Below are 144,179 nucleotides of genomic sequence, written 5' to 3'. Positions count from 1 at the left end.
GGGGGCACTGGATTCCCTTAACCACTTCCATACCAGGCACTTACGCACCTTCCCGCCCAAGCCAATTTTCAGCTTTCAACACTGTCGCACTTTGAATGGCAATTGCGCGGTCATACAACACTGTACCCAAACAAAATTGGCGTCCTTTTTTCCCCACAAATAGAGCTTTCTTTTGTTGTTATTTGATCACCTCTGCGTTTTTTTTTTTGCGCAACAACTAAAAAAAGACTGCAAATTTTGAAACAAAAAAACCTTTTTCTTTTTTTAGGTTAATTTTTTTGTAAATAAGTTTTTCTCTTTCAATTACGGGCACTGATATGGCGGCACTGATGGGCCCCGATGAGATGGCACTGATGGACATCGATGAGGTAGTACTGACGGCACAGATGAGGTGGCATTGATTGGCGGCGCTGCTATGCGGCACTGATGGGCACTCATAGGCGGCACTGATGGGCACTCATGGGCGGCACAGATGGGCGGCACTTATGGGTGGCACTGATGGATACTTATGGGCGGCACTTATGGGTGGCACTGATGGATACTTATGGGTGGCACAGGTGGGCACTGATAGGTGGGCACTGTGCATGGATGGGCACTGTGGGGTGGCACTGATTTTCCCAGTCAGTGCCCATTTGTGGGCACTGATTGGCATCTTTTTTCTTATTTTTTAATGCTTTTTGTTTTTTTGTTCTATATTTTTTTTGTTTTTGCACACCCTGGTGGTCCAGGGTGGGCATCCCTGGTGGTCCAGTGTGGTGATCCGAGGGGGGGCTGCGCTGATAAACAATCAGCGCGAACGCCCCCTGTCAGGAGAGCCGCCGATCGGCTCTCCTATACTCGCGTCTGTAAGACGCGAGTGAGGAAGAGCCATCGATGGCTCTTCCTGTTTACATCGTGATCAGCCGTGATTGGACACGGCTGATCACGTGGTAAAGAGTCTCCGTCTCCGTGAGAGACTCTTTACCGAGATCGGAGATGCAGGGTGTCAGACTGACACCCCGCATCACCGATCGCCGCGCTGCGTGCCCCCACAGGCGCGTGCGGCATGAAATCCTGCAGGACGTCCTGTCAGGATTGTGTAACCACTTCCCGGACGTAAATCGGCCATAGGCTGGGCGGGAAGTGGTTAATTTGCATAGTTTTTCTCTCACTTCCTGTTTGGCTATGGGGCAGGAAGTGAAGGCAAATCTCCCCAATTGGACACAGATAATACAAAATAAACTGACAGGGCCTATAACCCTCCCTCACTCTATCCAAAATTAAAGAAAATAAAACTTGTTGATTATAGTTCTTGTCAGGGGCGGACTGACCATTGAGTCACTCGGGCACTGCCCGAGGGCCCCATGCCACTAGGGGGCCCCATCCGGGTTGCCAGGCTCAGTAAAACCAGGGACAGTATGTAAAAATCTGTGTTTTTTTTAGATCTGTCCCTGATATGTCCGAAAATGACATGCTTTTAATGTGAATATCCCAAGATTTTAGCTGCCCGCCTCTGCACTACCTCCTGGCGTGGTGGTCATCTGTAAGCCAGAGGGGCCCCATAATCTTCTATTGCCCAGGGGCCCCATGAGTTGTCAGTCCGCCCCTGGTTCTAGTTTAAGCACAAATTTCATAGAGTTTTATTGAGAGCCCTAAGAAAATATAACCATGCCAATAGGCCAGGATAGAGCGTTGCTAATATGTAGGAATGTGTGTGTTAGAGCACCCCACCCAATGTTAACTAAAAAATTATTAATTTGCAAATAAGTATTATCTGCTCATTTTTTTGGGGATGTCTGCACCCCTGATAGTGACAACATTTGTGAGGTGTCTTCACCCTTTCTAATTCATTCACTTCCTGTCACATAGCCAAACAGGAAGTGAGGGTAAAACCTTACTAATATATTTTCTTGTGGACACAGAGATCAATCTAAATAGTTTCCCATTATGTAAATTGCACTCTAGCATTTTGCTGTGTACACCCCAAATTATTAGGGATCTTGGACTTTGGGGTCCATTTACTAAAGGCAAATCCACTCCTACAAGTGCAAAGCAAGGAAGAAAACAAAACAACTTTGCTTCTACAGGATTGGATGTTAAAACCATCAGTGCTTCCTCTCTGATTTTCAGCAACTATGCTTGTACTGCAGAGTGGCTTTGCCTTTACTAAACCCCAAACTAAATAATCATTTGGGGCAGGGATCCTCAAACTACGGCCCTCCAGCTGTTGTAGAACTACACATCCCATGAGGCCTTGTAATGCACTGACATTCACAGACATGACTAGGCATGATGGGAATTGTAGTTCCTGAACAACTGGAGGGCCGTAGTTTGAAGACCCATGATTTGGGGTGTACACAGCAGTGCTGGAGTGCAATTTGCTTAATGGGGACACTAGTTAGATTGACCAGTGTCCCCAAGAAATGACACTGGTAGGGTTTTAACCTCACTTCCTGTTCAGCTGTGTGACAGGAAGTGAAGCCAATTTTAAGAAAAGGGACACAAAGCTCAACACAAAAATAAAAAAACACAAAGCAGGGGTTCTAACACTCACTTGGCTTCCCTCAAACACCCACAATTTGAATAGGATTGCCTTGCGCTAGATTTAAGCACAGTGCTGTAAATCAGCACGTCAAGCCTGTCCACCAATAGCAAACCCCCCCCCCCACAGGCCATGTTTGCAGGTTTTCCTTCATCTTGCACATGTGCTTTAAAATAGTCTGGACAGCAATTCTTGATAAGAGAAATCCCCAAAACATGTCCTGTCGGGGGTACTTGAGGGCTGAGGACCACTGCAGAATAAATAAAATACTTACCAGTTTTTGTCTTTAAAGTCAGGGAGAATAAACATGGCAAACATTTCATGATTACACACCAGGAAAGAAGCTTAGACAAAAATCACACATAATTTGTTAGGCCCAAACCTAGTTCAGCTGCAGCTGTCAACATATGTAGCATGAAAAAGTAACAAAAGACAAACTTAACAATTTTAAAGTAATTTTTATTGGTCAACAAAACAAGGAAAGCAAAAAAAGACAAACAAAAATACATTTCAAAATTCTAATTAACCATAGCTTTACACATTTTTCATAAAATAAGGCCACATAGACAAATACATCAAAGTGAACATTATTTAAAAATAAACCAAAACCATTGGCAAAATAAAACAAAACCCATGCAACAAACCACATTTGTGTTTAGCAACAGCATTTCTGCCAGCCTGCCCCTTCTGAGGGCAGCTGAGGACTGATCGATCCAAGCTTTTTATAACAGTGCTAGTAATGAAGCAATTGAAATCACATGAACAAATTGCAGTCTCTAGTTTGGGTGAGCTTGTAATTGGGCACACCTGCAATTAACCCAAACCACGCTCTATGAGCATCCAATGAGTGTTTTTCACCTTTTAAAAAGAAAGGATATTTTTTTTCTAAGTGTTTGAGCATGCTCAGTTCATCACACATGTAGGAACCAAGCTGCAATGGAATGAGAGCTTTTTTTTTTTGTTTCCCCTGATCTGATGCTTTCCAGCCTGAAGGGGAGGTGTTAAAGACAGAAGTAAACACGCACATTTAATAATCTATTTGTGTGAAAAAAAAGGTTGCCAATTTTGTTTGGGAGCCACGTCGCACGACTGCGCAATTGTCAGTTAAAGCGACGCCGCGCCGAATCACAAAAACTTGCCCGGTCATTGACCAGAAATATGGTCCGGGCTCAAGTGGTTAAAAATTAACAAAACACAAAAGTGAGCCCAATTTTTGGGGATAATGTGAAAGATGATGTTACACTGAGTAAATAGATACCTTACATGTCACGCTTTACTATTGGAAACACTCCTGCAATGGGGCCAAAATGAATTCCGTGAATATCCCCATAGGCGACCTTTTATTTTTTTTTCCAGGTTACCAGTTTATAGTTACAAAGAAAGTCTAGTGGTAAAAGTATTGCTCTCGCTCTAACGCACGCGTCAATACCTCACATGTGTGGTTTGAACGATGTTTATATATGTGGGCGGGACTTGCGTAAGTCCCGCCCACATATGTAAAAATTATTTTTACTTTTTGCTATAATAAATATCCCCAAAAATATATATTCAAAAAACTAAAAAACCCCTCAGTTTAGGCCGATACGTATTCTACATCTTTTTGGTTCCAAAAAATCGCAAATAGCGTTTAGTGTTTGGTTTTTGCGAAAGTTATAGCGTCTACAAATTTTTTTTTTTTGTTGTTTTAACTAGTTATTGGGGCGATCAGCGATTTTTATCGGTACTGCGACATTATGGCGGACACATCGAACACTTTTTTGGAACCATTGGCATTTTTCTAGCGATCAGTGCTGTAAAAAATGCATTGCTTACTCAAAAAATGCCACTGGCAGGGAAGGGGTTAACACTAGGTGCGAGGGAGGGGTTAAATATGTTCCCTGGGTGTGTTCTAACTGTAGGGGGGGGGATGGGACTGACATGTGTAAATGACAGATCGCTGTTCATGAAGGGGAACTCCAGACCCCCCCAAAAAAAATAAGGTGGGTTCCCTCCAGGTGCATACCAGGCTCTTAGGCTTGGTCTGGAACATAAGGGGTTAAACCGGGGCCCAAAAAAATAGCGTGGGCCCCCCCCCCCAAGATCCAAACCAAGCCCTTATCCCAGGCACGCAGTCTGGTCAGACAGGAATGGGGGTGGGGACGAGCGAGCGCCCCCCTCCCTCCTGAGCCATACCAGACCACATGCCCTCAACATGGGGGAGTGTGTGCTGTGGGGGAGGGGGGCACTGCCCCCCCACCCCAAAGCACTCTTGCCCCCATGTCGATAGGGACAAGAGCCTCTTCCCGACAACCCTGGCCGTTGGTTGTCGGGGTATGCGGGCGGAGAGCTTATCAGAATCTGAGAGACCCCTTTAATAAAGGGGTCCCCAGATTCCGGCCCCCCACCCTATGTGAATGAGTATGGGGTACATCGTACCTCTACCCATTCACATGGGGGAAATGTAAAGTAAAAAAAACACACCACACAGAATAAAATATTTTATTAATCTGCTCCGGAGCCCCCCCTTTCTTCTTTAGCTCTCTTAGAAGGGGGGGTTTCTTCTCTCCCGATCTTCCGCCGGGACCCTGGGCTTCGGTGATTTCTGCCGGGGGAGGGCGCCATCCCTCGGTCCTCTCCGGAGCCTTCCGCCGGATGCCCCCACCCCATTTAAGCTCTTTTTCATTAGGGAGGGGCATCCGGACTTCGGGGTCTTCTGCCGGGGGATGGCGCCTATCCCCCGGTCTTTCCGGTGCCTTCCGCCAGGGTTCCGGTCTTCCTGGTCTTCTGCCGGGGGTGCGCCAACTCCCCGGTCTTTTCTCTTCTGTCTTCTCTGCTCCCTCTTCTGCCTGGCTCCCCCGCGGAGCCAGGGCTTTCTTCCGTCTCTTAGGCTTCCGTCTTCCGACCAAGCCTAAGAGCCTAATGTAGCCCTGAAGGGGGACCCGCGCCGATTTCAAGTTTGAAATTTGGCGCCGAGTTCCCCTTCAGGGCTGAAAACAGCTCGGAGATTCCCGTGCGCCGCGTCACGCAGCGCATTCACGGGTACGCCGCTTGGTATTTACCAAGATTTTCACGGCGTACTGACAGGGCGCACGGGAATCCCTGACTTTTCTCTCTGCGCATGCCCAGTATGCAAATGAACCTCCCGAGGTTCAGGCGCACTGTGCAAGCGTACGGGGATCTGTTTTCAAAAAACACTTTCCCTTTCAATTCGGCCCGCCAAACACTTCAAAACACATGTCACTTCACTTCCCCTGCATCCCCCCACCTCCCCCCCTAATAAACTCCCGCCCAAACCCCCGCAATTTATAGTTTAATGTGCCGTGCGCCAGGTCTGTACTGGTGCACAATGCACCCTCTCCTGGGCGCACGGAGCACATTAGTAACTAGGGAAATACACTGCACTAGCAGCGTATTTCTTTAGTAAATGGCCAAACGGCTGCTACTCCTGCTTTTACTCCATGAGTCATGGAGTAAAGGCTTGGTAAATCAGGCCCACTGTGTATATATATATGCACTGTATATATCCATTTAATTCATAGAAAGCACTGTCAGACAATGTACTTTTCTCCAGTTTATGGCAGGCACATGAGACCTTTACATACCATCTGCTGCTGAGCTAAGCTTATAGCAGATAATGACATTTGCAGTTCAGTAACAGTTGCACACTTGCAATGCCAAAAGTTGTGCTCATATAATCTACGCATTGGAAACCATAGTGTGTAAAAATAATCTTTATTTCAATTACAATGCAACTTACACAACAAATACAACTAAAGACACTTATTGCATACATATTGTGCATTGATGAAGAATCTCTAAACCCAGGAACAAACATTAAACATATTACAGCTCTTTCAATTGTAAAAAAATATATATATATTACAGCTCACCCATTTATAAATGTGGCAGCTGCCTTTATATTTTTTTATTTTACCCTAGGACAGGTAGTGTTCTCCAAAAATGGGGAGGTGTTCTGTAGTAGTCCACAGATAGAAATGGGAACAATGCTAACTGATAATCAACATAGGCAGAGAGCCTAGAACGTTATCATCAGTTTTCTGGCAAGGTCAACTGATTTTTTTATTTTATTTTGCACTTTTTGAGCAGATATAAAAAAACACTCTTAAATGCAATTATTAACAAACCAAAATGAACCAAATAAGAGAATGTTGTTGCTTTGTTGGGAAACAAAAGGCTTATTCTATCTATATTTTAATAAAATGTACAGTTCCTTAAATAATTGTGTATATATACATGTAGCGCTACCCCCCCGGGTAGCCGCATAAGTGTATTTCATCCGGTTTATCTTCAGCTAGTCCCTGATGTTTAAATGCATGCAAGGAAATTTTGGATGGTTAAGTAAAGCATCTGACTTAATGCGTTGTGAATAAACAGCAAAAAATCTTCCTGTGTAAGTTAAACAGCTGGGGTTCAACCCGGGTACACCGCCATATGAAGTGATCCATCTGGTGTTGAGAGCTGAGATTGAATTTGACTATACTGTATATTGAAACGCTTATGTACAACGTTTGTTTGTGAGTGTAACTTGCTTAAGGGGGTCACCTCTCTTTTTTAATATTTAAATAAAATTGTTGTTGTTTACGGAATTATGCTAATTGCACTTGTGTTTTTCTTGTCATGACTGTGGCCCCGTACACATGACCGAGTTTCGCGGCAGAATTCAGCCAGAAACTCGATCGGAGCTGGATTCTGCCGAGAAACTCGGTCGTGTGTACACTTTTCAGCGAGGAGCCGACGAGGAACTCGTCGGGCCAAATAGAGAACATGTTCTCTATTTCCTCGTTGTTCAATGAGGAAAGTCGGCCCGCCGAGATCCTCTGCGGCTTCAACACTGAACTCGACGAGGAACTCGATGTGTTTGGCACGTTGAGTTCCTCGGACGTGTGTACGGGGCCTGACACATAGATGGAAATAACTTGTGATATACAGACAAGAAACACAAACTCCTGCGCACAAGTGGGATCCTTGATGATTGATCAAATATCTACATACAGATCTCCTTGAAAGTCAAAAAAAACGTAGTGACAGAGGCCTTGCTGCCCTTCATGGATGGGGAAATCCTGGTAGAAGACAAAAAGGGAGAAAGAAAGGCGCACCAGCCTCGTGTACTACCGTTTGACAGTTTTAATGGAATAACATAATAATGAAAACTACTCACAGCAGCAACGCACCTCGCCACCCCCCCTACATTCCGGAGTGTGGGTCAAGGGGTATTTTAATTATCGTTTGACAAGCCTTTTATCATTCTTTGTTTGTGAGTAGTTTTCATTATTATGTTATTCCATTAAAACTGTCAAACGGTAGTACACGAGGCTGGTGCGCCTTTCTTTCTCCCTTTTTGGAAATAACTTGTACCTGCCGTTCCATTTGAGGATTATTTTATGAGCCTATATCCATCTCGTATTTGGTGAGTGCAATACCTTAGGGGAATTAAAGTGGATGTAAACCCAACTCATGAAATTTGAGCTGGGAACATATATCTGCAGTATTTTTTTATGTCTCTTCAATTTGCTAAGTCCAGTAGTTCTCTCTTGAACTGTTCCTCTGTTATCAGCTTGATAACTCCTGACAAATTTTCTGAAACATCAGATAAAAGCAGCCTGAATCTTCTGTCCAGGGAGGTTGCTAAAATAGATTAGCAGAGAGCAGGTCCTATTACAAAACACCTCTGAGAGTCTCTGCCTATGATGAGAGGGGGTGTGTGCCTTTCCTCCAATCAGCAATTTTAGCTATATTGGCTGTATGCTCAGACATCACACTCTGTGTTAACCAGGAAGAAAAAAATTGCTAAACTGATCTCAACTTTATAAATGTTATATAAATGTGAAGACAGCTGATATAAATGTAAAACCTATGTAGAGAGATTTGGTTCATCCCTGTGTATCATCTGAGGCTGTTCACTTCACTGAGTGTATCTAGGCCTCCTCCTGCTCCCCCTCCTTGCAGATTATTTTAAATTTGTGGAAAGGGTGCCTTAACGTGTACCGGGTTAAGCCAAGCCGAGCTGAGCCGAGCCCTTCAGTGGACCACCCCGCCCCCATAGCCAAGCAGAGCTGAGCCCTTCAGTGGACCACCCAGTCCCCCTAGCTGAGTTGACTCGAACCCTTCAGTGGACCTCCCAGCTCCCCGAGCTGAGCTATGCAATGCCCTTTAGTGGACTGCCCTGCCCCCTGAGCCGAGCTGAGATGTGGAAGGAACCCAGTGGCCTGGGGAGAGGAGGGAGAGCTGGTGGATTGACACAGGAGGGTGACTGACAGTGGCTGGATCGACACAGGAGCTTGCCTTGTTCCCGTCCATCGAAAATTACGGACCCAACGGGGACAAGAGCAATGGTCAGTGGGCCAAGACACAGCATTGGACAGGCAGTCACTGAGCCATTGGGAAACTTTCAGTAGTCCTGATGGCCAGTACATGCCTGGCCTGGACTGACACCCATCGCAGCTGATCTAAAATAAAAATGTATTTGGAGATTAATACAACCCCAATTTCAAAAAAGCATCCCAACTTTTTTGGGGAGTTGTATCATAGCTGTCATGGATATGCAATAATGTCTGGCAGCTTACCTGTCTCCATGTGTTCATTAGAGGCCTGATGCCGCGTGCACACGGTCGTTTTTCGGCATGAAAAAAAACAATGTTTTTAAAAACTTCATTTAAAATGATCATGTGTGGGCTTCACATCGTTTTTCGGCTTCTGAAAATGTCGTTTTTCGTGTTGTTAAAAATGATCGTGTGTGGGCAAAAACAACGTTTTAAACCCGTGCATGCCCAGAAGCAAGTTATGAGACGGGAGCGCTCGTTCAGGTAAAACTACCATTCATAATAGAGTAAGCACAAAAAAAGTGCTAATCGTCTTTTACTAACAAGGAATCAGCTAAAAGCAGCCCAAAGGCAAATAGAACTTCTCCTTTAGAGTGCCGTCGTACGTGGTGTACGTCACCGCGCTTTGTTCCCCCTTTTTTCAAAAATGATGGTGTGTGGGCAACATCGTTTTTAATGATGAAGTTGGAAAAACTTCGTTTTTTGGACATGCTGAAAAACTAAGCTTTTTTTCATGCCGAAAAACGACCGTGTGTACGCGGCATGACTCTCTTCCTGGCTGTCTTTTATAACCTTCCTCCCTGTATGACTTCACCCCAGGCCATCACAGGAAGCCTATATTTACCACTGCCTATATGAACTTCTCCTTTAGAGTGCCGTCGTACGTGGTGTACGTCACCGCGCTTTGTTCCCCATTTTTTCAAAAACGATGGTGTGTGGGCAACATCGTTTTTAATGATGAAGTTGGAAAAACTTCGTTTTTTGGACATGCTGAAAAACTAAGCTTTTTTTCATGCCGAAAAACGACCGTGTGTACGCGGCATGACTCTCTTCCTGCCTGTCTTTTATAACCTTCCTCCCTGTATGACTTCACCCCAGGCCATCACAGGAAGCCTATATTTACCACTGCACTGCTAGTCTGCTTTGCTGTTCAACCTTGTTGTTAGCTTAAGTTCCTGTCTGCAGTGTGCTACGTTTACCTTCCTGTGTACCGTTTTTGGCTCGTCCCTGACTTCTCTTGTTTGCCTGTGACCCTGACATTTTGCCTGTCCCTCGGTTACCCTTGTCTGTCTGTTGCCATGACCTTGGCTTACCCATCACTATCGCTTGTCCTTGTTGCTGCTTCCCCTCTCTCCCTGCGGAGCGTGACCTAGGGGATCCCAGGGGTCACGACCTGGATCCAGCTGCAGCGAATGCCATCCTCACCACTAGAGGCTCTGGTGAACACAAAGCTGGGTCTTAGACTCCGCGCCCTGTGAATCTTGGGCTCACGCTTCCTGTCTGATTGCAGCAGTCGGCTATAGGGTTTACTACCCTGTGGTGCATCCCTGACCCCAACGGGGTGCACTTGTCACCTGGCAACAGGTGACCTGACAATAGCACGAGGATCATAGCTCCATTTCCAGAACAGCATCAGAACTTGTGTTCATTAGTGTGGCTGAATTATGACTGATAATTTGAAGGGAATTTATGTCACATGTCATGCTATTTCAGGCATTATATCTTAAGAATTCACACTAGTATGCCAAGTGATAACATTTAAAAATCATAGCAGCATAGACTAAAATGGCATGGGTTTCATAATTCTACCTTATGGATGCGTGTTATATTTTCTTGTTCAATCTTTTTATTGTTCTCAATTCTAAAAACATATAGATAATAAAAGATCTGGGTTGCAAATTAATGCAATCAGACAGAGAACAATGGAATGAGACATCAAATTGTCTTTAAAGTATAAAAACACCAATATAAAATTGGTAGAACTAAGAATATAAAGCGTGTAAGAGAAGGTGATCAGGGAGGGGAGCTTAGGGAACAACGTCTTAGTATGATGAAGGAGAGTGGTGATGAGAGAAAGGAAAAGTCACAAGTGGGGTGAGTGGTATGAGGTGATATTTAGTGGGTAGGGGTAAGGTTGTTAACCTGCCTGCTCATCCCCCATAAAGCCTAGAGGTCTTAATCGAATCCCAGAAAGAGGAAGCAAGATGTCCGGGGAAGAACGGTGAAGAGGAATTTCTCCATTTTATCATTAAGTTTAGCTTCTGTTTTTTTCATGCAAGAGGACCAAATTTATCCTTGATATCATTTCCCCCAAGGAGAGAGGGGGTGTTTTTCTGGTCTTGGCAATTGTCTGTATTGGTGCTGTGAGGACATTCAGTATCAGATTAAAGCTACTAGGGATGAGCCGAACACCCCCCGGTTCGGTTTGCAGCAGAACATGCAAACAGGCAAAAAATGTGTTCGAATGTGCGAACACCGTTAAAATCTTTTGGACACGAACATGAATAATTAAAAGTGCCAATTTTAAAGGCTAATATGCAAGTTATTGTCATAAAAAGTGTTTGGGGACCTGGGTCCTGTGCCAGGGGACATGTATAAATGCAAAACAAAGTTTTAAAAACTGCAGTTTTTTTGGGAGCAGTGATTTTAATAATGCTTGAAGTGAAACAATAAAAGTGAAATATTCCTTTAAATTTCGTACCTGGGGGGTGTCTATAGTATGCCTGTAAAGTAGCGCATATTTCCCATGCTTAGAAAAGTCACTGCACAAAATTACATTTCTAAAGGAAAAAAAGTAATTTAAAACTACTCACGGCTATAATGAATTGTCGGGTCCCGGCAATACGGATAAAAGTAATTGAAAACAAACAGCATGGGTTCCCCCCTTAGTACATTACCAGGCCCTTTGGGTCTGGTATGAATATTAAGGGGAACCCCGAACCAAAATATAAAAAAAATGTGTGGGGGTCCCCCCAAATTCCATATCAGGCCCTTCAGGTCTGGTATGGATATTAAGGGGAACCCTGTGCCATTTTTTTTAAATGGCGTGTGGTTCCCCCCAAAAATCTATTTAATTTAAAGGGGAATCCCGCACCAAAATAAAAAAAATGGCGTAGGGTTCCTCCCAAAAATCCATACCAGACCCTTATCTGAGCACGCAGCCTGGCAGGCCACAGGAAAAGAGGGAAGATGAGAGAGCGCCCCCCCTCCTGAACCGTACCAGGCCACATGCCCTCAACATGGGGAGGATGTCCCCATGTTGATGGGGACAAAGGCCTCATCCCCACAACCCTTGCTCGGTGGTTGTGGGGGTCTGCAGGCGAGGGGCTTATTGGAATCTGGAAGCCCCCTTTATCAAAGGGGAACTCCAGATCCCGGCCCCCTCATATGTGAATTGGTAAGGGGTACATTGTACCCCTATTATTTCACAAAAGAAATGTCAAAATGTTAAAAACCACAGGAGACAGCTTGGGACAAGTCCTTTATTAAAAATAAAAAAATAAAAAATAAGAAAAAGATTCCAATTATGTAATCCAGTCTCAAGCGATACAGAGAAAAAAAAAGTTGCCGCTACGAACGATACCATAGGAGGCGCCCGGCCGAAAGATGCTCTCCCACCGTGACATTTCTTTTATAGCTGAGGGTGGGGCCACCCATCACATGTGCTTGTGACCCCGCCCCCTCTGACGCAAGGAGTAAGGCTGGGGTTACCCAGTAACGTGTAGGGTGACCCCGCCCCCTCTTTCACAACGCAGATTTCCTGTGACGCGTCAGAGGGGGTGGTCATCCGTACATGTCACTGGGTAACCCCAGCCTTTCTTCTTGAGTCAGAGGGGGGCGAGGTCACCTCCGTATCGCTCGAGACTGGATTACATCGTTAAAATGTTTTTTTTTGTTTTGTTTTTTAATAAAGGACTTGTCCCAAGCTGTCTCCTGTGGTTTTTAACATTTTGACACTTTTTGTGAAATGGTAGAGGTACATTCACATAGGGGGGGCTGGGATCTGGAGGTCCCCTTTGTTAAAGCGGGCTTCCAGATTACGATAAGCCCCCTGCCTGCTAGTGGCCTGGTACGGTTCAGGAGGGGGTGCGCTCTCTCGTCTCGTTGGGGGGAACCCCACGCCATTTTTTTTTTACTTTAGTGCAGGGTTCCCCTTATATCCCATGATATCAGGTTGATTGGTATTCTGTGCATGTGGAATATTTTTTTTTTTTGGAACTAGGCAGGACATTGCAATGGTTAACGTGTTGAGATGTAGAGATAGACCAGTTTATCTCTTTGTAAGGATCAAAATTCCTGCAGTAGATATGATTAACTTGCTGATGGGTAGTGGTCTGTGGAGGCTCTGGCTCAGACAGCAGGGGGTCCTTCTAAATCTGGAGGAAACACTCCTCATATAACGGATAACCCGAGGCCTCTGAGTTCCCGTCCTTAGAAACCCACTCTCTGAGTTGGAGGGATGGAGATGCATATGAGTGAGTCATGCTGTCTGGCCTATAGACAGGCCCGCGGGCCTACCACTCCGAATTTACTCTTCCCTGCTCGTATTTCCAAATGTGAGAAAATATGTCTGCTTACGGTAGATAAACAAGCTACATTTTTCTGGCGCTTTAATTTACATTACTAAGCACCTTATCTATATATGCAATTCGGAGTTACAGGGGGCGGGCTTCTAGGGTGATATAGACCTAATAACCCTAGAACCCTGAATGCCTGATGTACCTTGCGAAGTTAACTCTTAGGTAACTTGTGTGATGCAGTCTGTCTTTCAAAATCTTCCTTATTGTGTGATTACTGCAGTAGTGGAGATGCATGAGTGGACTTACCTCTTCTAAGAATTTGCCGCGAACACCCCAAATTGTTCGCTGTTCGGCAAACGGCGAACAGCCAATGTTGAACTCATGTTCGACTCAAACATGAAGCTCATCCCTAAAAGCTATGTTTGGTAATTCCAGGTGGTTTTTGATTCAGAAGAGCATGCTGATCTAAAAAAGGGACTGGGGATTTAGAGAGTTTAATGATCCTCTGGAAGATATATTTCCAAAATTGGTGTACCCAGTGCACAGGGACATTTCTTAAAGATGTTCCCTTGTAGGCTAGAACTAGGGATGAACTTTATGTTTAGGTCGAACATGAGTTTGACTCGAACATGAGTTCGACTCGAACATTGGCTGTTCGCCAGTTCGTCGAAAAACAAACATTATGGGGCAGTCACGCCAAATTCGAGTGTCGTGGAACGCCCCGTAATGCACTGCGACATCGTAGTGCATTGCTGTCTGATGATTGGCCAAGCATGCACTATGACCCGCATGCTCTGGCCAATCACAGCGCCGTCAGCAAAGATAGACATAAGGTTTGCCTTTGGCCAAATATGGCTCAGGGGGTTAAGTCCATGCCCCACACTATAGAAGGCCGCCTGCACGTCGGCCCTGTGTAAGGTGTGGTTGGTGTTGACCAAGAGAGAGTGTCATTTCATTTTGTTTGAGCAGGCAATTGATTCATTTAGCTGCAGTGTATTTAGTATATATATATATATATACATATTCATCCAGGCTTTGTATATATATACATACTGGGCCAGATTCACAAAGAGATACGACGGTGTATCTCCAGATACACCATCGTATCTCTGACTTACACTGGTCCTATCTATGCGTCTGATTCATAGGGCCAGATTCACAAAAGAGATACGATGGAGTATCTCAGATACACCATCGTATCTCAGATTTTTACTGGTCCTATCTATGCGCCTGATTCATAGAATCAGATACGCATAGATAGGGCTGAGATCCGACAGTGTCACACTGTGTTACACTGTCGGATCTTTTTTTTGATTTAAAAATGGCGCCGGGGGCGTTCCCGCTGATTTACACTGAATAATATGTAAATCAGCGAGATACGCGAAATTCACGACCGTACGCGGACCCGACGCGGTGTTCTTACGTCGTTTCCGTAGCGCGGTACCCGTCGTATACTTACCCATGCTAAAAGCAGGGGTAAGTATTGTTAAGTATGGCCGTCGTTCCCGCGTCGATTTTGAAATTCCCTACGTCGTTTGCGTACGCCGATTCACGAACACGCGCGTCGCAAGTCCCGCTCACGTCGCAACCACTGACGTCCTATTGACGTCAGTGGGAGCAATGCACGCCGGGAAATTCCCCGGACGACGCATGCGTATTTAAATCGGCGCGGGAGCGCGCCTGATTTAAATATGACACTCCCCTAGCCGCGGAATTTGAATTCCGCTGGGGGAGTTAGGATCCGCCGTCGCAAGTTTGGAGGTAAGTGTTTTGTGAATTTGACACTTTCCTCACAAACTTGCGAGGGCGGATCTTAATTCACATAGGTTACACGGATCTAAAGATCTGCTAACCTTTGTGAATCTGGCCCATAGAATCAGGTACGCATAGATAGGGCTAAGATCCGACAGGTGTAACTGTGTTACACTCTCGGATCTTATTTTCAATTTAAAAATGGCGCTGATTTACGTTGACTAATATGTAAATCAGCGAGATACGCAAATTCACGAACGTACGCGGACCCGACGCAGTCTTCTTACGACGTTTCCGTAGCGGCGTTCCTGGCGTATACTTACCCCTGCTTCTATGAGGCGCAGCCAATGTTAAGTATAGCCGTCGTTCCCGCGTCAAATTTGAATTTTTTTACGTCGTTTGCGTAAGTCGTTCTCGAATACGGATGTACGTCGTTTACGTAAGCGTCGAAACCACTGACGTCCTAGCGACGTCAGTGGGAGCAATGCACGCCGGGAAATTCCCCCGGACGGCGCATGCGCATTTAAATCGGCGCGGGAACGCGCCTGATTTAAATAGTACACTCCCCCTAGCCGCATTCCGCCGGGGAAGTTACAATCCGCCGCCGCAAGTTTGGAGGTAAGTGGTTTGTGAATTACCCACTTGCCTCCCAAACTTGCGGGAGCGGATCTTAAATCATGTAGATCGAGTGGATCTATAGATCCGCTGATCTACGTGAATCTGGCCCCCTGTATATATATATATATAAATATATATATATATATATATATATATATATATATATATATATATATATACACACTGTATCCTGTGTAGCTAGATATAACTGTATGCTAATTCCTGGAGTGTGTGTTCAAATACACTTTCAGGCAGGCAGGTGACTTAATGATCTGCAGTGCATTTAATATATATATATATACACACACACACATATATATATATATACACACACACACAGGTTTATATATATATGCATTCTAGTCTAGCCAAGCCTATATCTGACTGTAGGCCATTCCTAGTGTACATGTTCAAATACACTTTCAGGCAGGTGATTGAGTGAGCTGCAGTGCATAATATATATTAGGGTTGTCCCGATACCACTTTTTTAGGACTGAGTACGAGTACCGATACTTTTTTTCAAGTACTCGCCGATACCGAATACCGATATTTTTTTTTAAATGTGTCCCCAAATGCAGCCATGTCCCCCCACAAATGCAGCCATGTCCCCCCCTATATATGCAGCCATGTCCCCCCATATATGCAGCCATGTCCCCCCCATATACAGCCATGTCCCCCCATATCCAGCCATTTCCCCCCCATATGCAGCCATGTCTCCCCCATATTCAGCCATGTCCCCCCCATATGCAGCCATGTCCCCCCCATATGCAGCCATGTCCCCCCATATGCAGCCATGCCCCCCCCCATATGCAGCCATGTCCTCCCCATATCCAGCCATGTCCCCCTATATGCAGCCATGTCCCCCCATATCCAGCCATGTCCCCCCATATGCAGCCATGTCCCCCCATATGCAGCCATGTCCCCCCATATGCAGCCATGTCCCCCCATATGCAGCCATGTCCCCCCATATGCAGCCATGTCCCCCCCCCATATCCAGCCATGTCCCCCCATATGCAGCCATGTCTCTCCCCATATGCAGCCATGTCCCCCCCATATATGCAGCCATGTCCTCCCCATATGCAGCCATGTCCCCCCATATCCAGCCATGACCCCCCCATATCCAGCCATGACCCCCCCCATATCCAGCCATGTCCCCCCCCATATGCAGCCATGTCCTCCCCATATCCAGCCATGTCCCCCCCCCAAAAAAGCAGCCATGTCCCCCTTACCGTACATGCTGCCGCATCCCCGCTTGGTTAATACGCGCGGGGAACATTACAGCTTTGAATAGCTGTAGTCTTTTGCGCTGCCCTGCTTATAGACACTCCCCCTTGCTCGGGATTGGACAGTTCACCCGAGCAAGGGGGAGTGTCTATACGCGGCGCGGCGGGAAAGACTACAGCTATTCAAATGAATGCTGTAATGTTCCCCGCCCGTATTAACCAAGCGGGGATGCGGCGGGATGCGGCGTAGTGGCGGGATTCGTTCGGCGGCGGCGACGGGGGGGGGAGTATTCTATTTTGGTATCGGGGGGTATTTGCGGGAGTACGAGTACTCCCGCAAATACTCGGAATCGAGTCTCCTACATATAAATCCACTGCATTCTTTTTTTTTTATTATCAAAATTTTGATAAATCCACTGCATTCTAATCTAGCCAAGCCTATATCTGACTGTAGGCTATTCCTGGTGAACGTGTTCAAATACACTTTCAGGCAGGCGACTCAGTGAGCTGCAGTGAATTTAATATTTATATATATATATATATATATATATATATATATATATATACACACACACAGGCTTGTATATATTCAGGGCTATTTTGTCGCAGTAAGTGGGCATAGCACTATATGACTATATAGTGTGACCAAACCCCCATATTTTGTAATATGTTCAGGTGTTTTTAACTAGCCTTGCAGGATACATGTCATTTTTGCATGTGTGCGCTATAATCTGTTTTGTTTTGTACTGTCTTTGGTCTTATAGCAGCACCATCTTAGATGTATAGAATTTTTAGGGTGTGCCCCCCAAGTATGTTTTTGTAGGCATGTGACTCAGTGAGCTGCAGTGCATTTAATATTATATATATATATATATATATATATATATATATATATATATATATATATATTAGGGCTGTGCGTTAAACGCGATATTAACGGCGTTAACGCAAACCCATGTTAACGCCGTCAATATTTTTATCGCGCGATTAACACAGGAGCCCTCGGGGTGGACATGCAGAGTGTGCAGCGGCGCGGCGCGGCTTACCTTCTCGCTGGATTCACAGGCAAGTTACTCACCTTGTCCCTGGATCCAGCGATGCCACCCCGCTGTGTGATCGAGCGGGACCTCCTTGCTTGGCGGGTCCTCCTTGCTTGGCGGGTCCTCCTTGCTTGGCGGGTCCTCCTTGCTTGGCGGGTCCTCCTCGCTTGGCGGGTCCTCCTCGCTCGGCGGGTCCTCCTCGCTCGATTCACATTGCCTGTGTGCCGCCGAGCTCCGTTCCCTGCGACGTTACGACGCACGGGAGCGGAGAACGGCGCCAAATTCAAAAAAGTAAACAAACACAATACACACAGTATACTGTAATCTTATAGATTACAGTACTGTATGTAAAAAATACACGCCCCCCTTGTCCCTAGTGGTCTGCCCAGTGTCCTACATGTACTTTTATAAAATAAAAACTATTCTTTCTGCTTGAAAAACTGTAGATTGTCCAAAAGTGTCCCTTTATGTCAAAAATGGTTTTAGATCAGCTAGAAAACAGCGATAATAAATTATAATCACTTGCAGAATTGTGCGATATTTGTGGGGAAATTCGTCATAAATTAGATAGATTAATCGTGAGTTAACTATGACATTAATGCGATTAATCGCGATTAAAAATTTTAATCGTTTGACAGCACTAATATATATACACACATATACACAGGCTTTCATACCTCCCAACATTTAAAAAGTCCACTGCGGGACAGTTGTTGAGCAGAGGGGGGAGGCCGAAGTTGTTGAGCGGAGGGGGGGGGGTGGATGCCTCTTACCCGTGGACACAATCAGTCATCGTCGCGCCGCTACGGTTCCTCCTCCAGCAGCACTGCCCATTCAGCTCCGCCCACCTCCTCTCCTTCAGCTCCGCCCGCCTCCTCCTTCAGCTCCGCCCGCCTCCTCCTTCAGCTCCGCCTGCCTTCTCCTTCAGTACTTCAGTACTGCCCATTCAGCTCCGCCCGGCTCCTCCTTCAGCTCCGCCCGCCTTCTCCTTCACCTCCGCCCGCCTCCTCCTTCAGTAATGCCCATTCAGCTCCACTCGCTTGAGCGGGGAGGAGGGGAGGGGGTTTGCTTGCAGTTCTTGATCATCAAATTTAACCCTTTTGCGGGACTGCGGGAATATGCAGTCAGTGCGGGGAAATCCCAGCAGAATCCGTGCTTGTTGGGAGGTATGGGCTTGTGTATATATATATATATATATATATATATATATCCACTGCATTCTAGTCTAGCCAAGTCTATATCTGACTGTAGGCCATTCCTGGTGTACGTGTTCAAATACACTTTCAGGCAGGCGATTCAGTGATCTGCAGTGCATAAAATATATATACAGTCTCCTACATATTTATCCACTGCATTCTAGTGTAGCCAAGCCTATACCTGACTGCAGGCCATTCCTGGTGTACGTTTTCAAATACACTTTCAGGCAGGCAGGCCAGACAGATGATTCAGTGATCTGCAGTGCATAAAATATATATACAGTCTCCTAAATATATATCCACTGCACTCTAGCCCAGCCAAACCTATACCTGACTGCAGGCCATTCCTGGTGTACTTTTTCTAGTAAACTTCAGGCAGTGTTTTGCTAATCTACTGTAATTGTACAGTATGTCTGGAAGGCCACCAAGGAGCGGCAGATGCTCACAGGCCACTAAAAGAGGGGAAGCAGGCTCTGTGTTTACAGCCAACAGTGCTGGTCGTGGACACAGTGCATCCTCAGCACGTGGCCGTAGGGCACGCTTGTCCTTTTTTTCGGCAGCTGCCCGTGTTGAGCCACAACATGCAGAAGAGTTGGTAGAGTGGATCACAAAGCCGTCCTCATCCTCCTCATCCTCTGTCACCCAGAGTCAGAGTACTTTGGCTACCAGCTGCCAAAGCGGCCTATTCCATCGGCTCAATGTCATCAGTCACTCCTTTCCTAGCCCCACCATCATGCCCTGAGGAGTCCCCTGAACTGTTCGACCACAGTGTCGGGTACATGCTGCAGGAGGATGAGCAGCATTTTGAAGGCTCCGATGTTGGTACCCAGGTTGAGGATGAAGGCAGTGACGTGAGCCTAGAGAGAGGGGGTGCCCAAAAAGGACAAGAAACTGGCAGTCATGTTCCCCCAGCTGCAGGGTACTGCCAGGTTTGCTCCAGTGGCAAGGAGGGAGGGGATGATGAGGTCATTGACTCTACGTGGATGCCTGATAGAAGAGAGGAGGAGGAGGAGGCACATCTCCGAAGAGGCAGGATGCCCTCCAGGGGTCAGCTTAAGGAAAGCCAACTGACTGCATCATACCGCAGAGCTCCACATGTGCATGGCGCTGCTGACTCGCGTTTTTTCAAAAGTTCCTTGGTGTGGGCCTTTTTTGAGACGTGTGCAGCAGATCGCGCCGTTGCTGTTTGCAACATATGTCTGAAGCATATCAAGCGTGGCCAACACAGCAGCCGCTTGGGCACCACATGCTTGACCAGACATATGTTGTAACAGCTGAGGCGTGTAGTACCACCTTGTCAGAATCTTATAGTTCGTTTCTTGGATTCTTGTGCAAATGGACGATTTTAGAGAAAATCTAAATATGTTTTGTGTTTGCCCATCAGTAAAAGTCTGTTGTAGGTCTTTTCCCCATGTTCTTAAAAATACCAGGTCAGGTTGTGTTGATGGGGTGTTAAGTAAAGAGTATGTTTTCGTGAGTACTTGGGGTAGTACTCCTTCGTCTCTACAGTATTCTTCGAATGTCGCGGGTAAATTATACAGGATCCGATATTGAGTGAATGAAGTGGTGTAACCGTATAGTTTTCCAGAATGAAAGACAGAAGCTACCAGTATCGCTCATCAGGGCTTGGATCGATGTCCACCGATCACCGTCTACAAAGTGTAAGGCACAATCCCTACCCGCCGCCCAGAGCTCCCCATAGTCTGATCAAAGCAATCCAGGTAGAAACGCCTGATTGCCGAGAACTGGAAGTAGCGGGGACGCCCTCGACGTCAGGGAGGCCGCGCCCACCACCAACGAGCCCACGCATAACATCGCGCCTATGGTGGGATGCGTCGTCATATCCGAGGGGAGTTGGTCATAGCACCATATCGCCCCCTTTAGTGGAAAATTTACCTGATTGCGTTCTATCTGCGTCCACAGTTTGAATTGTACGTGCCTGTTCCAGTCAATGATTCTCCCTAAGTGGACTGCTAGATAATAATTTTTTATGTCTGGAAGAGCCAGACCGCCGTATTGTTTTGGGAGTGTCAAGTATCGTATGCGCAGTCGCGGTTTCCTGTGTGACCATACAAATTTGGTAAAGAGGGATTGTACTTGTCTGAAATATATAGCTGGGATCCTGATTGGCAGAGCTTGGAACAGATACAGGAATTTCGGAAAATGCACATTTTAAGAAGATTGCATCTACCAAACCAGGAGTGGAGCCCCTTGTTCCACTCTTTCAGCAGTCCTTTGGCTTTTGTCAGCATTGGGGGGAAGTTGAGTTCCAATGTATGTGCCAAGTCGCTTGGGATACACGTCCCTAGGTAATTGAGGTGGCTATCAGACCATTTGAATTTAAATTTGGCTTTCAGAGGAGACATGTCGGCTGGTGTCATGTTGATGCCCATAGCTGCAGATTTGTCGAAATTTATTTAAAAATTAGATATGTTCCTATGATCTGTAAATTCTTTAATCAGGTTTGGGAGGGATACCACTGGGTTGGTAAGGGAGAAAAGGAGATCATCTGTGTATGCCGAAATCTTGTACTGGCCCTGGTCTATCGAGATACCTGTTATATCTGGGTTCCGTCGTATCGTGCATAGAAATGGTTCTAGAAGTAGGGCAAATAGGAGGGGTAACAACGGACAACCCTGCCTGGTGCCGTTCGAGATAAGGAAGGGTTACACTTTTGACGTTCGAGTCCCATAGACTTTAACAGTGTTCGAAAGTTTGCGCAAACTTTCTGTCCGTTTGCATGTTCTGCCACGAACTGAAACGGGGGGTGTTCGGCTCATCCCTAGCTAGAACCAGCACGCTGTTTGGACACATATACTGCATGTAGCACCCCCTTTACTTTCAGTAAGGGAACTACGCTAAAGTTAGTGGGAGAGTGAAAGAGATAAGTTGCTCTCATCCTTAATTTTGTTAAATTTGGCTGTCGCCAAATTCTGGATTGTCCTGTGGGTCAGTCTGTGTGTCCAGAGATACGGTCTCATCTCTGGACGGCAGATGGCGCCAGAGGGGATCCAGGCCGAGCCGCTTCTTCCCAGCAGCCAATGAGAGGAGTTGAGCCTCGCTGTGTATGCTGGGAGGGGGTATTTCTGTGGCGGAGGCCGTTGTTCTTGGTTCTTCGCGGGTTCCTGGTTCCAGGTGCGGCACCCACCTTTAGGGTGTGCGCACATCGCGGGCCCCACCACTATGGCCTACCTGGCCTGGGGTCGCACGCAACACAGAGTTCCAGACTCTGGGCCCTTCTGGCCTGGAGCAACTGATGCCACAAAGGGGCCCCAGTGACTTACTGGGTCCCCAAATTCTACTGAGGAGATCCCAGGCTGTATGCCGTTCGGTGGGGGATCGGCTTGAGGAAAACCCGGAGGCAGGTTATCCAAAAGGGCTTGAACGAACCATCGGGATCTGGTGACCGGACATTAACAGGTACACTTGCACTGTCAACTGGTGACCCTAACGCTAATTACTCGGAGGATTTGCTCAATCATCTAGCTCATCCAAGTACTAGGCCTGTGGCAGAGGTCGCATCTGAGTCAGGTCCCAGCAACCTTAAAGTGGCACTCTGGCTGCCAGGCCTGTGGCAGGGGTCTGTCCGGGGGCACTTCACCGACTCTGGCTGGAGTGGCGACAAACTGTATTACTGCAGAAAGCAGGATTGCTTTCCTTCTATCCAAAGCCTGATACCGCAGAGTTCCTTTACTTCATCAACCTTTTCTGTCTACTTCAAGTTGATGTTGGTTGTGTTGGGCCAAGAACTAAAAAAGGTCAGAAAACCTTATCTATGAATTGGACATTCACTTATTGCTCTACTCACTACCTTCACCCCTAGACAACACATAGAGGTAACTTAATACGCCGATCCCAAAACAATAAGCGGCTCCTGAGGGGGTAGCATTTTTACAGTGCCTTTAAAAAGTATTCATACCCGTTGAAATTTTCCACATTTTGTCATGTTACAACCAAAAACGTATTATATGTATTTTTTAGGGATTTTATGTGATAGACCACCACAAAGTGGCACATAGTTGTGAAGTAGATGGAAAATGATAAATGGTTTTAATTTTTTTTTACAAATAAATATCTTAAAAGTGTGGTGTGCATTTGTATTCAGCTTCCCTGAGTCACTACTTTGTAGAGCCACCTTTCACTGCAATTACAGTTGCAAGTCTTTTTGGGTATGTCTCTACCAGCTTTGCATATCTAGGGCCAGATTCACGTACCGCGGCGTATCTATAGTCGGGCGTAGTGCTAAGTTACGGCGGCGTAGCGTATATGGGCCGGCGTAAGCCCGCCTAATTCAAAGTAGGCTGGTAGGGGGCGTGTTGTATGGAAATGAATCGTGACCCCATGTAAATGAAGCGCCTAACGAACGGCGCATGCTCAGTATCACGTCGAATTTTCTCCCTAAGTTACGCCGGCTCAATGCCTGTAACGTGAACGTAACCTACGCACAGCCCCATTTACGTACGACTTACGTAAACGATGTTAAAAGATACGCTTGTGCCGACATCCATACTTTGCATTACCTGCACCTCATATAGCAGGGGTAATGTTACGCTGGACGTAAGCCTTACGTAAACGGCGTAGCGGGTGCAAGTACGTTCGTGAATCGGCGTATCTAGCTCATTTACATATTCGCCGCGTAAATTTACGGAAGCGCCCCTAAATGACTAGATACGCCGATTCAAGAACGAACGTACGTGCGCCCGGCGCATTTTTTTTACGTCGTTTACGTATGGCTTTTTCCGGCGTAAAGTTAGTCGAACAAATAGCTGGCCTAGTCAATGGCCGTCGTTCCCGCGTGGAAATTTTTAATTTTTACGTCGTTTGCATAAGTTGTCCGTGAATGGGGCTGGATGTAATTTACGTTCACGTCGAAACCAATACGTCCTTGCGGCATACTTTGGAGCAATGCACACTGGGATATGTACATGGATGGCGCATGCGCCGTTCGTAAAAAACGTCAATCACGTCGGGTCACCAACTATTTACATAAAACACAACCCCCTCATCCTCATTTGAATTAGGTGTGCTTACGCCGGCTCCATTTACGCTATGCCGCCGTAACTTAGGAGGCAAGTGCTTTGTGAATACAGCACTTGCCTCTCTGACTTACGGCGGCGTATAGTAAATACGATACGCTACGCCGCCGCAAAGATACACACATGTACTTGAATCTAATCTAGCTAACAGTGTGATAGGTCTATACCCTGCACATATTTGTCTGATAATTGGTGAGCATAGGGCCTGCCCCCCCTTCTTTTCCCATAATTCTTACCATCCTGCTTCCAACTGGGCAACCAAAAGGAACGCTGTATAAGGTCCGATGTTTTCTGTTCCCCGAAATGACCTGCAAGCTTGTGGTCATGGAAGGTTCTTAAAGCGGGAGTTCACCCAAAAATAAATTTTTAACATTACATTCAGCTGAGTTGTCCTAATGACAATCGGCTGTTTTTTTTTTTTTTTCCCGTACATACCGACTTTCAACGCCGCTTCCGGGTATGTCGTCTTCGGGACTGGGCATTACTATCTGATTGACAGGCTTCCGACCGTCGCATACAGCGCGTCACGTGTTGCCGAAAGAAGCCGAACGTCGGTGCGGCTCTATACGGCGCCTGCGCACCGGCGTTCGGCTTCTTTCGGCAACTCGTGACGCGCAGTATGCGACGGTCGGAAGCCTGTTAATCAGATAGGAACGCCCAGTCCCGCACAAGACATACCCGGAAGCGGCAGTGAAAGTCGGTATGTACGGAAAAAAAACAAAAAAAAACAGCCGATTGTCATTAGGACAACTCGGCTGATTGTAATGTTAAAAATTAATTTTTTGGGTGAACCTCCACTTTAAGACTTGGAGTCTTTTAAAACTTTTTATTTGCATTGATACGTGTCCCTTGGGGCCGGACCCAGGTCCTCAAACACTTTTTATGACAACAACTTGCATATTAACCTTTAAAATTAGCACTGCGTGCTTTTTCACGTTTGCGTCCCATAGACTTTAACTGTGTTCGTGTGTTCAAACACATTTTTTGCTTGTTCGCAAGTTTTCCTGCGACACGAACCCGGGGGTGTTTGGCTCATCCCTACTCCTCACACTGACATTGTGTGAGGAGAGGCGATAAGCGGCTTTCCCACAGGGGAGATCTTCCCCATCAGTAATGCCTGTCAGTGCCCACCAGTGATGCTTACTAGTGCCCACCACTGATGCCAATCAGTGTACATCAGTGCTGCCAATCAGTGCCTATCATTGCTGCCAATCAGTGCCACCTTTCAGTGCCCATTAGTGTACCTGTCAGTGCCCATCAGTACCTCCTCATCAGTGCCGCCTATCAGTGCGGGCTCATCAGTGAAGGAGAAAAACAACTTATTTAGAAAATATTGTAACAGAAACTAAGAAAAACAAAAATAAAAAACCCTGCCATGATTAAATGCCACCAAAAGAAAGCTCTGTCTCAAACAAATGATACAAATTCAATTTGGGTATTCGAAGTGTGACAGCGCTGAAAGCTGACAATTGGCCTGGGCAGGAAGGGGGGGGTGAAACTACCCGGTATTGAAGTAGGTGAAGTCTAAAATGCAGATGTTTATATTTGCATATACTCTCCATGCCCATGACAAAGATGGCAGCACTTTTCCCAGCTGACTGCGTCCTCTGCACATGCTCACTGCTCCTCCTGAGGCCGCTCTCCCTGGTTGGGCGGAGTGTGGACGTGGCAGAGCCTGACAAGCCGAAGCTCTCCAGTGGGTGAAACAGAACGTCATTTCCGCTAGGAACTGGAGACGACGCTTGGTGGAAGCGGACAGGGAAGTGTGTGAAGAAGCCGGAACGGAAGGAGGTGAGCGGGTGTGGAGGCGCAGTGTGAAGGGAGGTGCGGGGAGCGGGACTCCGGCCTGGTGCTGGGTACAGAGGGGGCATAGCGGAGGCCTTCCTAGTGCTGCATGTCACAGGACTGTGTCACTGCTCGAGTAGGGAGGCCACAGACCTACAATACATACAGGCCTGACATGACAGGTGTATGACCTGTGCCCTGATCGCCCGATCACTCCACTGACAAGTTTACTATACTTCCCATGTAACCTTTACCCCCCCCCCCCCCCAATCTATGATCTACACTGGGGGGAGATTATAACATTGCCTGCTCATCCGGCTTCACTTGTCTAATAGTCTCCCATACATGATACAATCTATGATCTACCTTCGTTAGGTAGGTCATCCTATTACATAGTATTGGTACATCAAAAGTTGATTGTAACATGTATGGTGACCCTTGACCCTGTTTGGGTTATTTACTAAACCCGGAGAGTGCAAAATCTGCCTTAGGGCCGGTTCTCACTGGTGCGATTCTTCAGATCAGATGTGATTCGCACTGCAATGCAAATAACATGTGATCTCTGTGCGATGCGATTTTCAGCCATGAAGATCGTATGGCTGTATTTGCATCAAACTCGCACAGGACCCCCTTTTATTTTTGTCCGCAGCAGAATCGGATTGCATGGGAGTTCACATCCATGCCATCTGACTCCTGTCCTAGTTTGCAGTTCGCACTGCTATTGGCGAACTGATTTGGGATGCGGGAACCCTCAGTGGATTCGCTGGGTTCCCACATCACGGCCCTTAGTCCCGGTTCACACTGATGCGAATCCGATGCGATTTGACAGTCCAGTCTCTGTTGTGACATGTGCGAATCTGATGGGATTTCTGATGGCACTGGGCATAACTGGAGATGAAGATGGCATCGCATCTCGGCCTAAACTCGCACGGGACACCTGCCCCCCCCCCCCCACTTTTGTTTTTCTTAACTAGATTAGAATCGCACCCTTCCTTGGAAATAATGCTTTTTTAGATGACATGCATCTCTATGCTTTTTGGATCGCATAAGTGTGGCAGCATCTAGCGCTCTTTCACACGTCCGCTCAGTTTTTTTAGATCTTTTTTTTTCATCAGTTGATCCGTTTTTTCGTCCGTTTACATCCGTTTCCGATCCGTTTTTTTGTCCGTTAACGTCCGTTTTTTTTTGGGGGGGGGGGGGGCTTTTTACATATTTTGATGAAAAACGGATGTTAGCGGATGGGATGGTAACCGGATCGTCCGCTAACATCCGTTTTTCGTCCGTTCCGTTTTTTTGACGGAAGAAAAATAGGGTTTTCTTCAGTTCAAAAAAAGGAGCTTAACGGAGACGAATGCTAACGGACGTTAGCGGATGCTCATCCGCTAACGGACGCTAACCCATAGGAAAGCATTGCGGTCCGTTAACGGACGTCCAAAAAACGGACGAACGGACGTGTGAAAGAGCCCTTAGGGTCATTATGCACCTGACAATATCAACTTGTCATTTACTAAAACTATGTAGAATAATGACCTACCTAATCTATCCAATTAGGCAGAGGTCCTTACGTTTACTTTTTTATTGTTGGAACTAAAAGAGATTGTACAATCAGATTATCACGTGTGTGTGGTGAGGTTTGGGCATAGTTTGCTTTATTGCCATCCCTATGTTGTCCTGTCAGGTGGCCTGGTTACTTTGTTGTATTCTCCTGAGGTGTGATTATATTAGTCTTGGACCGCTTTCACACTGAAGGCTCCGGCCGTTAGGGCTAAGGCGCCGCTCGTTTTAGTGGCGCTGTTTAAGCTGCACTTGGGTTTAAACCCCCCCCCCCCCCCCCAAAAAAAATTGTTAAAAACTCCTGTTTTTTCGCTTTTAAATCGCTTTTCATGCAGAATTTGCGGTTATTCTTTCACTTTCACTTTTGATAATGGTAAACAAGACAAATAGCGAGAGTGAATCTCCCAACAGCAAAAAAAAGATCTATGTTCTAATGCAGGGGTGTCCAACCTTTTGAAGAGCGAGGGTCACTTAAGCGACTTGGCAACCGGTCATGGGCCACAATAAGCGGAGCGGGCAGATGACAGGTAAGTGTCCACTCTGCATTTGCAGAGCAGACAGAGACACAGACCACTCTACTCTATTGGCCCTCCGATCTGCCCAGATGGAAGGGGACGGATCCCCCCCTTCTGTTTATTTTTTTTGTAGACGGCCACAAGTCCCGTTTACATCTTTGGCTCAATAGCAGTGAGCGGAGGGTCCGATTGGGTCGGACTAACCGTGTCAAAGGGGCCTAAGGCTGCTTACACATTGATGAGCTGCGGTTTACCCACACGGAGGGTGCAGCGCAGTACATTTGTGGCTTTCTTGCAGGTTAGCTCTTTGCCATAGACTTCAATTATATGCTGCATGTGTGGTGCACTTTCTGAAGGGCACCAACCCTCAGGTAATAGAAGTCTATGGCTCAGTGCGGGTAACCCGCTGGTGTTCTGCCCTGCACCTGCGGATCAGTTTGAAAGCAGCCCAGTAACCACTACAGAACAGATATGCCCGTATATACCCTGAGATTTTAGTATTTAACTTAACTTTAATAACAGTCTTTCATTCAGGTATCGCCAGCTGTTGATGCCCCAGGCAGAGAGCATTTGGTATCACTCCGCCTGTGACAGGAGTTGGCGCTATACATGAACCACTGGCTTATGCCAACCCGCCATCTCAGAGCAGGAGGTCGCGGGCCACTGGTTGGGCACCCTTGTTCTAATCCCTCTCCACTACACCCAAAACTAAAAAAAGTTTTGCCTTTTAGTTATACTTTAATGGTTGCTAAGGACACTGGCGGCGGGTTATGATAGAATTTGTCTCGGGTAATGTGTTTGTATTTTTTTTGCTACCCTTTTCAATGAAGTGTACTGCAGCGTATGTCCATACAAGGGCCGTGTTTACCTGCATGGGGATGTAGAGGTGTGCTGTGCATCCCCATGCAGGAAGTCCCATTGGTGTCAGTTGGGACACAAAGGCTGCACAGATACAGCCGCTGCTCCCAATTTGACATCTGTGTTGGTGTGGATGCACGGCCTGACCACAGACAGGGCATTTGCGGTCACCCACCCACACGGATGTCAATCTGGGGGCACCACCTGTGTCGTCTGTGCAGCATTTGTGTCCCAACTGACACTAATGGGGATGCATGGAACACCTGTACAACCCCATGCAGGTAAACACGGCCCTCACACGCTGTATAGTACACACCATATGTACGAGACTTTATTATTATGGAGGCTCTCTTGGGCTTCCAGGACATTCTGTTGCTGGTAAAGAATAGAATAGTCTGTGTGGTCCGGAAATGGTTTCAGGGCATTTTATAGGCCATGGAGCTGTTGTATTGGCATCGCCAATGGAACAGTCAGTCGCCAAGGGTACCAGGTAGCACAAAATGTTTTCATTGTGATGGAGGGACTTGTGTCTTCCATGTCACAGATAGAATTTAGTTCTTTTCTCCCCTTTATCATGGGAAGTTATTGGACTTCTTTGAGGCTTTGGACTCAGATCTATAGTAACGTTAAGCCAAAGCTTGGAGTAAAGAATGCTTTTATTGTAAAAGATTCTGGGCCAGATCCACAAAGAGGTTACGTCGGCGTATCTATCGATACGCCGCGTAACTTCTAGGATGCTCCGGCGTATCTTTGTTTTGTATCCACAAAACAAGATACGCCTGAATGGGGGCTAGATCCGACTGACGTACGTCTTAGTACGCCGTCGGATCTTAGGTGCATATTCACGCTGGCCGCTAGGTGGCGCTTCTGTTGATTTCCGCGTAGAGTATGCAAATTAGCTAGATACGCCGATTCTCAAAACGTCCGGCCGGTGCATTTTTTTACGTCGTTTACGCAAGGCTTTTTTCGACATAACATTACCCCTGGGTCTATGAGGCGTACGCAATGTTAAGTATGGACGTTGGGCCAGCGTACAATTTTACGTTGTTTGCGTAAAACGTTCGCGAATAGGGCTTTGCGTAAATTACGTTCACGTCGAAAGCATTGACTATTTGCAACGTGATTTCGAGCATGCGCACTGGGATACCCCCACGGACGGCGCATGCGCCGTAAAAAAAACGTAATTTACGTGGGGTCAAGTTGAATTAACATAAAACACGCCCACATCTTTGTCATTTGAATTCCGCACCCTTACGCCGACACATTTACACTACGCCGCCGTAACTTACGGTGCAAATTCTTTGTGGATAAGGAACCTCCGCACTAAGTTGCGGCGTAGTGTATCTGAGATACGCTACGCCCGCTTATATTTACGCCGAGGTACGTGGATCTGACCCTCTGTCTCTTTTTGAATAAATGCTTCATCTCTGCCTGATGGCAAGTTTATTTAGATTGTGTGCTGAGCCACGGTGATAAGGTTTGCACTGTCTGAAGGGGAATTCTTCTCACTTACTACTGTGTCTTTGGGACAGCAAGTGAAGGGAAATCTCTCATACATGCAATAATAAATTAAACTTGCAAGGGTTTACCGCTTCTGATTTTGGGTATTTGTTAATACTTAGAGCAGACCTAGCAGTACTTTATTATTTTTTTTATGCTAACTGCATTCTTGCTTAAAGTGGCGTTCCACCTTCTTCTTTTTATTTTTTTTTGCCTAAAAATCTTAAAAAAAAAAAAAAAATATATATGTTTTTTATACTCACCTGAAAGAGCGGTTGCTATGCGGAAGTAGCTCTTCTGCCTCTTCTTCCACCGCGGTGGATCTTCTGGCTCACCCTACGTCGCTGTGTTTTCTTGTGAACGAGCCGCGATGCCTTCTGGGAACTGTGTGTATCCCAGGAGGCAGCCGCCCATTCACAAAGCGCTGTGCGAGTCACGCCTGCGCAGTAGGAAACGTGCAGGCGCCAGGACAGAGCGATCATCAGCGATCGCCGTTGGGGGACTGACATCGCGTGTGACTAGGACATGTAAATGTCCTTATTAAAAGTCAGCAGCTACACTGTTAGCTGCTAACTTAAAAAAAAATTGCGAGTGGAATCCCGCTTTAAGCTGCCCATACATGGATCGATGTTCAGCAGGGACCGGACAAATTTCATTCTAAGTATGGGCAGGTGGGTTGTACATAAGTCAATCTATCAATAATCTGTGCACAACCAGCAAAAAAGTGGAAACGTTCTCTTGATCAGCGCCGCTGGTGCTGATGAATATATTCTGATGGTGGGGAAATGCCCCTGCTGTCAAAATAGGCTCAGCGGGAGGGATTTCCCCATCAACATTAAGCCTGGGTTCACACTGTAGCGATGCAGGAGCCAGCGCAATTCCAGTGCGGGTTCCTGCATCACTTCTCCCCCGCAGTCAGTTCACACTGCCTTCTGTGAACCGATACGGGAATCAATACAATGTTAATGACGCCTCCACGACGGTTCACAGATCGCAGTGCGAACTGTGAATTCAGACAGGAATCGGATCGCATGGGTGAGATTCCGACTCTGATGCTATTTAGGAGCCTGTACAAGTGCTGAAATCGTCAGACCAAAGTGCAAGAACCTTTTCTAAAGTCGGAGCGACTTGTGTAGTATCAGTTAAGACGGCTCTCATAGGGAAACATTGCATTTGACATGTCGCAGTAGTGTGAACTGAGCCTAAACACTGAACATAAAAAATGCCTGTAATCGTCCTAATGTGCATACACATAGGATAACATTGAGCTGCTCTTACAGGCAAAATACAAAGCTCCTGTAAAAGCAGTGTGTGCATGGACCTTACATGTGTGGGTGGGGCAATTGTGTCATTGGGCAAATTCAGACAAATACCTTATCAATTTTTGATTTATAATTCATATTAATAGCACCTAAAATTGTAGTGTGGTTGCTGCGATTGTTGCGCGAAGCTTGGCGCTTCCAGGATCCTTTTTTGGGCAACGAACATTGTGGTTTGCCAAAATGTAAGCGTGATTTATCACGCTAGAATTGCACTGCATTTTTAGGTGCCAATAAAAGCAGAGCAGAGTGTTTTGAAATCACAGCAATTCTGACCACCTTTTGAAAAAGCTAGTTTCCTGGCTGATGGCCTCCCTGATTTCAATTCTTTGAAAGTTTCTACGCCAAAACAGAAATGTCCTTAAGCATGACAACCAAGGAACACACATTTTTAGAAAACAAGGTCAGCATTTGTAGTTCCTGATTTATTATAGATTTCCCTTTTTAAAGCTTGGTTCAGCTTTTCCCCCTTATTGACATTTAAAGCTAAAGTAAATTATTTTGCAGGAGCCAAAAGGGGCCCCAATGCCAAAAATCGCAGAATTCTGGTGCTGAAAACCACTGATCTGCTTTCTGAAATTGTTGCCAAGGTCAGATAGGTACTGTGCTAGTAAGGACAGATAGTAGGGTTGTCCCGATACCGATACGAGTATCGGGACCGTTGCCAAGCATTTGCCCGAGTACTTGTACTCGGGCAAATGCTGCCGATGCTTCACCCGATACTTGTACTGTCAGCGGTGATCAGTGTGTGGGGAAGTTACAAGCACCGATCACCGCTGATTTTAAAGCAGCTGAAAGCCCCCGTGTATCCTGCCGTGTGTATCCCGTGTATGCCACCGTGTTTCTCTCCCCTTCGGTGCTCCTCCTCCACCCCCTGGAAATGTCAGGATGGAGAGCGGGGTAGGAGCCGGTAAATCTGGCTCCTTACTGCTCCGAATGGACAGAGTCAGTGATAACTGACTCTGTCCATTCACATAACTGAAACATTGTAACCTGTGTTTACAAATGTTTCAGTTTATGAATGAAGAGAAGACGCTGTCTTCACTCCATTCATTTTCAGCGCAGCTGATGCTGCTAAGAAAGGGTCAGGGGGACATGTGTCCCTAGTCCCTTTCCCTGTCTCAAAGGGAAGATGTCAGAGGTATGTTAAGACCCCTGATATCTCACCAAAGCCCCCCCAACAGGGCTGAAAAAATAAATAAAAGAATAAAAAAACAAAAGAATAAAAAAAAATGATTGTAGAAAATAAATAAATAAATTTAAAGAAAAAAAAAACACTGACACGGTGTCCCCCCCCCCCCCCCCCCGCCCATTAAAAAAAAAGAAAGTATTAAAAATAAAAAAACATTTAAAAATAAATTGTTAAAGATAAAAAAAAACATACTGACACATGTGCCGCTGTCACATGAGATTAAAAAAAAGTATCGGTATTCGGCGAGTACTTGAAAAAAAGTATCGGTACTTGTACTCGGTCTTAAAAAAAGTGGTATCAGGACAACCCTACTAGGAAGCGATCAAGGGGTTAACTGTGTTCCCGCACTGTGTTCTAACTATAGGGGGGGGGATGGGCTCACTACAACATGACAGATCACTGCTCCAGATGACAGGGAGCAGTAAATACCTGTCATGTTGTATACATAGGCATCTCCCCATTCTGCCACGGCCCCCGGCAGACATTGAGTCTGCGGGCACGCTCACGGAGGAAATGTCTGCTAATTAAAGGTATCTCTTGGGGGGACCCCCCCCAATCCCTTTTGGAAGATTTACCCTCTTCTCTGGGGTCAAACAAAAATTTGTGATTTTAATTAACTTTTCAATGATGATGGTAAGCAAAACAAATACAGAGGACGAATCTCACTATCAGGGACACAGACGGCAATAAAAACTGGCAGGTGTTCTAATCCCTCTTCAATCTATCCAAAATAGGGGGGGAAGTTTTGCCTTTTAGTTATTCTTTAACCTCATCAGCCCCATAAGGATTTGCTCCCTTAATGACTAGGCTATTTTTTGCGATACAGCACTGCGTCGATTTAACTGACAATTGCGCGGTCATGCGATGCTGTACCCAAGCAAAATTGATGTTCGTTTTTTTTTTTTTTTTTTTTTTTTTCACAAATAGAGCTTTATTTTGGTGGTATTTGATCACCTATACGATTTTTATATTTTGCGCTATAAACAAAGAGTGAGAATTTAAAAAAAAAAGGTTTTGCTATAATAAATATCAAAAAAATATATATATATAAAAACTATTTTATTCATCAGCTTAGACCGATATGTATTCTACATATTTTTTGTAAAATTGATTGGGTTGCGCAAAAGTTATAACGTCTACAAAATAGGGGATAGATTTATGGCATTTTATATATTATTATTATTTTTATTTTTTACAAGTAATGAAGTGCTTTCCTGGGGACATTGAGGGCCAGATTCAGGTAGGAGATACGACGGTGTATCTCCAGATACGACGTCGTATCTGAGTGTGAGGCGTCGTATCTTGGCGCCTGATTCAAAGAATCAGATACGCCAGAATTTGTTTAAGATACGACCAGCGTAAGTCTCCTATGCCGTCGTATCTTAACTGCATATTTACGCTGGCCGCTAGGGGCATGTACGCTGATTTACACCTAGAATATGTAAATCAGCTAGATACGCCTATTCACGAACGTACCCCCGGCCGTCGCAGTACAGATACGCCATTTACATTAGGCTTTTTCCGGCGTAAAGTTACCCCTGCTATATGAGGCGCAGCCAATGTTAAGTATGGACGTCGTGCCAGCGTAGAATTTTCCGTCGTTTGCGAATAGGGCTGGACGTAATTTACGTTCACGTCGAAAGCCTTGGCTTTTTGCGTGTTAATTTGGAGCATGCGCACTGGGATACTTTCACGGACGGCGCATGCGCCGTTCGGAAAAAGCGTCATTTACGTGGGGTCACAATAAATTTACATAAAACACGCCCACATCTTCCACATTTGAATTAGGCGGGCTTACGCCGAACTATTTACGCTACGCCGCCGCAACTTTGCTTTGAGAATACTGCACTTGCCTGTCAAAGTTGCGGAGGCGTAATGTAAATAGGATACGTTACGCCCGCAAACAAATACGTGCTCCCTACCTGAATCTGGCCCTAAGAGCTCTTTTTGGACAGCATGATGACTTAAAGTGTTTGTCAAACTTGAGATTTAATGGTTCAGCCTTATGTTGACATGTATGATCAACTTTAGAAAGCACATACGATTCTGATATTTTTTTTGAATGAGCCATTTACCTGTGAAGAATGTCACCACTGACCTTTTTTGTTTGTACAGGATCAGTCTGGGGATGTACACAAGATGAACGTAAACCAGCCACCTCATTTAGCTACTCCTTACATGCAGCCTCAGCCTGGAGGGTTTCAACAACCGGTCTATGGAGGTCAACCAAGGCCAGGAGGTCCTCAGTACCCAGGATATAATGGGCCTGTGCAAGGTTATCCACAACATATTCCTTCACAAGGTACTTCAATTGTGTATTCTTTCATGTTTGTTTGTTTCATAAACCATTTTTAAACCGTTGTAGATCAGAAAGTATGGAGACAATCAAAGTATCTTTATTTATTTTTTTTATTTTTTTTTTCTCTAAGCTTTATTTTGTAACTTGTGGTTTTCCTTTCCTAAATGCCTTTTCTGTCTTTTTTTTCCTTTGCATTTCCAGGTTTCCCTTTGCATTCAGGGTTCCCTCAAAAAGGGTCTCCTGATTCTTTCACCTCTGGCACTTCTTCTCCTGTTAACTCTCATTATATAGGTAATTGTTACACCTGTCTTTGTTGTAGTGCATAGAATTAATCTGTGGAAAATGTATCCGACATATTTTTGCTTTTTCTTGGTATGTAATAAAGCCAGCCAGGCCTGGATTTACTCCCTTTGCCGCCCCAAGGCCGGATCCTTCTATGCCGCCTGAAAAACCAGTGCCCATTATTGCCGCCTCACCATCATTGCAGCCTCACCATCATTGCAGCCTCACCATCACTGCCGCCTTACTGTGCCCTCGTTGCAGCCCACCTCACCATCATTGCAGCCTTATTACTTTTTTTTTTTTTTTTTTAACTGGGCTAAAATACCGCCAATTATTTGTAATGTGCATGTGTGCCGTGCATTCTTCAGTAAAAAGTAAATAATTTTTTTTTGGGCAGTACTTTATACCTGATGCACGCAAATGCTCATTTACATATTGTGCAGAAAAAGAACACGAGAATAAAGTTTAATGCACGTGCACCAAAATTACGCGTGACTGCATATACACGAAAATGCATGTAAATACATACCAAAAACAGGCTGAAAAAGTAGATGCTCAAACAGGCGTATCATCTGCAAGAGGTCTAAAGGTTGCTTGTTTTGTATCCCTTGTAGAAGCACTGTGTGGTTCTTGCGGAGATCTAAAAGCACAGTTTACTTTTCCATTGTACAGGTTTAATATGAGTATATGATCCAAAGAGATCACTCTTCTTTTTAGTGCGTTGGTTAGTGTAAGGAACATTGCTTGTAACTGACACTTAGCATCTTTTTATGTTTTGTTAGGTCCCGTGAGATCGCCACCCACATCAGCAGCTCAGACTACAGCAGGAACCTCGCTCCCTCAGGAGCAGCTGCAGTATAGTCATTTTGGTCAGGGTGACATGCAGAATGGACCAGCATCATTAAATAACCAGATGCAAAGGTATGCAAGTCATTTTGTAAGCCAAGTAGAAAAGTGTGTTTTTAGGGGGGAAAAAAAGCCTATTGTCAAAAATGGTTATTGTGCGAATGCTCTTCTATCTGACACATGCTAGTTTGTGGGTGTTTATGGGCTTGTTCATGCTGGTATGTGATGACGTCACTCCTGCACAGGGCCTTGTCATTTTGGCACACAAGGATCGGACTGGCTGATCTGAGCTGCGCATGTGCAGCCCAGTTTACATGCTGGGGATCGCTGTGAGCAGTCAGGTAGGTGTGTTTCATTGCAAAAGACATTTTCATGTCTCTTCTGAGATAAAAAATCTACCTGTTCACAGTAAATAACAGTGGAAGTTTTAGTTCTGCTTTAAGGCATTTTGTGATTGTCACATTTGCTTGTGCTTTCAACCAAGCTTTCAAACTAGGGGTGCAACGGATCGTGCCCGATCCGCGATCCGAACGGGTCAACCTGTTCGGATCGGCACAGTATGCGATCCGCGGAACGCACCGCGGCCTTAGGAAAGACCGCGGCTTCGGCCTAGCTCCGGAGCGGTCGGCCATCTTGGTACACTCGGCGGCGGTGCGCGCTGACGTCATCACCCTTCCCTCTGCTCGTGGATTTTTTCTATTTTGCAAGAGCGCGCTGCGCCGCTGACTCTGCATGCAACCTGAGTACAGTGAGACGGACCGAGTACATCAGTACAGTGAGTTGGCTAATGGCTTATTAGCCAACTCGCTGTACTGATGTACTCGGTCTAGTAAAACAGTAACACTTTAATTACCATTTTCTCTTATCGTCCATGGACGGACACAGCTCCTTAAATCTTGACAAGTGGGTTATGTTCCCTGTTTACAGGAGAGGACTAGGCAGAAACATGTTAAATAGTTAAATACATGTTACATTAACAGAGTTGAACAGCCCCGCCCAGGGGGCGGTCCCTCCAGACATAACCCTCCTCACTGCAGCTTGCAGCCTCAGTTTCGTTCTGCCTAGCAAAGGAGAAGGACGTATGGCTCCCTTTGGGCCCAGCGCCCTGAGGAGAAATTTTATTTTATTTTACTTTACTTTTTCTTGAAGAATCTTCTTTCAACTGTTGGCTGAGAGACAGGCTGGATATTATAGATCCTTGTAGTCTACTCAGTCCGACCAGCAAGCGTGGGCACACCTTTGCAAAGAGGCTTGGTCTGCCACGCCATACCTCATGACTCCTGAGGTGGCCGGTGAGCTTTGCTCCGAGGTCCACATATGACTGAGCTGTGGTGTTGCCTCAATCACAGTGGACCGGGCCGACAGCTACCTCCATTGCGGTTGTAGGTCTGTCAGGAATGCGTCAGCGAGTCCTCGCTCGGACGGGTAAGTACAGTCCCTCCTGCTTCGGTGGGTTGGTACAGCTGGGCATTCCTGGGGTTCGGGGGTCCCTTCCCCTTACTTCCCTGCTCCTTTCCCTTGCTGCATTGCTAACATTGCCGCTGTCAGGGGGGAGGGGGCCTTCCTGAGGGGACTGTTATCTGGCCTGTGTTTTTTCTTTTTTTGTATTGGGCTTTCCTGTGGTAAAAAGCCCTGTGATGAGCACAGATGTTTATGATTATACTTCAGCAGACGCTGACTGATTGGTGACACCTGTAATGGTTTTGCTTTTTATGCTGTATCTGTGTCTTATCCTTAAATAAAACAGCCCTATGAGGCTTTTCCTGTTTAAACACAGGTCCCTGCAAAAGTTACCTCACGGTTCTTTTCCTCACAGGCAGCGCTGTGCAGTCTCCTCCTGAGGTGAGTCCCCTGGTTACCCCTGGTCAGCGCAGCAAGTGGGTGAGAGGCCCTGAATAGGGCTCTAGGAGCCTTTGTCTATTTGTATGGACAGGTGTGCATATTATAATACACACTATATGTAAATATTGGAGTCAGTATCTGGGTCCTTCCCCACATGCTGGTGGTGGCAGCAGGTGTTAGCACCTGTGATTCCCACAGAGTTTTTATTGTTAGTCCTGGACACAGTTTGTGCCAGGGTGGGGGTGGACTGCGGGCGGGTGGTAAAAGAGTGCCCCCTTCCCCCGCTATCCCCTGGGGAATGCTCTGTTATGGAGCCATGGACTAGGTACCTAGTTAAAAAAAAAAAAAAAAAGGCAGAATAAGGCATTTATGGGTGCGCTTTTTACTGCTGCAAGGGACTCTCCTAAGCTGCATAGTGCAGCTGGGTTTCCGCTGAGGGCTCGGTCTTTTTTGGATCACACAAATCAGACCGCTGTATAGGTTTTTTCCTTCTGTGCCCTTCTTTGATAATTTCTGAGATGCGGAATGAGAAAAGCCACTGAGGGCTTTTGTAGTCCCTCACCGCCGGGCGGGAACCCCTACTTGTATGGATCTGACTGATAGAAGATCCGAAGTACTGACCCGTTCCATGTTTACCATGCTGGGGTCTGGCTTGCGGCCTATTGTGGCCACTACACTGGGGTCTCAGTGGTCGCTGGCGCTATTTTTTGGGAGATTTTTCAATTACATTGAAAACTCCCATTGGCGCCCATTTTGTCGTAGCCACGCTATGGCGCAGCTTACATTGTGCTGGCCTTTTTCCTGTGGCCGCGTTCTGAACGCTCGGCGGCCATCTTGGAGTAGTCCTGACCCCTAGTGCTGTATACAACTCACAGAGTGAGCATTTTGCACCAGACAGTGGAGGAGCACCGACTCTCTCCTGAGGTTATTAGCCTAGCGGACCAGCTGGTCCAGGGCCTCATATAGGTCTGTGATGCTTCATTGAATGCTGCGCCCTTGTTATCCAGGGCGTCTGTTTCAGAATGGTTTTATGCACACGGTGGTGTAGTGCTTAACTCCATTACTTGGCAGCAAAAGAGTCATTGGTTCGAATCTGCACACTGACGCCAATCTGCACACTGACGCCAATCTGCCTGGAGCTTGCATTGTCGCTCCCTGTGTCTGTGTGGGTTTCCTCCGGGTACTCCGGTTTCCTCCAAAGACATGTGTGCATACACCTACATAATATACATACACACTATGTGTGTGTATTATTTAGGGGCAACCCTCCCAGGGCGTCAAAGGCCCAGCTGGGGGACTAATCTGTCCCTGGGTGCATAAGCCGATCACGCCGGCACCCAAATCCTGCCAATGTATATAGCCTTCCCTCCCTGTCTCTAGGTGGGAGGGGCGGCTTGCAGGTTCACAATTCAGTGAAACCTCCCTGCTCTCCGACTAGTGGGTCTGCGAGGTGGTCTCTTCGGAGTACTAGATAGGGTTTCCTCCTATCCACAGAACAAAGTTCTGTCCTTGTGTCTTCCCCTCCCGGCACGTCGGTCTGCCTTGGGCAGTGTGGGATTTGCTAAGCTGCAAGGTAATTTTACCTTTCCTGCAGGACGAGAGTAGCTGCGCTTCATCCGGGGGATGTCCTGACGTCCTCAGACATCAGGGACGCATACATGCATGTCCCGTTTTGCACATGTCACAGTGTTTTTTTCTGTGCTTCGTGATGAGAGAAGGGTCTCTGTCAGCCTGTGGCCCTCCCTTTTGATCTGGCGTCAGCACCATGGGTTTTCAGCTAGGAGCTCGCACTTATTTGAATTTTGTTGGGACAGCGAGGCTTTGCCTCATTGGCTACTTTGACGACTTTCTTCTGAGAGCAGCTTCTGTCTCCGACCTAGTGGATGGGTTATTCCCATTCAGACCCTCCGAAGATTCGGGTGGATGTTAAACGTTTAGGCCAGAAAGTGTAGCTCAGTGGCAGCAAGCCTGCCCTACATGTGTGCGACCCAGGGTTCAAATTATGGGCATGCTAGGTTCCGACTCAGCGTTGGAGTATCTAGTGTTGATCCAGACTCCTCAGTGGCAAAGGTCCTTCTTCCCCTGGAGAAATTGCAGACTCTTCAGTCTGCGGAGAAGGTATTGGCATCACGCAATCGGTCTTCTCTCCGGGCGCCTGCTGGTTCAGGGTCTGTGGGTAGCCTCCTTCAAGGTGGTACTGTATGCCCAGTTCCACACCCTGGTTTTCCAGTGGAACTACTGTCCAGGTGGTAAAAATCTCTTGTCTCTGAAATCATTAGATTCCTGTGCGCCACCTAGTCAGAGTCTCTCTGAGTTGGTGACAGAGATTCCCGACTCTTCGGTCCGGGAAGTTGTTCCTTCCTTCCAGTGGTCGGTGTTTACGACGAATGCCAGCTCACGGGTTGTGAACCTGGAGGTTCACAAAACTGGGGGGTCCAGTCGGCCCTGAGTCGCTGGACTTGCGGGACCTATGACCACACCTCCTTGAATGTGTCTGGTCTCGGTAGCTACCCAGGGTCGGGCCTGGCTAGTGCCTGGTGGAAGACCGCCTGGGAATACCAGGTGCTGTCTACTGTTCATTGTCCTACTATTTTAGGCGATCAGGCTATGCTTCTCCTTGTGGTCGACCAATCTGGTTTCAGCCGGACAACGCCACGGCCGTGGCTTCAGTCTACCATCAGGTATGCCGGCAGGCAGACTACTGGAGTCGCCAGATGCTGGACCAGGGCGACTGGTCTTTGTGCTTGGGGTGTTTCGGCTCCCTTGCAGGAGGTGAACCTCACATGGCATGGATCTCCTGGCAGCTTGTCTCCGCCGCAAGGGTGTCAGTTAGTGGCCAGGTCTAGTGATCTTGTACAGACGCGTCAGTCGCGCTGGTGGCCCTGTGTTGTCTGTATCGGTGATTTTTTGCCATTCCTCCATGGTAGTTGCTTCCTCGGCCGCTCCACAGAGTGGATGCTGAGGAGATCCCGATGATTCTAATCGCTCCAGATTAATCTCGGCGTCCTTGGTACGCTGATATCGGGCGCCTGGTAGCGGAGGCACCCTGGCGATTGCCAGGGCAGGAGGTTCCTGTCTCAAGGTCCCATACTTCCTCCTGTTGTACAGTCACTGACTTGCTTAACATGGTTATTGGAAGCCAGACTTTAGGTGACCAGGGTCTGTCTGACTCGGTCATCTCAACAGGGCACCGTAGTCTTCTTCCGGAGGATCTACCGTCGCACCTCTCTTGGTGCGAAGGGATGGAGTGACGTCCACGGGCGTACTTTCAATGTCCAGGGTCCTGCTGTTTTTAAAGCTTGGATTGGATCAAAAAATTGCTTAAAGCACCGTTTGGGGGCAGATTTCAGCCTTGGCTGTGTTCTTTTAGTGGCCTTTTTGCGGCCCGTTCCCTGGTGGGTCCCCTTTTTTTGTGTGCAAGGGGTTTGTCATATACTTTCCCCTCTTGGCCCATCTCTTCCCCCATGAGTTTTGACTCTGGTGCTCTCGGTTCTTCAGGAACCTTCCTTTTGGAAACATCAGAGAGATTTTCTCTTGACACTATCTCAGAAGGTGGCCCCTTTAGTGGCCTTTACCTCTGTTAGAGGGGTTTCTGAGTTGGTGGTCTTGTCTTGCAAGCCGCCATGCTTGATCCCCCATAAGGATTAGGTGATGGTGCGCCCGCGACCTTCCCTTCTTCCGAAGGAGGTTTCGGCCTTTCATACTTTAGGCGTGGTACGCGCTTTGCGGGTATACCAGCCTACTACGGCTCCATTTCGGAGCTTCTGACTCTCCTTTGTGTCGGTGTCTGGTCCACAAAAGGGCCTGGCGGTCTCGTCGACCACCATTTCTCGGTGGATCGGGCAGGCCGTCATACAGGCCTATGCTCCTAAGGGCGGGCCCCCCTTTCCGGTCACGGCACTTTCGACCAGGGCAATTGGTGCTTCCTGGGTTTTTTTTTTTTCCCGACATCATGCGTCGGTCTCACAGGGGTGCGAGGCGGCGATTTGCTCGTCCGTTCACGCTTTTTCCAGAATTTACATGGTTGCTGTGAGTGCATCTTATGTTTTTTTCAGCCGCTAGTTTTTGCCGGCGGCTGTTTAAAGTTGCACCTCCTCCGTTGAGGAGCTCTGCTGGTTTTGGGGTGAAGTTAAAATTGTTTTTACTGATATATTTCCCACCCCTCGTTTTTTGACACTGCTTGGGGACGTCCCACTTGTCAAGATTTAAGGAGCTGTGTCCGTCCATGGACGATAAGAGAAAATAGGATTTTTTGTACTCACCGTAAAATCCTTTTCTCTGAAGTCCATGGACGGACACAGCTCCCACCCCTCCTTTTTAGGTTTGTACTGCTTGTTACGAACTGAGGCTGCAAGCTGCAGTGAGGAGGGTTATGTCTGGAGGGACCGCCCCCTGGGCGGGGCTGTTCAACTCTGTTAATGTAACATGTATTTAACTATTTAACATGTTTCTGCCTAGTCCTCTCCTGTAAACAGGGAACATAACCCACTTGTCAAGATTTAAGGAGCTGTGTCCGTCCATGGACTTCAGAGAAAAGGATTTTACGGTGAGTACAAAAAATCCTATTTTTGCCACTGTAATAATAGTCATAGCCAACATTGCCCCCACACTAGTAAACAGTAACACTGTGTGTATAGCCATTTTTCCCACTGTAATCAGTGGGACAAAATGGCTATACACACAGTGTTACTGTTTACTAGTGTGGGGGCAATGTTGGCTATGACTATTACAGTGGGAAAAATGGCAATTACAGTGTTACTGTTTTACTAGTGTGGGGGCAATGTTGGCTATGGCTATTATTAATAGCCATAGCCAACATTGCCCCCACACTAGTAAAACAGTAACACTGTAATTGCCATTTTTCCCACTGTAATGGTCCCAAAAATGTGTCAAAATTGTCCGATGTGTCCGCCATAATGTCGCAGTCACGAAAAAAATCGCTGATCGCGGCCATTAGTAGTAAAAAAAAAAAAATATATATATTAATAAAAATGTAAAAAGACAACTTTTTTGTCGTGTGTGTGTGTTTTTTTTTTTTGTTTTTGTTTTTTTTTTTACTGATCCGAAAATTATCCGATCCGTGACTCCTGATCCGAGGATCGATCCGTGAGTTTTTTGATCCGTTGCACCCCTATTTCAAACCATCAAGTTACAGGTATCAAAACTGACCACATGTGCAGCACCATGGCAACTGGATTTGAACAGAGGGTAAGACTGCACCTTCCTTGCTTCTTTTGCACTGAAATTGTCGGTGTTTAACAGATTTGTGTACCTAGAGAAGTTGTATTGTACGCTTCTTCTGGGCTTGCCCACAGTTCATGTAGGGTGGATGGTGCCACCATCCAGTCATAGCACAATGGATCTTCACCAGCACACCTTGGAAAAGTGATAATCCTGTCCTTTATTCACATAAAGAAACAGGCATTACAGGCCAACATTTTGGAATCTTGCAGGATTCCTTTTTTTTTTTTTTTTCAATCACAGTGCCTTGGAAAAGATGTCTTGTGAGGTCCTGAAAAGTTGACCTGTGAGGCCTGTTACTTTATGTGATGGATGTTTCTTTCAACCCATGAGGTCATCCTACTTTTGATTGACTGACAGTGCACAGCAGTTGGGTGGGTGAAGACTGGTTCGCCTTCAGTTTGACCTTTTCTTGCCCAAATATGGACATTTTCCTACCGGTAGTAGCCACGAGCCCTTTGCCATGAAGCGGTCTAATTCGTGGGGGCTTTACAGCACAAGTGTCTCTGTGCACATAACAGCTGATGCTTCTTATGAACAGCAATCTTAAAATATTTGTGTCGTTTATCAATCTGAGCTACTTTAAACCACGCCCCCAAACACATTTCATTACTTGGACTCCAATTGGCTTTAGTTGAAGAAATTGGTCTATGGGTTCACTTAGTTTTTCCTCTGACATTGTGAATGTTTAATGGGTGAGTTCATTAAAGACACAAGCAATCAGAATTGTGTGTTATTGGCTTAAAGCGGGGGTTCACCCTTAGAGGGCACTTTTCCCCCTTAGATTCCTGCTCGTTATTACTAGGGGAATCGGCTATTTATTTTAAAATATGTGCAGTACTTACCCGTTTACGAGACGCATCCTCTCCGTCGCTTCCGGGTATGGGCTTCGGGAATGGGCGTTCCTTCTTGATTGACAGGTTTCCGAGAGGCTTCCGACGGTCGCATCCATCGCGTCACGATTTTCCGAAAGAAGCCGAACGTCGGTGCGCAGGCGCAGTATAGAGCCGCACCGACGTTCGGCTTCTTTCGGCTACGAGTGACGCGATGGATGCGACCGTCGGAAGCCTCTCGGAAGAATGTCAATCAAGAAGGAACGCCCGCTCCCGAAGACCATACCCGGAAGCGACGGAAGAAGATGCAGCTCGAAAACGGGTAAGTACTGCACATATTTTAATATAAATAGCCGATTCCCCTAGACCGAACGAGCAGGAAGCTAAGGGGAGATTTTTTTTTTTTTTTTAAATGGGTGAACTCCCGCTTTAAGCACATTGTGTTCGTCTATTGTGGATAAGGATCAGATCACATTTTAATGCATTTACAAATGACTGCAGAATTCCAGATAATCCCAAGGTGTTCACTTACGTATTCTTACTACTGTATGTTAGGAACTTATTTAAGGTTATTGAAAATAAAACTTTGTGTTCTTTGTGACTTGCAGACCACCTATGAGCCAACCGTACATGCAACAAGCGGGAGATCCTCAACAAGCAGCTGGTGTTCAGAAATACCCTCCAACCTCCACTAATGCTCAGCAACTAACCAACCAAATGATGGGAATGCACATTGGTGGGGTGCAAACATCAGGTCCACCACAAACACTACCATTTGGTAAGGCAGCTAATAGGAGTTTATAATGTAATCTTATAAGAATTATGCAGTGGCAGTCAATAGAATATACTAAAGGAAAAGTATAGCGTGTTCTCGAAATATGTATTCGCCTGTCATTATAATAGTGACTTTTAATTATGAGTAGTACATTTTAGCATTATTTATTCTGCCACTACTGTTCATCATTGGTATCTAAAAAAGTGTTAAGCACTCTCATTAAAGGAATTGTGTAGGCTACCATTGCTGACCCTAACCTGAAAAGGCACGGTGCCCGATTGTCATGTTAATCCCCTGGCCTCACTGTGTTGAATCACTGACCTAGGACAAGGTGGTGTATCAGGAGTTTGGACCCATCATGATAGAAGCTTGGCAGCTCCAACTCTTTTTCTACTGATTTATGCTTTTGCTTCTGTAGGTCAAGTCTCCTGACCTAGAATAAGCATGTGGGTGAGAATTTTTAACTTTCCCCTGGCTTTCCAAATATGCATCCTTGTCCTTGATTGGTGACTCAAAATATGGATTTAGCCTTGAGAATAACTTTATATTCTCTCATTTCCTGTAGACAGTCAACATACAGAATTTATGTGTGTGTATGTATATATATATATATATATATATATATATATATATATATATATATATATATATATATATATATATATATACACATACACATACACACACTGCCTTGTGAAAGTATTTGGCCCCCTTGAACTTTGCGACCTTTTGCCACATTTCAGGCTTCAAACATAAAGATATAAAACTGTAATTTTTTTTGAAGAATCAACAAGTGGGACACAATCATGAAGTGGAACAAAATTTATTGGATATTTCAAACTTTTTTTAACAAATAAAAAACTGAAAAATTGGGTGTGCAAAATTATTCAGCCCCTTTACTTTCAGTGCAGCAAACTCTCTCCAGAAGTTCAGTGAGGATCTCTGAATGATCCAATGTTGACCTAAATGACTAATGATGATAAATAGAATCCATCTGTGTGTAATCAAGTCTCTGTATAAATGCACCTGCACTGTGATAGTCTCCGAGGTCCGTTTAAAGGGCAGAGAGCATCATGAAGAACAAGGAACACACCAGGCAGGTCCGAGATACTGTTGTGGAGAAGTTTAAAGCCGGATTTGGATACAAAAAGATTTCCCAAGCTTTAAACATCCCAAGGAGCACTGTGCAAGCGATAATATTGAAATGGAAGGAGTATCAGACCACTGCAAATCTACGAAGACCTGGCCGTCCCTCTAAACTTTCAGCTCGTACAAGGAGAAGACGGATCAGAGATGCAGCCAAGAGGCAAGAAGAAAGCCATGTCTTAAAGATATCCATAAAAAGTGTTGTTTAAAGTTTGCCGCAAGCCACCTGGGAGACACACCAAACATGTTGAAGAAGGTGCTCTGGTCAGATGAAACCAAAATTCAACTTTTTGGCAACAATGCAAAACGTTATGTTTGGCGTAAAAGCAACACAGCTCATCACCCTGAACACACCATCCCCACTGTCAAACATGGTGGTGGCAGCATCATGGTTTGGGCCTGCTCTTCTTCAGCAGGGACAGGGAAGATGGATGGAGCCAAATACAGGACCATTCTGGAAGAAAACCTGATGGAGTCTGCAAAAGACCTGAGACTGGGACGGAGATTTGTCTTCCAACAAGACAATGATCCAAAACATAAAGCAAAATCTACAATGGAATGGTTCACAAATAAACATATCCAGGTGTTAGAATGGCCAAGTCAAAGTCCAGACCTGAATCCAATCGAGAATCTGTGGAAAGAACTGAAAACTGCTGTTCACAAACGCTCTCCATCCAACCTCGCTGAGCTTGAGTGGTTCTGCAAGGAGGAATGGGCAAAAATGTCAGTCTCTCGATGTGCAAAACTGATAGAGACATACCCCAAGTGACTTACAGCTGTAATCGCAGCAAAAAAGGCGATACAAAGTATTAACTTAAGGGGGCTGAATAATTTTGCACGCCCAATTTTTCAGTTTTTTATTTGTTAAAGTTTGAAATATCCAATAAATTTCGTTCCACTTCATGATTGTGTCCCACTTGTTGTTGAATCTTCAAAAAAAATTAGTTTTATATCTTTATGTTTGATGCCTGAAATGTGGCAAAAGGTCGCAAAGTTCAAGGGGGCCGAATACTTTCCGCAAGGCAGTGTGTGTGTGTGTATATAATATGTGTGTGTGTGTAATTATATATATATATATATATATATATATATATATATATATATATATATATATATATATATATATATATATATATATATATATATATATATATATATATATTTTTTACAGAAAGTATGTTGAACCAGACTGTTTGGCTGTGTTTTTTTCCTAAAATATATTACTGTATACGGCAGGGGTCGACAATATCCAGGTCGCAATTATGACCCCACGCCCGCCGGTAATTGAAGCCGCAGCCTCAATTACCGCCCGCCGCGGTGGGGGCGCACGGATGCACCCGCCGCGCGATCGCGGCGGGCCTGTAATTGAGGCCGAGGCTTTGCGACCTTGTGAAGTCCCAAGCTCTTCCTTCTGTCAGCTGGCGCCGTCTGGTGGTGGCCGTTGGCATTACAAGTTAAACAGCAATTCTAATATGTAATTTTTCACTGCCATCTCCTTCCCTCTAATTAGAACCCACAAACATTATATATATTTTATATTCTAACACCCTAGAGAATAAAATGGCGATCGTTGCAATACTTTCTGTCACGCCGTATTTGCGCAGCGGTCTTACAAGCGCACTTTTTTTGGGAAAAAAATAAGACAACAGTAAAGTTATCCCAACTTTTTTTAATATTGTGAAAGATAATGTTACGCTGAGTAAATTGATACCCAACATGTCACGCTTCAAAATTGCGTCCGCTCGTGGAATGCCGACAAACTTTTACCCTTTAAAATCTCCCTAGGCAATGTTTAAAAAAATCTACAGGTTGCATGTTTGGAGTTACAGAGGAGGTCTAGAGCTAGAATTATTGCTCTCGCTCTAATGATAGCGGCGATACCTCACATGTGTGGTTTGAATACCGTTTACATATGCGGGCGCTATTTACGTATGTGTTCACTTCTGCGCGCGAGCTCGACGGGATGGGTGCGTTTTCTGGCTCCTAACTTTTTTAGATTCCAAGCAAATTTGTCAAACCCTGGAATATACGGCATAATTAAAGAGGAAGTAAACTCTCTAATGTTCTTACCTATAGATATACTGGTGCTGGTCTAAATATACCCCATAGGTGGTGAACCGCACTGCAGCCATCCTTTTTTAATATTGTTCCCTATCAAATCAAATTCTTCCACTATATGTATTACCAATATTTAATACATTTTTCTATTTTTGAATAATCATTTAGTCAGCTGATTTTCCTTATAGTCCTTCTTCTTGGTTTGACGTTCTTGTTCAAACAATTTTTCTATAGATAAGCCTATAATAAGACTTACCTATAGGTACTGTAAATATCTCCTACACTTTCATTGTTTAGGAGATATTTACTGTATATTGCGCCGGTTACATCTTCGAAGCATACACTTTGAAGGAACGGCCGCCCGTGCCATGACTGACGGGTCCTGGAGCTCTGGCCAGCCACGGACCCGGAAGGAAGACATGCAGGGAAGATGTGGGTTTCGTTTGCAGGGAAGTTGCACATAATGTGCTAGTATCCAATGCATACTAGCACATTATGCCTTTACTTTGCAAGTAAGAAAAAGGGGGGGGGGGTAGGAAGAGTTTACTTTTTAAGCAGTTGAAAAGTTGCAACAGTAAACATTTTACTTGCGTTGCTTTAAAGAATGCTTATGATTACATTTTGTGTGCGTTTTTCCTAAATTTTGCAACCTGTTTATTCCTATAGGCACGCAAAGTCCTCTTCCTCCATCCTCAGGATCGGGGAGTTATAACATGTATTCCAACAATCAGGTCCCTCCAGCTTTGAATTTGTCACAAGGAATGCCTCCCACCAGTATGCCACAATCTCAGCCACCCCCATCCCAACAATTTACTGGACCACCATCTCAAGCACGCCTTTCCTCTCCACATGGTTTTCATCAACCAACTTCTCCACCTTCAAATTATCCTCCCCCTGTTTCGGGAGCTCCACCACCAACCACAATGCAAGGCCCACCAATGCCAGGACAACCACCTACTGGACCTCATTTCGCTCAACCAAATCATATATCTTTTAATCAGTCCCAGTCTGCTGTTCCTGGGGTGGTGACAGGTCCTCCAATGATGGGTCACCAGGGGCCACCACCTGCAATGCCTACAGGCCAGGGAGGATTTCCTCTTCAACAGAATGGTGAGAAGTTCTACATGTGATAAAATGATCTATCTATTTTGTGTGTGTACATGAATGATTGCCCCTAGCTTCCCCTCATGTGCAGTTTGAATGATAAACACATCAGACTCTAATATTGCTGGATTGCCTATCTTGCAGTTTAAATGGCTAGACTGGAAAATGCAGCTTAGACAAGTTGCACAAGATATTTACACACATTTTAATCCCTCTTTTCTAGGACTGTATTTGTCTGTTTAGTACTTCATGAAAAGTGGTGTTTGAACTTATTTATTTTTTAACCAAAGTTCACTCGCTGTAAGGCAGAGAACGATGTCTACGTAATGCTGTCAGAATTAATTTAATTATGATAAAGTGGATCATTTCAGTCAATAGTGGGCTGGTCTTGCATATCCTTATACAGTATGAATAACAAACATGTGCCCAGTTTATATTTGTTAACCTCGCAGTACAAGAAGGATGTAGATGTCCTTGTGGATAAATAACTGAAATGATTTAATCCATAATTGTGCTTTATAGATATTTTATATGCAGTGTGCTAGAGGACTCGCCCTTAAAGGCTCTATCAATATGTTCTTTCCTTATTCCCTGCTAGATCTTCTAGCACCTAGAGTGAAGCAGGGAGACATGTTTATTGTGTTGACCTTCTCTAATTTATCTAAGAGAGCCTGTGAGAAAATAAATATGTGGGAACTTGCATGGTCATTAAAGATGCGGCCCCCCCCGAGGCTGCTATCCTTATCCTAGATTTACTCACAAATTAAAAACAGCCAAAGCACGTTTGGCTGTGATCACCGGAATGCAGTGCGTTCCGCACTCCTGTGACCCATATTCTGCTGACAGCGGGCTGAAGCCTGTTGTCAGCTGACATCCCAGAGCTGGTGCAAGCTGAGGAAAGGTCATGACCGTATGGTTGGGATCCAACCCGGACTGGCAGCTGGCTCAGCGCCTCAGCGAGCTGCCTCAGCCAGCTGCTCCTTCCACAGCCCAGTGCTCCAGTGAGCGCAGCGTGAGGAGAGAGAGCAGACAGTGGTGACCAGCTCTCTGCTCATGGAGAACTGAGCGATCGGCATTGTTCAATCACTCAGTTCTTACCCTTGGAGCCAGTGGGGGGCAGATGCTGCCTCCATCTAGGCAAGTATGATTCCAAAAAACAGACTTCTCTTAATCTAGCCTTGACCCATCAGGCAAGCATACATTTTAACTCTTTGCTTTTTAAACCTTGTTTGCTATAGTCCCACATTGCTATCCTTAAAGTGTTTGTTACCCTAATAAAAATTGAATAACAAATTGAATCCTGTTCCATTAAAGCATGTTATACAGCACAGTGCTTGTGCTGTGTAATTTTGCCTCCTAGCACCTAAAATACCTGGCTGATCCTGCCTGGTTTTGCCTCTGCCCCCCCCCCCCCCCCCCCCATCTGTAAACTGACCACTGTATATAATAGCTGCTGAGCCTCGACACTGTGGTCAGTTTCACTAACCTCCATCATCCGCAGTCCTGCCCTCTTCTCTCCTGTGTCGTCGTCCCCCTCCCCGCCTGTCAGCTCTGTCCACTCCACGAACCTCCCCTTCTGCTGCTCTCATAATACAACAATGTCCTCGGTGTATTTTTGTTTTTGTTTTTTAAATGCTGCGTTGTACCTGCTTTCAGAGCGCCTACCGGCGCTCACGTGACTGGCCGCCTCTCTCCTCTACTCCTCCTGGCTCATGTCAGTGGATGTTGCCCAGCCTGCTGGAGCTGTCGGCTTGAGAGAGGCTGCTGTTCATGTGAGCGCTGATCAGCGCTATAAAATAAGTTATACAGGGCAGTTAAAAAAAATGAAAATACACTTGGGCATTGTTTAACATAGCAAAGGGGATTGTTGAAAGGTTGTTGCATGGCTTTGAGTTTTTTCAATAACATTCTCAATCTGCCTGTAGTTTCTGTGCAGGATATTAGCCTTTAAAGTCCTAACTTTGCTAAGTGCATTCCTTTTTTAGGGATACAATGCAACTTTGCAAATCTAGTCCTGATTCCTATGCTGGATTGCTCTTATGTACTATCGGGGATCACAAACTGTTGGAAGCAGACAGCCCTTGTGTGAGCTTAACTATGCATGTCTACAGACAGAAGGGCACCAGAGTTCTGTGCTTTCCAGATTTGTCTCTCTCTAAAATCATACATAATGTGTGATGGCATCCAGTAGTGAAGAGACTGAATTAAAGAATTTATGCTTATAAAGTTAAAGTGTTTTTAGGTTTGACCTCCCATATTATATGGTTTTGGAAAATTGCACCAGGTAATTGTATAATGTATTGCCAGCCTTTATTTCACTCCTTGCAGTGCAAATGCAGACAATTTTTATAGAAGTGTTTGCACTGGTCAGTGCTTCTGATGACCGGGGGAAAAAATGTTGTACTATCCAGGGGTCTAATAAATTAAGAAGTACGATTATCCAGGGGTTCAGTTGTAGCATTGCAAGCTTGTTAAATTATTAGATGCCAATATTTTTTTTTTTTATAGCCAAGTTTTTAGCCTTTTTTTTTTTTTTTTTTTTCCCAAACCAACCATCACAATATTTTAAAACAAAACAATGTAAGAGTAAGATGTCACCAGCATCCAGAATATGTGTTTCCATGATTTATTGTAACCATTTCCATGTCACAGTGGTCAGTCAACCAGCCATCAATTCAGTGCACCACTGGTTTCTATTCTTCTGGGAGACTCGGTGTAGGGTTGCCACCTCATCCCTTTAAAACAGAACACATAGTAATTACACAGGTTCTGGGGCTAATTTAATGTCGATAAGGCACCAAGTGAGTTTAATTATCAGCACCTTAATCAGCCACAGAACCTGTGTAATTAATATGTGTTCTGTTTTAAAAGGATGAGGTGGCAACCCTACTCGGGTGACAAGTGGTCCCTGTGTTGTCCTGAGCAAGGGGACCCTTTTGACAGCTTGTTGATACAGGGCATCATCCGTTATTTTTATTACAAGCACCCCTGAAAGTTATATGCAAAGGAAAGAATCCGAATAAAGTCCATCTTGTCAAATAAAAAGCAAAAATATCCAGCAACCAGACAACAAGGGGGATACGAAAAGAGATCATGGCTAAAATAGCCACAATCCAATAAAAGCCCAGCTGCAGACTATCACTCTTGATATTTCCCTATACAAAAAAAGATACAAGTGATTACACTGTTTACAAACTTTAAACCACCACAAACTCCATAACGTATACTCTTAAAATTTCCCACGGGTTACGTGGGTAACGTACTTATCAAAGAGGGATATACAACCACACACCCAGCATATGGATACTGCAGAGGAACCTCATAATGGTGTACTCCATCCTGGCATCCAGATGGAAACAGAAATGTACTCTGAAGTGTCATCTCAGCATAACTTGCCATCCCATTATATCACTCATCCGTGAGACCATACACCAGGTATCCGGAAAGGACACACCACATCCACACAAAGCACATATAATAGCGTGACCCACCCTGGCATAATCTACCATTCCATCACTCATTTATAAAGGCGCTCACTGGCTATCGGGTAAAGCAGTGTTTCTCAACTCCAGTCCTCAAGTACCCCAACAGTTCATATTCTCAGGCTTTCCATTATTACAACAACCTTTACATCTCAAGGAAAACCCTGACTTTTTGGGGGTACTTGAGGACTGGAGTTGAAAGACGTTGGGGTAAAGGACACGCCACATCCACTGGAATACGTTTGTAGATAAAAAATCCAATAGATCCAATCCATTTAACATCTGATGTTATGCTTTGTGCAGACATTGCCATCAGGACTGTGTAGCTACATCTGTGACTTTAAAAAAATACTAATCTTGGAACACTTCAGTCGTCCTCCCCCTCGAAGATAATTTGAAGTTCGATTCTATTTCGGCCTCATCTTAGTATAGCAGCTAGAATATCTAGCTAATTCTCTTAGTGGCAGGATTGGCCTTCTGGAACTTGAAACTGTCAAATTTTAGTACTAAGACAGTCAGACTCTGCTCACTGAAGACTGAGAACTGCGCGATCAGCAGTCTTTGATCGCTCATTTCTTTGTGTTGGATTCATTGGGGGAGCAGATGCAGTATTGGATCGATTTTAAGTGAGTAAGTTTTTTTGTTTTTGTTTATTCCCAAAACCTCTTCTTTTAAAAATTAGACTCCACTTTTAGAGGTAGCAAGATTACATACAAATAGGTGTCACAAATGGGTGTTTTGATGAATATCATGACTTTTTTTTTTTTTTTTTGGTCAAGTCAGAATATATATTTTTTTTACTTTTTAAGTTCATTTTTATTTAGGTTTAAAATGTATTTTTGGTTAGATTCATAACACATATTGTGACAAAAACACTGATTTTGTTTTTCTGTTCTCTACATAGTTCCCTAATGTTTAAATTGTATGCAATTCATTGCTTCTGCATTTGTAGATGTCGGCTGCATGCATTGATTAAATAAGTAAGAATTTGTCACTTCATGTTTGCATTATGCAGTTGTGATAGGATCTTGCACCCTTTGTTAGTTGAAACCTAAACAATGTGCCACTTTCACAGGTTCCTTTGGACAAGTTAGGGCTCCCCAGCCTGGATATCCAGCAACTTATCCACAGGCTCCAAATTATGGAAGCCAGCCTGGTCCTCAGGGTCCTCCAGGTCCTCCCCCTCCTGCGCAGAAGAGACTGGACCCAGATTCCATCCCTAGTCCTGTAAGTGTTCATTGCCATTTCTGAGACTTTGCACAGTAGAGTCCAGCCATGAGTTTTCTATGAACCAATCGGTCACAAATACAGCTGTATACACTGATGAGTCATTGCAATGATATGAAAGGCATGTAATGTGATGTGAATTGTATTTGTAACATAATTTGAACATTATTTTAAAGCAGAACATATATATTTATTTATTTTGTATGCTTATACATTGCATGCATGCACACTTTCAAAACTTTGTGGCTCCTGGTTGCTGTGCAGGACCTGGCATTCTCTTTGACCTATTTGCTTTAGCTTTGTAATCCAGAGTTCATAGGGTTTCCACACCTCCCTCTTCGTATTTAAGTATGCTCCTATAATTGCATAATGGGCCGAAGCCACTGCACAGAATGGTATAGTTCCTCCCAGTCTTGTCTTCTGTTCTCCCTTTTTTTCATTTGTTGACAACTGCATTTTTTAAAACGACTAACAAATGGCCTAACAAAAGAGCAGGAGAGGAATTTTTGGGTGAGGATGGATCTGCTCTGTTTCACATCCAGTTCCTGGCAATTATATAAAAAAAAATGTTCCTACAGAGAACTTCCTGTGAGGGAATAGTTACATAATTTCCCTCAGGTGGTAGCACCCCTTCATTACCTCCCAGACTTGGCAAGATGACCTATGAATAATAGGGGAAATATGGATATTGCAAAAGATGACACACATTTGCAGGTGTGCGTGCATGCACAATTTTTAACTTGCAATATCGGAATGTTTCTATAAAAAAAAATTGTTTTAGTTTTGCTTTAAATATGGGATTTGTGTTGCCATTTACTCTCACAGATAGATATCTCACTTATTAGCACTGTTCTGTGTAAGTTTTGTGATGCAACTCCAAAAATTGCATTTTTGCATTGAACTGTAGCCATCGATGTAAGGCCTCTCGCACGTAGCGACGGAGTCTGCCAGCTCAGCGGGAGATCTCTGCGCTGAGCCGGTGGATGACAAGTCCCTCTCTGCTCATTGAGCGGGGAGGGGCTTGTTCAGTGCCACTGTCTCCTAGGGAGAGATCGGATGTAAACAGACAGCATGTCCGTTTTTCATCAGATCTCATCCGATCCGCCATGGGTGGATGGGGACGTGTCGCCATACGTGGGGTGTCGGATGTCAGACATGTCTCTGCTGACATCTGACGCTCCATAGGATTGCACGGAGCGGCTGTTCAGGTCCGCTGACAAAACTGACAGGCGGACCTGAATGGTCTGACCGTGTGAAAGGGGCCTAAGGCTTCTTTTACATTATCGTGTCTCCAAAGTCACAAGATTTCCAATGCGACTTTAATCTGACTTTACATTCTCTCGACCAAAGTAGTGCAGGAAGCTTTTCTGAAGTCGCAGCGACTTCTGTAGTGTCCGTAAGAGCAGTTCTCAGGTCTTGCGACTTGGGGTTTCACAAGTTAGTTCCCAGGTTGCAAAAATGTAAAAGGAGCTTTAGTCTTCCTTGAGTAAAGGAAAGGTGGAAAAACATTTTATTGTTATACAGGATTAATATAGCGCCAAGTTTCTGTGCAGCGCTTTACAACTTGAGGGCAGGCAATACAGTTACAGTTCAATACAGGAGGCATCAGAGGGCCTTGCTCATTAGAGCTTACAATCTAAAATAGTGTTTCATTTTCAGCGGTTGATTTCTCTGAATAGTTGAAATTTAGTTGCAGTGTATTTGTTTCAGTGTGTGAACCAACTGCATTGCTCTTGTCTCTACCTGTTTCTTCTTCCTGTGTTCTAGCCTCCCTCAATTGCACTGTAATTATTTTCCAAATTCTGTTAATATACCTTTTTGTGAGACAATTGTATGCAATGCTTTTTTTTTTTTTCCTTCCTAGTTTAATAGAGGGTTGGGAATGTAACACTGTACCCGTTTTTTTTTTTTCTAATTTTGTTATCCTAAAACATTCTCTCTTTGCTGTTTTGCGGCATTGCTTCTTGTTCTCAACTTTTTAAACAATAAAGCAGCTTAATGAAATGCCACCCCAGCAGAAATCGAGGCACAGGATAGACCCCGATGCAATTCCTAGTCCAGTAAGTGAATAGCGTGTCCTTTTTCCTTTCCTTGTTCTGTGTGTGATTGTGCTCTGCGCATGCTGATCACCTCACCAGTGCATGTAGCCTACCATTATCCTAATGGCACCCATTCCACTGTTCCCTTAGTGTGGTTACCTAGCTAGAAGTAAATAACCTGATCACATTTTTTATGTCTGTGTACCACAAGTGGTGGGCAGGATGTGTTAACCATTTTTCTCATCCCATTCTGTCAGCCAGTGATTTTAAGTCTGGTGCAGCTGTGTTGTGTTTATAATGCTACCAATCTAAAGCCTCGTACACACGATCGGATTTCCATCGAACAAATCCATGTATTTTTGTCCGACGGGCATTGGCCGTGAACTTGTTCTGCATACAGACGGCAGGACTTTTTCAGCCAACATACACAAAACGACATTGTTTTTCAGGTCTTTAGTGCCACCCTTTGGGCAACTTCTGCTAATGTTGTCTGATGGTTAGCATTGGATCAGAGCATGTGTGTTTGTATTTTGGATTTTAGTCCGGACTTATGTACACACAATCGGATAATCGGAGGGAACACATTTGGTGTCAGACAATTTGAGAGCATGGCTAGCTAGCCAGCATTTGTTGTTGGAAATCCCAACAACAATTGTCCGATGGAACATACAGACGGTCGGATTATCCAACAAAACCCTTCCATCACACAAATGTTGTCGGAATATCCAATCGTGTGTACGGGCCTTAAGACTGTCTGCCAGTGTAGGAAAACTTTCTGGCACCTCCATATTTAAAAAAAAATAAAAAAATCTTTATTGTCTATTGAGGGACACAACAATTGTCTTAGTTTGTAACGTATTTTAAATGGAAAAATAGTGGTGCTGTGTTCACAAAATAAATTGAAAACGAATCTACAAATAATTCAATAACACCACGTGAAAATATATATATATATATATATATATATATATATATATATATATATATATATATATATATATATATATATATATATATATAAACAATCTCTTATGCAATGATGAACTTTCTTTTTTTCCACCACACCGCTTGTGACTGTGATTCCACTCCCTTTAAGAAACGCATTTGCCAGATAAATTTGCCTTGCACTTTCATGCTCGGCAACAAACGCTGTTTAAGCCCACCTGGGTTTATCAAACTTTTCGAATTTCAATGGTGCTCAACAGAAAAAGTTAACTCCACTGTGTGATTGTGATGGATCTGCTGCCGGCTGCTCCAGGGAAATTCAGTCCCATGCTGGCAATAACCTGGTCACAAAAACAAAAATAGAGCGACAATTTTGCTATAATAAATATCCCCCAAAAATATATAATGTATAAAAAAAAATGTTTTCCTCAGTTTAGGCCGATACGTATTCTTCTACATATTTTTGGTAAAAAAAAATCACTAAGCGTTTATCGGTTGGTTTGCGCAAAATTTATAGCGTTTACAAAATAGGGGATAGTTTGATTGCATTTTTATATAAAAAAAATTTTTTTACTACTAATGGCGGCGATCAGCTATTTGTTTATTTTTTCCGTGACTGCGACATTATGGCGGACACTTCGGCCAATTTTGACACATTTTTGGGACCATTGTCATTTTCACAGCAAAAAATGCATTTAAAATGCATTGTTTACTGTGGAAATGACAGTTGCAGTTTGGGAGTTAACCACAGGGGGCGCTGAAGGAGTTATGTTTCACCTAATGTGTGTTTACAACTGTAGGGGGGTGTGGCTGTAGGAGTGACTTCATCGATTGTGTCCCCCTATAAAAGGGATGACACGATTGATGCAGCCGCCACAGTGAAGAACGGGGAAGCCGTGTTTACACGCGTCTCTCCCCGTTCTTCAGCTCCGGTGAACGATCGTGGGACCCCAGCGGCGATCGGGTCCGTGGGTCACGGAGCTTCGGACCGGGTCGCGGGAGCGCGCCGTGACCCATGGCTGGGTACATGTACAGGACGTACCTGTACGTACATGTGCCCAGCTGTGCCATTCTGCTGACGTATATGTGCAGGAGGCGGTCCTTAAGTGGTTAATGTGTACAACGATGCCACTGCTGAATCCAGATGAGGAGGGGGTTAACATCAGTCCGTCGGCATGTACATGTCCCGTGAAGGGAACTTTCACATCTCCCAGTGGATGGTTGTAGAATCCCATGTTGATAGAGGGAAGTGTGGCAGATAGGCACAGCAAAGGAGCCCTTCAGATGGACACGGGAGTTCAGATCTCCGACGGAACTCCCTGAAGGCCCAGAAGCTGGCGGAGAGGCGAATTTTTTTGATCGTTAAAAAAAATGTAAGATTAATCGATGGATTAATAGTTAATTTCCACAGCCCTCATTTTTTACCAACATTTTTAAAGCGTGTTGCGAACGCAAAGTGTTGGCCACACACACAAACACACACACCACACACATACATATATATATATATATATATATATATATATAATTTTTATTTTTTTCACGGCTTCACCTTCACGTGGTGTTTTGATTTGTTTTAAATTTATTTTGCGAACACAGCGCCACAATTTTTTCATTTAAAATACGTTGCATTTTAATTTCACTTTAAGTGGCAGCTCTAGGGAAGGTTAGATTTATATATGAGCGCAGTGGTGGGACATTAAGTTAAGGTGCGTGTGACTTTCTGACCATTAATTGGATAATTAATTCTTAGTTTAGTTATACTGCCACATGCAAGGTGTTTGGGATACCATCAAAAGAAAAGAAGTTGTAGGCTATCTCCCATATAACCCCTCCTCTACTCATCATGACTCTGTCTTTTTGCTAGTGTCCCTATGGGGTTGGATGCGGACTCCTTCTTTTTTTTTTTTTTTTGCTACACTGCTGATGTTTTTTTCCTTGGTTACTTCAAATAAGACTTGCTATTCTACGCCTTGAGCTGGTTTCTACATAGCAGATACCCAGATTGGCAGCGCATCAGCACTAGCTTTGGAGGCCATAACTACACTCTGGTAGAATGGAAGTGTCGGGTTAGCCTGAAACGTGACCTTAGGGCAGTGGGCTTTGCATTGTGGTGCTTTCCAGACGTGAGTATACTGTGTTCTTTAACCACCAAGCACTTTCCAGGCTCAGAGCAGCAGCACAGCTCCTAGGTTTATTCCGGTCTCTGAAGACTCGCTTGGGCCCTACTCACTATAAGGCCGCAGTCCAAGGAGCAACCTCACTGTTGAACAATTGGACACCTTTTGAATTTCCTGTCACTATCTGTTTACCGCAGCAAGGGTTTAAAAGGCTGAGGATCTAGTGCCCACCTTTAGTGACCTGGTCACCTCCAGTCATTTGAATCCTTCATCAGCACCTGCCGCCAGAGTTTGTGAATATTGAGACCTTGCCTCACATTGGGCCTAGATACAGTATTGCTGTGCGAATACAACTTGTCGTTGCTAAGACACAAAGCGCATAGTTTACCTACCATGGATGACCTCAGTCAATACTTCCCTAGTGGTTCTGGGGGCATTTATCTGATGTTCCCAGAAGAAACTGATGCTTGCAGTCTAGAAGCCGAGACCACCTATTTATTTATTTTAACATATGAGACCCCTATTTATAGGTCCCCTTTGTCAGTCTCCTGCAGCTCCATTGGGCAAAAACTAGGTCTGCATTATTCCTGTAGGGATCTCCACATCCACTTTGGACTGTCTGTCTGTGCTCAGTTACTGAAACGCCCTATCCGCAGAGGCTTTAAGCACGCCCTGACACCATTCCTCAGTCTGCTTCTGAGACTCCTGAGCCTGAGGGCCAAATCATTACCTCTGATTCAGAATATGAGCCTCAACCATTCCTTGGAAATGACTGATATACTGAGCAAACCTGCTGATTATTTTCATTCACAAGGGCTTGTCTAAATCTTGATGCAATGAATCGCATACTACCCTCCATCTGGGGGATAACTCCACTGGGACTCCTGGAGGGCTTGGGGCCCTCCTAACAGTGGGTCAGAGCCCCTTCCCCTTTTCATTAAGGGGGGCTCATAAATCAGTGTGGCTAGTTCTTGGGTCCTTAAGCGATTAATGCGAATGTCTGGAGCCTTGTGCTTTAGTTGTGTGGGTTTTTTTTTATTACATTTTATTATAAATCAATATGAAAATGTAATTGTGAATTCATATTAAGATAGAATATTTTGTTTTAAATTTTTTTCCACATAAAAACTTTTACATACTGTGCTTTAGTTGTGATGGCTTGTTGCCTGTCTCAAAATTGGTCTCATATGGGTCTAATGTCCATACACCTGCATAGGGCATGCTGAGTGTATGCCTGGAATATCAATACTATGTTAAGAGAACATAGTTTGGGTGCCCTTTGAGGGGCATTGTCTCATGGGACCCACTGTTGACACAGTCCCTAGCAATGCCACCATGCCCTAGTCATTTTAGAGGAGTGAAGGTCTACTTTAAAAAATGTTGTTCAGCTGTTGCACATCAGTCTTCTGATAAAGCTGTTCCTTAAAAGGTGTATCTGTTCAGCCCTGTTTGAGTTCTCTGTACTTTTGGGACCTCCGATTCCTCCCTGGACAGGGACTGACATTCAGGGGTGATCCCCCCCCCCCTCTCTCTCTCAAACTTGCATTTCTCTCTAAAATGGAGTGTTCTATCCTTGTACTTTTTTGATCCCTTTTGTAGTATCTGTTACCCAGAAGTAATTTTACCTTTTTATGAGGTATCTCCTAACCTATAAGGTTGATGAGATTGTCCTTTAACAGTATTCCAAGTTGTGGACCTTGCATCCCACCCTAGTGCCTTTTCTTGGCACCCCCATTCTGGAACACTTAGGAAACTCTCCCTAAGAAGGGTCTGTTTTCTGGACTGTAGCAATATGAGGCCTTCTGCTAGATCTTACACTAGCAAGCCTCCTTTGGGGGTGGCATCTCTGGGATCTAATTTATGTTTACTGAAGTTCAAAGGGCTTTGGCTTAGGCCCTCACTGAAGAAATCCCTTCTGATTGAACCTTTTGCTCTTTACCTTTCAAGGAAAATTACCCTCTTCTCCCCCTTTGGGCATGTGGGCTGTCTAAGGATTGCCATCCTTTTTCTCTTCTGTTTAACTCTTGGTTACCTTTTTAGCCTTCACTGTTTTGGTGTTGGGGTGCCTGGAAGACATCCAGATGATCCTCTTGGATCAAGATGTGCCAGATGCTACTTTGTAGTCTTACTGGGGACAAGGTGCTCCTTTCCATCTCACTGATGATGCTTCTCTGGGGTCTCCACACCCTGTAGGAAATAGTGTAAGTTCAGAGGCCTCCATGGGACTTGATAATCAGAATTTGGTCCATCGCCTGTGGCCGTTTTGCAACCATCTGAAACAATTGCTTTTGGCTCCTTCCTAGTTCCCACTCATTCTGGGGAAAGCTCCCAATAATGAGTTGACGGCAGCCGATATCCTCGAAACCAAGTATCATTACCCAATTATTACTGATTATTGCTTCAAGGGGTCTTATCAGTGTGAGGCAAGCTGCTGCAATACTTCAATATAGTTTCAATATAGTTTCAATATTTTGTTACACTGTATTTGCGCAGCGGTCTTTTAAGCGCAATTTTTTTTTGTTAAAAAAAATACACTTCAATGAATTAAAGAAAAAAAACAAAATGGTAAAGTTGACCCAATTCTCTTGTATAATGTGAAAAATTATGTTGCGCCAAGAATCGTGATCTTTATTCTAAGCAAATCGTGATTCTTATTTTATCTAGAATCGTGCAGCTCTAGTGTGTAACTGTCTTTACTGGAGACAGATAATACAGTGGGGTCTATTCATAAAAACAAGCATTCACCCACAAATTCACCTTCTTGAGTTGTGACCGTATTTTACCCAATGCATTATTTTTTATGATCATCTCTTCCATCTATTGGCCATTTTGCAAATTTTGAGGTATTCCAGGAAAAATTGTGCATTGTGACCATTAGGTGGAGCTGACGTCATAGGGAATTACTGTATTAAAATAGAAGTATGGGTTACATTTTTTTTTTTTTTTTTTTTTTTTTTTTTTTTAATTCATACTTGCCTCTGTGAATAGAGCATCAGACCAATGCTCCTTCTGTCCTCACCGTCCCTGCACTGAGAACCAACCCGCCGAACATCGCTGATGGCTTGGTTCTCACAGATCCCTGAGAGGAAAGCCGCTGACTGCTTCTCCACACTCATTGGGGTGCTGAGCAGTGAAGGGGCGGGGAGAGGCTGTCTCAGTAGCTCGCTGAGACTGCCATCAATCAGGGCAGCTGGCGGATCCCGACTTGGAAGTCGTGATGACGCGCTGCCCTGACTGATGGCAGTGACGTCAGCGTAGAGCGGACCTAAGATTGCTCTGCGCTGAAAACGGGTCACAGGAGTGCAAAACGAAATCCACTCCTGTGACCCAGAGGAGAAGCCCAGCCTAAAAAGGTCAGGCTGGATTTCTCCTTTTTTAAGTAATATTTGTGAAGACTGAATGAATGGTTTATCCAGGGATTTCTATTTATAAGTAGACCTTGGTATGTTCACCAGATGCTGCATGCACAGGCTGGTCTAGCGCTTTGACTAGAGTATTGCTGCCAACATCTGATATCGAGGACCGCTATCACTATGGTAGATACTTGTACACACTGGCCATAAGGAGGCGCATAGTAAGCCGGGTCTACTAGCTTATTTTAGGATAGAACAGGTTGGCAGTAGTTCAGCTTCATTAACATATGTATTCTCTGCTTTGGGAGGTTAGGTAAGGCTCAATGTACATGGGATGGTTTAAAACCTCTGCTGAAACATTTAACTTGACGGATAGTAACCGACATTTAAAAACGTCCACTTTGTCGCGTTTTTTTTTTTTTCTTTTTTCAAATGGTTAAAAATGTGTATCTATTAACCACTTGCCTACCAGTGGTGCCCTGATTACATTCCTACATGTCCCCCTGTGAGGAAATGCCGCTGATCGGCTCTCCTCGCCACACACTTTGTCAGTGTGAGCCGATTTCTGGCATCTTCGTGTTTACATGTAACCGGCTGCACCTGCGGGCGTGCAAGAGCGGCCGTTCTGGAACGACGTCCATTCAGAACGAGAGCCACACCGCTTCGCCATCATTTGACGGTGGGCGGGCGGCAAGCAGTTAAAAACACCTGTAAACAAAACACGGCAACACGCGAGTTACCGGGTTTACAGGCATTTAGTATTTCAAATGCCTCTGAACATCCGTCCTGACCTCCCTTTTTTTTTTTTTTAAATGCTTTTAACCTCAACTGCCTAGCAAAAGACCCAATGTACATTATTTATATATAATATATATATATATTCCTAAATGTCCATACCAGCAGTGTACATGAAGCCCAAGTCCTTAGATTTGATTTAGATTAGACTGTCCTGAGAACTGTCTTTTTTAGAAATGTAGTAATCAATAGAAAGAAAATATGGTAGAAAAAGTGGGTAAAAAGTCTAACACATATTTTGGATGCATTCCTTGTCAGACAAAGCTAGTGACAAGGGAGCTGGGGGGGGGGGCAGTTCCAAGTCCTGCTGTCTGTGTCAGACGTAGACAGCGACACTTGAGCCTGCACGAGTGCCCCCATAAAAAGCAGCTTTCTATGGCACTCGTAGAGGAGCCTGGAGCGCCAGTGGGGGACCCCGGAAGTTGAGGTGCTTTGTTTTGAATTGCAGAACTAGTAATTATGTCTTCCAGGAAATTTTGGGTAGTGACAGGACTGCATAATACTAAATATAATTTGAGCCCTGTATTAACCAAGGGAGGTGCATAAAGACCACTTTACTAAGAAAACCTTTGTGTGTACCCTAAGTATATCTCATTTTATATTGGAAATTTATTTGCTGACCATAGGTGAATTTTTTTATTATTTCATTAATCCCTATAAACACATTCTGTAAAATGTGTTACTACTTACTAACAGTTCATGCTTTAGACTGGTGCTTATTACTGTCTTGTCGAAGAGTGATAGGATTTAGGGGGTGAGCTAAAATATATTGAGGGGGGGGGATAGGGGCAGATATCATGGGTGTCACAGATTGCGTTTTGTTTTTTTCTCAGTTTGTAAACAAACCTCATTAGGTGGCACTATATCTGTAGTCATCAGTCACTCTCAGACAAATATAGCAGTGGATTGCTAAGCAATGTTGGTGTGGTGTGCTAAATAACTATTAGGCCTCATGCACACTGGACATTAAAATAGCGTTACAAAGAGGCCAATAGCTTTGCAGTGAGTTTCAACTTTTTTCAACGTTTTTGCAATGGCGTCTTTTAGCGTTTTGCGTATTAATTTTTTTTTTCAATGGATCAAAAACATTAAAACGCTGGTGAGCAAAGTTTTTGAGTGATTATCGGTGTTTATCCACATTTTTTTTTACATTGGAGCTATTTGTTTACAGCTGAAAAACCCCTCTTAGAACTCACTATTTTTTATTTTTAAGCCAAAAAATGCCCCAGCCAAACACTGCTGATAACAGCCTATGTGTGCATGGACACGTAGGATAACATGGTGGGGAGTTTATTGGCTGCTGTAAAAAATCCAGTGTGCATGAGGCTTTAACCACTTAAGCCCCGAACCTTTAGGCAGCTAAATGCCCAGGCCAGGTTTTGCGATTCGGCACTGCGTCGCTTTAACAGACAATTGCGCGGTCGTGCGACGTGGCTCCCAAACAAAATTGGCGTCCTTTTTTCCCCACAAATAGAGCTTTCTTTTGGTGGTATTTGATCACCTCTGCGTTTTTTTTTTTTTTTTTTGCGCTATAAACAAAAATAGAGCGACAATTTTGAAAAAAATGCAATATTTTTTACTTTTTGTTATAATAAATATCGCCCAAAAACATATCTAAAAAAATGTTTTTCCCTCAGTTTAGGGCGATGCGTATTCTTCGACCTATTTTTAGTAAAAAAAATCGCAATAAGCGTTTATCGATTGGTTTGCGCAAAATTTATGGCGTTTACAAAATAGGGGATAGTTTTATTGCATTTTTATAAATTTTTTTTTTTTTTACTACTAATGGCGGCGATCAGCGATTTTTTTATTTATTTTTTTATTTTATTTTTATTTATTTTTTCGTGACTGCGACATTATGGCGGACACTTCGGACAATTTTGACACATTTTTGGGACCATTGTCATTTTCACAGCAAAAAATGCATTTAAATTGCATTGTTTATTGTGAAAATGACAGTTGCAGTTTGGGAGTTAACCACAGGGGGCGCTGTAGGAGTTAGGGTGCACCTAGTGTGTGTTTACAACTGTAGGGGGGTGTGGCTGTAGGACTGACGTCATCGATCGAGTCTCTCTTATATAAGGGATGACTCGATCGATACGCCGCCACAGTGAAGCACGGGGAAGCCGTGTTTACATACGGCTCTCCCCGTTCTTCAGCTCCGGGGAGCGATCGCGACGGAGCGGCTATAAACAAATAGCCGCGCCGTCGTCCTGGATCGCTCCCCGAGGGAACCCGACCGCCGCATGTGGGGGGGGGGGGGGGGGGTCCCGATCGGACATGTACGCCCATTTGCCTGTACGTGCCATTCTGTGGACGTACATATACATGCGGCGGTCGGGAAGTGGTTAAGTAGTCTAGTGACATCCTGAGCTTCCCTAGTTCTGTAGTCCTCCCATCAGTGAAATGTGACCTTATTAACATTCAGATTTACACAATTGCTTTGGTTTTACTGATGGCGGTGGAGCCAATGCTCTGTGTTGCGTGTATAAACCACTGCATGTGGCAGTTTGGACACCACAAGCCAGATCCACGTACCTCGGTGCATATATAAGGCCGGGGTAGCTTATCTCAGATACACTACGCCACCGTAACCGTAACTTACAGCGTATTTTCCATATCCACAAAGAATTTGCGCCGTAAGTTACGGCGGCGTAGTGTAAATGTGTCGGCGTAAGGGCGCGGAATTCAAATGACAAAGATGTGGGCGTGTTTTATGTAAATTCAACTTGACCCCACGTAAATGACGTGTTTTTTTTTTTTTTAACGCCGCATGCGCCGTCCGTGGGGGTATCCCAGTGCGCATGCTCAAAATCACGTCGCAAATAGTCAATGCTTTCGACGTGAACGTAATTTACGCAAAGCCCTATTTGCGAACGTTTTACGCAAACGACGGAAAATTCGACGCTGGCCCGACGTCCATACTTAACATTGCGTACGCCTTATAGAGCAGGGGTAACGTTGCGCCGAAAAAAGCCTTACGTAAACGACGTAAAAAAATGCGCCGGGCGGACATATGTTTGTGGATCGACCTATCTAGCTAATTTGCATACTCTACGTGGAAATCAACGGAAGCGCCACCTAGCCGCCAGCGTAAATATGCACCTAAGATCCGACGGCGTACTAAGACGTACGTCAGTCGGATCGAGCCCACATTCAGTCGTATCTTGTTTTGTGGATACAAAACAAAGATACGACGGGGCATCTTAGAACTTACGTGGCGTATCAATAAATACGCCAGCGTAAGTTCTTTGTGGATCCGGGCCTACCTCTGTAAAGTGCTAGGATTGTTGTCCACCTGTCACGCTATTGAGAATTGCACACCTATGGTCAAGTCCAATTTCAAGTACACAAATGTGACTAGCACTTAGGCTGTCTCTAACTCCACACAGTAATGTGAGGCTTTCTCCCTGGTGTGGACTGTCGTGCTCGCCCCCTCCCTTGGACTACTGGAGAGTCGGGACACTCTCCTGCGTTGCAGATAGAGAAAGGAGCTGTGTGTTAGTGAGCGTCCTGACTCTCCTGTCGTCCAAGGGAGGGGTCGAGCATGACACTCCACACCAGGGAGAATGCCTCACATTACGCTGTGTAGTTAGTTAGACAGAAATACAGGAAGTGAGGATTTCTCAGAAGAAATAAGGACATGTAAAAGCAAAATGGAAGGATGAGGTAAGTGAAAGAGGACTGCACTAAGGTAAAGGAAGCTATTTAGGGGAAAAAAATGACCTTTACAACCCCTTTAAGTCTATCCTTTTCAAACTGCGCCTGTTCAACATGGAGGATAGGAAAGACGTGTAACCAGATTTTATCTTAAATTTTTCGAGCTTAGGTTGGTAGATCGGATAAGACACCAGAATACTTGAAATTTGATACAACTCCTTTCTTCCCTGTCCTTTTCATGGTGATTAAAAAATCAACTGGTTAGATGATGGCTATCCTCTTATAAAACCGCTTGGCTATTAAGAGAACTATTAATATACAAGTTTTGTCATCATCACATTGGGAGAGTTATTGAGATGCAGAATCCAAGCAATTGTGATTCAGGAATTTTTAGATCCTCTTCAGACAAACCTTTATACATTCATTTGGGCAAACCAAACCTTTTCTTGAGAATCGGCTAAGTTTTGCAGGATATTTGCCACTGTCAGGCCTTACTGCAATTATTCTTAGGTGGAGATATTTTCTGCATCAGGTGTGGCCAAAATTATTGCCAATCAAAATGCATTTCCCATATATTCCTGGCAGCAGAATACAATGCTTACTGCTGGCAGCTTTAGCCGCTGGGGGTTCTCGCATGCAGAAAAACCTGACGGGCTAGTTTTACCCAAGTTGATCCATCTATCGACTTGGGTACAATCGGCCTACCCTTACATAGATCAAAATTTGGCCAGTTCTTGCAGAACTGGCAGGATTTCAATAAGTGCATGGCCAACTTTAAGCCTAGTACACATAGGCCAAATGTAATGGCTGGCTTCTGTCGGACATGCATGCTGGAAAACCAATAGCCAACCGGCTCTCAATCGGCGCTCTGAGCAAATGACTAATTGCTGACCATAGTGTTGCGGCTGGAAGGGCCCCCCCCTGTCAGAACACAACAGCTCAGCGGGGGGAATATCGCTGCACTAACAATCTGATAGTAGTACAGCACCTCTGATCAGAGCTGTCAGGTGTGTTTTTTAATTTATTTTTTTCCATTTTAACCCAACTCGTGGTGTGTACTAGGCTTTACTTTGCGTTTTATTCACACTTGTAAATTATTACATACCCTGAAATGGAAACATTCATTGGATTGTATGATGGGCATTGTTAACAAGTTCAGGTTGAATGGGGGGGGGGGGGGGGGGGGGGCATTTGTGGATTTCCATTTGCTGTAGGGCAGATCTGTTACTTATAAATGCTCATTTATCCATTAAAGGATTTCTGTCACGGAGGAACATGTTCATTGCTAATTTCTTGTTCTGAAAAATGCTGTAGTTGCCTGGTTGTCAACCCAACCCACTGTCTCCAGTTCTTTGTGTCACTGAATCAAAACAAGTCTACAGCTAAAGACTTGCAAAGCGGGCTTTCCTGATTTGCTGGCTTTGTAGTGACTTAGAAAGTACTAAAGTATTCTTGCCTATAGGATGTGACAGTTTCATCAAATGAGGTCTAGAACATCTTGTTTGGCTAGAACTCCCCCATTGGTAGGTCCCTGTGTCCCTGTCCCATCTGTATACGTTTAGGCCGGCCATACATGGCTCGAATCTCAGCCGGTTCAACAGGAACCACCGTGATTCGAACCGTTAATGGCCAGGTTGATCGATTTGATCAACTTGGGGGCAACCAGCCTGCCATATTCTCTTGCGAGTATCACTGTCTTCTTTTGGCAGGGATGTCTGCCCCTGCCAGGAGTAGACAATTGCTCGGCAGGAGGGATTCCCCTGTCAGCACTGTCTGTGTTTGGAGAATCGTACGATTTTTCATGCAAGTCTAATTTTGGCAAGGAGGAGTACGTACCCCTTAAACAGTGCCCGAGCTACCCCAGGCAGTATGTATTTATGTTGTCTGTCTCATCCAACACATATGTACTTAAAGTGGATTTCCACGTGGAAAGTGGAACTTCCGCTTATCTGATTCCTTCCTCCTCAGTGCCACTTTTGGCACCTTTCGGGGGGGAGCATGTACCGGTTTTTGACAGGCACCCTGTCCCTACTTCTGTCGGAACCTCGCCACAGCGTAGTACATAAGAAATTTGGCCCCCTCCTTTTTTCCCTGCTGCCAGGCCAGTAAGGGAGCACAGCACGCATGCGCAGTAGGGACCGACCGTGAAGCCGCAAGGCTTCACTGCCAGGTTCCCTTACAAGCTATGGTGGCAGTAGCTCCTGACAGCCGATGGAAACAACGGCTGGGGTGCCGACATCTCTGGATTCCAGGACAGGCGAGTGTCCTAATATTAAATGTCAGCAGCTACAGTATATGGGTATGGGGGGCATACCGCTTTAAGCCAGCCATAGCTGGTCCAAATCTCAGCTGCTTTAGTGGGGGGACTGGCGAAGGACAGACTCTTATAACCAGCATGTCGGAGTGTTTAATGCCAGCAGCTATAGCCGCTAGCATTAATCATTGTGTTCTCCTGACATGCCCCTGTTGAGTTTGCAAATAAGTTGATTAGAAATATACCGTATTTATCTGGGTATAGCGCGCACCGGCGTATAGCGCGCACCCAGTTCTAGAAGGGAAATTTTCTGGGAAAAAAACAAATTACTTACAGTTTAAATGTCCCTCTTCGATGTCTTGCCCGGCGTCCAACGGCGGCCTTGTCCGGTCCGGTGTCCGTCTTTGGCCTCCGTGGTGTTCTCCCGCGCTGTCTCCGAGCGCCGCCGCCAACATATACTGAGCGCAGTACACTCGGCTAAGCTCGGCTCCTCCCACAGGGCGCGAGCGGAGCCGAGCCTAGCCGAGTGCACCCGAGTGTACTGCGCTTGGTATATGTCGGCGGTGGCGCTCAGACGGGGGATCGGCGTATAACGCGCACCCACGATTTTCCCCTGTTTTTAAGGGGGGAAAAGTGCGCGTTACGCCGATAAATACGGTAGTTGTTCCTTTTTAATTCACTGGACAAATAAGCTTAATTATATTCATTTTAAAACTATTATCTATTAAAGAAACCTGCGTCTTGTTCCATTGAAGTTATTATAAGGCTGGTAATAAAAAAATTGGGACTACAATTCGGTTGTAGTTTTTACTTACAACTTTGCGATATAAACTAATGGCTGTTGGCTCATTTTGGGTGACAAGTGTTTTTTATATATATATTTCTCATCCATTTTCATAAACATGTCTTATTTTCTACTATACACAAACTGTGATCCAGCTATATGTTAACATGTCACCAGCAGCATATGTTAAGTAATTGTTGTGCATGTGGTAAATTCAAATTTTTGTCTCGTAAACCATTCAGTGTTGAACACCTTTAACGTCTACTATTATATTGCATTATATTTAAATATAAAGTTTCTGTGTGTGGTGTATTATTAATTGCCTATCCTTTCTTTTCTGTATTAGATCCAAGTAATAGAAGATGATAGAAACAATAGGGGTTCTGAACCTTTTGTCACTGGCCTGAAAGGACAAGTTCCACCACTTGTAACAACCAACTACTTTGTCAAAGATCAAGGTACAGTGCTTAGGTGCTTGTTATTTTACTGCCAGATGTTACCTCCTCCTTCCCGTGTGTGTGTGTGTGTGTGTGTGTGTGTGTGTGCGTGTGCGTGCTTGGTAGTTTGCTGCAAACCCTGGTAAGATATTCTAAATAATGAGGAATGCATTGGGTAGAGTGTAAAGTGTGGAAAGAAGGACTTTTTTTTTTTTTTTTTTTTTTTTTTTTATTGCTGTTTTTGTGTAGGGAAGGATTAGAAACACATTATTATTATTTTTTTTTTATTATTATTTTTTTATTTATTTACATATTTTGTTTTGCTTTGTGTTCCCAATACAATTACATTTGCTTCATGTGAGGTAACTGGGGCTGAATGACGAGGAAAATATTGCTAAGGGGGCTACAGATACCAGTTGATGCAGAAAAAAAAAATCCCCATGCATTGGGGCTTTCCCTTTACTGTTAACTGTTGGTTTTGTCTAGGGGTGAACGCAGAGCTTATTCTCGCCCAATCCTTCGATCCTCCAGAAAACGGCACACTCCCAAGCCTCCAGCGATGGACTGTTCCTACCATCCTCACGTCCAGAGCTGGTCTATGGGTGTGATAATGTCAGGAACGGTCCAGCGCATGACAGTTTCTGACGTCATGCGCTGGGCGAGCAGGAGGGACTGGTTTTGAGCTGGAAGGGTCGGCAGATTAGGTGGTTATATCTCCGCTCTCCTCTCCCCTAGGCATAAATGAGCAGTTGGCATGTGCAGGCACAGCCCCACCACATGGGGAAACATTTTTTTCTCTCTCCCGGAGTTCTGCTTTAAAGCTTAATTCTGGAAAGCTAAAAAGTTCTCGTTGGCAGTTTGGCCATACCCACACTGCAACTAATCGCTTAGTCTAGGGGACCATGAAAAAACGTTTTACTTGCGTAATCCTCCACTCCCACAGGCTCCTCTGTGCTGCTAGATCAGTCCCCACAGCCTCTTTTGCCCTGCTCTCTGGAGGTCTAGGGTCTTTTGACATAATTTAAGACTGACGCAGTGATCCTAGCCCTGTGTTAGAAGTGAGGATACCAAGGGACTGTCCACTGTCATGGCGGAGGGTATCACTATTTGCCAGGTGAAAGGAGAATCGAGCAAATAAAAGTACGTTGCTCAAACCCGAGACTAAACAAGCATTTAACCCTTGCAGTGCAGGCGCAGCTCCGCTGCAAAGAAACACTTTTTGGTTTTCAGGAGCTCTTACTGAAATGTATAACCTTTTACCTGTGGTGCCACTTTAAAAGTATATGTGAATATTTTAGCTACATTGATATATGTGAATCTACTGATCGTCTTGGCATGCACTTTTTATAGGAAGTAGCCTCAGCTTATGCATTTTTTGTTCATTTTGATTTGCTTGTGTTTGTAAGCGGTTTACCAAAAAAAAGAAAAACTAGATTTGTAAAAAAAAAATGCTGACGCAAGTAAGCCGCCTTTCTTATACATGGCACTGGAAAGAAATCCTGGACTGCCGCACTACAAAAAAATGGCTAACATGTTTCACATCGTGAGATGCTTACTTATAGCTTTGAGTAAGCATCTCGCGATGTGAAACATATCAGCAATTTTTTGTCCTAGTGTTCACTTTTTCTATTTTTGACTGCATGGTTTTTGGATCATGTTTTTGATTTGATTTTATCCAATAAAGACGTTGTTTAACGGAGTGCGGCAGTCCAGGATTTCTTTCCAATCCCATGCATTTGTGCAGAGCCAGCACCTGTCAGCCTCAGTAGGGCGGGAGCCACTCAAGGGATCAGCAGCCTTTTCAGAGCTGTATCACCTCTTCCGCCTTTCTTATAGTTTATTTGCAGTTTTATTTTCTTCAATATTTATAGGAAGATAAAGGGGGGAAAACATCCTTGCGTTTTCTCAATTGCATATTTCTTTCACTTTGCATTCTAGGAAATGCAAGTCCAAGGTATATCCGATGCTCATCATACAACTTTCCTGCCAGCTCAGACATGGCGAAGCAGTCCCAGGTCCCACTTGCTGCTGTTATTAAACCACTGGCAACTCTGCCATCTGATGAGGTGAGTGAGCAGTTATAGATCTTTCTAGCTATTGCTACAGCCCAACTCAAGCCCAAACTTATTTTTTCTAGTTTTGGATGGATCTTGAAGGGAGTTAAAACCACTTATTGCAGTCAGTGTTCCTGTTTGAAAGCTTTCTCCTAACTTTCTGTTTCTATAACCATCCAGGAAGTGAGGACAAAGACAGTTAACATTTAATAAGCATTCTAACTCCTCTGGTTTACTTAAAGAGGAGTTCCGGCCACAATTTCACTTTTTAAATATAAATACCCCTGTAATACACAAGCTTAATGTATTCTAGTAAAGTTACTCTGTAAACTAAGGTCCGTTTTGTTAGGTAGTTACAGCATTTAGACACTTTATAAAATAGAAATTGACTGGGGCCATCTTAAGTGTGGGCATCATGAAGCCAGACTGTAAGACTTCCTGGATTTCAGCCTTGCAGATCTCGCACATGCTCAGTGCTGCACAAGCAGTGTCAGATCAGGTTTCAGCACCTGTACTGTCCAAGTCACATGATTCTTTGAGACTGGGGAGTGCACAGACTCCTGGAAAGTTACACCCACTACATTCCCAGGAGTCTGTGCGGTGTAGGTTAGGAAGCATTAAGCACCTAGGTGCAGGAAGAGGGAAGATTAACTATTCTGCCTAGCAATAACACTTTGAAGGCATCTAAAAAAAATAAAAAATTTCGTAAAGGACTAATGACATTTTTTTTTTAGAACTACTAATGTAATTTTATATTTATGGGTGGAACTCCACTTTAAAGTGGTTGTAAACCCACTTTTTGAAGTTGCACCTACAGGTAAGCCTAGATTAAGGCTTACCTGTAGGTGTTTGCAATATCTCCTAAACCTACACGGTTTAGGAGATATATACAATATGTATACGCCGTTGTGTACGGCGCATGCGCAGTGAAACTGGCCATTCATAAAATCGGCAATGCCGATTTTTGACGGCTCCTGCGCGCATGTGCGGAATGACGTCATCGCCGCTCTGGCCAATCGGAGCGGCGATACTTGGAAGTAACCTCCGGGAGCGATGGATGCAGCTGGAGGGGGAGACGAGGATGGCTTTGGGGGCTTCAATCTAAGGTAGGTAATGCATAATGAGCTAGTATGCTAGTCATACTAGCTCATTATGGCTTTATCTTGCAGGTGTTATAAAAAAAATAATGGGTTTACAACCACTTTAATGTGTTTTATTGCTTTTTGTGTCCCAGTTGGGGAGACCTTCTCCTGGGTATTAAAGCATAACTTTACCTAAAACAATTTAAGAATTAAAAATTATTTTCTTTAGCAAGGGGCATACATTTCACAATACTTAAAGGGGTTGTCAAGGAAATTATTTTTTTTCCCCTCAAATAGCTTCCTTTACCTTACTGAGATAAGTGAAGGAGGACTGCACTAAGGTAAATGAAGCTATTTAGGGAAACATTTTTTTTTTTTCCTTTACAACCCCTTTAAGCTACCAAAATTATTGTGCACTGTTGTTTGCCTCCAGCATTGTTGGAGGCTGCAAGTTTGCTAAAGCCCCAGAGCCCCTGAACAGCAGTAAATCATAAAGCATTGGTAAACAGATCGATTTTTTTTTTTTAATGGTTTGAAAAAACGGATACATTCCTGGAATGCCGAGATTGCCAACTGTCACATTTTGCTTGTGTCCTCAACCAAACTGTCAAACAGCTGGTTTCTGAACTGATCACTCCTGCAGTGCAATGTCAGTTGCAGATCAAACAGAAGCTGCTTCCTGGGCTGTAAAGGATAGGAGGGATTTATTCTGCTTTAGGCTCCATTAATACTTGTATGACTCCAAAGTGGTGCAACTTGAAAAGACTTTGGCTTTGACCAGTGATAATGGACAGCTGTTGCACAACCGTTGCACTGTAAAACATTCAGGTACGACTTTCACGCAACTTGAGGGCCATAGACTCCAATTTTAACCCTCAGAAGTTGCATGAAAGTCAGAAAAGTAGTGCAAGAACTTCTTTAAAGTTGCTACAACTTTAAGTTGCACATATATGAATGGTTATTATTGGAAAACGTAGGGAACGACTTGTCATTCAACTTTGATGTCCAAGGTTGAATGACAATCGCACAAGTGTGAATGGAGCCTTAAGGCCCCTTTCACACTTATACAACTTGTCCCTGCGACTTGGGACTGCAAAATCGCATGACAAGTCATTCCCCCATGATTTCCAATGATAACCATTCATATATGTGCGACTTCAAGTCGGGCCAACTTCAAAGTAGTCCCTGTACTACTTTGATCCAACTTACATGCGAGTTGAGGTCCAGGGACCTCAAGTTTACACATGCATTCTCTGAAATTGAGTCAAAATCGCGTGAATCTTAAGTTGTGGCAGTGTGAAAGGTGCCTAAGGCTGTCGGCCTCTGCAATATCAGCAGTGCCTAAAAATGGAGAGCAAATGAGCATGTGCAGAGCAGGGTGAGACGGTGTATTACTGGATTTTATTCATCTATACCTGCAAAATAGGCCAGCCTCAAGTCCTCTAGCAGGCCTCCTTACAGTCTGTTTCTTGTCTGTGGACGTAGTTTAGCTGTAACAGAACTGTGAAGCGGTAACGCTGCCTGTGTACATGAGTTCATAAAAGTAAAATACACTTTTTTTGTTTTGAAGTGATCAGAATGTTAATTATGAATAGTGAAAGCTACCACTGCTTGAAATAAATGTAGTTGAATTTGAGTAATCCTGTCTGTGTTTGATGTATAAATAACGCCTGGATGTGACAAGTTTAATCCTGGGTGAGTGCAGGGAGCAAAGCATAGTGTGTTGTGGATGTTGCTGTGGCCACCAAAGTAACATTCGTATTCTGTATGGTACTTGGCCAAGGATAATATTACACTCTGTTTAGCACTGTGACACTGGGATGAGTTTTTTCCTTAACTGTTGTGGGAGAAAATCATTTTACTAAGTTTGACTCTGCTTTTACTTTGTAGTTGTGTCTGAAAATGTAATTGACTCTCCCTTTTACACCTTGTAGGCTCCTCCCTGTGTGGTTGATCATGGCGAGACTGGACCTATTCGCTGTAATAGATGTAAAGCTTACATGTGCCCTTCCATGCAGTTCATTGAGGGTGGGAGGAGGTTTCAGTGCTGCTTTTGCAGCTGTGTCACCGAAGGTGAGTTTTCCAAGTTGCTAAAGGTTTCCAGGATTTATAGCCCAGCAGTGGCCAAAGGTTTTGAGTATAACACAAATCTTTTTGTCAGATGTTAGTATGGTATACTGAACTATAATTGCAAACATTTCATTAAATTTTATTGACAATTACATTTAAGTTTAAGCAAGGAGTCAATATTTGCAGTGTTGACCCTTCTTTTTCAAGACCCTTTTACCTGGCATGCTGTCAATCAACTGCTGGGCCACATCCTGACTGATGTAAGCCCATTCTGGCATAATCAATGCTTGGCGTTTGTAAGAATTTGTTGTTGGGGGAGGGGAGGTTTGTTCACCAACCTATTGAGGTTTGACCACAGGTTCTCAATAGAATTAAGGTCTGGGGAATTTCCTGGCCATTGACCCAACATTTCAATGTTTTCACTAGCTGTAAGCCTTGGTTATCAAAATTAAAAAGAAATGCTTGAAATATCACTCTGCGTGTAATCTATATAATGAGTCACTTTTTGAATTGAATTACGGAAATTTAACTTTTTGATATTCTAGTTTTTGAGATGCACCCCTGTACATTCCAAGCATTTTAGCAAATGGTTTTGTATCTTCCTACGGTCTATTCCTAGCAAAAATGTTCCACCACACTCTTTCCAAAACTGATTTCTAAATGAGAGTGCCCCCTTCATTATCAGCACCTGGGCACAAAAGGCCCCCAATAGATGTCTCGTCCCATCCCATGCTATTTCAGCTGATATTCAAGCCGTAGGTGGCGCTGCAAGCACCCAAAGTTAGACTGAGCCAGGTGGAAAATTTTCAACTGAACAGCGACTGCATCCTATAAAACTAATTTTATTTTTAGCGGTGGTGTACAAAAACTCATAAGTGCGTGTGAACACACACACAAAAGTACACTTAAGGGTGTGCTTTTTGTCCACCCTCCGAAGCAGTAAGAACTTGCTCTGAACCCCCAGGGTGCAAGGTTCTTCACATGGACAAGGGTTCGAACATGGTCCACCTAGCCAAAAGGCCTGGTGGACTTAAGGGTGTGCTTTTTGTCCACCCTCCAAAGCAGTAGGAACTTACTCTAGACCCCCAGGGTGCAAGGTTCTTCACATGGACAAGGTTTCGAACATGGTCCACCTAGCCAAAAGGCCTGGTGGACCCCTCTCCTCATGGTCAGCTGAAGCCGACCAACGAGTATTAGGTTGAGGGGCTCTCCCGAAGAGTTACTCCCTTGATTCAGGGTAGGAAGGAACCTAATGGCCACACATCCTCCCCCTAGACTTCAGTGTAGGCCCAAGGACCCACCCTACCAGCCAGTGAAAATAACACACACACAGAAGTGAAAAGGTGACAAACGTGAGGAGAAAATAAATTGAATAAATAGTGGCCATGCAATGTGCACTGGCTAGGCCCTGAAGCCTGGTAGCAAAAATTGCCGCGACTTGGCCAAAAGGCCTGGCACATATGCGCGGTGCAGAAACAGTTTTAGTGCTGTGATTATGTGCCTGTTCACAAGTATTACTAAGAGCACCCCAGGGGGCACAGACACCATGGACTCTCTGCCTTCTCAGCCCATGGCCAGACAAGTTGGACCCATTCAAATCAGGAGGCACTGGGGCCCTCCAGTCTCCCCTGGGAAAGTACTCCTTGGGCTCCCCAGTTTCTGTTCCAGCCGGTACTAGCCTTCAGAGCCTCATCATACCAGAAGACATGCTGTACAGCCAGCCATTCCTACCAAAAGACTCTTATTGCAGGGGATGCCTAATATTTATTTTGTATCCTAGTGCAGACTTCTGACAAAAGCAGCGAGCCAATCCCAAGTAGGAAATTTGACCGTGGGGCATACTGTATACTATTGGTGTTCAGAACATTGCAAGGAAGCAACATTTTTTGACATTTTGTAGAATACTAGGACCCCTGCAGTTTAAATGGATGGTTTTTACACCTGAAGTTTAGGAAAAACAAAAGTACCAACACTGTCAGGATGTTGGAGAACAAAGCTATTGCATATAACTGAGTATACTGCATCCTGGATTATTGATAGTGCGAGTTCAGATAAGGTTGTCATTGCTGTTTTCGGTAGTTTGATATTCAGTGAGCATGAAAATGATCATTGGACCAACTGTAGTAAAGGAATGTAGTTTACTATAGGGGAAAATGCATTCCTGCGTGGAGCATTGAACTGGTTATATGGTGTTACAAACCCAATGTTAATAAATGGTGAGAAAGTAAGTAAAATGTATGATACCCCTTCTTTTTTTTTTTTGTTTTTTTTTAGGGGTAGTTGTGGTCACTGCTAATATACAGTTTATTTTGCTGTTCTGTGACATATGTCTCCTTTGTTTTATTTTTGTGCCAGTGCCCCCACAATACTTCCAACACTTGGATCACACAGGCAAAAGGGTGGATTGCTATGATAGGCCTGAGCTGTCTATGGGAAGTTATGAGTTCACTGCAACTGTTGACTACTGCAAGGTAAAGCCATTTTAGATGTTTAGAGAACCAAGTTGTCTTCCACCTATTCACAGTATCGACTTTCCACTGGTAGCCATGAGAGAAGAATAATTTAGTCTTTCACTAGCTCAGTATTCAAATCCGCACCATATACTGTAAATAAACAGATTTTCATTTTTAATGTTGACATGACTTATTGACAAATGTTCCGTCTTTTTTTTTTTTCTATGCCCACAGAATAACAAATGCCCAAATCCTCCGGCTTTTATTTTTATGATTGATGTGTCATATAATGCTGTAAAGAGCGGGTTGGTAACATTGGTGTGTGAGGAGCTGAAGCAACTAATTGACTACCTACCCAGGTGAGTTGATAAAGCAGAGCAGCCCAGAGGCGATTAAATTTGCATGTGCTGCGCTATATAAGTTTTCATTCATTCATTCATTCAGTTTAGTATTCGTAGGACGTATATTCAAAAGTTACTTGTGTTGCGATGATTCAGTCCTAAGCTGGAAAGTGTCACTGCTTGTTTTGAGTTGGGAACCATTTCTTTATCCATTGCTTAACTTGATAATGGAGAGTATAACTGAAAATTCCATAGCATGGTGACTGCTCTTGTCATTTATGTGGGTATTGTCTGATCTGCTATTGTGCCCGGCATGATCCAAATCATCCTTCAGGTTTTGCATGAAAGCGTTACACTCTGTCGACGTTAAAGAGGAGCTGCAGCTACAAATACTAACACTTATCTGTCCAGATATCCAGCTATGTCCTCGCTTGAGCCAATTCTTTAATCTGCTTCAGGTCCAGGCATCTCATCTAAGCGAAACCGGCAGTAAAGCCGCTATGCTTCAAAGCCAGTTTCTCTCTGTGCATGCACAAGCCATGCTGCGCTTTGTGAACAGTCCTGCAGTCTTCTATGAAATACTAACCCCCATCCACCATTACAGAGAGGGCATTTTTTGTAGTCCAAATCAGTAGAGCAGTCTAGGGTGACCTTTCCAGATAACTACAGACTGATTTGCACATCTAAACTCAGACTATAAACTCTTTACAAAAATCTTGGTCAACCACCTCTTCCAATTTCTGACAAAACTGATGGGGACCAAGTGGGCTTTGTCCCTACTAGACATGCAGGTGATAACACCAGACAAGCCATTGATCTCATTGACATATTGAACAGAGTCCGCAGGCCTGCTTTGATCCTAAGCCTAGATGCCTAAAAAGCGTTTGACATGTTAAGCTGGTCCTACATGTTTGCCACCCTTTCTAAATTTGGGTTTCAGGGCCCCTTTATTTCTGCCTTAAAACTCTATTCCAACCCCTTATCACAAGTCCAAATGGCCTCTTTTATGTCTCAGACCTTCCCAATGTCAAAATGGCACTAGACAGGGCTGTCCTCTATCCCCACTACTTTTCATCCTGTGCCTAGAACCTCTGGCAGAGGTAATCTGACTTCATCCTGACATCTGAGGGATCCCCATGCACAATAGGGAGTATATAAATTATCCCCATTTGCGGATGATATATTGCTGACTCTCACCTACCCACTCATATGCCTTCCATCCCTACACACGCCCTCTTATCCCAGTTCAGTTCTCTATCTGGGTACAAAATCAATACCTCTAAAACAAGCTCTGCCCCTTTACATCTCCCCTGAAGATCTATCATCACTACAAAACTCGTATCCTTTTCGTTGGTGTACTTACTCAAATACCTTGGCATACAAATTGCCCCAACCTATACATTCCTATATTCAGCTAACTACACCCCATTGCTCAGGGATATTGGTGACATGTTGGAACCCACTTCCAGTTACTTGGCTGGGTAGGATTAGAGGCCCAGATTCAAGTAGAACCGCGCAATATTTGCGTGGGCAAAGGGCAACGATTTTTGCTCTGCGCCCACGCAAATATTTCGATTTGCCCGCGATTCACGGAGCAGTAGCTCCGTAAATTGCGCGGGCGCTATGCTAATTTGCCCTGCGTAATGGCGCCTAATGTAAATGATCCCGCCGGGGGCGGGAATCATTTAAATTAGGCGCGCTCCCGCGCCGAGCGAACAGCGCATGCTCCGTCTGGAAACTTTCCCGACGTGCATTGCGGCAAATGATGTCGCAAGGACGTCATTTGCTTCTAAGTGAACGTGAATGGCGTCCAGCGCCATTCACGAATCACTTACGTAAACGACGTGAAATTAAAATTTCACGAGCGGGAAGGGCGGCTATACTTTAGCATTGGCTGCGCCTACTATGAGTAGGAGCAGCCTTACGCTAAAGTCTCCGTACCTTGCGTGCGCAGGGCCCGCGCAACTTTTGTGAATCGGTGGTAGTATGCAATTTGCATACTATACGCCGATCACAATGGCCGCGCCCCCTAGCGGCCAACGCAAGAATGCAGCCTGAGATATGAAGGCATAAGGAGGCTTATGTCTGTCATATCCTAGGCTGCAGTCCGCGTAGCGATGTTCCTGAATCAGGGGCATTCGCTACGCGGGAGCAAAACAGCTATTGCGCCGCGCAACAGCTTCTTGAATCTGGGCCAGAGTGTTTGAAAATGACTTATGCCTAAATTTGTTATATTTTTTTTTTGAGACTCTACCAGTTCCTATGCCCGTGTCTCAACTAAAGCTAATCAAACGCTGGTTCCTTAATTTTATATGGAGCAACAAGGCCCATAGTGTAGAAAGCTCTGTGATCTTTTCTCATAGAAACCAAGGAGGCCTAGGTGCCCCAGATATTTATAAATATTATCTTGCCTCTCTTCTTCGTGCAGTGGTTTCTTGGTCCATTCTCTCAGCACCGACTAGATGGACAGATTCAGATGGGCTCCTTGTTTCCTGCCCATGCCTGCTCTCTTATTTGGTCACCCACCCTCTATCAAGACACCAAGTTCAATAGGTTATTTTTAGACCCTATGTTGTTCACGTTAAAGATTTGGTGTACCTGTGCAGCCAAGTTCTCTTTCTTTGCCACTCCCCCCCCCCCCCCCCCCAATCAAATGTGTTTTTCAATCCTCTAATCGCGGATAGCCGATCTCCTCCCCAAATGACCCCCTGGGTACAGCCCGGTCTGCTTCAACTCTGCTTCCTTTTGCTCACCCAGTCACTTGTAAATTCCGGGCCATTGCTGACCTTTAGTCCAAATACCAGATACCGAAAAATCAGTTTTAATCCTACCTTCAAAAAAAAAAAAAAAACATTATTTAGCATCCCTCTCCCCATCTCTTATCTTGCCTAAACCAATGACTTTTTAACTCCTATATTTATATTGGCAAGGCCCTCATCGGTTACGATTAATCTCTGCTATATACCAAATGCTTCAGGGGCCTTCCCCTCAATGGGACAAGATTTGGTCCTCGACCTCCAAAGTATCAAGGTGCGTGGCGCAGAGAGAGATGGTGTTTAAGGTGGTATTCTGGTATAGGATGCCAGAGGTATTGCACCATCTTGAACCTTCACTATCATCCTTGTGTTGGAGATGTGGTGAAACACGCTCATTACCACATTTTCTGGCAATGTGACTTAATCACACCCTTTTGGTCCATAATCATGTCTCTGCTCCAACGTATATTACTTACTCTCGTTGGACCCGTTGCATTTCCTTCTGGGTCTCCCTTTTTCCTGAAATTGGGAAATCCTCGAACAAGCTAGCCTCGTATTTATTTTTTGGGCTGCTAAGAGTTATTCCAATGTGCTGGCTTTTATTTGTTACTGCCAATACTGCGCTCTTTGTGAATAGTCTTCATCCTTGATATACGCTTGTATTTGATCTACTTGAATTCATTACACTTTTGTATGATTCTCCCATGCTTTCATTGTGATTGATAATTCACAAAACTTTTTAATAAAAAAATATATATATATTCTCCTGGATGCAGTTGATGATTTGCATAATGCAGTTTCTTGGTTTCAGTGCCCCTCGGTTGCTCGAAAATTTACTTGGGGTGCCTGCTGTTGCTTAGGAGCGGCAAATGACAAGTCTTCATTTCACCAAATGCATATATTTCTGAAAGTGCCGACCATAAAGCAAGAGCTTGCAACCCCAACATATTTTTAGATGTCAAAGTAATTACAGGAAAATTAACAGAGGAAGTTGTGAAAATATAGCTATGCTGAATGTGTGGCTGCAGTGTGTAAATATTCTCTTTTGAAGCAAATAAGAATGTGCCCTATACGTCCCTTCTAGATTGTAAGCTCTAACGAGCAGTGCCGTCTTATACCTCCTGTATTGAATTGTATTGTAACTGTACTATATGCCCTCATGTTAAGTGCTGTGCAAACTATTGCCACTATATAAATCCTGTATTCATTTCAAGTTTGTATAGTGGCCACATTTATCATTGACGGTTGTGTTATCTATGGTAGAACGGTAACAGGGTTGGACAATAATTGTGAATTCCTCTGTTGGCAAATTCTAACTGAAGACATAAGTGTGGCTTTCTATACTGTTGGATTAGTTCTCCTCTTTTATTACCAGTTTGTGTTTCTCTAGAGATTTTTTCCAGATGACTGAAATAGTTCATACACTATACAAGCACATTTGACCTGGGAATCTTGCATGGATTATTTTCTTATCTTTTTTTTTTTTTTTTTTTTTTCTTCCTTTCAGGGAAGGAAACATGGAAGACTCGGTGATACGAGTGGGATTTGTAACCTATAACAAAGTGCTCCATTTCTATAATGTGAAAAGCTCCTTGGCCCAGCCACAGATGATGGTGGTATCGGATGTGGCTGATATGTTTGTCCCTTTGCTGGATGGCTTTCTTGTAAATGTAAATGAATCCAGGGCGGTCATCACTAGGTAATGAACACTTTAATAAAAATGTAAAGTTGCTATTTGTATGGAAAAAAAAAAGCTGGCAGTTTTTAAAAACCAAGAGTACATTATACCTATTATACCTAATTCAGGGGGTTATTAGTGTTCCATTCAGTTATGGTTACTTTGCACACTCTTGCATACTTATTTCCCTGTTTTTTATGCCAGCAAGAAAAAGGCATGCACACTTTTCAGATCACGTATTTCTGCTGACTTCAGCCTGTCTATTTGTATTGCTAGAAAACATCACCTCACTGGGGATGCCAATACTAGGGTGCCACATAAATACCTCTTTCGTCTGTCACCTTACAGAGCTCACAGCCCCAATACAAACCCGATTTTTCTTTTCAGTGGTTGCATGACCATATCCTTATAAGGACAGATTTTACTTATTTGGATTTTCTGACTTTTAAGTGCACTTGTGCCCAGACTATGGACATTTAAGCTAATCAATTTACATTTTTTTATCATTGAGGAACACAGGAAGTCTTTTGGGTTCCATTTCCCTCTACAGAAGGATTAACAAAAACTGTCGGTACAGGATGACCCTTCCCAGCATGCCTCAGTGTTTTGCTATTGGCCAGGGAGGATGGGAGCCTTTCTTAGTTCTGCTTTGTTAAAGTGGATGCAAACCCTTGCATTGACCCTGTGAAGTGCACAGCCTCAGATGATACACAGGGATAAAACAAATCTCCCTACACAAGTTTTAAATGTATATCTGCGGTCTTCAGCTTTATATATTTATAAAGTTCAGATGGTGTTAGATTTTTCTCTTCCTGTTCAGCGGTGAAGCCTGGGCATTACAGTCAAGGCAGCTGATTGGAGGGAAGACACATACCCCTCTCCTCATAGGTAGAGACTTTCTGCTCTGTTGAATAGTTCAGCTTTCTGCTAATCTATTTATAGCATCCTTCCCAACACAAAACTCAGGCTACTTTTATCTCCTTTGACTGAGAACTTGTCAGATGTTATCAAGCTGATAACAGAAGGATGGAGCAGGAGACGGCTACTGGACATGCATTGTGTCCAGTGCATTGGGTGCAGCTATATATTTTGTGATTTATTTATTTTTTCAATACAACTTTATATCACATGGGGTGCAAAAAGAAGTCCCCTATGTAACATAAACACTTTGACAGGTTCTCGTTTTAGAGACGTAATGGGTCTTTTAAACCCCTGATGGCTCACCTGCCTTCCGTTGAAGCTAATGGAGCTCTAATGGCACTCCATTAGCTTCTTCCCTGGCAGCAATGGCCATGGGAACTGACAACAGACAGGAAGTCATGTTATACACATTGATTCAATGTTTTTGCAGCTAAGGAAGACCAGAGAACTAATTTTTGCTGGTCTCTCAGGCCTCATCCGAAATGCTGATTTTAGGCCCGCATGTGAAACATTACAGCCTGAGTAGCATAGCCGAGGGGGGTGTATGGGGTGGGGTTAACTTTTTTTTTTTTTTTTATTTTATTTTTTTATCCTGCACTGGTGTATGACAATTTATAGCTGTCTTGGGCATCATCTTGCCTTTCTTTCCAGTTTTACTTTCTTGTAGAACGCTTTCTTCCAGTTAACAAAGATCAATAGATTTGGCCTCTCTTTTTTTTTTTTTTTTTTTTTTTTTTTTTGTTGTTGTTGTGGAGTGATTGTCTTTGTATAACATGGACTGTACATTTCTTACTTATTCTTTCAAAGGAAAGCGTAATTTCTGGTAACGTGTTGAAGTTCACATTTGCTTAAGGTTCCTTCACGTTCAGCATAAGCCATTATTTTTGGTGCAATGCATTTACTGTGTGTTGATCGAATTTTCAATGCAAAATTTATGTTTTTTTTTTTTTGTTTTTTTTTCCATCAGTTTGCTTGACCAGATTCCAGAACTGTTTGCAGACACAAGAGAAACTGAGACTGTTTTTGGCCCAGTCATCCAGGCTGGTTTAGAAGCACTGAAGGTAGGATTTGTCAGTTTGCTTGAAACCTTTGTTAGAAAATTCCAGTCCTGCAACAACGTGTAACATTTATGTGTTTTCTGTTTAGTCTGCTGACTGTGCTGGGAAGCTCTTTCTTTTCCACACTACTCTCCCTATTGCTGAGGCCCCAGGGAAGGTCAAGAACAGGGATGATAAGAAACTCCTCAATACAGATAAGGAAAAGGTAATGTTTATTGAAACATTTCATGTACATTTTTTTTATTTTTAATATTGAATTAAAGCATATTGACAAATGTCCTTGTGAAATTTCCTAGTTTTCTCGTGTGTGTGTGTGTATGTATATATATATATATATATGTGTGTGTGTGTGTGTGTGTGTGTATATATATATATATATATGTGTGTATATATATATATATATATATATATATATATATATATATATATATATATATATATATATATATATATTCTTGCAGCCCTGGTCCCAGCTGCACGTTCAGTATATCAGCAGACTCAGGTGTAATTAGTGGGAATGCTCAATAGCATTCCCAGTATTGTTATTAGTTTTTTATTATTCTTTAAATTTTATTCCGTACGTTTTTTGGCTCTGCATACTTTCAGCTATTAAGACCATTTGTGTGCTATAAACAAAAATAGAGCGACAATTTTGAAAAAAATGAATATTTTTTGCTATAATAATAAATGTCCCCCAAAAAATATATATATAAAAAAAAAATGTTTCCTCAGTTTAGGCCGATACGTATTCTTCTACATATTTTTCGTACAAACAAATCGCAATAAGCGTTTGCGCAAAAGTTATAGCGTTTACAAAATAGGGGGTCGTTTTATTGGCTTTTTTAATAATAATAATATTTTTTTTTTGCTAGTAATGGCGGCGATCAGCGATTTTATTTTAAATTTTTTTTGGTACTGCAGCATTTTGGCGGACACTTTTGACACATTTTTGGTCCTCGCTCTGTAACGAGCGATCGGGCACGCGGGGGGGTGCTCCTTTTGGCTGCTCGGCGAGATGACGTATAGCTACGTGATCTCGCCCAGCAGAGCCGGCGGCTGGTCGGCAAGCAGTTAAGCATTAGGGTCCTCCTGTTTTAAACCCAGTCGTAGACATAGCCAGTTCAGCAGGGACCGTTTGAGATTCGAACCATCTATGGGCAGGTTGATTGTACACAAGTTGATCCACCAATCTATTTGGGGTACAACCATCATGTTGTATTTTCGCCATTCAATTGACAGCAGCTACAGCCGCGAGCAATAATCTGTGTTCTCCTGGCAGGGGCAGATCCCTCCTCCGAGAACACAATAGCTCTGCCGGAGGTAAATCCGTGGTTGCAGGAAAGAAAATCTCATAATTTATGACATGCCCAAGCTTCCACTTCATATGCCTTGGTTCTGGAAAATTCAAATCAATGAAATTAGTGAGGCAAACACCAGTATCTGACGTTGCTTTACAATATGTATAGATCATTTAAGGGGTAACATCCCTGTAAACCTCCCTGTATGTTTTACTGTCTAGTGAAAATGGAACTATGCCTTCTGTCTTTTTTCTGCAGAGCTTATTCCAGCCGCAGACGACTTTCTATAACAACCTGGCCAAGGATTGCGTTGCCCAGGGCTGCTGTGTGGATCTATTCCTATTTCCAAATCAGTTTGTGGATGTGGCCACACTTGGTGTTGTTCCTTTCCAGACTGGGGGTTCAGTTTACAAGTATACTTTCTTCCAGGTAGCTATTTAAATATGCATGTGTGTAATTATCTGCTTTTAACAGTCTTTTGTGCATTTATCATTTGCCTCTTCTCTGTATTATATACTGTATATCTAAAAATCGGTTGTCTTGTATAGTGTTGCTGGAATGCAGGCATCCATGGCGCTGCTAAGAAGACAAAATAGAGCTGTATTATCACACTATGTACCTTGTACAAAATCACTGGCTATTGATTTCCGTTGTTGATAGCACCTTATTTGAATAGAACTGCAGTAATGTTTTGATCTTTTCTCTGGCAGATTGAGACTGACAGAGAGCGATTCCTAAATGATCTGCGGCGGGATGTTCAGAAAGACATAGGATTTGATGCAGTCATGAGGGTCAGGACTAGCACAGGTGAGTACTTTGGTTGGCACATTAAATTAGTTTACCGTATTTATCGCGGTATAAGGCGCACCCCTAAAGTTGCCCGAATCCTGTGGAAAAAAAATTTTTTTTGTACTTACAGTTTTGGTGTCTTGCGCGGCGGCCTCGTCGGGTCCGGCGTCCGTCTGCGGGTTCGGGTGTCCTCTTCGTCGGGTCCGGGGTCCGTCTGCGGCTTCGGGTGTCCTCTTCGTCAGGTGCGGCATCCTCCCCGCTCGTTTCCCGCGCCGAGTTTGAATACTGCGCCGACATATACAGAGCGCAGTACACTCGTGTATTGTCGGGCAGGCTCTGCAACGCTCGCGCTGACGTCCTGTACGTCCAGGACGTGAGCGCGGAAGGAGCCGAGACTGGCCGACTATACCCGAGTGTACTGCGCTTGGTATATGTCGGCGCAGTATTCAAACTCGGCGCGGGTATAGGCGTATACCGCGCACCCACGATTTTGCCCTGATTTTCAGGGCAAAAAAGTGTGCGGTGTACGCCGATAAATACGGTAATTGTGTTCTGCGTGCTAACAGAATTTTACACCAGAATGAGGATTCCCTTTTTAGATCAGAATTTAGGTAAAGAGAATGCCTAGATTTAAGACTTTTTATATACCATGTTGGTATCTTGTTTTGTGACTGCTTTAAAAAGCCTTAGAGGTGTAAACTTTTACCCAAACAATCGCTATAGTTAGTTTCTTTATTTTCAGGCATTCGTGCAACAGACTTCTTTGGTGCTTTCTACATGAGTAACACCACTGATGTAGAGCTGGCTGGGCTGGACTGTGATAAAACCATAACTGTGGAGTTCAAGCATGATGACAAACTGAATGAAGACACAGGCGCCCTTCTTCAGGTACAATTCAGACATTTTGCTTTCTATAGCTGGAGTTGCTTATCTACACACACACACACGCACGCGCGTGTAAAACATATAGTGAATTCTCGTAATGAAACAGACTTGTTGTGTGATCACATTACCACTGTTCCCTCCCTGTTTTCAGCTGCATATGAGTTGTGGGGAGGCGAAGCAACAGAACACTGGTCTTCCCAGTGAATAGCTGTGCAGGCAGGGTGTGTCAGGACTAGTCTGATCATTGGAGTATAGCAGGCTGAGTTCCTAGCACAGCTAGAGAACTGACGTGGTGTGTTTTTCCTGCTTAATGTGGACAGATTTTGATAGGAAAGCAGAGGGACTGACAGGAACACCAGGGATTTTACACAAAGGTAGCAATACTAAGAGAACAGGATACCTTCTTATACAAGTACACGGTACAACGGGCACATATCAGGAATATGAAATGTTGGGGTAAACAAACACTTTAAGGGCGCTACCTGGTACTACACAACTGCAGAACTCAAGATGAGTGTTTTTTCTCTGTTGTCTGCCTTTACGTCTGCTTCTTCCTCCAGCTAGCTTTCAGTAGCTTGTTTTCCTATACAATACTTCTGTAGGTAGGGGATCACTGGAATGCATCCATCTTTTATTCTGCATTCCTTCTTGTGAGTAGGATTTGTGTGGGGCTACCAGGTTTGATATATAAGCGCTGCTTGGACTAGAAAAACGCTGTGGCTTGCCTTCCTGCAATGGGCAGATTCAGGGCCATTTAACTATGAAGATGCAGTCAGTTAAAGGGGTGATATCTATATGCAGCTGTCTGCCATGATATGAAGACCGATGACATTGAGCAGCTTGAGTGTCCCCTTTTAAATTGCTCTGTTTTAGGTGTTTGATTTATTCTACAGTTATGGTTCATATCAACCACATAGATGATATGAACCATAACTGTAAAATAAATCAAACACCTATAACAGAGCAATTTAGAAACACGGATTCCGTATTCTTCTTAATTCATTTTGTCGACCTAGATGATAATTTTCTTGGCACTAACGGTCTCTTTCCTTTTTTCTTCCAGTGTGCTATCTTGTATACCAGCTGTGGAGGGCAGCGTAGACTTCGCGTACATAACATGGCATTAAACTGCTGCACACAGCTAGCAGACTTGTATCGAAATTGTGAAACGGACACGCTGATCAACTATTTTGCCAAGTTTGGTGAGTGCTATGTGTATGTTGTATACACATTTTAGGCATTGTATAGTAGACCACAACAAAATTGGTGGCAGAATACATGTTCATAAAGACTTTACATATTAATGGATGTTACCACTTTATCTGTTGCATTCTCCATAAAGAAGATTAAATAAATACCAGCCATTTGTAATTGCTATGGCAGGTGGCCAGACGTGAAAGTCCAGTAAAGTTTTACCGTGAGAAATACTGTGAAACCTCAAGAAATTTTTGGTAATTTAAAGTGTAATTCCAGCCAAATGTATATTTTTCCTTTTGGCTTTGGATACAGTGGGAACAAGTTCAAGACTGTCAGGCGTTTTATTTCTGTCTAACTCCATTGGGGAGATTTTATTCTCTATCCCTGTGACTCCTTTGCACGTTAAGGTTCCATTCATATTAATGCTTTTTTTTAATGGTTTTTGCATGTTGCAGAAATGCAGGGAATTTTTTTAACATGGGTTCCTATGAAACACGTTCACATCAATGCATTTTTGTGCCTCCGTGTTTTTGGAAAGAGTCAGGGACTTTTTCCCGCAAAATGCAGCATTTTGCATGTAATAGACTTCAATGAACCTGCATCCAAAATGCAAGTACTGGGCTCATTGGGCAGTCATGGCAAAAAAAACTTTCGACTTTAACCCTTGCCTGCTGTGTTCAAAATAAAATTAAACGTTTTGGCCAGGGTTAGGCGTTAACTTTTCAACATCTTAGAAAAGTTGAAATATGACCCCTTTAAAAAAAAATGCCATAACCTAAAAATGGTCATTCTCATCATTTTTGTCCTGACCGGTGTCCTATAAAATGTATCTGCATCAGTTGGTAGTTTTGGCCATAGCAACTGTATAGGTGCAGCTATACTTTATGCACATCTTACCTTGAACAGATTTAATATACGTTTAAAATGGCAAATAAAAACAAGGGATATTTAATGCTAATATTGCGTGTGCTTGATTTATTTTATTTTTTTTCTTATTGAAATCCTAAATTTCTTAAAGACGAAGTTCACCTTTTGAGGGGGAAAAAAATAAATAATGCCCCCCAAGGAGCCATGCAATCGGTGGATCACAGGTGCAATGTCTGGCTCCTGTAGACACGTCCTACAGCTTTCAGCCCATACCTCTGTATGGGCAGTTTGTAAAAGCTGCAGGGCTTGTGGATGTACTAGGACAGTTCATTAAGTCCTACATACTGTCTGCTGCAGTGAAAGACTGGACTTGTAGTTTTCCTTGTTTAGTTTTCTGTGAATAAATGTCACAGCGGTGTGGGGAGAAGCTGTCATGGGGGGGGGGGGACATGTGCTGGAGCATGTTACACCCTAAATATGGTCTAAAAGGTGAAGGTATCCTTTAATTTGCCTTTTTTGTTACTTTTTCAGCTTTCCGTGGAGTCTTAAATAACCCAACAAAGACTGTTAGAGACTCCCTGATAAATCAGTGTGCTCAAATCCTCGCGTGCTATCGCAAGAACTGTGCAAGCCCCTCTTCTGCTGGCCAGGTATTGTCTGCAATGCAGTATGCATAGAATATGGTCTGCCAATCATACTTCCAGTACAAGCATATTCTGATCTGTTTACTTTTGTTTACCAGCTGATCCTTCCAGAATGCATGAAGCTGCTTCCTGTCTACCTGAACTGTGTACTGAAAAGTGACGTGTTGCAACCTGGTCCTGAGGTGACCATTGATGACCGGGCATATGTGCGACAGCTTATTTCCTCCATGGATGTTTCGGATTCAAATGTATTTTTCTATCCTAGGCTCCTGTCATTTGTAAGTGTTTTTTTTTCTTCTTTTTCTTTTCCTTTTCATCTTTTTAGTGGCGTATTCACCTAGCACCATTGTAAAAAAAAAACATGGAATTTTATTTTTTAACCCTTTTTTCTTTTTTTTTTCTTAAACTGTTCAGTAAGCTAAAACGTGCCTTTTGGCATATATAACTTGGTAAATTTTGCTTTTATGTTTCAGTATTTAATCTTTTTACTTTTTTTTATTTGTGCAGACCAAAGTGGATCCTACCAGTGATTCCCTGCCTGTAGCTATCCGTGCCTCAGAAGAACGGCTTTCTAAGGGTGAAATATATCTGCTTGAAAATGGTGTGAACTTCTTTATATGGGTTGGTGCAAATGTGCAGCAGGCCCTCATCCAGAACCTATTTGGGGTGTCCTCATTCAGCCAGATAGACTCTAGTATGGTGAGTTTTGTCGTCATTTGTTTAACAAAATGTGGACAGCTGACGACCTTTGAAAATCAGTAGCGTTCTCATCCAAATAACTTTTATTTATTTTTTGTATAGTAAAGCCCCACTACAGCCAAAACATAGTTATTTTGTATGTATTTGAAAAAGTATTTTTGTTGATCCCAAAGGAGACCCAAGCTAGACAAGCACACGATTATGTGCTGAATCGGCTGAACTTGTGGGTGGCCCTTTCAGCACTACCTGGTTTTACAATCGTTGGTTTAAAAATTTACTGAGCAAAGTAGAAAATGATCAGCCAAACAGTGACTGTGTGTTCAGACAGGCAGTGGAGGGCCGGCCCTCCATCTTCGCTGTTTACTGTGGATAGGAGAATCGGTGTTTTTTGGCTGTAACCCACACATCTATTGCCAACTTCAGACTGCAGCGAAATAATTAGTATTAAAGGTGTTGTAAAGGTAAAAAAAAAAATTCCCCTAAATAGCTTCCTTTACCTTAGTGCAGTCCTCTTTCACTTACCTTATCCTTCGATTTTGCTTTTTAAATGTCCTTATTTCTTCTGAGAAATCCTCACTTCCTGTTCTTCTGTCTGTAACTACACACAGTAATGCAAGGTTTTCTCCCTGGTGTGAAGAAAGCCTCTTGAGGGGGCGAGCAGGAGTGTCAGGACACTCTCTACTTTGCAGGTAAAGGAGCTGTGTGTTAGTGGGCGTCCTGACACTTCTGCTCGCCCCCTCAAGAGGCTTTTTTGAAGTTGTGGGTTCTTTTCCCTCCATTGAGGATTTTGTGTTGTGCCTTGGGAGTCGTATTGTCTAGGTTCCCACTTCTTGGAAGAGTAACCACAGTACTAAACTGTCTCCATATACAGTAGTACTTTGGATTACGAGCGTAATTTGTTCCAGAAGAATGCATGTAATTCAAAGCACCAGTATATCAAAGTGAGTTTCCCCTAGGAATCAATGGAAACTCAGATACTTAATTCCAGTGTCAATGTTGGTATATACAGTACCGCATGTGGCCAGAGGTTGGGGGGAGCGCCGGAGACCACTCAGACATTCGGCAACGGGGTGTCTCCGAGCGGCTCAAGTGCCCCCACACCTCTGGCCACATGCAGTACTGCACACCCCAAAGGCTTGAATCCTGCTGGTCTTGCGAGACAACGCTCACAAATCGAGTCAGGATTTAAAAAAGAAAAAAAAACGGCTTGTATTGCCAATTGCTCGTAAACTGCGTTACTCGCAATCTGAGGTTTTACTGTATAGACAATTTGTCTGACTGATAGATGCCTAAACACTTTGCATCCCTTTCCATCCTTATGCAGTTCGTCTTGATCATATGTCCTGGGAGAGCTCCTTTTTTGAGGGAGGGTTCGCTTTAGCTGATGCTTCTTATGAACAGAAATATTAAAATGTTTTAGTGTCGTTTATCAATTAAAGTAGTTTTTAACCAACACCCCCAAACACATTTCATTAATTGGACTCCAGGTGTACAAATTACTGCCTCCATTTGGCTTCTATTCAGGTAATTCGTCTGTGGGTTCACTTACTTTCCTCCATCACTTACTTACTTTCCTCCATCACTTTGAATGTGTATTGGGTGTGTTCAATAAAGACACAAGAAATTAAAATTGTGTGTTATCACTTAAGCACCTGGGGCCGGATTCACGTAGAATCGGGCAAATCTGCGGCGGCGTAACGTATCGCATTTACGTTACACCGCCGCAAGTTTTACGGGCAAGTGCTTGATTCACAAAGCACTTGCCTGTAAATTTACGGCGGCGTAGCGTAAATTCCCCCGGCGCAAGCACGCCTAATTCAAATGATCCGGGTAGGGGGCGTGGATCATTTAAATTAGGCACGTTCCCGCGCCGAACGTACTGCGCATGCGTCGTTCCTAAATTTCCCGCCGTGCATTGCGCTAAATCACGTCGCAACGACGTCATTTTTTTAACTTCGTACTTACGTACATCCCTATTCACGGACGACTTGCGCAAAAAAATAATAATTTAAAACTCGACGCGGGAACAACGGCCATACTTTAACATGGCATGTCTATCTATACGCCACAGAATAGCAGGTTTAACTATACGCCGGGAAAAGCCGACAAGCGACGACGGCCGCGCGTACCTTCGTGGATCGACGGAAAAAGCTAGTTAGCATACCCGACGCGGAAAACGACGCAAACTCCACCCAGCGGGCGCCGAAGTATTGCACCTACGATCCGAAGGCGTACGAAGCCGTACGCCTGTCGGATCGAAGCCAGAAGCCGTCGTATCTTGGTTTGAGGATTCAAACTAAAGATACGACGTGGCAAATTTGAAAGTACGCCGGTGTACTTCTTCTGTGAATCCGGCCCATTGTGTTTGTCTATTGTTGTGACTTAGATTTTATGGCAAATTATGGCAGAAAAACAGTTAATTTCAAGGGGTTCACATACTTTTTCTTGCCGCTGTATAACAAAAATCTCAGCATATTATAAAAACGGCTAAAACCTATCCAGGCAGCGACCTTTCACTTACAATCTGCAAGCTTTCTCAATGCAATCTGATAGCCACAACCTGGATTGTGTGTTCAGCAGGTTTTCCAGGTTTATGTATTATAATTATATGCTCCTTTTCAACAGTTTAGAGAAATTCTTTCCCTGTTGAGATAAGTAAGTGGCAAGTATTAATTTCTTAGAAAAAACAATGAATCACATTGACATGAAAATTGTGTTTTAATTCTTTTAGATTTTTATATTTTGAGAAATGTGTAAATGACAACAATAGATTCGAAAATCGATTTTCTATTGCAAACAATATTGGCATATTTTTGTGAATAGTAAAAAACATAAGCCCTACTTTTTATGTTTTCAGGGCTTGTTCACACCATGCCTGAACAGTGTGTTCCTTTGCGAATCACACCGCATGCAAAACGCACTCCATTTGCGTTCTGTAGCAGGTGTCAATAGAAAGTTAACAATACCCCAAACGCAGGTCACAAACACAGTGCTTTTGTATCGTATGATCTGGTTACAGTGCGTTTTTTAAAAATGAGTGCATGCGCTACTGTGGTGCGGTGCAATTTTAGCCAATTTAGAATGAATCGGCTGAAATTGCACTGCACAGAACCTCATGGGAATTGCACAGGAATGCATGGTGTGAACTGGCCCTAAATATTTTCTTGATATGCATATATGGACATTTATATTAAGTCATAAAACTGCTTGTTTTATACATACTAAAATGTTTGTTTTTTCTTGACAGAATACATTACCTGCGTTGGATAATCCAGTCTCAAATAAAATGCATGCAATTATCACAATGTTCAGAGCCCAGAGGCCAAGATATATGAAGGTAAATGTATTTTCATTCCACGGTTTTCTGTTTGTATGCTATTCTGCATTGAGCATTTTAAATGTATCTGTACACAGGGGCCTAATTTAAATTATTATGCACTTTGTATTATTACAAGCTGTATGAGGTACAAAATTTTATAACTGATACTTTAGAAAGCTACGTGAAAAAAGGAACATGTCAGATTAGACATGAGATCTGTCGTTTCTGACTTGTTCATTAATTACCTTAAAGTCGTACTAAAGCTTTTTTCTAAAATAGCGAACATGTCATACCTTCTCAGCAGCCCCGATCCTCTTCTTTTTGGGTCCCCTGACAGCACTCCTGGCTCCCCCCCCCCCCCCCCTCGAGCAGTGCCCCCAGAGAAAGTCACTTGCCCTGGGGACACTGCTACGCGCTCACGCCAAAGCCACTGATATATGCCTCCATAAGGATTCCCTTTGCTGTCTCTGCCAATGAGGGGAGGGAGAGTCCCCATCCAGCCAAGGCTATTGTGATGGAGGGGGGGTTACCGCCGCACACAGGAGGTTTTGTACTTGTAAAAAATATTTCAGCCCTTAGAATCACTTTGATGTGCACAAATATAGGTAGGGACCACCTTGCTTTCTATGCCCTAAACCGAAATGGTCTTGGTGGTGGGCGGGACCAATCCAACCTGTGTCAGTTGGGCTTGCATCATGTAAACAGTCTGCTCTGCTTTTGATTGGCATTGACAGCGAGACTGTGGAGCCACTGACGGTCAAAGCTGTTATCTGTCCTGTCAGGATAAGCTGTAGACACATCCAATTTTTTTATGAGTGAGTTTGGAGAGGTGGGCACAGGCGGGGGCAACTCTGCATAGGGTAGACTGAGTTTGTTGCCACTGCTGAGGATGAGGAGGTGACAGGCAGGATCAACTGTTTTCTTTAAAATTTGATTTATAAAAAACAAAAACCACAAAGAACACATTGGTCTTGAGCTGCAATCTTCAGTGTCAGTCAGCCTTATTACTTTTTCCCTTTTTGGTAAGGCAGGCCATACATGGAGCAAATTTCTTTCCTGCAACCACAGTGTTGACAGGGGAATCCCTCCTGCCAAGCTATTGTATTCTCCAGGTGGGGAATGCTGGTGATTATTGCTAGCAGGTATACCAGTAATAATACTATGTCAAATCCGGCCTGACCATACATGGCTCAAATCTCAGCCGTTTCAGCAGGATTTAAACCATCTATGGCCGGCCTTGGTCACTAACCTGGTAGACGTGTCCTGACACTTTACGGTCTACTGTGGAGCATAAACATTAAAGTATGCCGATCGCCAGAGGGATGTGGAGCTGTCACTTCCCGCCACTTTCTCATAATTTCAGTAGTTTAGCTGGCTGTCGCTGGCTTTGTACTGGGTCATACACCCAGAACTAGCATGCAACAAAAGAGTGTAGGAGAAAGGTCAGAAAACCCTTGTAACTATTCTTATTCCAGGTCAGTGGTACAAAGAGCGTTGAAGCCTAAGCAACTAGCTTTGAACAAAGGAAGTCTGCAACGGCTGCCCATAGAGCGCTCTCATTCACTATGAAGAAAAATGTATTCCATTAAAGGAGAAATATGGGCAAATCTTTTTTGGTCATGCTTCTCCCATGGGTCACAGGAGTAGAGTTCTTTCTGAACTCCTGTGAGCTATTTTCAGCCAACAGTGGGCTAAAGTCAGCTGACATCACTCAAGCCAGTCTAGGCTCGGGAAAGATCCTCACTATATGGTCGGGATCCACCCAGAAGCCTGGGCCGGCACCTGGCTCAGCCTCTCGGCAATCCGCTGAGAGCCTGAGCCAGCCCCTCCAGCAGTCCAGCTCTCCAGTGAGCTGCTTACTGACAGTCGCGGCCAGCAGTGTTTGATCGCTCAGTTCTCTCTGCAGAGCTGGCAGGGGACAGATGCAGCATCAGATCGATGCTACATTCATCTAGGTGAGTAGAATTGTTTGTTATTTTGGAATTCTGTACTGTAAGCTAAAAATATCCCTGAACTTTCTATTGTTGGGGAAAAAAAAAATTATCCTTGAACAGTTTTTATGCAAGCTGAGGAGAAAGGGAAAACTAAAAGCACTCAGCATTATTCATATAGATTGACTGACTATTTAACCACTTCGTTACTGGCCCATAGTCAAAAGACGTCCTGTTTTTAAAGATGGATATCTCAGTAACGGCAGCAGCTGCTGTCACAACTGAGGTATCCATCTTTAGTGCCGACGGTCCTGTACACGATAACGGCAGTCTCCGCGGCGAATTCGCCGCGAGATCGCCGTTATCGGTGGCGGGAGAGGGGCCCCTCCCGCCGCTGTCCCGCGCCCTCCGCCGCTTACCGGAGCCGTCGGTAGCGGCGGAGGGGATCGCGACCATCCGGCAGCTGAGCGGGGACGAGACTGAAGGAAAAATCTCCTTCGCCCGTCCCCCATAGCTCTGCTGGGCGGAAGTGACGTCAAAACGTCAGTCCCGCCCAGCCTCTTAAAGAGACATTTTTTTTTTTTTGTCATTTGAAAAAATGACATTTCCAAATTTTTTTTTTTTTTTTTTGCATTTAAGCCCAAATATGAGATCTGAGGTCTTTTTGACCCCAGATCTCATATTTAAGAGGACCTGTCATGCTTTTTTCTATTACAAGGGATGTTTACATTCCTTGTAATAGGAATAAAAGTGATAATTTTTAATTTTTTTTTTATTTCAGTGTTAAAAATTGTAAAATAATTAAAAATAAATGCGAAAAGCTAAAAAAAATTTTTTTTAAAGCGCCCCGTCGAGCTCGCGCGTAGAAGCGAACGTATACGCGAGTAGCGCCGACATATGAAAACGGTATTCAAACCACACAAGTGAGGTATCGCCGCGATCGTTAGAGCGAGAGCAATAATTTTAGCCTTAGGCCTACTCTGTAACTCAAAAAATGCAGCCTGTAGAATTTTTTAAACGTCGCCTATCAAGATTTTTAAGGGTAAAAGTTTGACGCCATGCCACGAGCGGGCGCAATTTTTAAGCGTGACATATTGGGTATCATTTTACTCGGCGTAACATTATCTTTCACAATATATAAAAAAATTGGGCCAAATTTATTGTTGTGTTATTTTTTAATTTAAAAAAGTGAATTTTTTCCAAAAAAAGTGCGCTTGTAAGACCGCTGCGCAAATACGGTGTGACAAAAAGTATTGCAATGACTGCCATTTTATTCTCTAGTGTGTTAGAAAAAAAAATATATATAATGTTTGGGGGTTTTAAGTAATATTCTAGCAAAAAAAACTGTTTTAGTCTCGTAAACACTGAATCTGAAAAACAGGCTCGGTAACGAAGTGGTTAAAAATAGATGACATGCTCTTTTATATCAATATGTACCTTCTTTTTTTTTTTTTTTTTTTTTAGTTGCTGATTGTGAAACAGGACGACAAGCTTGAGATGTTCTTCAAACACTTTCTGGTTGAAGATAAGAACCTGAATGGAGGGGCTTCATATGTAGACTTCCTCTGTCATATGCACAAGGAGATCCGACAACTTCTTAGTTAGAGATGGAAGAGTTGGAGTTATCACCTCCAGTGACATTTAAAATATTTTGCTAACCACCTTGGTCTTTTAACTATGCTACTACAACCAGGACACCCAGAAGTGAAGGACCGTTATGTTTTGTTTTCTGATTGCCCCTTGTCTTTAGTTCACATAATTCTCCTTTCAAAACCCCCTTGTGCCCCACATCCTTCCCATTCTAAAGATGAAGATAATATTTATGGATTAACTGAATGTTGCCCCTATTTGACCAAATTGTCTGCACTGAGGAGCACAAAGCTGTCTTGGTTGGGATGAATGTAGAGATGCCTGCTCAGGAGAGAGGTTAAACACTGGTTATTACCCATTTGCTTTGGTCTGCCTTTAAGAGAAAAGAAAATTTTATGAGAACACATATGAACTGACTTGGACAGTATGAGAACGAATTTCCATTATTTCATAAAACATTCTTTTTAGACAAATACATCATTTTTTTTTTTTTTGGAAGCACCTGGAAATGTTTTGGGTGTCCTTTTTGTTTTATTAAACTTTGTCATTGAAGCAAACAATAAAACCCATAAGACCATACTGTTCAGATATAACGGTTTTACAGTTGTCACCTATGGTCCCCCGATAAAAAAAAAATATATTTGAGGATAAGCATGATTATGGTCAATGATTTTGAGCCTAGCAGCGTGATCTAGCCCCTTTAAATAATGGCTTCTGGCAATACTTTATTTTTCTATAAATAATTAAATCATCCATCTTTAATGCTCTTAGAGTTGACATTATTTGTCCTGTGTGAAGTTGGTTTACAAATATAATTTTGGTGCATTTATTTAAATTTTTATTTTCTATGTCCTGTTTTTTATCATGCTGCTGTTTAGGCTTAACATTGTGCCGTGAGCACATGGTTGACCTGGTCATCAAGTGTAGAATCATACGTAAAATAGTATAGACTAAATTATTTGAAAGTGAAGGTGAAGACTTGGCAAGCCCTTTCATTCCTCTCTTGCTATATACAAACTTTGAACTCGCTTGGAGGACAGGCTTGGTTTATTGCCCAACTCCAGCCAAAAGAATTTGCTGTGTTTTGGACAAAGTAGGGAAGGGTTAGAAACTGTCAGTTTTATATTGCTGTCTGTGTCCTCATTTGCAATATTTAGGCCTCATGCACACTGGGCATTTGCCCAGCTCTTCTGAATCCCTTTATCCTGGCAGGACGAAAGCGGCGTTTAAAAAAACGCACCTATTTTTTTTCGAAGGCTTTTAGAAGCAGTTTTTTTAGCTGCAGTGTGCACAAGACCTAACCCTTCATGTCCTGATGGCAGTGGTTCACGGAACAGTAAGAGATGAGTAACTTTTTTTTTTTTCTCTGTGGAACCAGAAAAGATAAAACCTCTTGAGAACCCCCATGAGAGTTCCTGATAATAAAAACATTACAGTTCTCATCCATTCTTACTCTTTTCATGTTTACAAAAGCAGCTTTGGCTGGAGTTGGGCATTACAGGGGTTGTAAATCATTGAGGTTTTTTACCTTTATGCATTCTTTGCCTAAAGGTGAAAAACCTTCTGTAGTGCAGCTCCCTCCCAGAGCCCCCTTTTTCTTACCTGAACTTGATCTTTCCAGCGACGAGAACAAGCTCAGCAGCTCCAGCATCTGTCTCAGGTCCTCATTGGATAGGTTGATGGCAGCAACAGCCGTTGGCTCCCGCTGCTGTCAAATCCAGTGGCACAGGGTTGGGGCAGAGTCTTGCTGTCTGTGTCACTTAACTCAAAAGTAGGACTCTGGAGCACGGGTGCCCCGTTGGAATATGGGTCTCTGAGGGGGCACTCAATGCAGGGAGGAGCCGCTGGTAGACCCCAGAAGAAGAGGGCCAGGATAATATGTTTGTTTAAAAAAAAAAAAAAAAGTATAGCGAACAATTACAACACCTTTAAGGATAACTTGGACACACTTGTTATGACTCAATAAAGCAATGCAAATGGAAATTTTTCTTAAAATCTGACTTAAGAAAATTACTTCTGCGTGCTTAGTATGTGTTAATATGCTTTGCATACTGCACTTTCCAGCACTGAATAAGGCAGCTAGTAGTGTAACAGAGTTTGTTTTTATTGGGCCTTTGTTCTTTTTTTTTTTTTTGGGGGGGGGGGGGGTTCTCTTAGCAAGATAATTCTGATTTGTGCATTTTTGGTTTTAGTATTTTCGAAAATAAGACAGAGGGGGACTGCTCCTAGGTTTTAGCCTTCTCCATAAGAATGTTTGTAGCTAATAAGGACAGTGGTGTGTCAACCAGCCTTAAGAACTTTGCATTCCATGCCTTGGTTCTTTTCTCAGCTGTCCTGCATGTTCCACTCTGCTAAAGTGAAGGACAATGATCTCTGAGAGCAGAGCTGCCGCCTCAGATGGAGACCCTTCACAGCAAGACTCCCTGTTGTCCAGTGGAGAGTTATTCCTTGTAGGAGACTGTCAGTATTTTCTCTACTAACAAGCATTGAAGCCTCTCAAGCACTTCAAAATTGTAGACTTCTGCATCTTACTGCTTCATAATTGCTGTGTTGATTTTACGAGGGAACCAATATAAATTATATACATACATTAAACCTTTTTTTTTGTGTGTGTTTTCTAAATTCCTCATTACATTTGTACAGAAATAAAATCTAGTGATTGTATTCCTCTGCCCTTGCTGTAAATGTGATAAATGCTTTTAGGTCCTGGATTATTACGTTTTGTGTTTGCAGTAACAGTGCATTTATCACAAAGCTGCATTCCCCTGCATTTGTATAGTGAATGGTTATGCTTGTGGGGATCTGTCACCATTATGTATCTGGAAAAACTAAAGTAAACATTCTGTATTGCCAAAAGTTTTCAGACACTCCTCCAAAATAAGTAAAGGGTACTGTTAATGTTACAATATACAAAGACACATTGGACAATTGTGTGCTTCCAGGCTTAGGCAATGGTTTGGAGAAGCCCCTGTTCTTCTCCAGCATGGCTGTCCCTTTGCATAAAGTTTAGCATGAGTTTAGTGTGGAGGAACTTGAGTGTCACAGAGCTTTGATCTTCATCACCTATTGAACACCTTTGGGATGATTTGGAACTCTAATTCTGAGCCAATTTTTCTCGTCCAGCATTGGTACCTGACTTCACAAATGCTCTTTTTGTCCGAGTGGACACAAATTTATGTAGACACTAGACATGTGCATTCGTTTTCGTTAGAATGCATTTTCGTCCGAAAATCGGGTTTTTACGTTATCGTTTTAACAAACGATAACGAAAGTGCAAGAAACGAAAACCGAAAGATCCGACATAAAAAATGCTTTATTTTCGTTTTTGAACAATCGACAGAAACCAAAAATATTCGACGTTCCGTCGAATATTCTTTTGACCATTCGGCAGAAACCAAGTATTATTGGATTTTCGGACGAAAGCTATTCCCCAACGAAAAACAAAATAAATCAAAACTATTTTCGGGAGTAACTAAATACATTTATTTTCCAAACGAAAACTAAACAAAATATTCCAGTCTGCACATGTCTAGTAGACAGACAAAAATCTTGTGGAAATCTTTTTCAGAAGCGTAGAATCTCCTATAGATCATGGAAGGGATGGGGGTAACTTCATATAAATACCCATGGATTTGAAGTGAGAACTGTAACAAATTCATACAAGTTTGATGGTCAAGCTCCGCAAACCTTCGGCAGCCCCATAGTGTACGTAGGTGGTCATTTTTAGAACTTTCTGAAAACCCTGGCTTTTTGAGTCCTATGTAGATCCATTGTAGTTTAATTGGAAAAATATATATTTTTTCCCCTCCAATCATCTTTCAGGACAGCACCTGGAGAGGGTAGATTGGCCCATTTTCCCAGAAAACACAGCAACCTCAAGCTTTAAAGGCAGGCTACTTCCACCAAGTTATTTCCTCCATGGTGGAATGTCTGCATGGCAACCAGGGTGATGCGGCATTCTCTGCAGGTGCTGGGGGCGGTGTGCTATTGCCATGCCTTCTTTCTTTATGGTGACCATCCCAGCATCATACCCCGACAGGTAGGGGACCTCTAGAGCTTTCTCTCTTTTCGAGCTTGGTGAGATTAAAAGGGTTGTAAAGGTTTGTTTTTTATTTTCTAAATGGGTTCCTTTAAGCTAGTGCATTGTTGGTTCACTTACCCTTTCCTTCCATTTCCCTTCTAAATGTTTTTTTTCTTTGTCTGACTTTCTCACTTCCTGTTCCTTCTCGGTAAGCTGTTCTAAATGACTTTCCACCGCTCGGATGATGGTGGAAAGCTTACTGAGGAGAAACAGGAAGTGAGAAATTCAAACAAAGAAAAAAAACATTTAGAAGGGAAATTGAAGGAAAAGGTAAGTGAACCAATAATGCACTAGCTTAAAGGAACCCATTTAGAAAATAAAAGCCGAACCTTTACAAGGTAATGAGAGGTTACAGGCAGGGTATTGTAGAGTTTACCATTTTGTGGTGGTGTCATCTCCCGAGTCCTGGAGGGGGTGGTCCTTCTTCCGGAGTGCAAACTCGTCCCAATGCTTCCTGCTCGACTACCTCTGCTGTTTCCTGAGGGTGTTATGACGTGTCTTCTATAGGGGCGGCTTGCTCCCTGTCTGAACAACTTTCGGCTCCTTTGTAGCCATGACCCAGACAAGAATTGCCTTCCATCCTGTGTAAGTTGTGGGGTGTCTGGGGCCTCTTGCCTTTCTGATTCTCGCTGCACTGCCTGTCAAAATCCCCCAGTACTGAAGGCCTCTGCTCTGGCCAGGCCCTCTTATAACAATTTTTCTGCAGCTATAGAGGGTTTTGTACCCCCGCATGAAAAGGGCCCTATTGCAGAAGCTGTGTAAAAAAAAAAAAAACAGCAAAAAAAAAAAAAACACCCTTCTCTTGTCCAAAGGCTCAGAATGATGAATGCTCTTCGACCTCCTGGGTCTGCATTGCACAATATCAGATATGGTTTTATTAGTTAACCAGATCAACGAGAAGCTAGACAAATTTGTCTCCATGAACATGGGAGCCAGCACTGCAGATGTCCTCATAGCGCTGTGAGATACACCTTAATCTATGCTCTACTAAAACGATTACTTTCTTTTTTCATACATCATGGGACACAGTCAGACTATTAATTACCTGCTGGGTTATATTTGATCATCAGGTGAATCACACTGGTAGACAAAGTCTTTAGACAGAAAGTGACCTCCCTATATAACCCCTCCCCTATGGGAAGCAAATCAGTGTTTTTTTTTTGTTTTGTTTTTTTTAACCAATGTCTACAAGGTGGATGGCACATTCGTTTGAGCTCGCTGAGCTCCAGGTCTCTATTCCCATAAACTGTTCCAAAAATGAATCAAGGGATTGACTGATTGGATCCCTTTTGACACAGGCTTTCAGACCTAGTTCAGTGGTACTTGAGCCTCGCAAAGAAGATTCGAGATCCTGTGAGGCTTTGCCTGTAAGCGACCTTTGGGCACTGGACCCTGCGCAGTAGGAAATCCTGTAAAGTAGGGCCCAGATTCACGTAGAGCGGTGCATCTTTGAGCGGGCGTAGCGAATCTCATATGCGCTACGCCGACATAACATAGAGAGGCAAGTACAGTATTCACAAAGCACTTGCTCCCTAAGTTACGGCAGCGTAGCGTAAATGGGCCGGTGTAAGCCCACCTAAGTAGGAAGGTAGTGGGCGTGTTGTATTAAAATGAAGCGTGACCCCCATGTAAATGAAGGGCCGAACGAACGGCGCGTGCGCGCGCATGTTTGGAATCGCGTCGCATATACTCCCTAAGATACGACGGCTCAATGCCTTCGACGTGAATGTAACCTACGCCCAGCCCCATTCACGTACGACTTGCGTAAACGACGTAAAATACGACGGCTGTTCCGACGTCCATACCTTTGCATGGGATGCGCCTCCTTTTTGGTGGTTTATCGTTACGCCGGAAAAACTGCCTTGCGTAAACAGCGTAGATTACAGCGACGGGCGTAAGTTCGTTCGTGAATCAGCGTATCTCGCTCATTTACATATTTGACGCGTAAACTGTTGGTGCTATATAAATCCTGTATAATATATACATACATACAAACTTATGTGGGGTGTCCTAGTGATTGGAACAATCAGTCAAGCTAGCTAAAGGCTGGACACCTGTGTGCGGTGACCATACGGGGGAGTGTTTGGGCTAGCTTCTTTTTTCTTTTTTTTACCTCATTTGCAAAAACCCGCTGAAACTTAGTTTTATTGTTTAACAATCGGGCTTAAGTGCCTTTCATATAGCACGTGCGTTTGTTTAATACTGCTATACTCGCCAGTTGTTGCCTAGCAGCCTTGGTGCACATGCATTTGCAGAGCGTCGCTATACTCACATACCGGTGTACAGCCACCTTATTTAAGCTGTGTATGCCAAGCATGCTGTGCTTTCAGGCTACAGCTGTGGGATACAGAGCAGGCTCTAACCAGACACTTGCGGTAGAAAAAAATTCATTATCCAGGTTACGTGAGTCACCAAGTGTTGCTTGGCAGACTATGGTGCTTAGCCAGATTGTTGCATAGGGGCTTGGTGAGCCCTATTAAAGGGTCTCCCTTCTGAGGTATGTTAAATCTACACCAAGGTACTCTTTTTGTGGCTATTTAAAGGGAAGGGCACACCTATGTCATCACTAGTTCCTGATGAACCTAGTGTTGTGTCCCCTGAAAGACCAGAGGCTTCTGGGCAATCTAAGCCACTGTGCCCATCTGATATGGTGCCTATAGTCAATGCTGCTGCCTCACCCTTCATTACTAAGGATGAACTGTCCTCAGCCCTAGCCGACTTACGGCACAGGATTGCCAACATGATTGCAACCATCCCACAGGGTGGCAGGAAGCATGACAGATCCCTCTCCCCGGAGCCTCCAGCTTTGGACGGGAATGGGTTGAGAATGGGGGAAGGAGCTTAAAGCTCAGGATTCTGTAGACGGCCTGGAAGACATTGCTTGGTATGAAGCCAGAAAATGGCATCCACGGAAATATGTGATTGGGAAAATCCTCTTTTCTACAGTCAGCTGTAGAAATCAAATTGGCTTTGAGTACAATTAGAGGTCAAGTTTCGGCCCTATCAGTATTCTTCCAAAGGCCTTTGGCCTCCCATTCACTGATCCAAACCTTTATGCAAGGGGCAACTTGCTTACTTCCCCCATTAGGTCACCTATGCGTGTTAAAGAAACAACCATTTGAATCTATCAAGGAAATTCCATTAGACTTGCTGTCATGCAAGCTAGCCTTCCTGATGGTTATCACCTTGGCTAGGAGAGTGTCGAAATTGACGTCCCTGTTGTGCACGGAAACCGTATTTAATCCTTCACCACGGCAGAATCGTATTACAACCTGTTCCATCCTTTTCACCAAAGGTGGTGTCGGTCTTTCATTTAAATCTGGACATTATTTTGCCGCCTTTTTTTTTCGGCCTCATTCGGCAGAAGAGAGATGACTACAGTCCTTGGACGAGCAGTCGAGGTTTATTTGTCAAGATCTGCAGGATCAGACTTTTTTTGTTTTTGTTTTAACAAAAGGACCCAAGAAAGGGCAGACAGCTTCCATTGCCAATTGGGTCCGTCAATTGATCATTCAGGCCTATGGTCTGAAACATAAAGCGCCTCCCTTTTAGGGTGAGAGCTCATTTTACCAGGGGTGTAAAAACCTCCTGGACTTTTCGTCATCGGGCATCTGTGGCTCAGATTGTAAGGCTCTTCGGGGCAGACGTTTACAAAATTCATCAAGGGGATGTTCGAGCAGCCAAAGATTCGGCTTTTGGCTGCAGTGTTTTGCGGGCTGCCGTATAAAAACTGATGTCTACTGTTTGGTAGGGTATCTCCCTCAAGCCTATTGCTCTGGGACGTCCCAGCAGGTAATGAATATTAGCCTAACTGTGTCCCATGATGTACTCAAAAGAAAAGGATTTTACAGGTAAGTTTGACGAAAAAAATCCTATATTATATTATTTTTTATTTTATATCACCATCAAATTTAACTGAACTTGAGCAGTTATGCAAAGAAGAGTGGGCAAATATTGCAGTCTAGATGTGCAAAGTTAGTAGAGACATATCCCAACAGACTAAAGGCTGTAATTAACTACTTGCCGACCTGCCGCCGTCATTCTACGGCTGCAGGTGGGCTCTCCTGACACTTTACGGTCTACTGTGGAGCATAAACATTAAAGTATGCCGATCGCCAGAGGGATGTGGAGCTGTCACTTCCCGCCACTTTCTCATAATTTCAGTAGTTTAGCTGGCTGTCGCTGGCTTTGTACTGGGTCATACACCCAGAACTAGCATGCAACAAAAGAGTGTAGGAGAAAGGTCAGAAAACCCTTGTAACTATTCTTATTCCAGGTCAGTGGTACAAAGAGCGTTGAAGCCTAAGCAACTAGCTTTGAACAAAGGAAGTCTGCAACGGCTGCCCATAGAGCGCTCTCATTCACTATGAAGAAAAATGTATTCCATTAAAGGAGAAATATGGGCAAATCTTTTTTGGTCATGCTTCTCCCATGGGTCACAGGAGTAGAGTTCTTTCTGAACTCCTGTGAGCTATTTTCAGCCAACAGTGGGCTAAAGTCAGCTGACATCACTCAAGCCAGTCTAGGCTCGGGAAAGATCCTCACTATATGGTCGGGATCCACCCAGAAGCCTGGGCCGGCACCTGGCTCAGCCTCTCGGCAATCCGCTGAGAGCCTGAGCCAGCCCCTCCAGCAGTCCAGCTCTCCAGTGAGCTGCTTACTGACAGTCGCGGCCAGCAGTGTTTGATCGCTCAGTTCTCTCTGCAGAGCTGGCAGGGGACAGATGCAGCATCAGATCGATGCTACATTCATCTAGGTGAGTAGAATTGTTTGTTATTTTGGAATTCTGTACTGTAAGCTAAAAATATCCCTGAACTTTCTATTGTTGGGGAAAAAAAAAATTATCCTTGAACAGTTTTTATGCAAGCTGAGGAGAAAGGGAAAACTAAAAGCACTCAGCATTATTCATATAGATTGACTGACTATTTAACCACTTCGTTACTGGCCCATAGTCAAAAGACGTCCTGTTTTTAAAGATGGATATCTCAGTAACGGCAGCAGCTGCTGTCACAACTGAGGTATCCATCTTTAGTGCCGACGGTCCTGTACACGATAACGGCAGTCTCCGCGGCGAATTCGCCGCGAGATCGCCGTTATCGGTGGCGGGAGAGGGGCCCCTCCCGCCGCTGTCCCGCGCCCTCCGCCGCTTACCGGAGCCGTCGGTAGCGGCGGAGGGGATCGCGACCATCCGGCAGCTGAGCGGGGACGAGACTGAAGGAAAAATCTCCTTCGCCCGTCCCCCATAGCTCTGCTGGGCGGAAGTGACGTCAAAACGTCAGTCCCGCCCAGCCTCTTAAAGAGACATTTTTTTTTTTTTGTCATTTGAAAAAATGACATTTCCAAATTTTTTTTTTTTTTTTTTGCATTTAAGCCCAAATATGAGATCTGAGGTCTTTTTGACCCCAGATCTCATATTTAAGAGGACCTGTCATGCTTTTTTCTATTACAAGGGATGTTTACATTCCTTGTAATAGGAATAAAAGTGATAATTTTTAATTTTTTTTTTATTTCAGTGTTAAAAATTGTAAAATAATTAAAAATAAATGCGAAAAGCTAAAAAAAATTTTTTTTAAAGCGCCCCGTCGAGCTCGCGCGTAGAAGCGAACGTATACGCGAGTAGCGCCGACATATGAAAACGGTATTCAAACCACACAAGTGAGGTATCGCCGCGATCGTTAGAGCGAGAGCAATAATTTTAGCCTTAGGCCTACTCTGTAACTCAAAAAATGCAGCCTGTAGAATTTTTTAAACGTCGCCTATCAAGATTTTTAAGGGTAAAAGTTTGACGCCATGCCACGAGCGGGCGCAATTTTTAAGCGTGACATATTGGGTATCATTTTACTCGGCGTAACATTATCTTTCACAATATATAAAAAAATTGGGCCAAATTTATTGTTGTGTTATTTTTTAATTTAAAAAAGTGAATTTTTTCCAAAAAAAGTGCGCTTGTAAGACCGCTGCGCAAATACGGTGTGACAAAAAGTATTGCAATGACTGCCATTTTATTCTCTAGTGTGTTAGAAAAAAAAATATATATAATGTTTGGGGGTTTTAAGTAATATTCTAGCAAAAAAAACTGTTTTAGTCTCGTAAACACTGAATCTGAAAAACAGGCTCGGTAACGAAGTGGTTAAAAATAGATGACATGCTCTTTTATATCAATATGTACCTTCTTTTTTATTTTTATTTTTTTTAGTTGCTGATTGTGAAACAGGACGACAAGCTTGAGATGTTCTTCAAACACTTTCTGGTTGAAGATAAGAACCTGAATGGAGGGGCTTCATATGTAGACTTCCTCTGTCATATGCACAAGGAGATCCGACAACTTCTTAGTTAGAGATGGAAGAGTTGGAGTTATCACCTCCAGTGACATTTAAAATATTTTGCTAACCACCTTGGTCTTTTAACTATGCTACTACAACCAGGACACCCAGAAGTGAAGGACCGTTATGTTTTGTTTTCTGATTGCCCCTTGTCTTTAGTTCACATAATTCTCCTTTCAAAACCCCCTTGTGCCCCACATCCTTCCCATTCTAAAGATGAAGATAATATTTATGGATTAACTGAATGTTGCCCCTATTTGACCAAATTGTCTGCACTGAGGAGCACAAAGCTGTCTTGGTTGGGATGAATGTAGAGATGCCTGCTCAGGAGAGAGGTTAAACACTGGTTATTACCCATTTGCTTTGGTCTGCCTTTAAGAGAAAAGAAAATTTTATGAGAACACATATGAACTGACTTGGACAGTATGAGAACGAATTTCCATTATTTCATAAAACATTCTTTTTAGACAAATACATCATTTTTTTTTTTTTTGGAAGCACCTGGAAATGTTTTGGGTGTCCTTTTTGTTTTATTAAACTTTGTCATTGAAGCAAACAATAAAACCCATAAGACCATACTGTTCAGATATAACGGTTTTACAGTTGTCACCTATGGTCCCCCGATAAAAAAAAAAATATATTTGAGGATAAGCATGATTATGGTCAATGATTTTGAGCCTAGCAGCGTGATCTAGCCCCTTTAAATAATGGCTTCTGGCAATACTTTATTTTTCTATAAATAATTAAATCATCCATCTTTAATGCTCTTAGAGTTGACATTATTTGTCCTGTGTGAAGTTGGTTTACAAATATAATTTTGGTGCATTTATTTAAATTTTTATTTTCTATGTCCTGTTTTTTATCATGCTGCTGTTTAGGCTTAACATTGTGCCGTGAGCACATGGTTGACCTGGTCATCAAGTGTAGAATCATACGTAAAATAGTATAGACTAAATTATTTGAAAGTGAAGGTGAAGACTTGGCAAGCCCTTTCATTCCTCTCTTGCTATATACAAACTTTGAACTCGCTTGGAGGACAGGCTTGGTTTATTGCCCAACTCCAGCCAAAAGAATTTGCTGTGTTTTGGACAAAGTAGGGAAGGGTTAGAAACTGTCAGTTTTATATTGCTGTCTGTGTCCTCATTTGCAATATTTAGGCCTCATGCACACTGGGCATTTGCCCAGCTCTTCTGAATCCCTTTATCCTGGCAGGACGAAAGCGGCGTTTAAAAAAACGCACCTATTTTTTTTCGAAGGCTTTTAGAAGCAGTTTTTTTAGCTGCAGTGTGCACAAGACCTAACCCTTCATGTCCTGATGGCAGTGGTTCACGGAACAGTAAGAGATGAGTAACTTTTTTTTTTTTCTCTGTGGAACCAGAAAAGATAAAACCTCTTGAGAACCCCCATGAGAGTTCCTGATAATAAAAACATTACAGTTCTCATCCATTCTTACTCTTTTCATGTTTACAAAAGCAGCTTTGGCTGGAGTTGGGCATTACAGGGGTTGTAAATCATTGAGGTTTTTTACCTTTATGCATTCTTTGCCTAAAGGTGAAAAACCTTCTGTAGTGCAGCTCCCTCCCAGAGCCCCCTTTTTCTTACCTGAACTTGATCTTTCCAGCGACGAGAACAAGCTCAGCAGCTCCAGCATCTGTCTCAGGTCCTCATTGGATAGGTTGATGGCAGCAACAGCCGTTGGCTCCCGCTGCTGTCAAATCCAGTGGCACAGGGTTGGGGCAGAGTCTTGCTGTCTGTGTCACTTAACTCAAAAGTAGGACTCTGGAGCACGGGTGCCCCGTTGGAATATGGGTCTCTGAGGGGGCACTCAATGCAGGGAGGAGCCGCTGGTAGACCCCAGAAGAAGAGGGCCAGGATAATATGTTTGTTTAAAAAAAAAAAAAAAAGTATAGCGAACAATTACAACACCTTTAAGGATAACTTGGACACACTTGTTATGACTCAATAAAGCAATGCAAATGGAAATTTTTCTTAAAATCTGACTTAAGAAAATTACTTCTGCGTGCTTAGTATGTGTTAATATGCTTTGCATACTGCACTTTCCAGCACTGAATAAGGCAGCTAGTAGTGTAACAGAGTTTGTTTTTATTGGGCCTTTGTTCTTTTATTTTTTTTTGGGGGGGGGGGGGGGTTCTCTTAGCAAGATAATTCTGATTTGTGCATTTTTGGTTTTAGTATTTTCGAAAATAAGACAGAGGGGGACTGCTCCTAGGTTTTAGCCTTCTCCATAAGAATGTTTGTAGCTAATAAGGACAGTGGTGTGTCAACCAGCCTTAAGAACTTTGCATTCCATGCCTTGGTTCTTTTCTCAGCTGTCCTGCATGTTCCACTCTGCTAAAGTGAAGGACAATGATCTCTGAGAGCAGAGCTGCCGCCTCAGATGGAGACCCTTCACAGCAAGACTCCCTGTTGTCCAGTGGAGAGTTATTCCTTGTAGGAGACTGTCAGTATTTTCTCTACTAACAAGCATTGAAGCCTCTCAAGCACTTCAAAATTGTAGACTTCTGCATCTTACTGCTTCATAATTGCTGTGTTGATTTTACGAGGGAACCAATATAAATTATATACATACATTAAACCTTTTTTTTTGTGTGTGTTTTCTAAATTCCTCATTACATTTGTACAGAAATAAAATCTAGTGATTGTATTCCTCTGCCCTTGCTGTAAATGTGATAAATGCTTTTAGGTCCTGGATTATTACGTTTTGTGTTTGCAGTAACAGTGCATTTATCACAAAGCTGCATTCCCCTGCATTTGTATAGTGAATGGTTATGCTTGTGGGGATCTGTCACCATTATGTATCTGGAAAAACTAAAGTAAACATTCTGTATTGCCAAAAGTTTTCAGACACTCCTCCAAAATAAGTAAAGGGTACTGTTAATGTTACAATATACAAAGACACATTGGACAATTGTGTGCTTCCAGGCTTAGGCAATGGTTTGGAGAAGCCCCTGTTCTTCTCCAGCATGGCTGTCCCTTTGCATAAAGTTTAGCATGAGTTTAGTGTGGAGGAACTTGAGTGTCACAGAGCTTTGATCTTCATCACCTATTGAACACCTTTGGGATGATTTGGAACTCTAATTCTGAGCCAATTTTTCTCGTCCAGCATTGGTACCTGACTTCACAAATGCTCTTTTTGTCCGAGTGGACACAAATTTATGTAGACACTAGACATGTGCATTCGTTTTCGTTAGAATGCATTTTCGTCCGAAAATCGGGTTTTTACGTTATCGTTTTAACAAACGATAACGAAAGTGCAAGAAACGAAAACCGAAAGATCCGACATAAAAAATGCTTTATTTTCGTTTTTGAACAATCGACAGAAACCAAAAATATTCGACGTTCCGTCGAATATTCTTTTGACCATTCGGCAGAAACCAAGTATTATTGGATTTTCGGACGAAAGCTATTCCCCAACGAAAAACAAAATAAATCAAAACTATTTTCGGGAGTAACTAAATACATTTATTTTCCAAACGAAAACTAAACAAAATATTCCAGTCTGCACATGTCTAGTAGACAGACAAAAATCTTGTGGAAATCTTTTTCAGAAGCGTAGAATCTCCTATAGATCATGGAAGGGATGGGGGTAACTTCATATAAATACCCATGGATTTGAAGTGAGAACTGTAACAAATTCATACAAGTTTGATGGTCAAGCTCCGCAAACCTTCGGCAGCCCCATAGTGTACGTAGGTGGTCATTTTTAGAACTTTCTGAAAACCCTGGCTTTTTGAGTCCTATGTAGATCCATTGTAGTTTAATTGGAAAAATATATATTTTTTCCCCTCCAATCATCTTTCAGGACAGCACCTGGAGAGGGTAGATTGGCCCATTTTCCCAGAAAACACAGCAACCTCAAGCTTTAAAGGCAGGCTACTTCCACCAAGTTATTTCCTCCATGGTGGAATGTCTGCATGGCAACCAGGGTGATGCGGCATTCTCTGCAGGTGCTGGGGGCGGTGTGCTATTGCCATGCCTTCTTTCTTTATGGTGACCATCCCAGCATCATACCCCGACAGGTAGGGGACCTCTAGAGCTTTCTCTCTTTTCGAGCTTGGTGAGATTAAAAGGGTTGTAAAGGTTTGTTTTTTATTTTCTAAATGGGTTCCTTTAAGCTAGTGCATTGTTGGTTCACTTACCCTTTCCTTCCATTTCCCTTCTAAATGTTTTTTTTCTTTGTCTGACTTTCTCACTTCCTGTTCCTTCTCGGTAAGCTGTTCTAAATGACTTTCCACCGCTCGGATGATGGTGGAAAGCTTACTGAGGAGAAACAGGAAGTGAGAAATTCAAACAAAGAAAAAAAACATTTAGAAGGGAAATTGAAGGAAAAGGTAAGTGAACCAACAATGCACTAGCTTAAAGGAACCCATTTAGAAAATAAAAGCCGAACCTTTACAAGGTAATGAGAGGTTACAGGCAGGGTATTGTAGAGTTTACCATTTTGTGGTGGTGTCATCTCCCGAGTCCTGGAGGGGGTGGTCCTTCTTCCGGAGTGCAAACTCGTCCCAATGCTTCCTGCTCGACTACCTCTGCTGTTTCCTGAGGGTGTTATGACGTGTCTTCTATAGGGGCGGCTTGCTCCCTGTCTGAACAACTTTCGGCTCCTTTGTAGCCATGACCCAGACAAGAATTGCCTTCCATCCTGTGTAAGTTGTGGGGTGTCTGGGGCCTCTTGCCTTTCTGATTCTCGCTGCACTGCCTGTCAAAATCCCCCAGTACTGAAGGCCTCTGCTCTGGCCAGGCCCTCTTATAACAATTTTTCTGCAGCTATAGAGGGTTTTGTACCCCCGCATGAAAAGGGCCCTATTGCAGAAGCTGTGTAAAAAAAAAAAAAACAGCAAAAAAAAAAAAAACACCCTTCTCTTGTCCAAAGGCTCAGAATGATGAATGCTCTTCGACCTCCTGGGTCTGCATTGCACAATATCAGATATGGTTTTATTAGTTAACCAGATCAACGAGAAGCTAGACAAATTTGTCTCCATGAACATGGGAGCCAGCACTGCAGATGTCCTCATAGCGCTGTGAGATACACCTTAATCTATGCTCTACTAAAACGATTACTTTCTTTTTTCATACATCATGGGACACAGTCAGACTATTAATTACCTGCTGGGTTATATTTGATCATCAGGTGAATCACACTGGTAGACAAAGTCTTTAGACAGAAAGTGACCTCCCTATATAACCCCTCCCCTATGGGAAGCAAATCAGTGTTTTTTTTTTTGTTTTGTTTTTTTTTAACCAATGTCTACAAGGTGGATGGCACATTCGTTTGAGCTCGCTGAGCTCCAGGTCTCTATTCCCATAAACTGTTCCAAAAATGAATCAAGGGATTGACTGATTGGATCCCTTTTGACACAGGCTTTCAGACCTAGTTCAGTGGTACTTGAGCCTCGCAAAGAAGATTCGAGATCCTGTGAGGCTTTGCCTGTAAGCGACCTTTGGGCACTGGACCCTGCGCAGTAGGAAATCCTGTAAAGTAGGGCCCAGATTCACGTAGAGCGGTGCATCTTTGAGCGGGCGTAGCGAATCTCATATGCGCTACGCCGACATAACATAGAGAGGCAAGTACAGTATTCACAAAGCACTTGCTCCCTAAGTTACGGCAGCGTAGCGTAAATGGGCCGGTGTAAGCCCACCTAAGTAGGAAGGTAGTGGGCGTGTTGTATTAAAATGAAGCGTGACCCCCATGTAAATGAAGGGCCGAACGAACGGCGCGTGCGCGCGCATGTTTGGAATCGCGTCGCATATACTCCCTAAGATACGACGGCTCAATGCCTTCGACGTGAATGTAACCTACGCCCAGCCCCATTCACGTACGACTTGCGGTAAACGACGTAAAATACGACGGCTGTTCCGACGTCCATACCTTTGCATGGGATGCGCCTCCTTTTTGGTGGTTTATCGTTACGCCGGAAAAACTGCCTTGCGTAAACAGCGTAGATTACAGCGACGGGCGTAAGTTCGTTCGTGAATCAGCGTATCTCGCTCATTTACATATTTGACGCGTAAACTGTTGGTGCTATATAAATCCTGTATAATATATACATACATACAAACTTATGTGGGGTGTCCTAGTGATTGGAACAATCAGTCAAGCTAGCTAAAGGCTGGACACCTGTGTGCGGTGACCATACGGGGGAGTGTTTGGGCTAGCTTCTTTTTTCTTTTTTTTACCTCATTTGCAAAAACCCGCTGAAACTTAGTTTTATTGTTTAACAATCGGGCTTAAGTGCCTTTCATATAGCACGTGCGTTTGTTTAATACTGCTATACTCGCCAGTTGTTGCCTAGCAGCCTTGGTGCACATGCATTTGCAGAGCGTCGCTATACTCACATACCGGTGTACAGCCACCTTATTTAAGCTGTGTATGCCAAGCATGCTGTGCTTTCAGGCTACAGCTGTGGGATACAGAGCAGGCTCTAACCAGACACTTGCGGTAGAAAAAAATTCATTATCCAGGTTACGTGAGTCACCAAGTGTTGCTTGGCAGACTATGGTGCTTAGCCAGATTGTTGCATAGGGGCTTGGTGAGCCCTATTAAAGGGTCTCCCTTCTGAGGTATGTTAAATCTACACCAAGGTACTCTTTTTGTGGCTATTTAAAGGGAAGGGCACACCTATGTCATCACTAGTTCCTGATGAACCTAGTGTTGTGTCCCCTGAAAGACCAGAGGCTTCTGGGCAATCTAAGCCACTGTGCCCATCTGATATGGTGCCTATAGTCAATGCTGCTGCCTCACCCTTCATTACTAAGGATGAACTGTCCTCAGCCCTAGCCGACTTACGGCACAGGATTGCCAACATGATTGCAACCATCCCACAGGGTGGCAGGAAGCATGACAGATCCCTCTCCCCGGAGCCTCCAGCTTTGGACGGGAATGGGTTGAGAATGGGGGAAGGAGCTTAAAGCTCAGGATTCTGTAGACGGCCTGGAAGACATTGCTTGGTATGAAGCCAGAAAATGGCATCCACGGAAATATGTGATTGGGAAATCCTCTTTTCTACAGTCAGCTGTAGAAATCAAATTGGCTTTGAGTACAATTAGAGGTCAAGTTTCGGCCCTATCAGTATTCTTCCAAAGGCCTTTGGCCTCCCATTCACTGATCCAAACCTTTATGCAAGGGGCAACTTGCTTACTTCCCCCATTAGGTCACCTATGCGTGTTAAAGAAACAACCATTTGAATCTATCAAGGAAATTCCATTAGACTTGCTGTCATGCAAGCTAGCCTTCCTGATGGTTATCACCTTGGCTAGGAGAGTGTCGAAATTGACGTCCCTGTTGTGCACGGAAACCGTATTTAATCCTTCACCACGGCAGAATCGTATTACAACCTGTTCCATCCTTTTCACCAAAGGTGGTGTCGGTCTTTCATTTAAATCTGGACATTATTTTGCCGCCTTTTTTTTTCGGCCTCATTCGGCAGAAGAGAGATGACTACAGTCCTTGGACGAGCAGTCGAGGTTTATTGTCAAGATCTGCAGGATCAGACTTTTTTTGTTTTTGTTTTAACAAAAGGACCCAAGAAAGGGCAGACAGCTTCCATTGCCAATTGGGTCCGTCAATTGATCATTCAGGCCTATGGTCTGAAACATAAAGCGCCTCCCTTTTAGGGTGAGAGCTCATTTTACCAGGGGTGTAAAAACCTCCTGGACTTTTCGTCATCGGGCATCTGTGGCTCAGATTGTAAGGCTCTTCGGGGCAGACGTTTACAAAATTCATCAAGGGGATGTTCGAGCAGCCAAAGATTCGGCTTTTGGCTGCAGTGTTTTGCGGGCTGCCGTATAAAAACTGATGTCTACTGTTTGGTAGGGTATCTCCCTCAAGCCTATTGCTCTGGGACGTCCCAGCAGGTAATGAATATTAGCCTAACTGTGTCCCATGATGTACTCAAAAGAAAAGGATTTTACAGGTAAGTTTGACGAAAAAAATCCTATATTATATTATTTTTTATTTTATATCACCATCAAATTTAACTGAACTTGAGCAGTTATGCAAAGAAGAGTGGGCAAATATTGCAGTCTAGATGTGCAAAGTTAGTAGAGACATATCCCAACAGACTAAAGGCTGTAATTAACTACTTGCCGACCTGCCGCCGTCATTCTACGGCTGCAGGTGGGCTCTCCTGACACTTTACGGTCTACTGTGGAGCATAAACATTAAAGTATGCCGATCGCCAGAGGGATGTGGAGCTGTCACTTCCCGCCACTTTCTCATAATTTCAGTAGTTTAGCTGGCTGTCGCTGGCTTTGTACTGGGTCATACACCCAGAACTAGCATGCAACAAAAGAGTGTAGGAGAAAGGTCAGAAAACCCTTGTAACTATTCTTATTCCAGGTCAGTGGTACAAAGAGCGTTGAAGCCTAAGCAACTAGCTTTGAACAAAGGAAGTCTGCAACGGCTGCCCATAGAGCGCTCTCATTCACTATGAAGAAAAATGTATTCCATTAAAGGAGAAATATGGGCAAATCTTTTTTGGTCATGCTTCTCCATGGGTCACAGGAGTAGAGTTCTTTCTGAACTCCTGTGAGCTATTTTCAGCCAACAGTGGGCTAAAGTCAGCTGACATCACTCAAGCCAGTCTAGGCTCGGGAAAGATCCTCACTATATGGTCGGGATCCACCCAGAAGCCTGGGCCGGCACCTGGCTCAGCCTCTCGGCAATCCGCTGAGAGCCTGAGCCAGCCCCTCCAGCAGTCCAGCTCTCCAGTGAGCTGCTTACTGACAGTCGCGGCCAGCAGTGTTTGATCGCTCAGTTCTCTCTGCAGAGCTGGCAGGGGACAGATGCAGCATCAGATCGATGCTACATTCATCTAGGTGAGTAGAATTGTTTGTTATTTTGGAATTCTGTACTGTAAGCTAAAAATATCCCTGAACTTTCTATTGTTGGGGAAAAAAAAAATTATCCTTGAACAGTTTTTATGCAAGCTGAGGAGAAAGGGAAAACTAAAAGCACTCAGCATTATTCATATAGATTGACTGACTATTTAACCACTTCGTTACTGGCCCATAGTCAAAAGACGTCCTGTTTTTAAAGATGGATATCTCAGTAACGGCAGCAGCTGCTGTCACAACTGAGGTATCCATCTTTAGTGCCGACGGTCCTGTACACGATAACGGCAGTCTCCGCGGCGAATTCGCCGCGAGATCGCCGTTATCGGTGGCGGGAGAGGGGCCCCTCCCGCCGCTGTCCCGCGCCCTCCGCCGCTTACCGGAGCCGTCGGTAGCGGCGGAGGGGATCGCGACCATCCGGCAGCTGAGCGGGGACGAGACTGAAGGAAAAATCTCCTTCGCCCGTCCCCCATAGCTCTGCTGGGCGGAAGTGACGTCAAAACGTCAGTCCCGCCCAGCCTCTTAAAGAGACATTTTTTTTTTTTTGTCATTTGAAAAAATGACATTTCCAAATTTTTTTTTTTTTTTTTGCATTTAAGCCCAAATATGAGATCTGAGGTCTTTTTGACCCCAGATCTCATATTAAGAGGACCTGTCATGCTTTTTTCTATTACAAGGGATGTTTACATTCCTTGTAATAGGAATAAAAGTGATAATTTTTAATTTTTTTTTTATTTCAGTGTTAAAAATTGTAAAATAATTAAAAATAAATGCGAAAAGCTAAAAAAAATTTTTTTTAAAGCGCCCCGTCGAGCTCGCGCGTAGAAGCGAACGTATACGCGAGTAGCGCCGACATATGAAAACGGTATTCAAACCACACAAGTGAGGTATCGCCGCGATCGTTAGAGCGAGAGCAATAATTTTAGCCTTAGGCCTACTCTGTAACTCAAAAAATGCAGCCTGTAGAATTTTTTAAACGTCGCCTATCAAGATTTTTAAGGGTAAAAGTTTGACGCCATGCCACGAGCGGGCGCAATTTTTAAGCGTGACATATTGGGTATCATTTTACTCGGCGTAACATTATCTTTCACAATATATAAAAAATTGGGCCAAATTTATTGTTGTGTTATTTTTTAATTTAAAAAAGTGAATTTTTTCCAAAAAAAGTGCGCTTGTAAGACCGCTGCGCAAATACGGTGTGACAAAAAGTATTGCAATGACTGCCATTTTATTCTCTAGTGTGTTAGAAAAAAAAATATATATAATGTTTGGGGGTTTTAAGTAATATTCTAGCAAAAAAAACTGTTTTAGTCTCGTAAACACTGAATCTGAAAAACAGGCTCGGTAACGAAGTGGTTAAAAATAGATGACATGCTCTTTTATATCAATATGTACCTTCTTTTTTATTTTTATTTTTTTTAGTTGCTGATTGTGAAACAGGACGACAAGCTTGAGATGTTCTTCAAACACTTTCTGGTTGAAGATAAGAACCTGAATGGAGGGGCTTCATATGTAGACTTCCTCTGTCATATGCACAAGGAGATCCGACAACTTCTTAGTTAGAGATGGAAGAGTTGGAGTTATCACCTCCAGTGACATTTAAAATATTTTGCTAACCACCTTGGTCTTTTAACTATGCTACTACAACCAGGACACCCAGAAGTGAAGGACCGTTATGTTTTGTTTTCTGATTGCCCCTTGTCTTTAGTTCACATAATTCTCCTTTCAAAACCCCCTTGTGCCCCACATCCTTCCCATTCTAAAGATGAAGATAATATTTATGGATTAACTGAATGTTGCCCCTATTTGACCAAATGTCTGCACTGAGGAGCACAAAGCTGTCTTGGTTGGGATGAATGTAGAGATGCCTGCTCAGGAGAGAGGTTAAACACTGGTTATTACCCATTTGCTTTGGTCTGCCTTTAAGAGAAAAGAAAATTTTATGAGAACACATATGAACTGACTTGGACAGTATGAGAACGAATTTCCATTATTTCATAAAACATTCTTTTTAGACAAATACATCATTTTTTTTTTTTTTGGAAGCACCTGGAAATGTTTTGGGTGTCCTTTTTGTTTTATTAAACTTTGTCATTGAAGCAAACAATAAAACCCATAAGACCATACTGTTCAGATATAACGGTTTTACAGTTGTCACCTATGGTCCCCCGATAAAAAAAAAAATATATTTGAGGATAAGCATGATTATGGTCAATGATTTTGAGCCTAGCAGCGTGATCTAGCCCCTTTAAATAATGGCTTCTGGCAATACTTTATTTTTCTATAAATAATTAAATCATCCATCTTTAATGCTCTTAGAGTTGACATTATTTGTCCTGTGTGAAGTTGGTTTACAAATATAATTTTGGTGCATTTATTTAAATTTTTATTTTCTATGTCCTGTTTTTTATCATGCTGCTGTTTAGGCTTAACATTGTGCCGTGAGCACATGGTTGACCTGGTCATCAAGTGTAGAATCATACGTAAAATAGTATAGACTAAATTATTTGAAAGTGAAGGTGAAGACTTGGCAAGCCCTTTCATTCCTCTCTTGCTATATACAAACTTTGAACTCGCTTGGAGGACAGGCTTGGTTTATTGCCCAACTCCAGCCAAAAGAATTTGCTGTGTTTTGGACAAAGTAGGGAAGGGTTAGAAACTGTCAGTTTTATATTGCTGTCTGTGTCCTCATTTGCAATATTTAGGCCTCATGCACACTGGGCATTTGCCCAGCTCTTCTGAATCCCTTTATCCTGGCAGGACGAAAGCGGCGTTTAAAAAAACGCACCTATTTTTTTTCGAAGGCTTTTAGAAGCAGTTTTTTTAGCTGCAGTGTGCACAAGACCTAACCCTTCATGTCCTGATGGCAGTGGTTCACGGAACAGTAAGAGATGAGTAACTTTTTTTTTTTTCTCTGTGGAACCAGAAAAGATAAAACCTCTTGAGAACCCCCATGAGAGTTCCTGATAATAAAAACATTACAGTTCTCATCCATTCTTACTCTTTTCATGTTTACAAAAGCAGCTTTGGCTGGAGTTGGGCATTACAGGGGTTGTAAATCATTGAGGTTTTTTACCTTTATGCATTCTTTGCCTAAAGGTGAAAAACCTTCTGTAGTGCAGCTCCCTCCCAGAGCCCCCTTTTTCTTACCTGAACTTGATCTTTCCAGCGACGAGAACAAGCTCAGCAGCTCCAGCATCTGTCTCAGGTCCTCATTGGATAGGTTGATGGCAGCAACAGCCGTTGGCTCCCGCTGCTGTCAAATCCAGTGGCACAGGGTTGGGGCAGAGTCTTGCTGTCTGTGTCACTTAACTCAAAAGTAGGACTCTGGAGCACGGGTGCCCCGTTGGAATATGGGTCTCTGAGGGGGCACTCAATGCAGGGAGGAGCCGCTGGTAGACCCCAGAAGAAGAGGGCCAGGATAATATGTTTGTTTAAAAAAAAAAAAAAAAGTATAGCGAACAATTACAACACCTTTAAGGATAACTTGGACACACTTGTTATGACTCAATAAAGCAATGCAAATGGAAATTTTTCTTAAAATCTGACTTAAGAAAATTACTTCTGCGTGCTTAGTATGTGTTAATATGCTTTGCATACTGCACTTTCCAGCACTGAATAAGGCAGCTAGTAGTGTAACAGAGTTTGTTTTTATTGGGCCTTTGTTCTTTTATTTTTTTTTGGGGGGGGGGGGGGTTCTCTTAGCAAGATAATTTTGATTTGTGCATTTTTGGTTTTAGTATTTTCGAAAATAAGACAGAGGGGGACTGCTCCTAGGTTTTAGCCTTCTCCATAAGAATGTTTGTAGCTAATAAGGACAGTGGTGTGTCAACCAGCCTTAAGAACTTTGCATTCCATGCCTTGGTTCTTTTCTCAGCTGTCCTGCATGTTCCACTCTGCTAAAGTGAAGGACAATGATCTCTGAGAGCAGAGCTGCCGCCTCAGATGGAGACCCTTCACAGCAAGACTCCCTGTTGTCCAGTGGAGAGTTATTCCTTGTAGGAGACTGTCAGTATTTTCTCTACTAACAAGCATTGAAGCCTCTCAAGCACTTCAAAATTGTAGACTTCTGCATCTTACTGCTTCATAATTGCTGTGTTGATTTTACGAGGGAACCAATATAAATTATATACATACATTAAACCTTTTTTTTTGTGTGTGTTTTCTAAATTCCTCATTACATTTGTACAGAAATAAAATCTAGTGATTGTATTCCTCTGCCCTTGCTGTAAATGTGATAAATGCTTTTAGGTCCTGGATTATTACGTTTTGTGTTTGCAGTAACAGTGCATTTATCACAAAGCTGCATTCCCCTGCATTTGTATAGTGAATGGTTATGCTTGTGGGGATCTGTCACCATTATGTATCTGGAAAAACTAAAGTAAACATTCTGTATTGCCAAAAGTTTTCAGACACTCCTCCAAAATAAGTAAAGGGTACTGTTAATGTTACAATATACAAAGACACATTGGACAATTGTGTGCTTCCAGGCTTAGGCAATGGTTTGGAGAAGCCCCTGTTCTTCTCCAGCATGGCTGTCCCTTTGCATAAAGTTTAGCATGAGTTTAGTGTGGAGGAACTTGAGTGTCACAGAGCTTTGATCTTCATCACCTATTGAACACCTTTGGGATGATTTGGAACTCTAATTCTGAGCCAATTTTTCTCGTCCAGCATTGGTACCTGACTTCACAAATGCTCTTTTTGTCCGAGTGGACACAAATTTATGTAGACACTAGACATGTGCATTCGTTTTCGTTAGAATGCATTTTCGTCCGAAAATCGGGTTTTTACGTTATCGTTTTAACAAACGATAACGAAAGTGCAAGAAACGAAAACCGAAAGATCCGACATAAAAAATGCTTTATTTTCGTTTTTGAACAATCGACAGAAACCAAAAATATTCGACGTTCCGTCGAATATTCTTTTGACCATTCGGCAGAAACCAAGTATTATTGGATTTTCGGACGAAAGCTATTCCCCAACGAAAAACAAAATAAATCAAAACTATTTTCGGGAGTAACTAAATACATTTATTTTCCAAACGAAAACTAAACAAAATATTCCAGTCTGCACATGTCTAGTAGACAGACAAAAATCTTGTGGAAATCTTTTTCAGAAGCGTAGAATCTCCTATAGATCATGGAAGGGATGGGGTAACTTCATATAAATACCCATGGATTTGAAGTGAGAACTGTAACAAATTCATACAAGTTTGATGGTCAAGCTCCGCAAACCTTCGGCAGCCCCATAGTGTACGTAGGTGGTCATTTTTAGAACTTTCTGAAAACCCTGGCTTTTTGAGTCCTATGTAGATCCATTGTAGTTTAATTGGAAAAATATATATTTTTTCCCCTCCAATCATCTTTCAGGACAGCACCTGGAGAGGGTAGATTGGCCCATTTTCCCAGAAAACACAGCAACCTCAAGCTTTAAAGGCAGGCTACTTCCACCAAGTTATTTCCTCCATGGTGGAATGTCTGCATGGCAACCAGGGTGATGCGGCATTCTCTGCAGGTGCTGGGGGCGGTGTGCTATTGCCATGCCTTCTTTCTTTATGGTGACCATCCCAGCATCATACCCCGACAGGTAGGGGACCTCTTAGAGCTTTCTCTCTTTTCGAGCTTGGTGAGATTAAAAGGGTTGTAAAGGTTTGTTTTTTATTTTCTAAATGGGTTCCTTTAAGCTAGTGCATTGTTGGTTCACTTACCCTTTCCTTCCATTTCCCTTCTAAATGTTTTTTTTCTTTGTCTGACTTTCTCACTTCCTGTTCCTCCTCGGTAAGGTGTTCAGTAAGCTGTTCTAAATGACTTTCCACCGCTCGGATGATAGTGGAAAGCTTACTGAGGAGAAACAGGAAGTGAGAAATTAAAACAAAGAAAAAAACATTTATAAGGGAAATTGAAGGAAAAGGTAAGTGAACCAACAATGCACTAGCTTAAAGGAACCCATTTAGAAAATAAAAGCCGAACCTTTACAAGGTAATGAGAGGTTACAGGCAGGGTATTGTAGAGTTTACCATTTTGTGGTGGTGTCATCTCCCGAGTCCTGGAGGGGGTGGTCCTTCTCCGGAGTGCAAACTCGTCCCAATGCTTCCTGCTCGACTACCTCTGCTGTTTCCTGAGGGTGTTATGACGTGTCTTCTATAGGGGCGGCTTGCTCCCTGTCTGAACAACTTTCGGCTCCTTTGTAGCCATGACCCAGACAAGAATTGCCTTCCATCCTGTGTAAGTTGTGGGGTGTCTGGGGCCTCTTGCCTTTCTGATTCTCGCTGCACTGCCTGTCAAAATCCCCCAGTACTGAAGGCCTCTGCTCTGGCCAGGCCCTCTTATAACAATTTTTCTGCAGCTATAGAGGGTTTTGTACCCCCGCATGAAAAGGGCCCTATTGCAGAAGCTGTGTAAAAAAAAAAAAAACAGCAAAAAAAAAAAAACACCCTTCTCTTGTCCAAAGGCTCAGAATGATGAATGCTCTTCGACCTCCTGGGTCTGCATTGCACAATATCAGATATGGTTTTATAGTTAACCAGATCAACGAGAAGCTAGACAAATTTGTCTCCATGAACATGGGAGCCAGCACTGCAGATGTCCTCATAGCGCTGTGAGATACACCTTAATCTATGCTCTACTAAAACGATTACTTTCTTTTTTCATACATCATGGGACACAGTCAGACTATTAATTACCTGCTGGGTTATATTTGATCATCAGGTGAATCACACTGGTAGACAAAGTCTTTAGACAGAAAGTGACCTCCCTATATAACCCCTCCCCTATGGGAAGCAAATCAGTGTTTTTTTTTTGTTTTGTTTTTTTTAACCAATGTCTACAAGGTGGATGGCACATTCGTTTGAGCTCGCTGAGCTCCAGGTCTCTATTCCCATAAACTGTTCCAAAAATGAATCAAGGGATTGACTGATTGGATCCCTTTTGACACAGGCTTTCAGACCTAGTTCAGTGGTACTTGAGCCTCGCAAAGAAGATTCGAGATCCTGTGAGGCTTTGCCTGTAAGCGACCTTTGGGCACTGGACCCTGCGCAGTAGGAAATCCTGTAAAGTAGGGCCCAGATTCACGTAGAGCGGTGCATCTTTGAGCGGGCGTAGCGAATCTCATATGCGCTACGCCGACATAACATAGAGAGGCAAGTACAGTATTCACAAAGCACTTGCTCCCTAAGTTACGGCAGCGTAGCGTAAATGGGCCGGTGTAAGCCCACCTAAGTAGGAAGGTAGTGGGCGTGTTGTATTAAAATGAAGCGTGACCCCCATGTAAATGAAGGGCCGAACGAACGGCGCTGTGCGCGCGCATGTTTGGAATCGCGTCGCATATACTCCCTAAGATACGACGGCTCAATGCCTTCGACGTGAATGTAACCTACGCCCAGCCCCATTCACGTACGACTTGCGTAAACGACGTAAAATACGACGGCTGTTCCGACGTCCATACCTTTGCATGGGATGCGCCTCCTTTTTGGTGGTTTATCGTTACGCCGGAAAAACTGCCTTGCGTAAACAGCGTAGATTACAGCGACGGGCGTAAGTTCGTTCGTGAATCAGCGTATCTCGCTCATTTACATATTTGACGCGTAAACTGTTGGTGCTATATAAATCCTGTATAATATATACATACATACAAACTTATGTGGGGTGTCCTAGTGATTGGAACAATCAGTCAAGCTAGCTAAAGGCTGGACACCTGTGTGCGGTGACCATACGGGGGAGTGTTTGGGCTAGCTTCTTTTTTCTTTTTTTTACCTCATTTGCAAAAACCCGCTGAAACTTAGTTTTATTGTTTAACAATCGGGCTTAAGTGCCTTTCATATAGCACGTGCGTTTGTTTAATACTGCTATACTCGCCAGTTGTTGCCTAGCAGCCTTGGTGCACATGCATTTGCAGAGCGTCGCTATACTCACATACCGGTGTACAGCCACCTTATTTAAGCTGTGTATGCCAAGCATGCTGTGCTTTCAGGCTACAGCTGTGGGATACAGAGCAGGCTCTAACCAGACACTTGCGGTAGAAAAAAATTCATTATCCAGGTTACGTGAGTCACCAAGTGTTGCTTGGCAGACTATGGTGCTTAGCCAGATTGTTGCATAGGGGCTTGGTGAGCCCTATTAAAGGGTCTCCTTCTGAGGTATGTTAAATCTACACCAAGGTACTCTTTTTGTGGCTATTTAAAGGGAAGGGCACACCTATGTCATCACTAGTTCCTGATGAACCTAGTGTTGTGTCCCCTGAAAGACCAGAGGCTTCTGGGCAATCTAAGCCACTGTGCCCATCTGATATGGTGCCTATAGTCAATGCTGCTGCCTCACCCTTCATTACTAAGGATGAACTGTCCTCAGCCCTAGCCGACTTACGGCACAGGATTGCCAACATGATTGCAACCATCCCACAGGGTGGCAGGAAGCATGACAGATCCCTCTCCCCGGAGCCTCCAGCTTTGGACGGGAATGGGTTGAGAATGGGGGAAGGAGCTTAAAGCTCAGGATTCTGTAGACGGCCTGGAAGACATTGCTTGGTATGAAGCCAGAAAATGGCATCCACGGAAATATGTGATTGGGAAAATCCTCTTTTCTACAGTCAGCTGTAGAAATCAAATTGGCTTTGAGTACAATTAGAGGTCAAGTTTCGGCCCTATCAGTATTCTTCCAAAGGCCTTTGGCCTCCCATTCACTGATCCAAACCTTTATGCAAGGGGCAACTTGCTTACTTCCCCCATTAGGTCACCTATGCGTGTTAAAGAAACAACCATTTGAATCTATCAAGGAAATTCCATTAGACTTGCTGTCATGCAAGCTAGCCTTCCTGATGGTTATCACCTTGGCTAGGAGAGTGTCGAAATTGACGTCCCTGTTGTGCACGGAAACCGTATTTAATCCTTCACCACGGCAGAATCGTATTACAACCTGTTCCATCCTTTTCACCAAAGGTGGTGTCGGTCTTTCATTTAAATCTGGACATTATTTTGCCGCCTTTTTTTTTCGGCCTCATTCGGCAGAAGAGAGATGACTACAGTCCTTGGACGAGCAGTCGAGGTTTATTTGTCAAGATCTGCAGGATCAGACTTTTTTTGTTTTTGTTTTAACAAAAGGACCCAAGAAAGGGCAGACAGCTTCCATTGCCAATTGGGTCCGTCAATTGATCATTCAGGCCTATGGTCTGAAACATAAAGCGCCTCCCTTTTAGGGTGAGAGCTCATTTTACCAGGGGTGTAAAAACCTCCTGGACTTTTCGTCATCGGGCATCTGTGGCTCAGATTGTAAGGCTCTTCGGGGCAGACGTTTACAAAATTCATCAAGGGGATGTTCGAGCAGCCAAAGATTCGGCTTTTGGCTGCAGTGTTTTGCGGGCTGCCGTATAAAAACTGATGTCTACTGTTTGGTAGGGTATCTCCCTCAAGCCTATTGCTCTGGGACGTCCCAGCAGGTAATGAATATTAGCCTAACTGTGTCCCATGATGTACTCAAAAGAAAAGGATTTTACAGGTAAGTTTGACGAAAAAAATCCTATATTATATTATTTTTTATTTTATATCACCATCAAATTTAACTGAACTTGAGCAGTTATGCAAAGAAGAGTGGGCAAATATTGCAGTCTAGATGTGCAAAGTTAGTAGAGACATATCCCAACAGACTAAAGGCTGTAATTAACTACTTGCCGACCTGCCGCCGTCATTCTACGGCTGCAGGTGGGCTCTCCTGACACTTTACGGTCTACTGTGGAGCATAAACATTAAAGTATGCCGATCGCCAGAGGGATGTGGAGCTGTCACTTCCCGCCACTTTCTCATAATTTCAGTAGTTTAGCTGGCTGTCGCTGGCTTTGTACTGGGTCATACACCCAGAACTAGCATGCAACAAAAGAGTGTAGGAGAAAGGTCAGAAAACCCTTGTAACTATTCTTATTCCAGGTCAGTGGTACAAAGAGCGTTGAAGCCTAAGCAACTAGCTTTGAACAAAGGAAGTCTGCAACGGCTGCCCATAGAGCGCTCTCATTCACTATGAAGAAAAATGTATTCCATTAAAGGAGAAATATGGGCAAATCTTTTTTGGTCATGCTTCTCCCATGGGTCACAGGAGTAGAGTTCTTTCTGAACTCCTGTGAGCTATTTTCAGCCAACAGTGGGCTAAAGTCAGCTGACATCACTCAAGCCAGTCTAGGCTCGGGAAAGATCCTCACTATATGGTCGGGATCCACCCAGAAGCCTGGGCCGGCACCTGGCTCAGCCTCTCGGCAATCCGCTGAGAGCCTGAGCCAGCCCCTCCAGCAGTCCAGCTCTCCAGTGAGCTGCTTACTGACAGTCGCGGCCAGCAGTGTTTGATCGCTCAGTTCTCTCTGCAGAGCTGGCAGGGGACAGATGCAGCATCAGATCGATGCTACATTCATCTAGGTGAGTAGAATTGTTTGTTATTTTGGAATTCTGTACTGTAAGCTAAAAATATCCCTGAACTTTCTATTGTTGGGGAAAAAAAAAATTATCCTTGAACAGTTTTTATGCAAGCTGAGGAGAAAGGGAAAACTAAAAGCACTCAGCATTATTCATATAGATTGACTGACTATTTAACCACTTCGTTACTGGCCCATAGTCAAAAGACGTCCTGTTTTTAAAGATGGATATCTCAGTAACGGCAGCAGCTGCTGTCACAACTGAGGTATCCATCTTTAGTGCCGACGGTCCTGTACACGATAACGGCAGTCTCCGCGGCGAATTCGCCGCGAGATCGCCGTTATCGGTGGCGGGAGAGGGGCCCCTCCCGCCGCTGTCCCGCGCCCTCCGCCGCTTACCGGAGCCGTCGGTAGCGGCGGAGGGGATCGCGACCATCCGGCAGCTGAGCGGGGACGAGACTGAAGGAAAATCTCCTTCGCCCGTCCCCCATAGCTCTGCTGGGCGGAAGTGACGTCAAAACGTCAGTCCCGCCCAGCCTCTTAAAGAGACATTTTTTTTTTTTTTGTCATTTGAAAAAATGACATTTCCAAATTTTTTTTTTTTTTTTTTGCATTTAAGCCCAAATATGAGATCTGAGGTCTTTTTGACCCCAGATCTCATATTTAAGAGGACCTGTCATGCTTTTTTCTATTACAAGGGATGTTTACATCCTTGTAATAGGAATAAAAGTGATAATTTTTAATTTTTTTTTTATTTCAGTGTTAAAAATTGTAAAATAATTAAAAATAAATGCGAAAAGCTAAAAAAAATTTTTTTTAAAGCGCCCCGTCGAGCTCGCGCGTAGAAGCGAACGTATACGCGAGTAGCGCCGACATATGAAAACGGTATTCAAACCACACAAGTGAGGTATCGCCGCGATCGTTAGAGCGAGAGCAATAATTTTAGCCTTAGCCTACTCTGTAACTCAAAAAATGCAGCCTGTAGAATTTTTTAAACGTCGCCTATCAAGATTTTTAAGGGTAAAAAGTTTGACGCCATGCCACGAGCGGGCGCAATTTTTAAGCGTGACATATTGGGTATCATTTTACTCGGCGTAACATTATCTTTCACAATATATAAAAAAATTGGGCCAAATTTATTGTTGTGTTATTTTTTAATTTAAAAAAGTGAATTTTTTCCAAAAAAAGTGCGCTTGTAAGACCGCTGCGCAAATACGGTGTGACAAAAAGTATTGCAATGACTGCCATTTTATTCTCTAGTGTGTTAGAAAAAAAATATATATAATGTTTGGGGGTTTTAAGTAATATTCTAGCAAAAAAAACTGTTTTAGTCTCGTAAACACTGAATCTGAAAAACAGGCTCGGTAACGAAGTGGTTAAAAATAGATGACATGCTCTTTTATATCAATATGTACCTTCTTTTTTATTTTTATTTTTTTTAGTTGCTGATTGTGAAACAGGACGACAAGCTTGAGATGTTCTTCAAACACTTTCTGGTTGAAGATAAGAACCTGAATGGAGGGGCTTCATATGTAGACTTCCTCTGTCATATGCACAAGGAGATCCGACAACTTCTTAGTTAGAGATGGAAGAGTTGGAGTTATCACCTCCAGTGACATTTAAAATATTTTGCTAACCACCTTGGTCTTTTAACTATGCTACTACAACCAGGACACCCAGAAGTGAAGGACCGTTATGTTTTGTTTTCTGATTTGCCCCTTGTCTTTAGTTCACATAATTCTCCTTTCAAAACCCCCTTGTGCCCCACATCCTTCCCATTCTAAAGATGAAGATAATATTTATGGATTAACTGAATGTTGCCCCTATTTGACCAAATTGTCTGCACTGAGGAGCACAAAGCTGTCTTGGTTGGGATGAATGTAGAGATGCCTGCTCAGGAGAGAGGTTAAACACTGGTTATTACCCATTTGCTTTGGTCTGCCTTTAAGAGAAAAGAAAATTTTATGAGAACACATATGAACTGACTTGGACAGTATGAGAACGAATTTCCATTATTTCATAAAACATTCTTTTTAGACAAATACATCATTTTTTTTTTTTTTTGGAAGCACCTGGAAATGTTTTGGGTGTCCTTTTTGTTTTATTAAACTTTGTCATTGAAGCAAACAATAAAACCCATAAGACCATACTGTTCAGATATAACGGTTTTACAGTTGTCACCTATGGTCCCCCGATAAAAAAAAAAATATATTTGAGGATAAGCATGATTATGGTCAATGATTTTGAGCCTAGCAGCGTGATCTAGCCCCTTTAAATAATGGCTTCTGGCAATACTTTATTTTTCTATAAATAATTAAATCATCCATCTTTAATGCTCTTAGAGTTGACATTATTTGTCCTGTGTGAAGTTGGTTTACAAATATAATTTTGGTGCATTTATTTAAATTTTTATTTTCTATGTCCTGTTTTTTATCATGCTGCTGTTTAGGCTTAACATTGTGCCGTGAGCACATGGTTGACCTGGTCATCAAGTGTAGAATCATACGTAAAATAGTATAGACTAAATTATTTGAAAGTGAAGGTGAAGACTTGGCAAGCCCTTTCATTCCTCTCTTGCTATATACAAACTTTGAACTCGCTTGGAGGACAGGCTTGGTTTATTGCCCAACTCCAGCCAAAAGAATTTGCTGTGTTTTGGACAAAGTAGGGAAGGGTTAGAAACTGTCAGTTTTATATTGCTGTCTGTGTCCTCATTTGCAATATTTAGGCCTCATGCACACTGGGCATTTGCCCAGCTCTTCTGAATCCCTTTATCCTGGCAGGACGAAAGCGGCGTTTAAAAAAACGCACCTATTTTTTTTCGAAGGCTTTTAGAAGCAGTTTTTTTAGCTGCAGTGTGCACAAGACCTAACCCTTCATGTCCTGATGGCAGTGGTTCACGGAACAGTAAGAGATGAGTAACTTTTTTTTTTTTCTCTGTGGAACCAGAAAAGATAAAACCTCTTGAGAACCCCCATGAGAGTTCCTGATAATAAAAACATTACAGTTCTCATCCATTCTTACTCTTTTCATGTTTACAAAAGCAGCTTTGGCTGGAGTTGGGCATTACAGGGGTTGTAAATCATTGAGGTTTTTTACCTTTATGCATTCTTTGCCTAAAGGTGAAAAACCTTCTGTAGTGCAGCTCCCTCCCAGAGCCCCCTTTTTCTTACCTGAACTTGATCTTTCCAGCGACGAGAACAAGCTCAGCAGCTCCAGCATCTGTCTCAGGTCCTCATTGGATAGGTTGATGGCAGCAACAGCCGTTGGCTCCCGCTGCTGTCAAATCCAGTGGCACAGGGTTGGGGCAGAGTCTTGCTGTCTGTGTCACTTAACTCAAAAGTAGGACTCTGGAGCACGGGTGCCCCGTTGGAATATGGGTCTCTGAGGGGGCACTCAATGCAGGGAGGAGCCGCTGGTAGACCCCAGAAGAAGAGGGCCAGGATAATATGTTTGTTTAAAAAAAAAAAAAAAAGTATAGCGAACAATTACAACACCTTTAAGGATAACTTGGACACACTTGTTATGACTCAATAAAGCAATGCAAATGGAAATTTTTCTTAAAATCTGACTTAAGAAAATTACTTCTGCGTGCTTAGTATGTGTTAATATGCTTTGCATACTGCACTTTCCAGCACTGAATAAGGCAGCTAGTAGTGTAACAGAGTTTGTTTTTATTGGGCCTTTGTTCTTTTATTTTTTTTTGGGGGGGGGGGGGGGTTCTCTTAGCAAGATAATTCTGATTTGTGCATTTTTGGTTTTAGTATTTTCGAAAATAAGACAGAGGGGGACTGCTCCTAGGTTTTAGCCTTCTCCATAAGAATGTTTGTAGCTAATAAGGACAGTGGTGTGTCAACCAGCCTTAAGAACTTTGCATTCCATGCCTTGGTTCTTTTCTCAGCTGTCCTGCATGTTCCACTCTGCTAAAGTGAAGGACAATGATCTCTGAGAGCAGAGCTGCCGCCTCAGATGGAGACCCTTCACAGCAAGACTCCCTGTTGTCCAGTGGAGAGTTATTCCTTGTAGGAGACTGTCAGTATTTTCTCTACTAACAAGCATTGAAGCCTCTCAAGCACTTCAAAATTGTAGACTTCTGCATCTTACTGCTTCATAATTGCTGTGTTGATTTTACGAGGGAACCAATATAAATTATATACATACATTAAACCTTTTTTTTTGTGTGTGTTTTCTAAATTCCTCATTACATTTGTACAGAAATAAAATCTAGTGATTGTATTCCTCTGCCCTTGCTGTAAATGTGATAAATGCTTTTAGGTCCTGGATTATTACGTTTTGTGTTTGCAGTAACAGTGCATTTATCACAAAGCTGCATTCCCCTGCATTTGTATAGTGAATGGTTATGCTTGTGGGGATCTGTCACCATTATGTATCTGGAAAAACTAAAGTAAACATTCTGTATTGCCAAAAGTTTTCAGACACTCCTCCAAAATAAGTAAAGGGTACTGTTAATGTTACAATATACAAAGACACATTGGACAATTGTGTGCTTCCAGGCTTAGGCAATGGTTTGGAGAAGCCCCTGTTCTTCTCCAGCATGGCTGTCCCTTTGCATAAAGTTTAGCATGAGTTTAGTGTGGAGGAACTTGAGTGTCACAGAGCTTTGATCTTCATCACCTATTGAACACCTTTGGGATGATTTGGAACTCTAATTCTGAGCCAATTTTTCTCGTCCAGCATTGGTACCTGACTTCACAAATGCTCTTTTTGTCCGAGTGGACACAAATTTATGTAGACACTAGACATGTGCATTCGTTTTCGTTAGAATGCATTTTCGTCCGAAAATCGGGTTTTTACGTTATCGTTTTAACAAACGATAACGAAAGTGCAAGAAACGAAAACCGAAAGATCCGACATAAAAAATGCTTTATTTTCGTTTTTGAACAATCGACAGAAACCAAAAATATTCGACGTTCCGTCGAATATTCTTTTGACCATTCGGCAGAAACCAAGTATTATTGGATTTTCGGACGAAAGCTATTCCCCAACGAAAAACAAAATAAATCAAAACTATTTTCGGGAGTAACTAAATACATTTATTTTCCAAACGAAAACTAAACAAAATATTCCAGTCTGCACATGTCTAGTAGACAGACAAAAATCTTGTGGAAATCTTTTTCAGAAGCGTAGAATCTCCTATAGATCATGGAAGGGATGGGGGTAACTTCATATAAATACCCATGGATTTGAAGTGAGAACTGTAACAAATTCATACAAGTTTGATGGTCAAGCTCCGCAAACCTTCGGCAGCCCCATAGTGTACGTAGGTGGTCATTTTTAGAACTTTCTGAAAACCCTGGCTTTTTGAGTCCTATGTAGATCCATTGTAGTTTAATTGGAAAAATATATATTTTTTCCCCTCCAATCATCTTTCAGGACAGCACCTGGAGAGGGTAGATTGGCCCATTTTCCCAGAAAACACAGCAACCTCAAGCTTTAAAGGCAGGCTACTTCCACCAAGTTATTTCCTCCATGGTGGAATGTCTGCATGGCAACCAGGGTGATGCGGCATTCTCTGCAGGTGCTGGGGGCGGTGTGCTATTGCCATGCCTTCTTTCTTTATGGTGACCATCCCAGCATCATACCCCGACAGGTAGGGGACCTCTAGAGCTTTCTCTCTTTTCGAGCTTGGTGAGATTAAAAGGGTTGTAAAGGTTTGTTTTTTTATTTTCTAAATGGGTTCCTTTAAGCTAGTGCATTGTTGGTTCACTTACCCTTTCCTTCCATTTCCCTTCTAAATGTTTTTTTTCTTTGTCTGACTTTCTCACTTCCTGTTCCTTCTCGGTAAGCTGTTCTAAATGACTTTCCACCGCTCGGATGATGGTGGAAAGCTTACTGAGGAGAAACAGGAAGTGAGAAATTCAAACAAAGAAAAAAAACATTTAGAAGGGAAATTGAAGGAAAAGGTAAGTGAACCAACAATGCACTAGCTTAAAGGAACCCATTTAGAAAATAAAAGCCGAACCTTTACAAGGTAATGAGAGGTTACAGGCAGGGTATTGTAGAGTTTACCATTTTGTGGTGGTGTCATCTCCCGAGTCCTGGAGGGGGTGGTCCTTCTTCCGGAGTGCAAACTCGTCCCAATGCTTCCTGCTCGACTACCTCTGCTGTTTCCTGAGGGTGTTATGACGTGTCTTCTATAGGGGCGGCTTGCTCCCTGTCTGAACAACTTTCGGCTCCTTTGTAGCCATGACCCAGACAAGAATTGCCTTCCATCCTGTGTAAGTTGTGGGGTGTCTGGGGCCTCTTGCCTTTCTGATTCTCGCTGCACTGCCTGTCAAAATCCCCCAGTACTGAAGGCCTCTGCTCTGGCCAGGCCCTCTTATAACAATTTTTCTGCAGCTATAGAGGGTTTTGTACCCCCGCATGAAAAGGGCCCTATTGCAGAAGCTGTGTAAAAAAAAAAAAAAACAGCAAAAAAAAAAAAACAACACCCTTCTCTTGTCCAAAGGCTCAGAATGATGAATGCTCTTCGACCTCCTGGGTCTGCATTGCACAATATCAGATATGGTTTTATTAGTTAACCAGATCAACGAGAAGCTAGACAAATTTGTCTCCATGAACATGGGAGCCAGCACTGCAGATGTCCTCATAGCGCTGTGAGATACACCTTAATCTATGCTCTACTAAAACGATTACTTTCTTTTTTCATACATCATGGGACACAGTCAGACTATTAATTACCTGCTGGGTTATATTTGATCATCAGGTGAATCACACTGGTAGACAAAGTCTTTAGACAGAAAGTGACCTCCCTATATAACCCCTCCCCTATGGGAAGCAAATCAGTGTTTTTTTTTTGTTTTGTTTTTTTTAACCAATGTCTACAAGGTGGATGGCACATTCGTTTGAGCTCGCTGAGCTCCAGGTCTCTATTCCCATAAACTGTTCCAAAAATGAATCAAGGGATTGACTGATTGGATCCCTTTTGACACAGGCTTTCAGACCTAGTTCAGTGGTACTTGAGCCTCGCAAAGAAGATTCGAGATCCTGTGAGGCTTTGCCTGTAAGCGACCTTTGGGCACTGGACCCTGCGCAGTAGGAAATCCTGTAAAGTAGGGCCCAGATTCACGTAGAGCGGTGCATCTTTGAGCGGGCGTAGCGAATCTCATATGCGCTACGCCGACATAACATAGAGAGGCAAGTACAGTATTCACAAAGCACTTGCTCCCTAAGTTACGGCAGCGTAGCGTAAATGGGCCGGTGTAAGCCCACCTAAGTAGGAAGGTAGTGGGCGTGTTGTATTAAAATGAAGCGTGACCCCCATGTAAATGAAGGGCCGAACGAACGGCGCGTGCGCGCGCATGTTTGGAATCGCGTCGCATATACTCCCTAAGATACGACGGCTCAATGCCTTCGACGTGAATGTAACCTACGCCCAGCCCCATTCACGTACGACTTGCGTAAACGACGTAAAATACGACGGCTGTTCCGACGTCCATACCTTTGCATGGGATGCGCCTCCTTTTTGGTGGTTTATCGTTACGCCGGAAAAACTGCCTTGCGTAAACAGCGTAGATTACAGCGACGGGCGTAAGTTCGTTCGTGAATCAGCGTATCTCGCTCATTTACATATTTGACGCGTAAACTGTTGGTGCTATATAAATCCTGTATAATATATACATACATACAAACTTATGTGGGGTGTCCTAGTGATTGGAACAATCAGTCAAGCTAGCTAAAGGCTGGACACCTGTGTGCGGTGACCATACGGGGGAGTGTTTGGGCTAGCTTCTTTTTTCTTTTTTTTACCTCATTTGCAAAAACCCGCTGAAACTTAGTTTTATTGTTTAACAATCGGGCTTAAGTGCCTTTCATATAGCACGTGCGTTTGTTTAATACTGCTATACTCGCCAGTTGTTGCCTAGCAGCCTTGGTGCACATGCATTTGCAGAGCGTCGCTATACTCACATACCGGTGTACAGCCACCTTATTTAAGCTGTGTATGCCAAGCATGCTGTGCTTTCAGGCTACAGCTGTGGGATACAGAGCAGGCTCTAACCAGACACTTGCGGTAGAAAAAAATTCATTATCCAGGTTACGTGAGTCACCAAGTGTTGCTTGGCAGACTATGGTGCTTAGCCAGATTGTTGCATAGGGGCTTGGTGAGCCCTATTAAAGGGTCTCCCTTCTGAGGTATGTTAAATCTACACCAAGGTACTCTTTTTGTGGCTATTTAAAGGGAAGGGCACACCTATGTCATCACTAGTTCCTGATGAACCTAGTGTTGTGTCCCCTGAAAGACCAGAGGCTTCTGGGCAATCTAAGCCACTGTGCCCATCTGATATGGTGCCTATAGTCAATGCTGCTGCCTCACCCTTCATTACTAAGGATGAACTGTCCTCAGCCCTAGCCGACTTACGGCACAGGATTGCCAACATGATTGCAACCATCCCACAGGGTGGCAGGAAGCATGACAGATCCCTCTCCCCGGAGCCTCCAGCTTTGGACGGGAATGGGTTGAGAATGGGGGAAGGAGCTTAAAGCTCAGGATTCTGTAGACGGCCTGGAAGACATTGCTTGGTATGAAGCCAGAAAATGGCATCCACGGAAATATGTGATTGGGAAAATCCTCTTTTCTACAGTCAGCTGTAGAAATCAAATTGGCTTTGAGTACAATTAGAGGTCAAGTTTCGGCCCTATCAGTATTCTTCCAAAGGCCTTTGGCCTCCCATTCACTGATCCAAACCTTTATGCAAGGGGCAACTTGCTTACTTCCCCCATTAGGTCACCTATGCGTGTTAAAGAAACAACCATTTGAATCTATCAAGGAAATTCCATTAGACTTGCTGTCATGCAAGCTAGCCTTCCTGATGGTTATCACCTTGGCTAGGAGAGTGTCGAAATTGACGTCCCTGTTGTGCACGGAAACCGTATTTAATCCTTCACCACGGCAGAATCGTATTACAACCTGTTCCATCCTTTTCACCAAAGGTGGTGTCGGTCTTTCATTTAAATCTGGACATTATTTTGCCGCCTTTTTTTTTCGGCCTCATTCGGCAGAAGAGAGATGACTACAGTCCTTGGACGAGCAGTCGAGGTTTATTTGTCAAGATCTGCAGGATCAGACTTTTTTTGTTTTTGTTTTAACAAAAGGACCCAAGAAAGGGCAGACAGCTTCCATTGCCAATTGGGTCCGTCAATTGATCATTCAGGCCTATGGTCTGAAACATAAAGCGCCTCCCTTTTAGGGTGAGAGCTCATTTTACCAGGGGTGTAAAAACCTCCTGGACTTTTCGTCATCGGGCATCTGTCGCTCAGATTGTAAGGCTCTTCGGGGCAGACGTTTACAAAATTCATCAAGGGGATGTTCGAGCAGCCAAAGATTCGGCTTTTGGCTGCAGTGTTTTGCGGGCTGCCGTATAAAAACTGATGTCTACTGTTTGGTAGGGTATCTCCCTCAAGCCTATTGCTCTGGGACGTCCCAGCAGGTAATGAATATTAGCCTAACTGTGTCCCATGATGTACTCAAAAGAAAAGGATTTTACAGGTAAGTTTGACGAAAAAAAATCCTATATTATATTATTTTTTATTTTATATCACCATCAAATTTAACTGAACTTGAGCAGTTATGCAAAGAAGAGTGGGCAAATATTGCAGTCTAGATGTGCAAAGTTAGTAGAGACATATCCCAACAGACTAAAGGCTGTAATTAACTACTTGCCGACCTGCCGCCGTCATTCTACGGCTGCAGGTGGGCTCTCCTGCGCGAGAGCCCGTAGCTCTACGTCGGCTCTCTCGCAGGCACTGAGGACATTTTTTTTTATATATATTTTTGGGGGATATTTATTACAGCAAAAAGTACAAAATATTCATTTTTTTCAAAATTGGCTATTTTTGTTTATAGCGCAAAAACTAAAAACCGCAGAGGTGTTCAAATACCACCAAAAGAAAGCTCTATTTGTGGGGAAAAAAGGACGCCAATTTTGTTTGGGAGCCACGTTGCACGACCGCGCAATTGTCAGTTAAAGCGACGCAGTGCCGAAACGAAAAAAGTACTCTTGTCTTTGACCAGCAATATGGTCCGGGGGTTAAGTGGTTAAAGCAAAAGGTGGTTCAACAAAATACTGACGCAAGGAAATGAGCCTTTTTCCAACTCTTTCATATATATATATATATATATATATATATATATATATATATATCTTTCACTTGGATGTTATAAGTTGCACAGGGTAAATGCAGCTGGATAAAACGAAAACTGTGTCTGTCTTCACTGCCAGCGATTTCCTGCACAGAAAAAACAATCACTTGCCCGTGCAACTGGCAAGCATGGAATTAATTGGCCAGTGGTGGCCATTTACCATAGAGAATACCGCGGATCAGATGATCAATCTCAATGACCTTCGGAGGCGGGGTGCAACATTATCACCTCACGTCCCACCTCAGCTGGAAAGCCAAGACGGTTTTACCTTTTTTTTCTTCTTTTTTTTTTTCCTCTCAGGCTTTCCATCCTAGAGGTGAGATTTGGGGACTTATAGCCCCCAGATTTCACTATAAAGAGGACCTGTCGTGACCTATTCCTATTACAAGGGATGTTTACATTCCTTATATTAGGAATAACAGTGATCAAAAAAAAAAAAAATCTAAAGGAAAAGTGTAAAAAGAAAAAGTGTAAAATGAAATAAGCAATTAAAAAAAAAGAATTAAAGAGCCCTTGTGCTCGCATGCAGAAGCGAACGCATATGTTGGTTGCGTCCACATATGTAAACGACGTTCAAACCACACATGTGATGTATCGCCATGAAAAGAGCAAGAGCAATAATGCTAGCACAAGACCTCCTCTGTAACTCTAAACTGGTAACCTGTAAAAAAAATAAAAATAAATAGGCGTAGCCTATAGAGATTTTTAATTACCGAAGTTTGGCGCCATTCCACGAGCGTGCGCAATTTTAATGCATGACATGTTAGGTATTTATTTACCCAGCGTAACATCATCTTTCACATTATACAAAACATTGGGCTAACTACTGTTTTTTTGTTCTTTTTTTTTCTCCCAAAAAATTGCGTTTGAAAAATTGCTGCACAAATACCATGTGACATAAAAAATTGAAATGCCTGTAATTTTATTCTGTAGGTTAATATTTTAGCAAAAAAAATATGATTTTTACATGAAGGAGAGGAATGCAAGAATTGTCCCGGTTTGGATAAAGTACTTTCATGCGGTATAGGAGCGCTATTTTTAGCGCTGTACCGCATGAAAAACGCCCCAGTGTGCAAGGGGCCTTATGATGCACGATGCAGGGTACGTGTCATGTTTATACTTGGTTTGTGTGCATTTTTGGTGCTACCGTACATACATAGGTCAGTCCATTCAATTAAATGGGCTGCCCTACGTTTGACAAACACATCGGAGTAGCTTTTGCGTGTTGCGAGTTCTTAACCGCGCATTTTGTCATGTTTGTCCTGTGTCTGCGTACCGCATTTAGGGTTTCATTAACAATTATCAGCAACACAAGCGCGACGTGTGTTTTCACGTCTTTCGCAAACACGCCCAAAACGCGCAATTTGATTCGTCTTTTGTGAAACGAAACACCTAAAGCTTGAACACATGTAAAATGCTTGTAATACATTTCTTAAATGTTTGTAAACACTTGCAAAAATGCTCAAATAAAAATGCCTGAAAATCGCTCTTCTCGGGTGTAAATGCAGCGTTTAGCTTTAATATAAAAATCGAAATTGCTTAAAAAGGAAGGGGTGAGGAGTCAGAGGAGAGGAATTGCTTTTCATGGTTGACGATCCACTTTTACAATGTATGGGAGATCTGTATTTTTTTTTTTTTCAACTGTCCTCCTTTTTGGGATGTCAGTAAAGTTCATTGTAAAAAAAAAAAAAAAAAAAAAAACAGAAGGCTGCTGCTTCCTTCCTTCCTCTTCAGCCACATACACAGGAAGAAGGGTCCCAGCTGTTAGAGGAACATGAGAGGTAACAGGCTGTAATAGAGGCTGTGTATTGTGCTATGCCCATTCATACTGCTGATGTAATCATCCTGCAAACTGTACAATATGAATAATAGGAATGTGAAGACTTCTGGGAGGACTAGCCTGCTTTATCTCAGCACACAATCTACGAGAAGGACAGCCAACTCTGACCAGGGATACCTGTGTCCGCTCTGCATGCCACGGTACTGTAATAAGATTACTATGACTATCCGGGGTGTATCCCTCCGTTCTTGCCTTTACTTTACTGCTTTGTGTATATTCTGCTTCCTTCATTGTGTATGGGCTGGCTCCAGTCAGTGGGATCACCTTGGTTCTGAATACGTGGAAGGGGAGACCATGTTCCCAGATCCAGGAGTGGATGACCTCAGCCAGGAACTCATCCATGGCTCTGCTGTACATGGTGACCCTGATCAGGTGTCAGAACAGCATCTGGTGTCAATGCCTGGACATTGGGAAGAGTCCGACTTCCAGCCGTCCAGTGTCTTCTCCACACAAGACCTGGGCGCTGTGATGGTAGACACTTACAGGGGTCCCGGGAACACCGACTCGAGGAGTAACAAAGAGCTGCCGATTCTACTGTGGTGGAGCGAAAACTTGTTCCCGCACTTTCCGGGGGACACTGAGCGGATCGATTGTCCCCAAAGCTCTTGTATGGTGACAAAGAACAAAGGTGTGAAGCTATACAAAAGGACTAAATCTGTCATCTTTTATGGAACGGACTTCAGGGCTTATGAAGCCCCCCTTCCTAGGTTGTCCCATCAGACATGGGCCCTATTTCATGAAGAATCCCCCATGAACAACTATGTTCTGTCACATCTACCAGGGATCAGGCTCTTCAACTATACAGCGACCTTCCGGCGAGAGTCTGATTACCCCCTCACCTTACAGTGGCTGCCCACTATCAGTTACTTACAGCACCCAGCAGTGTCTCTAGAAGAGAAGAATAAATGGCGTGACAAGGGCTATGCCCCCATACTCTACATGCAGTCCCACTGTGATGTTCCATCAGACAGGGACCGCTATGTCAAGGAATTAATGAATTACATACAGGTAAGTGAACATTTATTGAGTTTTTACATTCCACAACATATTCTAATTATTACTTTCCTTATAATTCCCTTATAGCAAACTTTTAAAGAAGAACTCCGGGCAAAACTTTTTTCCCAATGCTGTGGGTCTGTGCATGCACTGCATGTTTTAATTGCTTGTTATTGTATGGGGATAAGGCGAGCAGAGATATACTTACCTAATTCGCCAATCCTATGAGCACAAGACTGCCACTCATGCCCAACCCCCAACGTGTTAGTGATCTTGTGTATGGCCGTCATCATACCAATAGACTGGCTCTGGATGTGAGGACGGCAGGAACAGTCCAATGCTGTACATAGGGGGGGGGGGCGCTGTTTTCCAGGGATGGAAGGATGGGGTAAGTATAGCTTTTCCTGGCGCCCCTGAACAAAACAAGCAGTTAACCCATGTAGCCCCACTGCATTGGAAAATAAAACAATCTGTCTGGGGTTCTTCTTTAAGTAGTTAGCTCACATTTAATTAAGGTTGTCCCGGTACTGGTACTCGGGCAAATGCTCCCGATGCTTCACCCGATACAGTCAGTGGTGATCAGTGCGGTAGGGGAGTTAGAAACACTGATCACCGCTGTATAGATTTAAAAGTCGTTTCTCCACTTCTCTCCCTCCCCCCGTGCGTGGCTTTCAGCTGTAACTCCCCCACACACAATCACCACCGACTGTCCCCGTATCCCGTATGCTCCTCCAGCCCCACTCTGTTTTGCTGCTGTCTCCCTCCCTCCGTGTCCCCCTCCATGCTGCGGTCTCCCTCCGTGTCCCCCTCCATGCTGCGGTCTCCCTCCGTGTCCCCCTCCACGCTGCGGTCTCCCTCCGTGTCCCCCTCCACGCTGCGGTCTCCCTCCGTGTCCCCCTCCATGCTGCGGTCTCCCTCCGTGTCCCCCTCCATGCTGCTCTCTCCCTCCGTGTCCCCCTCCATGCTGCGGTCTCCCTCCGTGTCCCCCTCCATGCTGCGGTCTCCCTCCGTGTCCCCCTCCATGCTGCGGTCTCCCTCTGTGTCCCCCTCCATGCTGCCGTCCCCCTCCGTACTCCTCTTCCACCCCCTTGATCTGTCAGGATGGAGAGCGGAGGTAGGAGCTGGTAAATCTGGCTCCTTACCGTTCGGAATGTACAGTCAGTGATCACTGACTCTGTCCATTCACATAACTGAAACATCGTAAACTGTGTCTACAATGTTTCGGTTTATAAATTAAGAGGAGCCTCTGTCTTCTCTCTATTCCTATTCTGCGCAGCTGAGGCTGCAGAGAAAGGGACTGGGGAATCTGTGTCCTTAGTCCCTTTCTCTGTCTCAAAGGGGAGATGTCAGAGGTCTGTTAAGACCCCTGATATCTCACCAAAGCCCCCTAAGAGGGCTGATAAAAAAAATAATAAAAAAATGTATTGTAAAAAATAATAAAAAAGAAAAAACACACTGACACTGTCTTTTGGAGCGGTCCTGCTAGCTCACCGCTCCAGTGTGAAAGCCCTCTGGCTTTCACACTGGAGAAACAGCAGCCACTGTTTCAGTGGCCTTAGACAATGGAGGGAGCTGTCAGACGGGTGTCCAGACATGTTTGATCACATATAATAGGTTTGTTAGTCTGGTAGTCACAACATTTTGGCCATATAGTGCAGTGGTTCTCAACCTTTTTTCAGTCAATGCACCCTTTAAAAATTAGTCGTTAGGACGCCGGCAGCTAGAAGGTTGTAATGACGCACAATTAAAACCTGTGACTTGGTGTAACTAAAAGACAATGGGCCAGATTCACAGAGATCGGCGTATCTCTGTGCGGGCGTAGCGCATCTCATATGCGCTACGCCGACATAACATAGAGAGGCAAGTACAGTATTCACAAAGCACTTGCTCCCTAAGTTGCGGCGGCGTAGCGTAAATGGGCCGGCGTAAGCCCGCCTAATTCAAAGTAGGCTGGTAGTGGTCGTGTTGTATTGAAATGAATCGTGACCCCCATGTAAATGAAGCGCTGTATGAACGGCGCATGCTCAGAATCAGGTCTAAATTTACGCCCTAAGATACGACGGCTCAATGGCAACAACGTGAACGTAACCTACGCCCAGCCCCATTCACGTACGACTTACGTAAACGACGTAAAATCCGACGGCTGTTCCGTCGTCCATACCTTAGCATTGGCTGCGCCTGATATGGCAGGGGTAACTATTGGCAAAATTCATGGCGTATCGAGTTCCCTAAATACGGCGCATAGATACGACGGCGCATAACAGAACTTACGCGGCATATCAACAGATACGTCGGCGTAAGCTGACTGTGAATCTGGCCCACAGCCTTTATCCACTTGCCAGCTTATATACAATTTTTGGTCATTTTTTTGACATCTTGCCAAGGCACCCCTGAAGAAACCTCAAGGCTCCCTGGTTGAAAAAAGCTGATAATAGTGTATGTAGAAGAAGCAATGGATACAACCTCTGACTAATTTGAGGAGCAAATCAATAAAACCAGATTACAGCAGTAGGCCATGAGTAATATGTAGTGCATATCTGTTCGCACTGTGCAAACTATGATTCATCTGTCATTTCATTGTGTCCCAGGTTGATTCATATGGCCAGTGTTTGAAGAACCACCCACTCCCAAATAAAAGACTTGAGGACACATCAACAGCCACTACTGAAGATCCGGAATTTATGGCATTCACCTCCAGGTATAAGTTTCACTTAGCAATGGAAAATGCCATATGCTCTGATTATATGACTGAGAAGCTTTGGCGCCCAATGCATTTAGGGGCTGTTCCCATTTACCGCGGCTCGCCTTCCGTGAAGGACTGGATGCCCAACAACCACTCTATCATATTGATCGATGACTTTGCTTCACCTAAAGAACTGGCAGACTTTATCCTCTCTTTGGACGGAAATGATGAAAAGTACCTGAGATACTTGGAATATAAAAAACCCGGCAGAACAACCAACAAGTTCCTGGTAGAAAGTATAGAGAAGAGAGAATGGGGAGTGAATGACATGACAGCTCCTAACTACCTCAATGGCTTTGAATGCTTTGTATGTGACCAGGAAAATGCAAGAGTCAAAGCAGAGAAGAGACACCGAAAGGGAAAAGTTCCAGCTCCTGCTAAACACATTGCTGAGTACAATCATATGGGATGTCCTATGCCCGTGCCTGGTCTGGGAAGTGCTGAGGAGCTTCCAGAAGATGATAGGTACTGTTATTTTATATTGATTTTGACAGACAGACATATATGTATAGTAATTTATGCATGTACTTAAAGAGAAGTACAGCCAAAGCTTGTCTGTGCTGTACGTTCTGTGACCCATTTTCAACAGACAGCAGGCTGAAGCCGGCTGTCAGCTGATGACACAGAGCCGGTCCAGGTTTGGGCAAGTTTGTGACCATATGGTCGGGATCCACCCACATGCCTGGACC

At 43.6% G+C, this 144,179-nt stretch overlaps 2 protein-coding genes across 7 annotated transcripts in view; both read left to right on the top strand.

Moving 5' to 3' along the window:
- The first annotated feature begins 25,863 nt into the window (after positions 1-25,863).
- On the top strand, positions 25,864-111,107 carry SEC24C (SEC24 homolog C, COPII coat complex component). Of its 6 annotated transcripts, none has more exons than XM_040320450.1 (25): positions 25,864-26,017; positions 35,065-35,251; positions 35,450-35,539; positions 36,313-36,451; positions 44,901-45,070; positions 48,938-49,381; positions 53,933-54,084; positions 56,076-56,144; positions 70,381-70,492; positions 72,410-72,537; positions 75,542-75,680; positions 78,033-78,148; positions 78,365-78,489; positions 82,735-82,926; positions 84,794-84,887; positions 84,973-85,089; positions 86,441-86,611; positions 86,893-86,989; positions 87,714-87,859; positions 88,920-89,058; positions 90,452-90,570; positions 90,663-90,842; positions 91,072-91,263; positions 94,511-94,600; positions 108,381-111,107. In XM_040320450.1, the coding sequence occupies exons 2-25, from the start codon at positions 35,089-35,091 to the stop codon at positions 108,519-108,521; spliced, it is 3,525 nt and encodes a 1,174-aa protein (XP_040176384.1). In that variant the 5' UTR covers positions 25,864-26,017; positions 35,065-35,088; the 3' UTR covers positions 108,522-111,107. The 6 variants fall into 6 exon arrangements, with proteins under 6 accessions (XP_040176384.1, XP_040176385.1, XP_040176383.1 ...); XM_040320451.1 differs by lacking the exon at positions 108,381-111,107 and adding an exon at positions 97,978-100,702 and having other exon boundaries at positions 25,865-26,017; positions 56,079-56,144; XM_040320449.1 differs by lacking the exon at positions 108,381-111,107 and adding an exon at positions 97,978-100,702 and having other exon boundaries at positions 25,865-26,017.
- Positions 111,108-139,621: 28,514 nt separating this feature from the next.
- The window catches only part of FUT11 (fucosyltransferase 11), a 10,005-nt gene continuing 5,447 nt past the window's right edge, over positions 139,622-144,179 (top strand). Inside the window, exons 1-2 of the mRNA XM_040320447.1 lie at positions 139,622-140,759; positions 143,336-143,955. Coding sequence (XP_040176381.1) covers positions 139,773-140,759; positions 143,336-143,955 — 1,607 coding nt within the window. The 5' untranslated portion in view covers positions 139,622-139,772. The remainder of the gene's footprint in view (positions 140,760-143,335; positions 143,956-144,179) is intronic.

This window comes from Rana temporaria, chromosome 8 (assembly GCF_905171775.1).
Source record: "Rana temporaria chromosome 8, aRanTem1.1, whole genome shotgun sequence".
Taxonomy (NCBI): Eukaryota; Metazoa; Chordata; class Amphibia; order Anura; family Ranidae; genus Rana; species Rana temporaria.
This window is presented reverse-complemented; position numbering and strand designations above follow the sequence as displayed.

Coding starts and splice junctions, on each gene's coding strand:
- SEC24C (XM_040320450.1), top strand. CDS start 35,089: ATGAACGTAAACCAGCCACCTCATTTAGCTACTCCTTACATGCAGCCT. Junction 90,571..90,662: donor GCCCCTCTTCTGCTGGCCAG/GTATTGTCTGCA, acceptor TTTGTTTACCAG/CTGATCCTTCCAGAATGCAT. Junction 91,264..94,510: donor GCCAGATAGACTCTAGTATG/GTGAGTTTTGTC, acceptor TTTTCTTGACAG/AATACATTACCTGCGTTGGA.